Source organism: Anoplopoma fimbria, chromosome 19, assembly GCF_027596085.1.
Source record: "Anoplopoma fimbria isolate UVic2021 breed Golden Eagle Sablefish chromosome 19, Afim_UVic_2022, whole genome shotgun sequence".
Lineage (NCBI taxonomy): Eukaryota > Metazoa > Chordata > Actinopteri > Perciformes > Anoplopomatidae > Anoplopoma > Anoplopoma fimbria.
In genome coordinates this window covers 11,841,322-11,983,326 of record NC_072467.1, presented here as the reverse complement: position 1 = coordinate 11,983,326, position 142,005 = coordinate 11,841,322, and the positions used below count along the sequence as shown (strand labels likewise).

Below are 142,005 nucleotides of genomic sequence, written 5' to 3'. Positions count from 1 at the left end.
TGGAATATACTATGGCCTTTATTAAAGGACCATCAAGTAGTTATATTTTCCTGAAAAATGTATATGCAATAAAGCTGATTATGAAACTTTTTTTTTTTTTGAAAGGTGTAGTTCTGGAAAGATCAAGAGTACTAGTATAACCTGTATATGATCAGAAGCCATCTTGTCTTTTAAAGAACTTGGTTAATTGTTAGCTGGTTGGGGTTTGACTGGATTACTGTGGGTAACTTGGACAACTTGCACATATTACAATGGTTCTTTGTTCAGTCCTTAATGGGTAACCAGAGAGCACTGCAAAAATGCATCTGGATGTTGACAATAAATATCAAAGAAACTAAGTCGGGGATCCTTTTCTTCCTATTTAAGAGCTTTTCAACCTGTGTTTTAGCGGTCTCTAATTGTGTGTCTTCTGCTGATATCTACAGAACAATTTAAAGCATCTGTGAAAAATCTTAAGCACTTATGCCAGAAAGGTTCAACTTTGTCTTGCTAACCAATTTCAAAGTCTACATGTTTAGATCATGAACCTGTTGATAGTCGACAGATGAGTTTTGTAGGTTATGGTAGCGGCAAAAAATCAATCATTCTGAATTTATATCTGTCTTCTATCACGTCCTCAGACAGGATTTAAAAAGATGGGAACCCCTCAGTGCACCATCATTAGTTGAACGACACTGACCAGTGAAAATGAGCGGAAGAGGCAAGGGAGGAAAAGGACTCGGTAAAGGAGGCGCCAAGCGTCACCGTAAAGTCCTCCGTGATAACATCCAGGGCATCACCAAGCCCGCTATCCGCCGTCTGGCTCGCCGCGGTGGAGTGAAGCGTATCTCCGGTCTGATCTACGAGGAGACCCGCGGTGTGTTGAAGGTCTTCCTGGAGAACGTGATCCGTGATGCCGTCACCTACACCGAGCACGCCAAGAGAAAGACCGTGACCGCCATGGATGTGGTGTATGCTCTGAAGAGACAGGGACGCACTCTGTACGGCTTCGGGGGATAAATATTAACTGCCCGTTAATTTAAACACAAAGGTCCTTTTAAGGGCCACCTATATCTCACTTAAAGAGCAGACCTTTTTATTTTTATAAAGTAAGCCAGTACTTTATTTTGTGTCAGTGGGGTTGTTAAACTTATGAGAGGATACCACAAGATGGCTATTGCTGAGAATTTAGTGTGGTTTCAACGCTACCTTTTACTAAACCATTACCATTAGGCGTTACTTTAAATCAATCAAAATTCTATCAACATGGTTGTTTTTGGAGCCAACCTGGTAAAATCAATCCCAAAGATCTGCACTGGTCAAAGTGATCACGTAACATAGGCTCCTGTTGCCTACAAACTGGCTCAAACTAATAAGCTTTTTTTGTGTGTGCATCTGCAGTAGTGTAAAGGGTTATACTACTTAACTTTTCACCTACTTAGTCTGCAATGGAAATCCTACTTATTAAAAACACATTGGTAAATTATGAAGCGAAAAATATACCAACATGAGCACAGGTTACATCAATTGATTTCAATCTGTGCACATGTTGCACCCTGGACATAGTTTGCTATTGTGCAATCAGTGAAGTTCAGAATGCAGGGCATTGTGTATCCCATGGTTGTAAAATGACAATCTAAGGAGAGAGCTATTTTTTTTGGCAAAAAACTTATATTTAGTTTTAAGCCTGTTAAATGAATTACAGATGCACCTTGATAACCATCTAAAGTTAGCTAGCATCAGCTTTAGATGATAAAACAGTTTGCTATGCTAATGATACTTGATCCCCACTGGTAACCTGTGTTAATGTCAATCAAAGATTGGGCTGCATGTGCTAATGCATAGTAGCTATTCACTGAAAGCATGATAAAAATGTAAATGTAACCAACTTTAAGCTAACAATTTTTTTTATTTTTTTTCCATTAATGTAATGCACTGTATTAGAGTCAGTAAAGCTGTTAATGGGGATGTGGCATTGGTCTGGAGTAACATTAGTGGTTACGTCATTGTAATTAGAATTTTCATTTTTCTTGCAGATGCACACTGCAGATGCGGTGTCTTGTTAGTGCAAATGTTGATATACACATTATTCTGGATCGTAGAGTCAAAATGTATGGCATTAAACAGATTTCCTTCAGGTGACAGTCACTGGTTGAAGCAGTGGTTGAGGTGAAAGAACTAGGCCCCATGTAACAATTTACCTCTGTGCAGTATGCACTTAGAAGAGGATCAGTTCTTCACACACAAGAAGGTAGACTTATTTTGTGGCACTGATTACATGGTTCATTTCCTAAATGTACCAATACTTAGGGATGAAAGTAGCTTAAATACATCATGTCAGTTACATTACATTACTACATTGTTACGCTGTTAATGTACCCAACATGCAAAAGTTTGCAGGTCTAGAATATTGTTTCACAATTATTGAATCAATACCATATTATTAGAACAAATCAGTAACTGGTCAAATATGCCTAGATGCAGCAAACCTTTAGGTTTATCCCATTTATGCATTTCAGTCGCTCTCTTCTAGCTCCTTGCGTCCCTCCTCCATGAGATGGAAGTTTAGGAGCTGGAATGAGGGGGAGGCGAGGGATGAGGAAATGAATATGCTATACCAACGTTTCCAATACATTGTTGTTGACACAAATCATAGACATTGGTTTTTAAGTATGATGTTAAGCCAAATCCAATCCATAAATCATAAGACTTATTTCCTGTGATGTAGATCGGAAGTTTAACACCTAGAATATGATCACAGTAGTGACAAACTACAGTTAAATAAGAAATTTAAATTGTCCAACAGATAAGCTGGAGAAAAAATGTCATAAAATAAATGGGAAGTGACTACAACCCTTTCTTGAAGACACATCAAATCTTTCCAATATGTTGCTTTCAAATTAAAATATGTAATGATATATATTAAAATATGAAACTGAAATTTAGCTGATGGATCAACCTCACATAAAATAATTTCTTAGTTGGATATAAAAAGGGTCTTCAGTGTGAAAACAGCCAGAAAACCAGAAGTGCACCCTGGGGGAATCTGTAACTCCTGTAATAGATGTGTACTGCTTTGCCACTTAATAAGTATTTATTACGCAAACAATTTCTGTAGTGTACACTGAAGATTTAACAGTTATATCTAAAATGGTTAAGTTAAGTAGTTTATTTTGCATGTCCTTGTAGGGGTTTTCATTGATAAAGACCAAATGTCAGTGCAGTACAGCAATACAATAGTTTTATTAATAGCAATTACTATAATAAAAAACAGTTACAGTAATGAAAAAATATGCCTTTGTAATTTATCAACCGACTGTTGACCACAAGCATGGGTCATGTACTTTTTACTCCAATACATTTATTTCATAACTTTAGTGACTTTACATGTTCAGACAATAATTAGAATCCAAAATGTAATCAATAAATGAATGATGCTTTATTATTGTAAATTAGAATAAATCTTTATTGATTCTAGGCAAAAATTCAAAAGCTAACCAGCCGATCCAAGGAACAAAGTCAGCTAGTTAAAGCAGCTCCACATTACCTGTGTATTACATTACAGTCATTTTTTTTTTATGTATATAACACTGATGGGATTTTCACACTAATATGTCAATACAGCAGCTAACTTTAGCACTTTAGGCATATTTGGATGCAAATACTTTTACTTGAGCAAAACAGAGTATTGCAGAACAGAGTATTTCTACACTGTTGTATTGGTACTTCTATTTCATAGACTACAAGATCGTAGTACTTATTTATCCACTGGTCCATCCCAACAACGAACACATAGCATCTAAACTCTTGACCATCTACTTGTAGAGTTCTGTTGTTTCCCTTTACATCCTGGTCTTGACAGTCACTAAATCCCTGTTTACGCCTCTTGTCCTTGCAGGGAACGTTACATGTTTTGGCGCATGCTCAGTCCCGCTGAGATGACAACCAATCCTGTGAGAGCAACAGCACAGTCGTATTTGCATCGAGTTGATATAAATAGACCGTCCACCGCGATGTGGGCATTATCTGTTTTAGGAAGATACGACATATCATGCCTGACACCACAGTTAAAGCGCCCAAGAAGGGCTCCAAGAAAGCCGTCGCTAAGAGCGTCAGCAAGACTGGCAAGAAGAGGAGGAAGTCCAGGAAGGAGAGCTACGCCATCTACGTGTACAAAGTGATGAAGCAGGTCCACCCTGATACCGGCATCTCCTCCAAGGCCATGGGCATCATGAACTCGTTCGTGAGCGACATCTTTGAGCGCATCGCCGGTGAGGCCTCTCGTCTGGCTCACTACAACAAGCGCTCCACCATCACCTCCAGGGAGATCCAGACCGCTGTCCGCCTGCTGCTGCCCGGTGAGCTGGCGAAGCACGCCGTGTCTGAGGGAACCAAGGCCGTGACCAAGTACACGAGCTCCAAGTAAACCTGATAAACCTGATCTAGACCAACAACACAAAGGCTCTTTTAAGAGCCACACACTTCCTCTGAAGACTTGTTCCTGTTAAGTTCAATAAGATTATTCATGACTAAATGCGAATGTTATTTCCAAGAATCTACATGATGCTGCTGCACAAGGCTGTTTTTTTCCACTGTGGCAGTGGAATATACTATGGCTAGATCAGCCTTTATTAACAAGGACCATCAAGTAATTCTATTTTCCTGAAAAATGTATGATCTTTGGAGAATTGGAGTCAATCTTGTATGTGCAATAAAGCTGATTATGAAACTCGAGTACTAGTATAACCTGCATATGATCAGAAGCTATCTTGTCTTGCACATATTACTATGGTTCTTTGTTCAGTCCTTAATGGGTAACCAGAGAGCACTGCAAAAATGCATCTGGCTGTTGACAATAAATATCAAAGAAACTAAGTCGGGGATCCTTTTCTTACTTCCTATTTAAGAGCTTTTCAACTTATGTTTTAGCGGTCTCTAATTGTGTGTCTTCTGCTGATATCTACAGAACAATTTAAAGCATCTGTGAAAAATCTTAAGCACTTATACCAGAAAGGTTCAACTTTGTCTTACTAACCAATTTCAAAGTCTACATGTTTAGATCATGAACCTGTTGATAGTCGACAGATGACTTTACAAAATCCTCATTTGTAGGTTATGGTAGTGGCAAAAATCTTATTGCCAAAAATGAAGTTGATTTCATGATATCAATCATTCTGAATTTATATCTGTATAATTAGCTTCTGATTATCCCACTTAGCATTGCAGTTGAGCCAATCCCAGCTGGCAGAGTTGACTTTAGGATCTAAAATTGAACAGTAGCTTTTCATGAACACATCTTACCATGACACTCCAGTTGAGATGTTTTCAAATGAAGTCACTTATGATTCTTTTAAAAATGAAATTATATCCCTTAGCTCATTTTAATGTAGGTGGTCAAAAAACTTCTAAAAGGCATCTAACCACTTAATGTGTTTGAGATATTTGGAGGGACAATAACCCATTTGATACATTACAGCTTTCATATCAAGGTTTGTTAAATAGGTAGTAGAGTGACCACTACTAGAAGTGGGGATGTATTTGTATTCACAGCATTTTTGTGAAACCAGTGAGTTATATATTATATATAATTTTATGCCAACATGAATATAGCCTTTTTTCACTTGTTAATTTGCCATAAATACCTCATTTTCCTCCTAAATCTATTTTGAATCTTAGATAATTTAACCTAAACAGTTAATTGAAATCTCAAAAAAACAGGAAAGTGCTCTTTAAAGAAGACGTGTTCCTGTTGTCCAAGTGCTGATTAATCACTTAATGTTTTTGAGTTGTGAAAGTAAAACCTGGTCCAATACTTGTAATATGTTATGCTATGTTAAACACATGCAGTAATTGACAGTGCTAAACATTTGTCATATTTAAATAACTGTTAATGGATGTGGCTTTGTTTTGCGAATGCAGACCATCATTATGCCAATACAATGACACAAAGTATAGAATACAAAATCAGAGTTCATGTTATTTATTAAATAGTTGTCTGGTTTGTATGCCTTTAAAAAAAATAAACCTGTCAAAAAAAGTGATAACAGTATGATATCAATGGATTCATGTAGGTCTGTTTCACTTACTGCGATTGCACTTATTGGTATGATGTAAATAAGGTGCCTAAAAATCTGTTTTTATTGTGCCAAGTACGCATCTGTTTAGGGTCACTGGCTAGATGTGAAGAGTAGCTGCAAATTGTGCTGCTCCATCTCATCCTGAACTTTCAGACATTCACGTTCATTTTCAACTGGACTGAAACTGATTGATGTAGTAAATCAATTCAGTTTGAGGTCAATATTCTTAACCTTTTCACCTATATAGGTTTAGATTGTGATTAGTGAAGTAATCTTATAATGCACTTTTCCTCCTCCATACATTGTTTTATGAATCTCAGTATAAACATTTTCAGGAATATGCTCTTAAAGATGATGTGGGTGGCTCTTAAAAGAGCCTTTTATCGGAGTGATTGTTGTTGAGATAACAGCTCACTTCTTCTTGGGTGCTGCCTTCTTTGCTTTGGGCTTGGCAGCCTTCTTAGCGGGGGATTTCTTGGGTGCGGGGGCCTTTTTGACCACCTTCTTGGGACTCTTTGCTACTTTTTTGGGGCTCTTGGTCGCCTTCTTGGGGCTCTTTGTTGGTTTCTTGGCCGCTGCGGGTTTCTTGGCCTTCTTCGGTGACTTCTTAGCGACTGCTGGTTTCTTTACTGCCGCTGCTTTGGGCTTTTTGGCCGCTGCGGGTTTCTTAGCTGCGGGCTTCTTGGCTTTAGGAGCGGCTTTCTTGACCGGTTTCTCGACAGCCGTCTTGCTTATCTTGAAGGAGCCAGAGGCCCCGGTCCCCTTGGTCTGGACCAGAGTCCCCTTAGTCACCAGGTTCTTGATGGCGGTCTTGACCCGGGAGTTGTTCTTATCCACATCGTATCCTCCGGCGGCCAGAGCCTTCTTGACGGCGGCCGCAGACACGCCGCTCCGCTCCTTGGATGCGGCCACAGCTTTAACGATGAGCTCAGCGACGCTGGGACCAGTCTTCTTCGGCTTGGACACCTTCTTCTTGGCTACTTTGGCCGCAGCGGGAGCTGCAGCTGGAGCTACTTCTGCCATTTTGTAGCGTTGATGTGTTCGTCCTCACGGTAACAGAGAGTCTGTCTGACTGTTGAAGAGCTCAGAGCAGGGGGCTGCACTTAAACACACCATGAGAACCGTGGAGACTCAACCCAGCTCGTGGCTCCTCTGTGCACTCTGAAAGCAGAGTCACTTGTGTTTTCTCTTCACCGATAAAAGAGGAAAAACTGAATGTGGAAGAACTACTGAAGACTAACAGTGAAGGGAGCCGATAGCGGACATGTTTCTCTTCATATTGAAGTCATGTAGAGCTCTGATGATCTCTGTATTTTGTTTGAGGAGCCTCCAAACCTCACCTACTTACCGCCGTGGACAGCACTGATGAGCGACTTTTCCCTCTAATTTCTCTCCTAAAATGATTTAAATGCATCAGAGCTCCATCAAAAGTTGTTTTCCAACATGTTTGCTTGCTTGTTCAGGGTTACAATGTAAAAACAACCATTTGATGTTGATCTGTTTTTAATAATCGGAAGTTTTTCTGAGAGGAGCAAACACACTGATGGTCGAGGCTTATGGTGCAGTTTAGTCAGATTTACTATCAGAGATGCTCAATGTGAACAGTCCTCTGTGATTACTAGCCTACTTTTAATATAAAAAGTCAATAGTTTTACCCATGACGATCAAACGCACTGATAAATAAATGACACCTGTTTGGGACAGCAAGGTAAGTGACTTCAAATGCTCCAGTAACATTGTGTCATTGATACATATATCAGTGGTGACTATAAGAAGCCTCATGAAGTGTCAAACACAGTTTTCGACAGAGGAGCAGCTGTAATCATTTCAAACAGTAAACACAGCAGAATTGACAGCAATAATCACCAGTCTTCAGTAGGTAGAGGAGGTTTAACTAATTAAAGTAGTAATATCACAATCTGCAGCTTCAAACAATCAGGTCAAACAGGTCTAGATGATCCTACACTGATGCTCATATGTCATTATTGAATTTTACAACAATTAGGAATAGATGTGCATTTCTGTTGGTTACCGGCTCATGTTGGGATGGAGGGGATTCGGGTTGTAGATAACTTGCAAAAGTGAAAAAATGAAATAATTATATTTGAGGAAATTCCTTTGAGGAGATCAAAAGCCAAATCTGCAATACACCATAGCATAATGACATCTTGACAGGTAATTTGGAGTTGACACTAAGGGGAAAAATTCAGATATCAGATAAATGCAAAAAAAGATGTTTTGTAGATGAAGGTTAGGATTTACATGAATAAATGACATTTTATACACCATGAAAAAGAGTTTAATCGAAAATGATAAACACCAATACTCCTTGAATTATAATACAAACAAATTCAGTTCTAATCTTTGAACCTGTTGTAATATACTGCTACCATTGTTCATATAGTATAATATATCACTGGGGGCAAGAGTTTAGATCTCTCTGCCTCCTCAGCCCCGGTCTGGCTTTGCTCATCATTGCTATACGTAATCTTAAATAAATGGTGGTTATTATATTATATAATTAACAATCGCAACATTACCACTCTGTCTTCTTTCCCTCCGACACACATCCCATAGACAACCCATAACTACACATACCAACATATAGACACCAGTACACATGCACACAATCCCTACTTAATGCAAACTAATCTCTAGTCCTAAACATACCTTCACATCATTGTAACTGCTTTATCTTTTTGTCAGTATGTTGGTCTATTACATCTGTCACAATGTATTTCATTTTGTTACAATACTACCATCTGGTGTCCCTTCAGGCATTGAATTCTGATATTACTCAATAAAATTGACTTGACAGCTTTATGTCAGCTCACAGAACCAAGATGAAGAGTACATACTGAAATATTAGTTTTTGACTCAGAGAAACCTGTCTTCAATCAACGATGATGATGATAATGATTGATAATGTTTTTTATGAAACTAATTATAGTTTATGACTTTATGAACATCAGGTATTGAATCACATCAATATCCAGAGGAAGAAACAAAATCATACAAAACTGTTACGTTTGCGCCGACAAAGCAACATATATTAAACACACGTCAGATACAATATTAAGGAATAACTGAATTGGTGCAATAAAACTTTTCTATGAAGACAACACAATGGAATGCTTCCAAAATATACTGAGATGCTTTAGGAGAATCGGCCATCACGAACATTTGGCAGCATGTTCTCATGGTTCTGTTCACCCAGCAGACCTTCTGGCTTAGAGTAACACAGAAACTCTCGACCTTTAGTTGCTGCTTTCCTCCAACTCTCTCCCTCATTGTGCATAATAAACCGCCATCAAAACCCACACTAGCTGCGTTATCGCCAAAATGAACATTCGTACATCTGAAATTACAAAGAATGAATGGACAAATTGTCTATCTTAACAGGTACCTGGTGACTAGTAGTTCTCTTGAATACCTATGTTGAATACACTTCCTGTAAGTCGCTTTGGATAAAAGCGTCTGCTAAATGCCTGTAATGTAATGTAATGTAATGTACCTCTTTTATTTAGTCCTTGTAGTTGATTCTTTTGTCATTCCCCATAGTTTTTTAATACACAAATTGAGATCAAACTTATTAGGTGGGAATCCAAGCAATATTTAGTTTTTCACTGAACATGTAGCACAGGACAGCTAGGGCAATTCTATTAAAGTTTGAGGGGTATCATTCAAGCAATCTAGCTCCTGAGAAGGCTACCGTGTGATCTTTTGTTTAATTATTTCTATGACTTGTGTTGACATGATGATATTGAGCTGTCGATCAGTCTACTGTGCAACTTTGGAAGTAATCAGCTCTGTATAGTGAGTATATGGGTGGCCCTTAAAAGGGCTTTTGAATATCTTTATCCTCTGATATGCATTTAACCTCCGAAGCCGTACAGAGTGCTTCCCTGTGTCTTCAGAGCATACACCACATCCATGGTGGTCACGGTCTTTCTCTTGGATATCACAGAGGACTTTTCGTTGATATTTAGCACCTCCTTTACCGAGTCCTTTTCCTCCCATGCTTTTTTTTTTTTTTTAAAGAATGCTTTATTGAGTTCATAACAAGATTACATTTCATAAATAAGTATACAATTTATAAATATACATCCATAATATACAATTACTGGTACAGATACAAAAAAAGTGCTGTGTGCAGTTTTTCAAAAGCTCAGTTTGTGCCAAGGAGGGATCTGTTTTTTATCTAAAGTTCTCCTCCTTCTGAGTTCAGTCAGGAGGTGTTTGATCATCATGTTGCTGTCTATAACAGTTTGTTAAATTATCATAATACATCTGGTTTTCCAAAGTTTTAAACATGTAATGCTGATGATCAGTAGGAAAAGATATTGTTGTTTGACAGGGATTTTCTCACATAACAGACCATACATGACGGAATTATAATTTACATGAAAAACTAGACCAAGACCATGAAGCATGGACCAGACCTCTTGAGTGTTGTTTTATTCCATGAGCAGGTGTTGTTGCGTTTCATCCTCGTTACAGTAAATCATGGGACATTTTTTAGTAGTTACATAAAAACTCTTGATTTTTTTATATTTTAATTACTTCCTTTCCTTCAATATCAGTTACAGGTGTGGGAGAGAAGGAGTCTCTCCCACACCTGAGAGAGACCCTGGAGGGGGGTGCTGCTGACTCTGGCTGGCTGTAAGACCGACAGAGCTGGAGTCTGAGCTGGGGCTCTCACGGGCACTTTCATATTGATTTTGAGATATCGCCCCGTTGGAGTATGTGTAGCCTTTTCGCCACACATGCTGCACTGACTCTGCCAAACATTATTGAGCCTCGTGGCCCAAACCACCACATCTCCATCATTTGACAGACGGACACCGTTCACCTGGTGACTATTCACCTGGTGGTCGGCGGACTGACATATGAAGCAGGTGATGGACTGACCGGGATAGATGATACGTCCGTTGTCGGGACCAAGGGAGATTGAGTGCGGAATGGACGCAAAGTGTCCGTTTAAGTCTTGGGTTTAACTTTATGTCTCCTCACTCTGTTGCAGATACCAAACTTTTTGAGAGTCGATACCTTTCAACTAAAGATGATGTGCTTATGGGTTCCCAGCCTTTAAATCATGTCTGAGGACGTGACAGAAGACTGAAGCGATGGATTTTCATAACAGGTTCGTTGGAGATGAGCCAGTCCTGCGCAGAATCGATCGCCGCGCAATGCATGCCGGTTAGATTCGTGTCCGATTTGACCCTGACTTCCTGTGACGTCATGAACACGTGGGCAACGATAACCTCACGAGAGCGAGGCGGCTGCAGGTTTTAGAGCCAGGCGCCGCAGTTGCTCTCCACGGACTGCATGGCGCAGTGCATGATGGGAAACGCCTGGCTGTCTCCTGATCAAAGAGCTGATTGGCTCTTAGTTTTGACAACAAACACCTCGTTTTGTAGAAATTGTCTGTGTAATTGTAAGATTTGACACTAGATTGTTGGCTAGTGGACTCACGTTGTGCATGATGTGCCTGATAATAATAATAATAATAAAATAATAATAAAAGGTTATTTATTTATTTATTATCTGTATATAAAGATATTTATAAAAGGAGAGAACCACTGTCACTGATGGACACGCCCTATAACCCAAACACAGCACCACCTACTGAACAACAGCATTAATCAGGGATACATTTCTTATGAGGTGTGTTGCTTGCAGGCAAGCGAAAGAGAAAAGTTTTCAATGAGACAATCATGTGAATGAACGTAGAAAAAAATGCAGATATTACTTAAGTAATGTCTGTTGTAATCATTTTTTGTCAGTCTTTGTTTTCTCGACTCTCATTATGTGTGTTTATCTATTTATCACATTTCACTTCTTCCACATCTTTACATTATTAAACAAAGTTATAAGGATGAAAAAGGAAAAAAAGTGATAAAAACAATCCAATTAGCCATCAGCTTTATTTCAGATTATTGACCCCATTCTGCTTTAATTGACACTTTATATTCAGGTCGCTGAATTTATGCTGAGGACTCAGCAGCATAAATGCTATAGCTCTCAAAAGTTTATAATTTGTGCCAAACCCTGTTCTAAAGCACAATTAAGGACCCTTGAAAGTATTTCAAATAAGGTCATGAGTTAAGGACATGTAATCATCTCATTTAGCGTACAATTATAAATGCATGATTATATTGTATCATCATTTATCAGTTTCAATAATACACGTTTCCAGCAGAGGAATGAGCTCTTCAGTGTAGAGTGAGTTGGCTCTTAAAAGAGCCGTTGTGGTTTGTGGATCAGCAGACAGTTTAAGCTCGCTCTCCGCGGATGCGACGGGCCAGCTGGATGTCTTTGGGCATGATGGTGACCCTCTTGGCGTGGATGGCGCACAGGTTGGTGTCCTCAAACAGGCCGACCAGGTAAGCCTCGCTGGACTCCTGCAGAGCCATAACAGCGGAGCTCTGGAAGCGCAGGTCGGTCTTGAAATCCTGAGCGATTTCTCTCACCAGACGCTGGAAGGGCAGCTTGCGGATCAGCAGCTCGGTGGATTTCTGGTAGCGACGGATCTCTCTCAGAGCCACGGTACCGGGCCTGTACCGGTGAGGCTTCTTCACGCCGCCGGTGGCCGGGGCGCTCTTACGGGCAGCCTTGGTGGCCAGCTGCTTCCTGGGGGCTTTGCCTCCGGTGGACTTGCGAGCGGTCTGCTTGGTTCTTGCCATGACTTCTTCTTCTTCCTCTGATCGGGAGAAATATGAAGTCAAAGCGGAGACACGCTGCTCTTAAACTGTGGGACCGGCGGAGAAATGGTGACGCAGCTTCAGACCTCCGGCTCCTGATTGGTGAGGGGCTCCTCGTGGAGCTCAGCCCCGCCTGGAGAAGCGACCCCCCGCCCGGTCTCTGCTGATCATTGGCGGAAAAACATTTCAAAATGTCCGCCAAAATCCAGAGAGGGCCGCCCTCTGCTTCTCTGCTGGAAACCTCTTCTCTGATTGGTTTGTGTGTCAAGAACCCTCCGCGGACTTAAAAGGAGGGTTTCGGTTGTATTGCCACTTTCATTTCTCTAAACGCATCTAACGATGAGTGGCAGAGGGAAAACCGGAGGAAAAGCCAGAGCTAAGGCAAAGACCCGCTCCTCTCGTGCTGGGCTCCAGTTCCCGGTCGTGTTCACAGGCTGCTGCGTAAAGGGAACTACGCGCAGCGGGTCTCATAAAGAGCGGTGTTTATCATGTATCTACAATGAATCCACGAAAATAAATAAGGTTAATTTCTAAGAAGGCCCTTTACTAGTGTTTTCAATAAATCATGATTGCTGGTTGTGACAGTGTTGGTTATTCAGGCTTAGGTGTCTCTTTGTAGTTAACCTCACATTAGTAGCAGGTGGTTAGCCTCTTATCGCGTGTGTCTCAACTTCCAGTTGATGGATAGCCACGCATTTCATCCATGTTCCCAGATAATTCATTACGTATTAAGTGAATTTTCTTTAAACGCCACCAACATTTATTTTTTTACTCAAAATCACTGTGGGTTAATCTCGATGAAAGTGATATCTTTGGTGCCGGTTTTGACATGCAGGGTTTTTTCTAGAAAACACTATAACGACTATTTTCTCTTTTCGTCCACAAGGCACCTTTGGGTCTCACCTGGAAACATTGCAGGTTCGTTTCAGTACTTTTTCTTCACTGTAAATTAACGTGATTGCAGGTCAAATAAACCACCGGTCCAATATTTTTGACGATAGCTCCAGCCCAGCTTTGACACAGACCGATCATGGTTATTTGTTGGGTTAATTCAAGGCAGGCTTTATGAAGAAGCCCTCTGATGTTATTTATCTGACTAATAATTCAGGCAAAGAAGATTCAAGGCTTCGGGATTCAAATGCAGCAAACATTTTGCACATCTGGCGACATGCAAAATGTACAGCAGCCATTGATGTTGGGCCAAATTACTGAGGCAACCAGCTGATTTTTAAAAAAATATTTTAGTGTTAAAAGTGCACTCTTATCCCGAATAAGTTGACTTTACTAGAAAATCGCTTGGAAACCCGTTGCCTCAAATTATTTAAGTTTTTACACATGAAGGAACTCAACAGGTCAAGTTGTGTTAACATAGAACCATAGTTAGATGCAGTACATATTTAAGTCAAGATTAGTAATATTAACTTAAAATCGGATGGGAATGGGAATATGAACATACAGCATTACACAGTATCTGGCCTTGTGAACAAGTGGGCACATACAGACATGCAGGCATTAAAACGTGATACAAGCCTTTTAAATTTCAACTTGCCTAGATAAGGACAGATGAACTCGGTTAACCTTATTAAAATGACTGAAGCATATATCTCAAAATATTGCACTAAAGAACACAAGTGGTGGAACATTCCTGCTCCTTATTTAACATAAACTTCTAACATAATTCAAAATAACAAGTGTCTGTCTAACATTTCCTTAGTATAATTGCTGACAAAGGGGAATGAAACTATTAGAGGCTTTTGAGATGTATTTTAACACTAGTTAAGGACAGAACTACAATCCTAATAACAATACACACATACAGGGAAGTTATTTGCACTCAGACAGGTAAAAAAAGAGGCACTGCTGTTTGTGCGTCCTTTGAGACCACCTCATATATATGGACCTATATTCACCTCAGCTGCAGCTGCATGGTGCAGCGTGGAAAAATCTAAAGCAGCAACAGCTTCTCAAAGTAGACTTGACAAAGAATCTCTACATTGCAAGCTGGTTCTTCAAGGTTTGTAACCTTGGTTTGAGTTCACTGTGACCCAATGTAAGAAGTACCTGCTGTATGAACTGGAATGTGAGCTTTATTGAATTGGGGTAGTTGAGATGCAGTGTGTATGCAAGTCAAAACAGAAGGCACATAGCTTTTGGCGGGTCTTGATTGTGGTCCATCACAACTTCTCCTTCAACGATGATCTTCAACAAGGCTGGACTGAGATGTAGGGAAGATGAGAGCTCAGCACCTTCTTTCTCAACGAGGAGGATCCCAATGTCAATGTGGCGGAATGAGTCATCATCATCTGAGTCCTTAATAAATGATAACATAGGAACACAATTATGACATTTCTCATTGAATAACTACCAATAACGTTAAGCAATGTAGCCTAGTTACAAGATAATCAGTGACATGAGGGAAGGTGTGAACTGGTTATGAATGCTGGAGTATGTAACACAAATGACCAAAGCGGTTGGAAAGAGCTATTGCTTACTATTAAGGTTTTCCTAGTGTAATTCTTTAGATTGTTTCTAGCTCCACAAAAGAACCCTTTGTATCGGGGTGCTGGGAGATAGGGGAGATCGTTTTGGACTGGAAACCTAACCAAATCACACAGCAACTGACTGAATGCACAGATTGTACTAGTGATATAACAAAGTGGTATTATTTAATTGTATAAAACTATACTCACAGTGTCTATCAAATAATGGTGATAATTCTGAAATATGCTGTGATGGTCCTTTTGCGATACTTGTTACTTACAAAGGCTGGTTTGTAGAAGTCTGTGGGATTGTCCCCAAGAATGACTGGAAGCCCTCTGAGAACCAGTGTTCGAATATCAGTTGGCTCTGTAGTCTTTTCGGGAAAAACACAAGTAACACAGCTTTAATGACAAGAAATAAATGTTCTAAAAGAAAGCTGGACCAACCAAACACAATTTTGATTGTATTTCACAACTACTACAGTAGCTCTTTCTTTGACAAATCATAACATTACATTACATTACATTACAGTCATTTAGCAGACGCTTTTATCCAAAGCGACTTACAGGAAGTGTATTCAACATATATTCAAGAGAACTACTAGTCACCAGAAGTCATAAGTGCATCTCCTTTCTTAAACAAGCATCTTAAAGCATAAACCAGAGCAAAAGTATAGTGCAGAGGCAAATTACTACGAAAACAATAATTGCAACAGACTAATACGAATATAATAAGTGCTACAAACTAATACGAATAGGATAAGTGCAGTAAACAAATACGAATTCAATAAGTGCAGCGAACTGATACGAATACAGTAAGTGCAACAACTAGTACGAATGCAATAAGTGCTACGAGGAAGGCTCAGGGTAGTGCTTCTTGAAGAGGTGAGTTTTCAGCCTAGTACAACTATTCTCTTCTCACGACTCTTCTCTGGACTCTTCTCTTCTCTGGACTCTTCTCTGGACCCTTCTCTGCTCTGGACTCTTCTCTGGACTCTTCTCTGCTCTGGACTCTTCTCTGGACTTTTCTCTGCTCTGCACACCACGCTTATTTTAACTCGAGTGAATTTCAAATGTGCCCCTCCCCTCCCTTACACAAATGTAACATACTAAGTTATTTCTGCTAAACATGATCATTGCACTCAATATTTTCAGCTGAATAGTGCAGACAACTAAATGGATTTAGTAATGACACAGTTGTTTTACAAAACATAAAAGTACAATTAATGACCACTTAAAAGTTTAATTTGAACTAAATCTGGGTTAACAGTGTGCATGCGTCTAAAACGTGCGTGCTATTATCATGTAATTATTATGTTTTGATCAGAAGCGCTGCAAGAGTTATGGTACATTATGTTTTGCTGTCCCAAAACCTTGATGTATAGATACCTCAATGGTTGAGTTTAGTCCCAGTGTCCACTGCGTGCTGGTTAAAAATAACTCTTCTTATGAGACGCAATGTAATGTGTCCACTCACTCATATAACTTGTTTAAATGGGAAAAATATGTATATCTGATTGACATGAGTTGAATTCAATATCAAGGGATAACGGAGGACCTTTTTACCCTGATGTTGTCATTGACAATACGTAGGTGTGACATTCTGAATGACGGATCAGTTTTTATTTTTATAACAGGTTTAAAGTTCATAAAATCTACACCATTTATAAATGTACATGCATAAAATACCCCCAAAAGTGCTATGTGCACGGATCAAAAGCTCAGTTTGTGCCAAGGGAGGATCTGGAGTTCTCCTCCTTCTGAACTCAGTGAGAAAGTGTTTTATTACCATCTCACTGTCTTTAACAGTCTGATCATATGACACATCTAGTTTTCCACATTTAAAAAATGTGTAATGCTGTCAAGAAGCTGAAACAAATCTTGTCTTTTAACAGGCATTTTCTCATCTATAAGCCATACAGAACAAACAGAATTATAATTAACATGAAAAACTAGACCAAGACCATGGAGCAGACCTCTTGAGCTCTGTAACAGTCCATGAGTAGGTGTTGTTGCGTTTCGTCCGCATAACAATAAATCATGGGACATTTTTGTTGAAGTTACTTAGCAACTCCATGATACAGTCGCTCTTAATGCGAGTCTGTTTTAAAGCACTCAGCATCAAAGTATAGCACAGTCGCTCTCCAAGGTCCTGTGCTGTTTCTGGGCACTACCAAACAATATTTACTCTTCAATTTGGTTGTCTCATCTGAGAGAAATATGTCAGGTCAATTCAAAATGATTCATGAAGGCCGAATCACAATTGGCCTCAAGGGGCTTTAGACCTTAAAACGGCGACCAGGCTGCAGTCCTTTGTATTCGGCTATTTGATTATCAGCATAGTGTTTTTCATTTTGTTTCTAAGTGGTTTTATACAAACTGTAGAATATGAACTGCGGTATGACTCTGAGATTTCTAAAGAAGGTGCTATTGACAATTTGAGTCACTGTTGTTTGACACTTAATGACATTTTAATATTTAGGAATGATAAATGTATCAGTGAAACTCTGTAATATAAGATTTTGCAGGCTACATTAATTTGTAAGTATGTTTGATCATTCATAGTAGAACTATAAACTATGAAAAGTAACCATCAGCAGAGGAAAAGTTCTCAGTCACAGGGAGCAGCCCTAATAGTTAATCTGGCTAAACTGCATCATAAGCCTCGGCCATCATCAGTGTGTTTGCTGCTCCAAGAATAACTTCAGTTTATTAAAAACTGATCAACATCAGATGGTTTCTCTTACATTGTAACCCTGAACAAACCTGTGTACAAGTTAGAACACGTCTTTTGATGGAGCTCTGATGCATTTTAAATCACTTTAGGAGAGAAATTAGAGGGAAAAGTCGCTCATCAGTGCTGTCCACGGCGGTAAGTAGGTGAGGTTTGGAGGCTCCTCAAACAAAATACAGAGATCATCAGAGCTCTACATGACTTCAATATGAAGAGAAACATTTCCGCTATCGGCTCCCTTCACTGTTAGTCTTCAGTAGTTCTTCCACATTCAGTTTTTCCTCTTTTATCGGTGAAGAGAAAACACAAGTGACTCTGCTTTCAGAGTGCACAGAGGAGCCACGAGCTGGGTTGAGTCTCCACGGTTCTCATGGTGTGTTTAAGTGCAGCCCCCTGCTCTGAGCTCTTCAACAGTCAGACAGACTCTCTGTTACCGTGAGGACGAACACATCAACGCTACAAAATGGCAGAAGTAGCTCCAGCTGCAGCTCCCGCTGCGGCCAAAGTAGCCAAGAAGAAGGTGTCCAAGCCGAAGAAGACTGGTCCCAGCGTCGCTGAGCTCATCGTTAAAGCTGTGGCCGCATCCAAGGAGCGGAGCGGCGTGTCTGCGGCCGCCGTCAAGAAGGCTCTGGCCGCCGGAGGATACGATGTGGATAAGAACAACTCCCGGGTCAAGACCGCCATCAAGAACCTGGTGACTAAGGGGACTCTGGTCCAGACCAAGGGGACCGGGGCCTCTGGCTCCTTCAAGATAAGCAAGACGGCTGTCGAGAAACCGGTCAAGAAAGCCGCTCCTAAAGCCAAGAAGCCCGCAGCTAAGAAACCTGCAGCGGCCAAAAAGCCCAAAGCAGCGGCAGTAAAGAAACCAGCAGTCGCTAAGAAGTCACCGAAGAAGGCGAAGAAACCCGCAGCGGCCAAGAAACCAACAAAGAGCCCCAAGAAGGCGACCAAGAGCCCCAAAAAAGTAGCAAAGAGTCCCAAGAAGGTGGTCAAAAAGGCCCCCGCACCCAAGAAATCCCCGCTAAGAAGGCTGCCAAGCCCAAAGCAAAGAAGGCAGCACCCAAGAAGAAGTGAGCTGTTATCTCAACAACAAACACTCCGATAAAAGGCTCTTTTAAGAGCCACCCACATCATCTTTAAGAGCATATTCCTGAAAATGTTTATACTGAGATTCATAAAACAATGTATGGAGGAGGAAAAGTGCTTTATAAGATTACTTCACTAATCACAATCTAAACCTATATAGGTGAAAAGGTTAAGAATATTGACCTCAAACTGAATTGATTTACTACATCAATCAGTTTCAGTCCAGTTGAAAATGAACGTGAATGTCTGAAAGTTCAGGATGAGATGGAGCAGCACAATTTGCAGCTACTCTTCACATCTAGCCAGTGACCCTAAACAGATGCGTACTTGGCACAATAAAAACAGATTTTTAGGCACCTTATTTACATCATACCAATAAGTGCAATCGCAGTAAGTGAAACAGACCTACATGAATCCATTGATATCATACTGTTATCACTTTTTTTGACAGGTTTATTTTTTTTAAAGGCATACAAACCAGACAACTATTTAATAAATAACATGAACTCTGATTTTGTATTCTATACTTTGTGTCATTGTATTGGCATAATGATGGTCTGCATTTGCAAAACAAAGCCACATCCATGAACAGTTATTTACTATTCTATTCTGAATGGGCAGTGTTAATGTAAATATTTGACAAATGTACACAGTAATAACATCTGCTGCTTGTACTCTGTCAAAAAGAAGTTTTAGTTGCAACTGACCTGTATGTGTTTAACACCAATTAGCATAACATATTACAAGGTATTGGACCAGGTTTTACTTTCACAACAACTCAAAAACATTAAGTGATTAATCAGCACTTGGACAACAGGAACACGTCTTCTTTAAAGAGCACTTTCCTGTTTAGGTTAAATTATCTAAGATTCAAAATAGATTTAGGAGGAAAATGAGGTATGTATAACAAATTAACAAGTGAAAAAAGGCTATATTCATGTTGGCATAAAATTATATATAATATATAACTCACTGGTTTCACAAAAATTCTGTAAATACATCCCCACTTTCCTCTAGTAGTGGTCACTCTACTACCTATTTAACAAACCTTGATATGAAAGCTGTATCAAATGGGTTATTGTCCCTCCAAATATCTCAAACACAGTAAGTGGTTAGATGCCTTTTAGGAGTTTTTTGACCACCTACATTAAAATGGGCTAAGGGATATAATTTCATTTTTAAAATAATCATGAGTGATTTCATTTGAAAACATCTCAACTGGAGTTTGTCATGGTAAGATGTGTTCATGAAAAGCTACTGTTCAATTTTAGATCCTAAAGTCAACTCTGCCAGCTGGGATTGGCTCAACTGCAATGCTAAGTGGGATAATCAGAAACTAATAATACAGATATACATTCAGAATGATTGATATCATGAAATCAACATTTTTTCCAAGATTTTTTGCCACTACCATAACCTACAAATGAGGATTTTGTAAACTCACCTGTCGACTATCAACAGGTTCATGATCTAAACATGTAGACTTTGAAATTGGTTAGTAAGACAAAGTTGAACCTTTCTGTGCTTAAGATTTTCCACAGATGCTTTAAATTGTTCTGTAGATATCAGCAGAAGACACAATTAGAGATCGCTAAAACACAGGTTGAAAAGCTCTTAAATAGGAAGTAAGAAAAGGATCCCCGGCTTAGTTTCTTTGATATTTATTGTCAACAGCCAGATGCATTTTTCCAGTGCTCTCTGGTTACCCATTAAAGACTGAACAAAGAACCATAGTAATCCAGTCAAACAGCCAACAATTAACCAAGTTCTTTAAAAGACAAGATAGCTTCTGATCATATACAGGTTATACTAGTACTCTTGATCTTTCCAGAACTTAGAAAAAAATTGGAAATAATATTCGCAATTAGTCATGAATAATCTATTGATGCAAACATTGAACCAGGAACCAAAATAGTGACCTCAGTCACCCACCAAGTGCATGTAATGTACAATTATAACGTGTTTGTTACTGGGAGCACTCCATTATATATATATATGCATGTATACATACACGTATATGTATGCATGCATACATTACATAAAAATGTTTATCATAAACGCACACAGGTATAGGGAAATCTCTTCAGAAGAAGTGTGTGGCTCTTAAAAGAGCCTTTGTGTTGTTGGTCTACATCAGGTTTATCAGGTTTACTTGGAGCTCGTGTACTTGGTCACGGCCTTGGTTCCCTCAGACACGGCGTGCTTCGCCAGCTCACCGGGCAGCAGCAGGCGGACAGCGGTCTGGATCTCCCTGGAGGTGATGGTGGAGCGCTTGTTGTAGTGAGCCAGACGAGAGGCCTCACCGGCGATGCGCTCAAAGATGTCGCTCACGAACGAGTTCATGATGCCCATGGCCTTAGAGGAGATGCCGGTATCAGGGTGGACCTGCTTCATCACTTTGTACACGTAGATGGCGTAGCTCTCCTTCCTGGACTTCCTCCTCTTCTTGCCAGTCTTGCTGACGCTCTTAGCGACGGCTTTCTTGGAGCCCTTCTTGGGCGCTTTAACTGTGGTGTCAGGCATGATATGTCGTATCTTCCTAAAACAGATAATGCCCACATCGCGGTGGACGGTCTATTTATATCAACTCGATGCAAATACGACTGTGCTGTTGCTCTCACAGGATTGGTTGTCATCTCAGCGGGACTGAGCATGCGCCAAAACATGTAACGTTCCCTGCAAGGACAAGAGGCGTAAACAGGGATTTAGTGACTGTCAAGACCAGGATGTAAAGGGAAACAACAGAACTCTACAAGTAGATGGTCAAGAGTTTAGATGCTATGTGTTCGTTGTTGGGATGGACCAGTGGATAAATAAGTACTACGATCTTGTAGTCTATGAAATAGAAGTACCAATACAACAGTGTAGAAATACTCTGTTCTGCAATACTCTGTTTTGCTCAAGTAAAAGTATTTGCATCCAAATATGCCTAAAGTGCTAAAGTTAGCTGCTGTATTGACATATTAGTGTGAAGATCCCATCAGTGTTATAAACATAGATAAGGTGAAGCTGACTTAAACAAAAACAATATCCAGTACTTCACATGAAAGTAAAATGAATAGAAATTTGTGTAGCAGGAGGGTTTTTCTTTGTTCCTTCTGCAGATATATCATGTGACCTTTTTGAAGGGGCCCGGCCCTATATGTTGGTAACAACTGGATTCAACTACCTTACCGTCTCAAAACAATTAAAACAGTAAAATGCTGCTTACATTTTGATACATCAGTGTTAACACTCTGATAATGTCATATAAATCAGAGGATCATCATGTTACAGGAGACATTTTTCTGCAGAACCAGTACTTCAACATGTGACACTTGAAGTACATGCTGCTGATAATACTTGCTGATACTTCTTTCCCTGCTACCACCAGGTGGTGCCATAATAGGGACTTTTAAACTCTTTACATGTTTAAAGTCATTAGTTGGTAGTTATTTCTCTGGGAAAAGAGTTGTTTTTCCATATGTTCTGTCTTAATAAATGTGTGTATGGTATACAGTGGAATTGAAAAATGAGTCTGCAGACCAAAGCCCAAACTTGCTCTGTAGCTTAACTTGTACAGCATGATTAACCATGAGGTCTTGTGGTCTGCCAGAGAAGTCAGCAGCTTTGTTGCCCAGGGCTTCTTTCAAGGCCTGCAGCCCATTGATGATGACGCAGGCCTCGGACATGAAATGGCTGTAGACGTTACCATAGCGCTGGGCCTGCTGGGGACACAGTGACTCAGTATATTAGACTTACTGAAACTTAGGTGAATAAGCTTTATTTAGTGCAATCATCAACCCAAGTAATAAATTATAAGATAAGATAAGATAAGATAATCCTTTATTAGTCGGCTTACAGCAGCATAGAGTTAAAGTGCACACAAGAGACATAGTAAAGAAGACAAGATAAAAATAAAAATGAAAATAAAAATAAAAATAAAATAAAAACAAGTATTATAAATAAGCAATAAAAACAGTAGAAAAACACAATAACTGAAATATAATATTTACAGACAGAAAAAAAAAACTATATTAACCATTATTGCACAGTGTTTTTATTGTCATGTGGTCTGCTGGGAGCAGAGCTGGTTGTGTAACCTGACAGCAGCAGGAAGGAAGGACCTGCGGTACCTCTCCTTCACACACCGGGGGTGAAGCAGCCGGTGGCTGAAGGAGCTGCACAGAGCTGCCAGGGCGTCCTGCATGGGGTGGGAGGTGTTGTTCATCAGGGATGACAGCTTGGCCATCACCCTCCTGTCTCCCACCACCTCCACCGTGTCCAATGGACACCCCAGCACACTGCTGGCCTTCCTCACAAGTTTATTCAGTCTCTTCTTGTCTGCTGCTGAGATGCTGCTGCTCCAGCAGACCACTCCATAAAAGATGGCTGATGCCACCACGGAGTTGAAAAAAGTCCTCAGGAGTGCTCCCTGCACTCCAAAGGACCTCAGTCTCCTCAGCAGATAGAGTCTGCTCTGACCCTTTTTGTACAGTGCATTTGTGTGATTTGTCCAGTCCAGTTTATTGTTCAAGTATGAACAGGTAATTATAAGTAGGAGTGGGTGTGGCAGTGGGATAAGCCCTTATTTTAAGCAAGATATCACCACTTTGATAGATATTTTTTAACTAACTCACTTTAAATAACTTTTTTGGGGGGGATTTCAACACTGTTAAATAATTGCAGAATATGCCAGAACAAATCCCTTTAAATTAATATCTTGGGTCATTTAGGGTAAAGAGCTCAGCTCCATTATGGTTATGAAATCTAACAAAATCCACCAGGACATGAATTTATTATGGATAAATATAGTAAGCAAGTATTTTCTTTTGGAAACATTATTTAACTTCTCTATCTATCTACCTTCTCCAGATCGGCAATAGGGCTCTCCAGATTGAGCTGCAGCACATTTCCAAAGATGGGGATGGGTCGAGGGCCCGGGGGGAAATTTTTGGCAAAACAGCCGCCAAGAGTATAACGACGGAGTCATGTGACCTGCAGTGTTATTGGACTAATTTAACCTGAAGATCTGTAATCAACCAGTAGATCAGAGTCGAATCACAGTTATTACTGACTGATAAAGCAAATCAAACTTTAGTGCCAAATGTTCCTCGCTGTACATGCCTTAATTCTCAGTCCTATATGTGATTAAACTAAAGATACTGTTAGAAAAAAACACTTCATTCTTAAGCCTAAGCATTTTCAGGTAAATGTAGTGCTCTTACAAATAGGACATCTATGACAACTCCACTGACATGGACAGTATAACAAGCGTGGTCTCTCTCAAACTGCTTCAGTATCAGTAGATCTTTTACATTACATTACATTACAGTCATTTAGCAGACGCTTTTATCCAAAGCGACTTACAGGAAGTGTATTCAACATAGGTATTCATTTTAGACATCATTTCATATTTCATAGGCGGCTGTGGCACATGAGGTAGAGCGCTTGTCCCATAACCACAAGGTTGGTGGTTCAAACCCCTCTACCGGCAACATGCCGAGGTGTCCTTGAGCAAGACACCTAACCCCAAGTTCATTCATTGCAGCCCACTGCTCCTCCGGGATGGGTTAAATGCAGAGAAATAATTTCCCCATTGTGGGACTAATAAAGGCTTAATTATTATTATTATTATTAACAAAACATATGGATTCCTTTAATGATAAAACTGAAGAGAACTTTCTGGTTCAGTGCTGCTTTTGAGACACGACTAAAGAGACACAATCAAAACAACCACAAAGTGACAAACCCACAAAATGACCAAAAACAACCCCAAAGAGAAACAAAATGACCAAAAACAGAAAAGAAAAAAAGATCACAAACTGACAGAAAACAACTGCTTAGGTTGCTTCTTGAACTACAGTAAGAATTGCCCTTAGGGGCCAAAATGAATATCTAAGCCTAAGTCAGAGAGAGATGGATGCCTTCTCCTCGAACTAAATATATATTATGTTATATACATCTAAATATATACATTATATGGTTTTAATGTTCAAAATCACTGTGTATCTTAATTCCATTACCAAATTCTGTCCACTTGAAGGAGCCAATTTAAATGGACAGAGAAATCAAAAATATATTGTGTTGCTAAGACAAACCATTCTAAATGTCCATACCATAATGATGAATAGATACAAGGCAGAAGTTATTATAACTCAAAATACAACCTTTAACACACTTAAACATTTGTGCTGTACATACTGCTTACTTTTTACAGTCTATGGTTAAACCAGCAGAATTTTAGTCTCTTTTACATATATTTGACTTGTAAAGAAAGCCAAAACACCAGAAAGAAGAGACAAAATATTGCACTTATTGCCAAGCTTTGTGCTTGTCTCAAAAATACAAGTTAAATGTACTGAAATACTTCCATTAGATATACCTTTGCAACATAATGCAATCCATTAGAGCAGCCTTAGAGTCACTCCACTATGCAATTGTACAGTATTTATTTATTTTTTGCAATTTGGTATTGAAACTCTAGCAACAAAAACAGATACGTTGAGAAGACAGATTAGTTAATATTGCAGTTTATTCTTTAACTCATAAAAGCATCATCTATTGCAAGAAATCTTACCTCAGACTTAAAACATATTTTTGCTGAAAGCCCCAATCATATCAATCCCATATAAAACAATTACATATCAAAGCATGTCATAGGTAGTAAACACTACGTATATAAAAGTGTGCCATTTTAGGTTATTGGTAAGTAAACTTATCAAAGCATGTCATAGCTTAACATGTTTAAGCTCATAGCATTAGCAGATGCTTTTATTGAAAGTAGTGTATGTTTTATTAATTTAATAATGTATGTGAGGTTCATGAGGCTAATAGTTTGTTTGGTGGAAGCATTGCTTACAGTGAAGGCCACATGATAGGTAGCTCAACATGTTGTTGGCTGGTTGGTCGAAACCATCCATTAATTCTGTGCTTACTGCATTGCCCTAAGTTGGACTTTCATGCGATAAGGTTTGGGAGTCAGAGTGACCCCATAGACTGGAGTGAAGTCTGGCTCTCCAGCATCCTCAGGCCAGATGAATTTAAACTTCCTCAGCAGCGTCACCATGATGAGGAAAAGCTCCATGCGAGCCAGACCCTCTCCGAGACACATACGAGGACCTGAGACATAAAAAAAAGGATCTCATCGTCATCTACAAATGTTTGATTTAACCCACCCTCTCTATGCATGTTGTTTGTTTTTTATGCTCTCATACCCCCACTACTCCGTCTCCTCTTCTCGCCACTAAAACACTGTGCTCTCAGAAAACAGGGTTACTTGTGGATCCTAGAGTCTCCAAAAGTAGAACGCGAGACAGAGCCTTCAATTATCAAGCTCCACTATGGTGAAACCAGCTTCCAGTTTCAGTCCGGGAGGCAGACACCCTCTCCACATTTAAGAGTAGGCTTAAGTCAGCCCTTATAGTAAGGGCTGTTTCAGGCTTGCCTTGGAAGGATTTTTTTATTGCCCATTAAAGGATTTTTTAAAATAAATTATTCCTTATCAAATGTGAGGGTCCAAAGACAGAGGGTGTTGCATATTGTACAGATTGTAAAGCCACCTGAGGCAAAATTGTGTGACTTGTGATATTGGGCTATATGAATAAACTTGATGACTTGACTTGACTTGACTAGAATGGCACGTACCTGCGGAGAAAGGCATGAAGGCCTCTGGTTTGACAAACTCTCCCTGGTCATTGAGGAAGTTGTCAGGGTTGAATTCATTGGGGTATTTCCATTGTCCCTCCTCATTCAGCACTGACGTCAGGTTAGGGATGATCAGCGTACCCTGTGGAGAAAATAAAGCAAAAGAGGAAAGCATATAGAGGAAAGCAGAAAACATTTTCAAGAGGTTAAGATTTACGTAAGCTACCTAAGTAAGGTAATGAGGATACCCATTATTTACGTATGGTACAAACATTATGGTAATCTGTTTGGGAAATCTGTAACCTTAGAGACTGTTTCCTAAACTCAGTCATATCAAATGTGAATCATAATCTGCAGAGATATCACATTCCCTGCAGAGAACACTTAAATAGTTTTTGACAATAATGACAGTATAGATAAGACCAGTTTCTTCTTACCTTGGGGATGGAATACCCCATGAGCTCTGTGTCTTTAGTCGTACAGTGGAAGACGCTGAGTGGAACAGTGTTTGCTACCCTCTGCACTTCATGGATCACAGCCTAGAGGATAAAAGATTTTGGTTCAAAATTAATGTAAATTCTAACAAATATGCTACTCAGACCCATGTGTACACAAATATCAAACCATTTATAAGAAAAATAATTTACCTGCATGTAAGGCATGTTGTTTCTGTCCTCAAAACTGGCCTGATCCTTCCCTTCCAACACCTCATCTATCTCCTGCTGACAACGCTCTGAGAGGAACAGCAAAGATAAAAATAATTTGTTATCCAATTGAAATGTGAAGACAAAAACACTATGAACAATATGATTGAGAGTGGATGAAAGGTAAACCTATGCAAGGGTGGAAGTAAATTAACCCTTGTGTTTGTTGTCCCTGATAAATAAAGTAAATAAAGTAAGGAAACGATGGAAATGGCCTTTTCCAACTTAAGACCTAACAGGCCTCTCATTCATTTTTTGGAAGCAAAAGTTGATTCCACAGGTGGAAATGACAGTCTTCAGTTAAATTTATCAGGGGAAGCTGAATAAGGTTACTATCATTAATTGACGATATGTGTGCTCACTGCAAGTAGGTATCTCTGCTTTAGCTGGAACAATACAGACATTACTTTGACAGTTTAAAAATCCAACAATGATATATCGGTTAATGTTAATGGTCTTTCACAACCCATAACATTTTTCTTTTAACAAATTAAAGTTTTTGATATAGCTTCTTTATCTTTTGACCAAGAAATATACTGGGCAGGACATTTACCATTTGAAAAACAAACTTTTCGCTATTGTTGTTGGCAAACAAATACAACTCTGCTAACTGCCACTTGCAAAGTTCTCTGACGACTCTGCATTATATAATAATAAAGGATTATCTTATCTTAAACCAAAGCATGGTTTGAAACCTATCTTTGCCATAACTGCAATTTTTCTTGTGAATTACCGGCTGACAAACACAATGACACCGATATATCTTCAATGACTGACTTATCAGATGGACTCTAATCATTACTATTAAGATCAACCAAAGATGTTTTTTTAAGAGAAAGATACTTTACTCAAAATGACCAACTCAGTCCTTCCTAGGAAAAAGCACTAGTTGACCACATTAAACTTGTGCTTTTGGAGCATTAGTTGAATGCTATTGGTTTCACCTAGTGCTCCAGTAGTTGAAACTACTTCATAGAAAGTACTCCTGCATGAAAAATGTATGGACAAATAGATACAATTTTATATAGCAAGACAATGGTAGAGTCATTATTTGCATACCTTGTACGTGTGGGTAGTTCATAAGGTAGAGAAAACCAGTAAGCAGGGTGTTGGAAGTAGTGTCAGTCCCAGCAAAGTGAAGATCCAGAATGAACATAGTCAGCTGTGCTTCTGAAAAGGAGGAACGATCATCACCCACCTAAAGTAAGGAGAATGATTGTTTTAAAACAGGGGTGGCCAAAGTTTTGATCGTACACAAAAACTTATCCGGAGTCACAGGCAAAAGAATAGTAAATGTGTAGTTTTCAACGAGTTACCCTGCAAGAAAAATCAGAGGTTCTGGACCATAAAACCTGTTAAGCCAAGTTTATTTTCTATAAAACACTAATAACAGTTGAAGTTTGAGCAGTGGTTCATTGTTGAGCCCACATATGACAAAAAGTAACTCTGTATGTCCTGCTTTTGAAAAATTAAAAAAATATGACATGTAAATCTGTAAATGGAACCGGGCAGAACTTGCCCAAAAAAAAATCTTAGTGGTCATCAATGATTATGATGAAAACGTAAATGCAAATGTAAAGCTGTAAGTACATTATTAATTTATATATAATTCAAAACATTTCCCCAACTTTTCTGTGTTCTATGATTCACCTTATCCAGCTGATCCAGATAACAGTCAGTAAAGTCTCGTGGCTCTCCAGGGACTCTTGTCTGCTTGTGCTCATTCATCAAAGAAATTGCAAGTTTCTGACAAGTCTGAAAAACATTCAAGTCAACAATAATGAAAGCATTCATAATTTGTATTCTACTTTTTTCCATTGAAAAATGCATGTTTTGGTTGCCTCTGTGTATATTAGAAATATATACATTCAATCCCTTGGTCCAATTAACATACCTCAACATTCTTAAAGGCCTTCTTGAAGGGCAGCGGCAGGCTTCGAATCATGGGAAAAGAGTCATAAAGCTGTTAAAAAATATAGATATATATTTAGCTGATTTAACCAAACACCGATATTCTGCAACCTGGCATAAATTGCTCTCAACAAATGATTTTATCTTCACATATCGGCTAAGATTCTGAGCTTAGCTAGAAAACAACTCTTGAATATCTGTGAGGCAAGGTGAGTGAAGTTTGCCTGTGAAGATATATAAATGAAAAGATGGAGGGACAGACAATCAACAGTAAGGATACAGATGTAAAGTTTATTCTGACTTCTATAAGTATACAGCAGTACCTTTAGCATGGCTCTGGGCAATGTAAGAAAAAATTGCATTATATTTTCAAATAATGCAGGGAGAGCAATTTCCGACCTGTCTCAGCAGGTCAAAGAGTTAATTTGTGGTTCATGACCAAAAAACACACAAAATGACCAGGGGTCTCATTTACAGCACAACGTGTAGGAACAACAGAAATTGTTTGCGTATGTACTAATTAGGAAATGTACGTATGGCAAAAAAAAATGTATTCATAAAATGTTGCGTACGCCTGCCAGTGCGCAATTTTCTTTTGCAAATCCTAAATCAACTTGGAAGTTTGCGCAAGCGGATCTGCATCATATCCCATCCATAAGTGGTCTATGCAAAGCACCTCATGAATATTTATGTATAGAAATGCTCCTGCTGATTAATGGTGATTCACTATGAACAAAATGTATTCATTTGTTTTGATACGGTTGAACCTGGCTGGCATTATGATTAGGACTCATAATGAGGATATTGAGTGTAACGATTGGGGTACAGCTGTCATTTACTTTATTTCCACAATTTACTAATTTACACAATCCATAAGTGCAGGTGGTAACAGAAACATGCCTTTGACTCACCATAGCCCATGGTCCGTTGGCTATTTTGGCATTCTCAGTAAAGCATTGAACAATCACTTTGATGAACTCCTCATCATACTCGTAGCGTTTACCAAACAGAACCTGGCAGATGATGTTGGAGGATGCATTATGAAACATAAGTAGAGGACTGAAGGATTTGCCTGTAAAAAAAATTGCAACACAGTATTTTCAAGAATGAAAATAAAATAAAAACATCACAATTTATCAATGAACAAGCAAAAATCAACATTCGACATTAATGGAAATGTGTGATCAAGATCCCCCTTGTAGCATTATCAAATAATAGCATTTGTGCTGCTCAGATGTCACTGTCACTGATTAAAGTAAACCCTGCCAATCATAGGACATACCAATGCTCTTATCCAGCGTGTCAAGGGTGTATTTTATCTCTCCATGAATCCTCTCCTCCATGGAATCCTTCCCCATACCAAAGTTCCTCAAGTTCATCAGAGCAAAACGACGGTGATCCTTCCAACCAGAGCCATAATCTGCTAGAATCACTCCTACAACAGGGGTAATGGCACAAAAGTTTACGGTTTGAGCTTAAAATAGAAATGTCTGATCATGTCTGTAATCATCATGATTATTATTTTTTTTATTTTTTTTTTCAATTGGCATCGTCAGTGCTCTCAATTTTTTTAATGATCTATAAACTTATTGAATTTGTCTTGAGCAGATGCGTTGGTACTTTCTTACATAAATACTGGAGTGTCATTGCTTGTCACTCTATCTAATTTGCCAAACATTGAAGTACCATGTCAGCATATTATTAGCCCAATCAGAATGTATCTTATTTACTGGTTGGACTGCTGACAACAAGAACAACAACACAAAAATGACTGAGCAATTGATACCTCCACATTGTCTGTATATTTTGTATGTAAATAATGATAAATAATAGTATTATAAACTTAGCAAAAGTTATTTCATCCGATTTTTAATGTTGTGCAAGAAAAGTGCTTCCCCTGCCAAAGATGTTGAATGGAGTCACACTTTAACTTGTACTAGAAGGCAAGATCATATCGATATAGTTATATTGCTGAATTGCTGCTCCCCGATGAGCCAGAGAATTCGACAAGGAGATACTAGTCAACAGGTGACCTTCACTTCTAGCCCAGGTGCTTGCTTCTCCCTTTTCCCTATTTTCCATCATGCTGCAGTATGTGTCGTATTCCCATTTACGATGATAATAATGGCAATAAAAACTTAAGACCATTATTTTAACACCATATGTAATACTACTGGAAATGTCCCATTCCAAGATGCATGGGAGATACAATGCTGACATATGAAGTGTACTCTGTAGAATGTCGGATTACTTTTTTATAATCAGCGAGGTGGATGATGCATTCACTGCCCTTTGAGAAATCATGTCTGTCCTACCTTTCCTTCGGGTGGTGTCATTGACAAACAGGTCTTGGGGTCTTCCAGCAAAATCAATGCCCTTGGTCACTAAAGCCTCCTTAATGGTCTTCATCCCATTGATGACTACTGCTGGTTTGGTGCCGAGAAGTAAACTGTAGACATTTCCATAAGTCTTCCTCAGCTGGGAGAGAACCAGATAACATGTCAGTGTTTTAAATTACATGTATCATTTAACTTCAGATGGATATCACTAGCAGAAAATCAATCAAATCACAAAAACATGTCTGTCCATTTAGTTCAGTCTTTATCTTGTAAAATGGGAAATTTGGCTAGCAACGGGGGGAAAAAAGTGACACACCCGAGCAACCTCATCAGTCGGTAAAACAGATTAAGATAAAGAAATGTCATATAGAAAGAGCATCATAAAATAATGCAAACATTAAACAAGAGTAAAAACAAAATAAGATGGGTAATTACAGCACATTAGAGCAAGTTAAAAATAATGAGACAGTATGACACTCATAGTGGAGTGTATATTAATTGATTTCATTGCACAAACTAAAAATGAGTGTTTGAATCTATTGCACCCAGCCTTGGGGAGTCTACCTCAGCCCTGAGGGGTGCAGCTCTAACTAGACGCAGCTTGTGGTATGTAGTCATGCAGATACTTTTGGTAATTGAGTGACCAACGTTCAGGTAACTGCTTAGACTTTAGCCACAACTTCTGGATTTCTGTCGTGAAATTTGGTTTGTGGCGCTAACATTGATTCTTGTGAAGGGAGGTTGCTTTGTTTTTGGTGCAGTGAGCACCACAAAACTATCCCCTTGATATCTCAGCAGTGGAGATCTCATATTCTCCTTGCAAGTATTTTATTGTGTGCAGGTTAGACAAGGCCCAAGGCAAGTAGTAAGGTACATAGGAAGTCACTTCTGTACTGATAATGTCAGTAGTCGCCTGGTGTGAGTACACTGTACCCTAAAAACATATCTTACAGTGCAAAGATTTTAGTGCACGTTTTTATTTTACACTTGCAGCCAGTAGGTGTAATTCATAATCTCAAAGTGCTGTGGCACAGCTACTTTTAAAACTATTTATATCAGGAAAAGCAGGACAGTTGCCATAGTGTTAGTATTGAAACATTTTAGACACATTTTATGAACTAATGATAGTGATTAAATTAATGCAATAACAAGTTTATGCATTGGAGAGTGACATTGTTCATTTCAGCGTATGTCTTACCCTCTCAAAGTCCTTCAGGGGGTTATCTAGGCTCAGGTCCAAAATGTTCCCCAGTATCGGCAGGACGAGGGGTCCTGGTGGAAAGTTCTTGGGCCTCCGGGATTTGAGTTGAATGATGAGAAAGACGACGCAGATCAATAGCAGGATGACTGAAGCAAACATGGTGGAATGAACTAAAGAATTGATTGACTTGGTGCAAGAGTGTAGCTCAGTTCCTAGAGCAGCCTCCTCTGGTTGTACTTTGCTCACCTGTATGAAAAGTGAGCAGGAACATCAAACAGAAACAGGTCGCACACTTTGAGAGGCATAAACTCAGACATGCTTTGGCTTGAATTGTCCACTAAAATATCAGTGTATATGTTGCTGAATTAGTTCCATGAAGCATATATCTCACCTGTTTGCCGCTGCTTGTTGAAGTGTGGACCGGCCTCAATGTTGGAAAACACCTGTTATGCAGAAAACAGCTCCTTACATAAGGGAAGGCTACTCAACAGGCTATTACTGTTATCATGTGGTTACGTAACGACTTTTCTGTCTGTACAAAGTTGTATGCCTCTGCACTTGGACTATGCCCAGCAGAGGTACAGGCCGTGCATGCACATTGGGTGTTGTCTAACTTCCACCTTCTGCAAAACTGACATTGATTGTGGAGTCCATAAACAAAAATTCAATTTTAGGAAAAAATTGAATAACCTTAAGGAATCCAAATCTGTAGAATTGGTAATACAGATCTGAGACATATGGGTCAGCCATTTCCAATCACTCAAGACTTTACCAAGTAATCAAGACCCAGATCAAATCCAAATAGTGAATTAAATGAAGAGACCTAAAATTGGCCATTAAAGGAAATCAGAATCCCCTAGACTCCCCCATTAATGAGCAGGAACTAAGAGAAACTAGTCTGTGCACTAAAACCCCCAAAAGCCGGTGCTGATTAATAAACAAATTGGCCCCCATTCTAGAGAAATCAACAGCACCTAATCTCATTCAGATCAAACTCCTGTTTCATGCGGTTGACCTGATTGTGCTGTCTCCTACTAAAAAGAACCTGGACCTAGACAGTGCTACCAGACCCGGGCCCAGACAGTTCACATGAAAATGCTTTTTTAAGAACGATCCAGATCACAGGGAAGCATATAGCTTCACATTAGGAACAACAACAGTAAAGATAAAAATCAAGATTGAAATTTACACAAGCATTAGTGATTTTGTAAATGGTATTAACTGTTGTAATTCATAGTTTATGCCAGTAATCTTATCTACTCTAAATATATTATTTAGTTCTGACAAAGGTACTTACTTTTGTATGTATTTTTTGTGCTATTTTTCAGTTTAACAAATTACACATTTTCATCCGTTAAATCCTGCCAAACACGACAACCTGTCTGTTACTTGGAGAGTACAATGCTGGAGAATATAATGTCAATAATACGTTACCTGCAACAACTTTTAATGAGGAAAGCATGTCCATTATATATTAAAATAAAAAAAAAGATTCCCCACACTCAAATGGCCCTAACACTTTCAAACCCTGATCTATCTCCAGGACCGGTCTGACAACACATCCATTAGAGTCAATCAAATTATAAAAGAAGAAACAAAACAACTTCACCAATTGGAACGCTCAAAGCAAAATGCAGTGTTAAAAACACAGTACATAGAGGCAGATTATTTGAGCACAGTGACTGACACTAAACAAAGAACTACCTGGCCATAGAAACAGGCTGTTGTGGCAGAAAACCAATGAAGAGACGCAGTTCTTGGAGTTTGCAACCAGCGGGGATATTTTATTGCAGACAAGCTCTAACAAAATTCAACATGTTAGTCCTTTCATCATATTTTATATACTCTTAATCCCGCCCCCCTTACATCACTTTCAGCCAATCACGTCTAGTCGATTGGACCATAACAAAGCACATCTGGCCTTTCACTTGCATCCTGTTTGCTTCCTTAATGTCAGGTCATTTTAACCTTCTTGGCAGGACATTACCCCTGTTTATGGGAATCTCTTGTCTCCCTCATTCCCACAGATGATCTCATCAAACATGTTATTGGGGTTCAACATAACAAGTTATATAAAGTTGTATAATTGATTGATTTTCCTCAACATATCCCCCCTCTGGCGGTCCCTTGACCCCCACACTGACTTCATACAACCTTTATCAGATAGATGGAAATGTACCCGAAAATCTTGATCTTAATCAAGAATATTGAGCCAGGAGCCTCCCTTTAAACATTACAACAACGCAAGTGATTATACATAAAACACTGAACCTGGGAATGATTCTACCAAGTAACTATATCAATCGTATATGCTTAATTATATACCAATACAGAACATTTGAATTAAAGAAACATTTCAGATAACATCGCGCAATACTAAGGTTCACTTTCATATAAGGGCAAAAAACCTGCAGGTTGCTTTACAAGAAAAAACTCCTTCCCCGCCGAGCGACCACCTTTCTGGCATGACGTGAACCTGTCTTTGCTTACAAACATGCATTAACTGATACATCACACATTGTAGTTTATGCAAAATATTGAGTGTGAAATAAGTGTGAAATACATGACAAAACTCAGTTAAATGTGTATAGGCTATAACACTGGTACATTGACTATATGAATCATGAATATGAATTGTGAATATACTTTGTAGATATATCTGATTGCAAGTTATTCAATCCATAGTAACACACTCAGTTTTACCTGACAGCCTTGATCTATGTTGTACTGCTGTGTCTCTTTTAAATGTTCACTTCATCCTCCTGGACAGATGATAAACATGTGACGTGGTGATCTTGGACATGTATGTACTTGCAACAAAGTTCAGGCTCCCGTTTTTATGCTGAGATGCCTCCTGGTCCTGTTTCCTCTATCTCATCTGAGTCCTCCAGATAGTCCGGAATGGGAAACAGGTCCGGTGGTCCAATCACCATTTGAGCGAACTGGGCCTTTGTCCCTCGCTCACTCGTCGTCATCATGTTCATCATCTGAGCCAGTTGGAGATTTGCCATGACACCCATCTGTCTTTCCACACTCCTTTGGCACTGCCTCCTCAGAATGGGTAAGATGCAACATGCCAATAGAAAAACTACAATTAAAACTATTAATACACTTATGCCTGCTTTTACCAATGCGGCTCCCCATATTCAAATAATTTGGTCTAGCCAATCCCATAACCATCCCCCCTTGCCAGCATTGTCTTTGAGCTCCTTCCTCAACCCCCAAATGTTCTCCATTGCAACAGAAGATGTCCCATCAGGTGCAGTGTTATTGGAAGGTTGCGTGCTATTGGGGATGAATGTACAACAATGTTTCCCAAACATTTGACGTAACCCACCCTTTTCAGTTAGAATCCAATCCAACGCTTGTCTGTTTTGCAATGCCATTTTACTGGTATGGTGTAGCAAAGTTTGTCTTTATCTGCCACACTTTGAGCAACAGTGAATGAAGCTTCCCTCCTAAAACTAATTGTGCAATGAAAGGTGTAGTTCTCTCTTTTGCTGTGAACATTGTCAAGAAAATGGTGCGTCATAACATACATTTGGCCAAGAAATAATGTGACATGATGCGTTCTTTGTTGTTGATTTTCATCAAAAAGGACATGACAAATTGGCAACACCACACAAATTAAAGTAGGGACACGAGCTGTTATGTAATATAATGTGTTTGCACTCATAATGTGCAGCCTATTCACTTTGACCTTAAAAGTTAATTTTCCAATAGCTTTTCTTTCTGTGACCCCCAAGGGAATATTAGTAGTGCTGCAGGATTGAGTCCTTACACCTGGAAATGAATCAGCATTTTTGCACTTCTGGTTATCTTGTCTTGGGGTCTATATGTTTTTTTTGGATGTTTTTTTGGGTTAGACTCATGAAACAAGGTCTGTGGTTAACACAAGCTTAAGATATTTTAACATTTATGTCTACCATATGGCAGAAAAGGCGATTGCTAACAGATGGCTAAATGAGACCAAAAATTCATCACACCGACTTCTCAGCCTCGTAGTGTTGACTCACACTCCTGGGGCTGTGGTATTGTGGTGTAGTTCATTTTTAGCCTTAGTAATTTAGTAAACAGTATGCAATATGCTGCAACTGACTATTGGCCGTCATGTACGTATGTCCTGTCATTTGTGACCTTTCACCCTGGCTGTTAAGAGCAGAGGGCTCATCCGAGAAAGCAGGACCTCTAACACTCAAAGTGAGAATCATACCGCTAGACCAATGAGCAAACTTTAAAAGGGTTTACAATTGTTAATCTATATGTTTCATTAAATTGTTGTAACAGGTGATGTAGCATGTGTCCTGCATCTCATCTAGTCAAACAGAATCCTCTGAGCGTTATTCACTGTGATAGTTTGAGTGGCAAATTAGATCCCAAACCTTTTGCTTTCTTCTTCCCGGCCAGGAGTGGATACAACTTGTTGATAAAGTTGTACAACATTTCACAACTCCGCTAATGACTCTGCAATCGACCGCCTCAACACGGCCGGTGAAGACAGGGAATACAGAGGACTGAACCAGGACTTTATAGGATGGTGCCAGCGGAACCACCTCCAGATCAGAGGTGCTTATACCTGTTTTGATCTTGTTGTTTTTTTTACTTATGTCTCTTGTTTTCAAAATCCACTGCTGTGATCCTGCAAATGTCCCCGCTGCGGGACTAATAAAGGATTATTTTATCTTATCTTATACACATTGTTTCAGAAATGCCCTGCAGAGGTAAAACACGGTATTAATGGGATTTTAGCCAAAAAATGCCTAAAGCAAAAACCCTTACTCCAAATAACCACAGCTGTAGTTATTTGGAGCTCAGACCTGCATAAAAACTTGTAACAAGAGATGCAGTAAATGAAGCTGCACATCATATCTACTCCAACAGCTCTCTCTGGTGGCCACAGCTATATATTTATATTACTATGTACGTTTGTATGGGTTTGTTAATGCAGCTGACAGAACTATAAAGAATGTGTTGTTAATTGTACGTGTGGCTCCAGTGTAGATGATTTTGCTGTGTCCCACACCTTAATTAGTCTATACTGAAGGGAAAATTCACAGGTTATCAACTTTATCTACCCATTTGAGTTAGGTATATAGTGTGAAAAACACCTGCAGTTGTTTTCTGCGTCTCTGGGGCGCAGCTGGATAATCTGTATAACAGTGACCCTAGGCCTTAGGAGGTTTGGAGCCTTGAACCTAGTTTCATGGTTTTCAGCAGCGTCTTGGCTGCTCCACAGATCTCTGTATTTTTGCTTTTTTGTTCATGGATATTTTAAGTAACCTTTAAACTTATGCAATAAAATAAAAGAGACGCTGTCGTATGATTATACTGTAAACAGTATACTGATTCACTGGAATGTTACATGTGGATATACAGTACAGTTCCCAACCAAAAAATTTGGCCTAAAAACAGTGGATTGCATGTTTTGCATGCAAATACCTGTAAAACTGAAACATAAAAGTCTATGCAGTTTTTGTAATGTCCACAATAGCCAGTATTTTGAAACCTGGTGTACTTTGATTGGCTGCATGTTCCTTGTGAAGTGAAAACAAGAGTTATTCTTTGAAAGAATAATTTCATTTTGAGTCAGATGTCCAGTGTTTTGGTAAAGTTAGTGTGTGCAGAGAAAGATGTCTTCTATTTTGAAATGAAGAGTTAGTATATAGTTAACAAAATGTGCTTTTGAGAAGAAAATGATCTATTTGGCCAATTGTGTTTTGTAGGTGTAAGTCTGTGTTAAGAGTTTAGAAAAAGTATTTTAAGTATAGGTAAGCGCTCGTTAGCGATGGAAAAAAACTGTAAATTATGTAAATGTTTCCCACCTTCATGACTGATTACAAGAGATAAATAAGTACAGGGGGAAAGTCGAGAAAACAAAGACTCAGAGAGACTAATCAACAGTCAGAATACTAAATATATATCTGCTGATATGTCTACAAAGACCCACAAGACATTTGTCCTTGATACTGTATTTTAGCAATGTGCAAGCGATAAAAGAGACGCATCGCTGATTAATGCTCTTGTTCAGTAGGTGGAGCTAATGCACCCAGTTAACTATCCACAATCATGAAAATCCAAAGAAGAAGAAAGGCCCCGCCTCTGTCTTCTATCACGTCCTCAGACAGGATTTAAAGTGCTGGGAACCCCTCAGTGCACCATCATTAGTTGAACAACACTGACCAGTGAAAATGAGCGGAAGAGGCAAGGGAGGAAAAGGACTCGGTAAAGGAGGCGCCAAGCGTCACCGTAAAGTCCTCCGTGATAACATCCAGGGCATCACCAAGCCCGCTATCCGCCGTCTGGCTCGCCGCGGTGGAGTGAAGCGTATCTCCGGTCTGATCTACGAGGAGACCCGCGGTGTGTTGAAGGTCTTCCTGGAGAACGTGATCCGTGATGCCGTCACCTACACCGAGCACGCCAAGAGAAAGACCGTGACCGCCATGGATGTGGTGTATGCTCTGAAGAGACAGGGACGCACTCTGTACGGCTTCGGGGGATAAATATTAACTGCCCGTTAATTTAAACACAAAGGTCCTTTTAAGGGCCACCTATATCTCACTTAAAGAGCAGACCTTTTTATTTTTATAAAGTAAGCCAGTACTTTATTTTGTGTCAGTGGGGTTGTTAAACTTATGAGAGGATACCACAAGAGGGCTATTGCTGAGAATCTAGTGTGGTTTCAACGCTAACTTTTACTAAACCATTACCATTAGGCGTTACTTTAAATCAATCAAAATTCTATCAACATGGTTGTTTTTGGAGCCAACCTGGTAAAATCAATCCCAAAGATCTGCACTGGTCAAAATGATCACGTAACATAGGCTCCTGTTGCCTACAAACTGGCTCAAACTAATAAGCTTGTTTTGTGTGTGCATCTGCAGTAGTGTAAAGGGTTATACTAAACTTTTCACCTACTTAGTCTGCAATGGAAATCCTACTTATTAAAAACACATTGGTAAATTATAAAGCGAAAAATATACCAACACGAGCACAGGTTACATCAATCGATTTCAATCTGTGCACATGTTGCACCCTGGACATAGTTTGCTATTGTGCAATCAGTGAAGTTCAGAATGCAGGGCATTGTGTATCCCATGGTTGTAAAATGACAATCTAAGGAGAGAGCTATTTTTTTTGGCAAAAAACTTATATTTAGTTTTAAGCCTGTTAAATGAATTACAGATGCACCTTGATAACCATCTAAAGTTAGCTAGCATCAGCTTTAGATGATAAAACAGTTTGCTATGCTAATGATACTTGATCCCCACTGGTAACCTGTGTTAATGTCAATCAAAGATTGGGCTGCGTGTGCTAATGCATAGTAGCTATTCACTGAAAGCATGATAAAAATGTAAATGTAACCAACTTTAAGCTAACTTTTTTTATTTGCATTAATGTAATGCACTGTATTAGAGTCAGTAAAGCTGTTAATGGGGATGTGGCATTGGTCTGGAGTAACGTTAGTGGTTACGTCATTGTAATTACAATTTTCATTTTTCTTGCAGATGCACACTGCAGATGCGGTGTCTTGTTAGTGCAAATGTTGATATACACATTATTCTGGATCGTAGAGTCAAAATGTATGGCATTAAACAGATTTCCTTCAGGTGACTGGTTGAAGCAGTGGTTGAGGTGAAAGAACTAGGCCCCATGTAACAATTTACCTCTGTGCAGTATGCACTTAGAAGAGGATCAGTTCTTCACACACAAGAAGGTAGACTTATTTTGTGGCACTGATTACATGGTTCATTTCCTAAACGTACCAATACTTTCTTGCATGCAATGCATTCTACCAGTCTGTGGTAGCCAGCGCCCTCTTCTTTGCCGTGGTGTGCTGGGGTGGTGGCATCAGGACTGGAGATGCCAACAAGCTCAACAAGCTGGTGAGGAAAGCCAGCTCTGTGGTGGGTCTGGAGCTGGACAGTCTGGAGTCAGTGGGTGAGAGGAGGATGAAGGCCAAACTCGGAGCCATCCTGGACAATCCCTCTCACCCGCTCCATGAGGAACTGTGGCAGCTGGGCAGCTCTTTCAGCCATCGGCTCATTCTACCAAAGAGCAGGACGGAGCGCTTCAGACGCTCATTTGTGCCCACTGCCATCAGACTGTACAACAACAGCGGAGACCACAGTCTGTCATCATGCTGACCAGCCCCCCCAAATTGTCCAACAGATAAGCTGGATAAAAAATGTCATAAAAGAAATGGGAAGTGACTACAACCCTTTCTTGAAGACACATCAAATCTTTCCAATATGTTGCTTTCAAATTAAAATATGTAATGATATATATTAAAATATGAAACTGAAATTTAACTGATGGATCAACCTCACATAAAATAATTTCTTAGTTGGATATAAAAAGGGTCTTCAGTGTGAAAACAGCCAGAAAACCAGAAGTGCACCCTGGGGGAATCTGTAACTCCTGTAATAGATGTGTACTGCTTTGCCACTTAAGTATTTATTACGCAAACAATTTCTGTAGTGTACACTGAAGATTTAACAGTTATATCTAAAACGGTTAAGTTAAGTAGTTTATTTTGCATGTCCTTGTAGGGGTTTTCATTGATAAAGACCAAATGTCAGTGCAGTACAGCAATACAATAGTTTTATTAATAGCAATTACTATAATAAAAAACAGTTACAGTAATAAAAAAATATGCCTTTGTAATTTATCAACCGACTGTTGACCACAAGCATGGGATATGTACTTTTTACTCCAATACATTTATTTCATAACTTTAGTGACTTTACATGTCCAGACAATAATAAGAATCCAAAATGTAATCAATAAATGAATGATGCTTTATTATTGTAAATTAGAATAAATCTTTATTGATTCTAGGCAAAAATTCAAAAGCTAACCAGCCGATCCAAGGAACAAAGTCAGCTAGTTAAAGCAGCTCCACATTACCTGTGTATATAACACTGATGGGATTTTCACACTAATATGTCAATACAGCAGCTAACTTTAGCACTTTAGGCATATTTGGATGCAAATACTTTTACTTGAGCAAAACAGAGTATTGCAGAACAGAGTATTTCTACACTGTTGTATTGGTACTTCTATTTCATAGACTACAAGATCGTAGTACTTATTTATCCACTGGTCCATCCCAACAACGAACACATAGCATCTAAACTCTTGACCATCTACTTGTAGAGTTCTGTTGTTTCCCTTTACATCCTGGTCTTGACAGTCACTAAATCCCTGTTTACACCTCTTGTCCTTGCAGGGAACGTTACATGTTTTGGCGCATGCTCAGTCCCGCTGAGATGACAACCAATCCTGTGAGAGCAACAGCACAGTCGTATTTGCATCGAGTTGATATAAATAGACCGTCCACCGCGATGTGGGCATTATCTGTTTTAGGAAGATACGACATATCATGCCTGACACCACAGTTAAAGCGCCCAAGAAGGGCTCCAAGAAAGCCGTCGCTAAGAGCGTCAGCAAGACTGGCAAGAAGAGGAGGAAGTCCAGGAAGGAGAGCTACGCCATCTACGTGTACAAAGTGATGAAGCAGGTCCACCCTGATACCGGCATCTCCTCCAAGGCCATGGGCATCATGAACTCGTTCGTGAGCGACATCTTTGAGCGCATCGCCGGTGAGGCCTCTCGTCTGGCTCACTACAACAAGCGCTCCACCATCACCTCCAGGGAGATCCAGACCGCTGTCCGCCTGCTGCTGCCCGGTGAGCTGGCGAAGCACGCCGTGTCTGAGGGAACCAAGGCCGTGACCAAGTACACGAGCTCCAAGTAAACCTGATAAACCTGATGTAGACCAACAACACAAAGGCTCTTTTAAGAGCCACACACTTCTTCTGAAGAGATTTCCCTATACCAGTGTGCGTTTATGATAAACATTTTTATGTAATGTATGCATGCATACATATACGTGTGTATGTGTGTGTGTGTATATGTATATATATATATATATATATATATATATATATATATATATAATATATAGTGCTCCCAGTAACAAACACGTTATAATTGTACATTACATGCACTTGGTGGGTGACTGAGGTCACTATTTTGGTTCCTGTTAAGTTCAATGTTTGCATCAATAGATTATTCATGACTAATTGCGAATATTATTTCCAAGAATCTAAAAAAGTTCTGGAAAGATCAAGAGTACTAGTATAACCTGTATATGATCAGAAGCTATCTTGTCTTTTAAAGAACTTGGTTAATTGTTGGCTGTTTGACTGGATTACTATGGTTCTTTGTTCAGTCTTTAATGGGTAGTAACCAGAGAGCACTGGAAAAATGCATCTGGCTGTTGACAATAAATATCAAAGAAACTAAGCCGGGGATCCTTTTCTTACTTCCTATTTAAGAGCTTTTCAACCTGTGTTTTAGCGATCTCTAATTGTGTCTTCTGCTGATATCTACAGAACAATTTAAAGCATCTGTGGAAAATCTTAAGCACAGAAAGGTTCAACTTTGTCTTACTAACCAATTTCAAAGTCTACATGTTTAGATCATGAACCTGTTGATAGTCGACAGGTGAGTTTACAAAATCCTCATTTGTAGGTTATGGTAGTGGCAAAAAAAAAAAGTTGATTTCATGATATCAATCATTCTGAATGTATATCTGTATTATTAGTTTCTGATTATCCCACTTAGCATTGCAGTTGAGCCAATCCCAGCTGGCAGAGTTGACTTTAGGATCTAAAATTGAACAGTAGCTTTTCATGAACACATCTTACCATGACAAACTCCAGTTGAGATGTTTTCAAATGAAATCACTCATGATTATTTTAAAAATGAAATTATATCCCTTAGCCCATTTTAATGTAGGTGGTCAAAAAACTCCTAAGGCATCTAACCACTTACTGTGTTTGAGATATTTGGAGGGACAATAACCCATTTGATACAGCTTTCATATCAAGGTTTGTTAAATAGGTAGTAGAGTGACCACTACTAGAGGAAAGTGGGGATGTATTTACATAATTTTTGTGAAACCAGTGAGTTATATATTATATATAATTTTATGCCAACATGAATATAGCCTTTTTTCACTTGTTAATTTGTTATACATACCTCATTTTCCTCCTAAATCTATTTTGAATCGAAGATAATTTAACCTAAACAGGAAAGTGCTCTTTAAAGAAGACGTGTTCCTGTTGTCCAAGTGCTGATTAATCACTTAATGTTTTTGAGTTGTTGTGAAAGTAAAACCTGGTCCAATACCTTGTAATATGTTATGCTAATTGGTGTTAAACACATACAGGTCAGTTGCAACTAAAACTTCTTATTGACAGAGTACAAGCAGCAGATGTTATTACTGTGTACATTTGTCAAATATTCACATTAACACTGCCCATTCAGAATAGAATAGTAAATAACTGTTCATGGATGTGGCTTTGTTTTGCAAATGCAGACAATCATTATGCCAATACAATGACACAAAGTATAGAACACAAAATCAGAGTTCAGGTTATTTATTAAATAGTTGTCTGGTTTGTATGCCTATAAAAAAAATAAACCTGTCAAAAAAAGTGATAACAGTATGATATCAATGGATTCATGTAGGTCTGTTTCAATTACTGCGATTGCACTTATTGGTATGATGTAAATAAGGTGCCTAAAAATCTGGTTGTATTGTGCCAAGTACGCATCTGTCTAGGGTCACTGGCTAGATGTGAAGAGTAGCTGCAAATTGTGCTGCTCCATCTCATCCTGAACTTTCAGACATTCACTTTCAACTGGACTGAAACTGATTGATGTAGTAAATCAATTCAGTTTGAGGTCAATATTCTTAACCTTTTCACCTATATAGGTTTAGATTGTGATTAGTGAAGTAATCTTATAATGCACTTTTCCTCCATACATTGTTTTATGAATCTCATATTCATTTTCAGGAATATGCTCTTTAAAGATGATGTGGGTGGCTCTTAAAAGAGCCTTTTATCGGAGTGTTTGTTGTTGAGATAACAGCTCACTTCTTCTTGGGTGCTGCTTTCTTTGCTTTGGGCTTGGCAGCCTTCTTAGCGGGGATTTCTTGGGTGCGGGGGCCTTTTTGACCACCTTCTTGGGACTCTTTGCTACTTTTTGGGGGCTCTTGGTCGCCTTCTTGGGGCTCTTTGTTGGTTTCTTGGCCGCTGCGGGTTTCTTGGCCTTCTTCGGTGACTTCTTAGCGACTGCTGGTTTCTTTACTGCCGCTGCTTTGGGCTTTTTGGCCGCTGCGGTTTCTTAGCTGCGGGCTTCTTGGCTTTAGGAGCGGCTTTCTTGACCGGTTTCTCGACAGCCGTCTTGCTTATCTTGAAGGAGCCAGAGGCCCCGGTCCCCTTGGTCTGGACCAGAGTCCCCTTAGTCACCAGGTTCTTGATGGCGGTCTTGACCCGGGAGTTGTTCTTATCCACATCGTATCCTCCGGCGGCCAGAGCCTTCTTGACGGCGGCCGCAGACACGCCGCTCCGCTCCTTGGATGCGGCCACAGCTTTAACGATGAGCTCAGCGACGCTGGGACCAGTCTTCTTCGGCTTGGACACCTTCTTCTTGGCTACTTTGGCCGCAGCGGGAGCTGCAGCTGGAGCTACTTCTGCCATTTTGTAGCGTTGATGTGTTCGTCCTCACGGTAACAGAGAGTCTGTCTGACTGTTGAAGAGCTCAGAGCAGGGGGCTGCACTTAAACACACCATGAGAACCGTGGAGACTCAACCCAGCTCGTGGCTCCTCTGTGCACTCTGAAAGCAGAGTCACTTGTGTTTTCTCTTCACCATAAAAGAGGAAAAACTGAATGTGGAAGAACTACTGAAGACTAACAGTGAAGGGAGCCGATAGCGGACATGTTTCTCTTCATATTGAAGTCATGTAGAGCTCTGATGATCTCTGTATTTTGTTTGAGGAGCCTCCAAACCTCACCTACTTACCGCCGTGGACAGCACTGATGAGCGACTTTTCCCTCTAATTTCTCTCCTAAAATGATTTAAATGTATCAGAGCTCCATCAAAAGTTGTTTTCCAACTGGTCCACATGTTTGTTCGGGATCACAATGTAAAAATAACTATCTAACACTGATCAGTTTTTAATAAACTGAAGTTATTCTTGGAGCAGCAAACACACTGATGATGGCCGAAGCTTATGGTGCATTTTAGCCAGAATTACTATCAGAGCTGAACACTGTGAGAAGAAACATGTCCTCTTCTAAAAAGTACATTTTATATATAAATAGTTATACCATTAATGATCTGACAAATAATTGCCGTCTGACTGGGAGAGCAACGTCACGCTTTAAATGTTACAATGACACTGTTTCATTGATGCTTTATCCGTGTCAAACAGCAGAGAGGCATAATCTGTGCATTCCGCTGAGATTTAACTTTAGTGCTGACTGAAATTATCATTTGGACTTTCTTCAAAAAAGAGTTATACAGTGTTACGAATATTAGCATTTATTCAATAGCTTAATAAAACCAGTTTCACATAACATAGCGTTCAACATAGCAGTGTTAAAACAATATATTTTATTGCATTACAATGTTAACACACTTGTTGAATGCACTTAACATGTAAAGTTTATTTTATTCTCTTGTTACATTCTATGTAAAGATGATACATTTTCATGAATGCTTCCTGTCAATGTGCACAAGTTATAAACATTCACTGGAAATACCCATATTTTTTTCTAGGTGTCTATGGCCTAATACAAGGAACTTCATTTGTTGGGCTGCACAAATGGCAATTATTTGTCAGCTGACACAAGATGAATGGTAAATGCGGTGGTTAGTACTTCCGAATTATTACTGACATCGCAGCATTAGTGTCTCCAATTAACAAACTAAAACAGGATCAGACTTTCATAGTTGAGTCTGGCTTGTTTCATGACATTTAAAGAAATCTTTCCATAGAAGTGAAAGAAACTGAATGTGGTTAAAACAAGCATTTAGAAAATGTTTTTTATCCACTGAATGTAGGACTAAAAAAGTTTTACGGTTTAAGGTACCTTATACAGGTAGCGTACCACATGATTAGGTTATCATGTAGGATTTCATTATCTGTCTGATGCTGCCTTGGAGTACATTACTTTAGTCATTTAGCAGACGCTTTTCTCCAAAGCGACTTACAATAAGTGTGTTCAACATAGGTAGACAACATTAGAGTACTACTAATATACATAAATAATGGTGTAGTTAGGGGAAAACTGACTCTTTATATTGAATGATTTGGTGGCCCTTAAAAGGGCCTTTTCTTCAATAGTAAAGATCGTTCAGTGTTTATCCCCCGAAGCCGTACAGAGTGCGTCCCTGTCTCTTCAGAGCATACACCACATCCATGGCGGTCACGGTCTTTCTCTTGGCGTGCTCGGTGTAGGTGACGGCATCACGGATCACGTTCTCCAGGAAGACCTTCAACACACCGCGGGTCTCCTCGTAGATCAGACCGGAGATACGCTTCACTCCACCGCGGCGAGCCAGACGGCGGATAGCGGGCTTGGTGATGCCCTGGATGTTATCACGGAGGACTTTACGGTGACGCTTGGCGCCTCCTTTACCGAGTCCTTTTCCTCCCTTGCCTCTTCCGCTCATTTTCACTGGTCAATGTCTTCTAAAATGATGTGCTTTGCTGAGGGGTTCCCAGGTATTTCAATTCGGTCTGCGGACGTGATAGAAGACATGGGCGAGGCTTTTCCTCTTCTTTGGATTTGCATGACAATTGATAATTCAATTAGCGCCATATACTGAACAACAGCATTACAGTTTTTTTCAGTCGCTAACAAGCGTTTTTCTAAACAGTAGTCACATTTTCAAAACTCTAAACACGATTAGCACAACATCGGTCCTTTGTGGCCATACCATTCACACATTTCATGTTGTTTTCACACAATATGCAGTCAGTGAACACATTTATATAATGCTTACATTTTCTTAACAGACAAGCTATACCTCCAAACAAAATTATGGATTGTTTTTGTATTATTTACAAATGTTAACACACAACATCCCACAATTGCAAACACAATATTCCAAACCTTAGATACAGTATAAAAACCTCTGCTTCTGTAATACAGTAATATCAGTTCTAAAACAATACATCTCAGCTGATAATAAACAAACAATTGAATAATTGACACACAGTTGATGATTGTCAAGGGTGGATCAGGCATTCCAAGCGGTTTTATCCAAGGTGTATCGCCTTGGATAACATCAGATGCGATGTGGATGAAAACTTGTGGCCTAACCCTGAAGATCGCAGGGATTAGATAAAGGAATTTTGTGCTTTTTTTTAGTTCTCCCTTTTTACTGGGCTTTTTGCTGTTGCTTTTTTGTTCATGGATATTTTGTTAACTTTAAACAATACTGTAAAACGTTTTCTGTTGTATCATACTGTAAACAGTATTTCTACTATACCTCCTGTAGTAAACAGTAAAGAAAAAAAAACTGATTCGCTTTTTTTACTGGAATGCTTTTGAATGTGAACATTACATGTGGATATACAGTACAGTTCCCAACCAAAAAATTTGGCGTAAAAAACAGTGGATTGCATGTTTTGCATGCAAATACCTGTAAAACTGAAACATAAAAGTCTATGCAGTTTTTGTAATGTCCACAATAGCCAGTATTTTGAAACCTGGTGTACTTTGATTGGCTGCATGTTCCTTGTGAAGTGAAAACAAGAGTTATTCTTTGAAAGAATAATTTCATTTTGAGTCAGATGTCCAGTGTTTTGGTAAAGTTAGTGTGTGCAGAGAAAGATGTCTTCTATTTTGAAATGAAGAGTTAGTATATAGTTAACAAAATGTGCTTTTGAGAAGAAAATGATCTATTTGGCCAATTGTGTTTTGTAGGTGTAAGTCTGTGTTAAGAGTTTAGAAAAAGTATTTTAAGTATAGGTAAGCGCTTTGTTAGCGATGGAAAAAAACTGTAATCAGGGATGCATGTGTCCTATAAGGCTTTTGGCTTATAGACATGCCAGCTAGAACAGTTAGGGAGCCGACTCAGACTTTAAAATGATTCTAAAAGTACACGATCAAAGACAATCTGGATGTGACTTACTTACTTACTTACTTACTTACTTACTTACTTACTTACTTAAAACATTATTTCAAAAGCAGCTAAGTGGCCAGGCAGTTTGGTGAGCTCACATTTGTAAATGGCACGATTGTATGAAATACACCAGTGGTCACATTGAGAGCTCCATGATTGATGTCATGATTGATAATGAAATGGGAAAGCATTTAGATAGTATGGATTTGCTTCATTTGTGGCCTATGTGAGCTCAAATCTGATTGGTAAAGCATTGAACAACACTAAATATCACTGTGTGCAAACACAATTATGGACAGTTGGGATCATAGAGTCAGTCCTTAACATCCCTGACCCTCATTTTGGACAGCTGAAGAATCCAAAATTGTGAAAATGTGTGTGTGTCGTGCGTTACATCAATTAATCTAAAAGGAACTCTCACTTAAAGTTTTTGTAGTTCATTATTTGTCCCCTGACTCATTTCAAAATATTGTTTATAATCATCAGAGCAGTGAGGATCCACTCTGTACCTGCATTAGACATATTTTTAATGTGCATAAGAACAAACCTATAGGTCTCCATAAAATTTGCATCAACTGCCTTTTAGCTGTCAAACAGTGAGGTTATGTTTAAGACTCACTCTGTTCAGAGAAGCTCTACTGTGGCTTCATGAGTCGCCCCACCTCACATTTATGATGAAACTTTGTTGGAGGTTGGTTATTAAAGAAAAGCGATTAATTCTTTGTAGTATAATGAAAGTATATAACACGACTCACAAAAGTATTTTAGTGTTACTCAAACAGGTGATTCTGAAAGCACTGAAAACAGAGTGGCTGTTGTTATTACAGATTAAAAATGAATTTCCAATCCAGGTCGTATTGGGATGGAGAGTAATGAACTAGCAGACAAAAGAGGAAAAGCTGGAGGGAAATACAATGAATGCAAATAAAAAATAAATAAAACAATAGCAGCATGTCTAGCAGAAATACATTGAGTTAAAAGACAGTATTTAAGAGTTGAAATGCATCTTTACTTCTTAAATTATGATGAGACATCAGAATGTCAAAAAACAAGAACTAACATGCAACTGGGGATTATCTTTTTCAGTATTGAAAAGGAGGGAACAAGCAAAAACACAGGTAGGATTTAAAGATTTTCTAACCAGACAGATATGGACACACATGTTGAATGACTTTGGTGCAGAGATACAAGTCATATTCTTTTAGAATATGAAAAACAAGGTGAATAATTAGATCAGACACAGATCCTTAAATAAAAGTGACAATACAACAATATAAATATTGTCTCAATTACAAGTATAAGAGCTGCATTCAAAAGAGTACTCAAGTAGAAGTACATACGTAACATCAGTTAAGTAAAACTAGCATTTCTTCAATCATTGATCTGCTGTCATTGACAGTAAAACATGCCTTGACAGTAGAGGAATGAGCTCCTCTGTGAAAAGTGAGATGGCTCTTAAAAGAGTTGTTATGGTTTGTGGAGCAGCAACAGTTTAACCTCGGTACAAGCATGCATCAGGTGCTAGACTGACCCAGAATAAAACTCAAGGAATGTGGATTGGTTTATAGCAAAACAAGACTTTTTTTTAAAAGAAATGTAAACCCCGGAAAGACTGCTGTCAATTAAACTTTGATAAAGAAAGAAAGTGAGATAAAAGAAGAGGTTGTGAAATGGCTGGGAGAACAAAAACACAGCCCTTGTGAACATTGTTAAAACTCACTTTGTGTCTTATTTATCATTTTCATCAAATGTGTTTCCACCAAGACCCAAAAATGATCATGACCTTAGATGAATTTTAGGGATGAACCCGATTTACAGACCTCACGAAAAGAAACACTGTCGACTTAGAGTCCAACAGACCTCCACCCTGGGACTCTTTGTATATTAAAACTTATGTTTGCTCACTGAATATTTAATGAATTATCTTTGTTGTTTTAATTAGTGTTCATTACTCTGTAATCAATTCTGCTGAAAAGGCCACTACCCTCTTAACTATTTTTGACCTGGCACTTTGTATCCTTCCTCCACTACACATCCCTGGTATTACAAATGGCACATCATATAACATGCTGGAGTATTTCCTTATCGTCACATTGTCATTAGGTTCGTTCGTAATTAATTGTGCCTCGCCTGGAACGAGGACGAGAGCAGCGGCAGCAGCAGGGGCGTTGAAAAAAACTGCGATCAAGTCGGACAGTTTTCAGATGCCTTCAGTGAAAACACAGGAAGTCATTGAAATGTTTACATCCTGTTCGTTACATTTATAGGCTACCTGTAGTTTGGAGACTACGTTTGGATATCTTCTTATTTACTGAACTATGTCATTATTATAATTGAGGATATAAGATTGGGCATATTTTAGTTCTTGGATGTCATATTTATTTAAACATTTATATAAATAAATACACCTGAAGGTAGTGTAATTTCTAAATCATACAACCGTAAATTTTAGAAATTGAAAAACTGACCCAACAGTCAAAACATCACAGTTACATAAATAGGCTACACACGGAGGAAAAGCAACACCGCAAGTTTCCATCAGTGACAATTGTGCTCTCCTTTTAAAACGTTTTCGGATGCTTCACAATCTTTAATCTATGGACTTCACACATTCCAGATTTGACTGCAAAAAATCTGACATCAAATTGGAATTAGGCTTTCTCAATAAAAATCTTTATTTACAGATACTAAATAAATAACCTTATATATTATTATTGTTCTTATTATTAGTAGTATTATTAGTATTATTATCAGCCACATTATTGCACAACGTCGAACCACTAGCCAACAATCTAGCGTCAAATCTTACAATTACACAGATAATATTAATGTTTTACAAAACGTAGTGTTTGTTGTCAAAACTAAGAGCCAATCAGCTCTTTCATCGGGAAACAGCAAGGCGTTGCACTGGGTCATGCAGTTGGTGGAGAGCAACTGCGGCGCCTGGCTCTAAAAACTGCGGCCGCCTTGCTGTCGTGAGGTTATCGTTGCCCACGTGTTCATGACGTCAGTGCAAGTCGGGACCAAGTGGGACACAAATCTAACCGGCATGCATTGTGCGGCGATCGCCGATCAAGATCAAGGTTTTTTTTCAATTGACACATAAAGCATAGTTATTGAAATGGGTCAATTGAAAAAAAAAAATGAAACTCAGCTCATGTCTACAAAACTCATAACTAATTTTCTGCTTTGCACCCAATTTGCAATTCAACATGCGTTTTCTGGAACACACTGACCACAGTTCTCTACATATGAAACCGGAATCTGACATAAAGTCACTTGTTTGTCATTTCAAAACATTGTTATTTAAAATGCCGTACATACCCATGGACAAACTGGCCGATAGCCGTTTCACCTGGCCAAAGACCTGATTCTTTGAGTTTCAACTCATTAGTCAGGATGCAAGCACTAAAAAAAGACAAAAGTACCTGTTTACAACAACAATGAAGGCCAACATAGCAGTGAGCCAAATAGGTTCAGGGAGGATTTTTCAATGTTAACGTACTTATCAGACTCCGCTCCTCGTCTCTCCCACAGCATCTATTGTTTTTACTTTAAGACACATTTTCTGTACCTGTGAGTTGCGTTACAATCACAGGAAAAGCCTGTTCTGTTCTTTTTGTGTACTTGAAATTAAGCTTTCAGCAAATTACATAATCTGGTGAATCACAGTTAACGACTGAATATCTGGCGATGGCAATGTTCTTTCCTACGCTTACTAGAGTGTGGAGATGAAGCATTCAAATGTTAAATGTAAGTCATTTAGCAGCTGGCTAGTTAGCTAGCTAATTCCACCATGCTTGTGTGGTCTTGTGGCCAGTGGCAAGGCTCCTCCACTCCGCTGGGAGTCTTTATTATTAAATTTAGTGCCCCATACAACTTACACACATACAACTGACGTTTATATAGTCTGCCAAAGTGTTTTCTTCTTTATTGATAAGATAGGACAAGCCACGTGAATTTTACAGTTTACAACCATTTGAGCACAATTTTGAAAATAGAGCTCATTTGTGGGCGACTGTGGCTCAGTGAAGAGCAGGGTCGTCCTCCAATCAGAGGATCAGCAGTTCGATCCCTGCTCCGGCAGTCCATGTCGACGTGTCCTTGGGCAAGACACTTAACCCTGAGTTGCTGTGCCATCGGTGTATGAATGGGTGTGAATGATTAGATAGATCCTGATGGGCAGGTGGCACCTTGCATGGTAGCCCCTGTCATCAGTGTATGAATGGGTGTGAATGGGTGAATGATATGTAATGTGAAAGCGCTTTGAGTGGTCAGAAGACTAGAAAAGTGCTATACAAGTACAGTCTGTTTACCAATACCATTTGTCAAAACACACAATTCACACCAGCACAAACACAAGTAGGACCTTATTATACAAGGTCACCGCGTGGCACATATATTGAATGTTATGGTCTGATTCTGTTTGAAAAAATGAACAATTATTATTTCCACCTTTTTAATGATATAGTCTGGGTTTGATTTTTCAGCATTATTGTTAGAGTGAAGTACATGAATAAATTAAACAAACACAAAACACAAGACTAGCAGTACTGCACACTGATTAAAACATTTATTTCTCTCCACACTGAAAAATCAATCAATACACCGATGCATTTCTAAAGGTTGCATTTTGCACTGCAAATCAGAACAGCAGTTGTGGTCACAGCAAAATAATTTGTGGAGTCAAAACATTTTTTTTTCAATTGATTATGCATGTTTTTGAAAACTCACTGCTATGCTTTCTTCCATTGTTGTTGTAAACAGGTACTCACCTGTGGTCTTTTTATTGTGCATACAACCTGAATGATGAGTCAACAACCAAGTATTAAGGTGTTTTGCCAGGTGGCACGTGTATCGGCCAATTGGTCAATGGATGTTGCATTTTGGATGGTGCAAGTGTTTCGAAATTGCAAAAAAACAACAACTTTATGTCAGATTCCTGTGTCTTAGGTACAGAACTGTGTGAAGTGTGTAAAAAGTGCCATGTTGAATCACTTTTCAGTGATTTTTGACTAATGTTAATCATTCACTTTTTGTTCTACCCATTGAAACACATCAATTAAAATCTGGGCTCGTCCGGGATTTGAACCCGGGACCTCTCGCACCCTAAGCGAGAATCATACCCCTAGACCAACGAGCCATATTTCAATGCTGGAAAAGAGGGACTAGATGCCGTCCCCCTACTTACTCTTTGCAGACCTGCATTTAAGTTCTGCTCTGGTGATGTGGCATCTTGAAGACCTGTATCCAATCTGGTCAAAGAGCACCCTCTGCTGCTCAACATTTTACATCCCATTCAGCACTCTTCCTCTGAGCTCTTTACAGCATTCTAATATAGAACTGTGCCTCAATTTTGAGGTTATTTTGTGACATGAACAGTTGCTGCATATCTCATGGTAAGTGGGCCGGCCTCACTCAAACAGACCTCAAGTTGAAACTCATCCATTTTGGATTGTGATATGGCTGCTGGCTTTACAGCAAAATACATTATCTGGTGAATCAGTGTTACAGACTAAATATCTGGTAATGGCAATGTACTTTCCTACGCTGTTACTCGAGTCTGGGCATGAAGGATTAAATTGTTAAATGTTTCTCATAATTAGCAGCTGGCTAGTTAGCTAGCTAATTCCATCATGATTTCATGCTACATTGGTTATATAAAGTGAGCGGATTAGCGGCTTGTGGCCACTGGCAGGGCTGGGTCTAACAGTCACTCCTCCACTCCGCTGGGAGACTTCATTATTAAATGTAGTGCCCCATACTACTAAGACACATATGTGACGTTCATGAAGTCTGTTAACGGTCTTACATGATGATGACTTACATGTTTTATGTTTATGATGCCTATAAGGATTGACTCTTTTTTTTTTTTTTAAATGGACAAATTATTTAATATTCTTATTCTTTATTAATACGATAGGACAAGCCAAGTGGATTTGACAATAATTTAAGCACAATTTTGAAAACATGGCTCATTTCTCAAAACAATACACACAATTCACACAAGCACAAACACAAACAGCAGAACACCTGACAATATTTCATTACAAAAACTATTTTGTCACTGTATTATACATATATTGGCTTATGTGATCTGATTCTGTTTAAACCAATTACACACTGCAGTGCTCAAGCAAAAACACTTTTAATATTTACACCTTTCAAATGATATATTCTGGGTTTTATTGAGTGAAGTACATGAATAAATTCACCAAACCACACACAAGACTAGCAGTACTGCACACTGATGAAAACATTTAATTCTCTCCACACACAATCATTGTGGAGTCAAAAAAGTTTTTTCTCAATTGAAAATGCATGTTATTGAAAACTCACTGTTATGTTGGCTTCTACTGTTGTTGTGAACAGGTACTCACCTGTGGCCTTTTTATAGTGCATTGAACCTGATTGATAAGTTGACAATCCAGTAATACAATGTTTTAGCCAGGTGGCTCGTGTATCGGCCATTTGGTCAATGGGTGCTGAGTTTTGGATGGTAAAGTGTTTTGAAATGGCAGAAAAAGTTATTCGTTCAGGGATTAATCCGCTGCAGGACTTTCTAGAGTGGTGCAACCGAGTCAGGTTCCTATGTTTTATGTAGAGAACTGTGTGCGGTGTGTTGCAGAAAGTGCCATGTTGAATTGCAAATTGGGTACAAGGCAGAACATGTGCTTAGAGTTTTGTGGTTTATGTGTCGTTTTAGTTTGGAAGCATGTGAAAAAAACTGTAATTGTAAAGTTTGTTGGCTGCGGTGCCATATTTGTGATTTAGGTGAAAGGGTCAAATAGTTTAAGCAATTGATAGCAATGTATTTGGAGCCAAGGCTCCTGAGAGACTTCACCTCTGTTGTTGCTGACAATACCATCCACTATTCACCTGCATCCCCTTTTTGCAACCATGTTTCATATTTTTGAAACTCTATTCAATATTTAATTTTGCACATATCGTATCTTTTTTTATATTTTATTTGTATAATTATATTATATCAGTGTACTAGAAGAGGCACGAAAGGTGTAATAGTAGCTTGTTCATTTGGGGACATGCCATGGCAATCTGAGGGTCATCGGCTCAAGTCCTAGTAGTAGTGACCAGGTGCACAATGTGGTCTGTCAGCAGCCAGTACCCATGAGCAAGACACCACACCCTCTAACTGCCCACTGATCCTAATACCACTATGGGTTGAATGCAGAGGCTACATTTTTAATGTGGATTTTTTCAGTCGCTAACAAGCGTTTTTCTAAACAGTAGTCACATTTTCAAAACTCTAAACACGATTAGCACAACATCGGTCCTTTGTGGCCATACCATTCACACATTTCATGTTGTTTTCACACAATATGCAGTCAGTGAACACATTTATATAATGCTTACATTTTCTTAACAGACAAGCTATACCTCCAAACAAAATTATGGATTGTTTTTGTATTATTTACAAATGTTAACACACAACATCCCACAATTGCAAACACAATATTCCAAACCTTAGATACAGTATAAAAACCTCTGCTTCTGTAATACAGTAATATCAGTTCTAAAACAATATATCTCAGCTGATAATAAACAAACAATTGAATAATTGACACACAGCTGATGTATGTTGGGTATATTGGGTCAACCACAGCTGATTCCAAGCGGTTTTATCCAAGGTGTATCGCCTTGGATAACATCAGATGCGATGTGGATGAAAACTTGTGGCCTAACCCTGAAGATCGCAGGGATTAGATAAAGGAATTTTGTGCTTTTTTTTAGTTCTCCCTTTTTACTGGGCTTTTTGCTGTTGCTTTTTTGTTCATGGATATTTTGTTAACTTTAAACAATACTGTAAAACGTTTTCTGTTGTATCATACTGTAAACAGTATTTCTACTATACCTCCTGTAGTAAACAGTAAAGAAAAAAAAACTGATTCGCTTTTTACTGGAATGCTTTTGAATGTGAACATTACATGTGGATATACAGTACAGTTCCCAACCAAAAAATTTGGCGTAAAAAACAGTGGATTGCATGTTTTGCATGCAAATACCTGTAAAACTGAAACATAAAAGTCTATGCAGTTTTTGTAATGTCCACAATAGCCAGTATTTTGAAACCTGGTGTACTTTGATTGGCTGCATGTTCCTTGTGAAGTGAAAACAAGAGTTATTCTTTGAAAGAATAATTTCATTTTGAGTCAGATGTCCAGTGTTTTGGTAAAGTTAGTGTGTGCAGAGAAAGATGTCTTCTATTTTGAAATGAAGAGTTAGTATATAGTTAACAAAATGTGCTTTTGAGAAGAAAATGATCTATTTGGCCAATTGTGTTTTGTAGGTGTAAGTCTGTGTTAAGAGTTTAGAAAAAGTATTTTAAGTATAGTGCTGGAAAAGAGGGACTAGATGCCGTCCCCCTACTTACTCTTTGCAGACCTGCATTTAAGTTCTGCTCTGGTGATGTGGCATCTTGAAGACCTGTATCCAATCTGGTCAAAGAGCACCCTCTGCTGCTCAACATTTTACATCCCATTCAGCACTCTTCCTCTGAGCTCTTTACAGCCTTCTCATGTAGAACTGTGCCTCAATTTTGAGGGGTTTTTTGGCAACTGACCTCAACATCTGATGCATATCTCACGGTATGTTGGATGGCCTCACCCAAACAGACCTCAAATTGAAAACTAACCCCTTTGGGAGTTTGATATGGCTACTGGCTTTTCCTAAACTCTGCTAAGGGTTTGCACCTTTCTGATCATCCGGATTGCTGTTTCCTTTGTTTTCCCTCAGCATTTTTCATCAGTGGGTTTGATGACAAGTGAGCTCAAACATCAACTTCACATGAAAAACAAACTGCATTTTTTTTATGACAAATCATGTCTTAATTTTTAAGTCAAGGTCTGTGTGTTTTATTCCATTATAGCATATTTATAAAAATGCAGATGAAGGGCCATCACTAGGAGAGGGCCTGGTTGTAACTATTAAGCAACTTATTACCGGAGGCCTGACCTGGACCTTTGTTAGTGGTGTGTTTCTAAAAGTATTTTATGTTTCCATGAGCTTTGAGCTAAAGTTGACCATGAGCTGTACCTGTGAAAAATAGTTCAAAGTAGAAAGGAGCAGGTCCTATTTCGGAAACATGTTGCCATGTTTAGCTTTGCCTGTATTTTTCTTAGATTTCATCACAGATGAATGTTCTCATAAACTGTTTAAGAAGATTGTTTCTGATATTTTTTTCTTGTTTTTTCTCCAGATTATCATCACTTGGATTTTTAGGACTGCTAATTTTTTTAATCTTCATTGACACATTAAGGTTGACCAAATTATCAGTCCAACTGATGAGTGAATTTGCCTAGATTCTCCTACATTGCCCATTATTGTCATTTGTGCAGTAGATAAGTCTAAAGTACAATATTAACATCCTCTTATCAGACTGCTCCTCTACTCTCCCCACAGCATCTATCGTTTTTGCTTTAAGATGCATTTTTCTGTACCAGTGAGTTGCATAACAGTCATAGGAAAAGCCTGTTCTGTTCTTTTTGTGTACATGAAATTAATCTTTCAGCAAATTACATAATCTGGTGAATCAGTGTTAATGACTGAATATCTGGCGATAGCAATGTTCTTTCCTACCCTGTTACTAGAGTGTGGAGATGAAGCATTCAAATATTAAATGTAAGTCATTTAGCAGCTGGCTAGTTAGCTAGCTAATTCCACCATGCTTTCATGCTCCAGTGGTTACAGAAAGTGAGTGGAATGGTGGGCTTGTGACCAGTGGCAAGACTCCTCCACTCCGCTGGGAGTCTTTATTATTAAATTTAGTGCCCCATACAACTAACACACATAGTCTGCTAAAGTGTTTTCTTGTTGAGGATGCCTTCAATGATTTAAATTGTTCGTTTTTTTATGTAAAAATTATTTTGTAATTTTATTCCTTATTGATAAGATAGGACAAGCCACGTGAATTTTATAGTTTACAATCATTTAAGCACAATTTTGAAAATAGAGCTCATTTGTCAAAACAAAACACCCGATTCACACAAGCACAAACACAAGTAGGACCTTATATATCGTCACCGCGTGGCACATACAGTATATTGGCTGTTACGATCTGATCCTGTTTAAACAAATGACACACTCCTGTGCTCAATCAAAAATACTTTTAATATTTTCACCTTTTTAAGGATATAGTCTGAGTCAGATTTTTCAGCATTATTGTTAGAGTGAAGCACATGAATAAATTAAACAAACACAACACACAAGACTAGCAGTACTGCACACTGATGAAAACATGTATTTCTCTCCACACTGAAAAATCAATCAGTACACCGATGCATTTCCAAAGGTTGCATTTTGCACTGCAAATCAGAACAGCAGCAAATCAGAACAGCAGCCTATGCATGTTTTTGAAAACTCACTGCTATGCTGGCTTCCATTGTTGTTGTAGTAAATAGATACTCACCTGTGGTCTTTTTATTGTGCATACAACCTGATTGATGGGTCAACAACCAAGTATTAAGGTGTTTCGCAAGGTGGCACGTGTATCGGCCAATTGGTCAATGGATGTTGCATATTGGATGGTGCAAGTCTTTCGAAATTGCAAAAAAATAGACTTTATGTCAGATTCTTGTGTCTTAGGTAGAGAACTGTGTGCAGTGTGTTTCAAAAAGTGCCATGTTGAATTGCAAATTGGGTGCAAAGCAGAAAAAATGTGTTTAGAGTTTTGTACACTTGAGCTGAGGTTTGGCTCTCTGAGAGTCAGTCTCAGTAACTGTGATTTATGTGTAGATTTAGTGTGTTATCATGTGAAAAAAAGTAATTGTAATGTTTGCTGGCTGCGTTGACATATTTGTTATTTAAGTGAAAGGGTCAAATAGCTTAAGCAATTGATAGCAATGTATTTGGAGCCAAGGCTCCTGAGAGACGTCTCATCTGTTGTTGCTGACAATACCATCCACTATTCACCTTTTTGTAACCATGTTTCATATTTTGTATGCACTCTATTTATTATTTCATTTTACACCTATCGTATCTTTGTTTATATTTTATTTGTATAATTATATTTTAATCAGTGTACTAGAAGAGGCACGAAAGGTGTAATAGTAGCTTGCTCTTTTGGGGACATGCCATGGCAATCTGAGGGTCATCGGCTCAAGTCCTAGTAGTAGTGACCAGGTACACAATGTGGTCTGTCAGCAGCCAGTGCCCATGAGCAAGACACCATACCCTCTAACTGCCCACTGATCCTAATACCACTATGGGTTGAATGCAGAGACTACATTTTTAATGTGGATGTGTACTATTCAATGAGACATATAAGTTAGTAGACATTAATAAAAGAAAGCTTTGGTTGAATCATGGCACTAAGTCAAGCATCAAGTGTATTTTGCAACATTTTACACACACTGTAAATTTGCCAGTGAATTCCAATGGATGTCTTGACTACAGCACTTTTCAGTGATTTTCGACTTCTGTTAATCATACGCTTTTTGTTATACCCGATGAAACCCATTGTTAAAAGTCAGGGCTCGTCCGGGATTTGAACCCGGGACCTCTCGCACCCAAAGCGAGAATCATACCCCTAGACCAACGAGCCATATTTCAATGCTGGAAAAGAGGGACTAGATGCCGTCCCCCTACTTACTCTTTGCAGACCTGCATTTAAGTTCTGCTCTGGTGATGTGGCATCTTGAAGACCTGTATCTAATCTGGTCAAAGAGCACCCTCTGCTGCTCAACATTTTACCTCCCATTCAGCACTCTTCCTCTGAGCTCTTTACAGCATTTTCAAGTAGAACTGGGCATTTTGAGGTTATTTTTTGTCAACTGACATCATCATATGCTACATATCTCACTCAAACAGACCTCAAGTTGAAAACTCACCCATTTTGGAGTGTGATATGGCTACTGGCTTTTCCTAAACTCTGCTAAGGGTTTGCACCTTTTTCTTCATCCGGTTTGTTGATTCCTTTGTTTTCCCTCACCCACTGATCTATTGACAGTGGGTCTGAAGACACTTGAGCTGAAACATTAGCTTCACATAAAAAACAAACTGCATTTTCTTAGGACAAATCATGTCTTCATTTTTATGTCAAAGTCTGTTGGTTTTATTTCATTAAAGCATATTTATGAAGACGTAAATGAAGGGCCATCACTAGGAGAGGGCCTGGTTGTAACTATCAAGCAACTTATTACCGGAGGCCTGACCTGGACCTTTGTTAGTGGTGTGTTTTTAACAGTGGCGAAATGTCAGGGCCTTCAAGGTATTTAGAGAAGGCCCTTGAATCCTCAGATCAAAAAAATAAAAAACATATCTGATTAATTCTGTTAATAAAATAAAATAAAATTTAAAATTATGCCGACTTGTTTCTGTTGTTTTCCGTCCATGCTTTGCTTATTCGAGTGGTTTAATGTAAAAAAATGCAATCAGATATTTTTCTCTACGTGTCTCTGGGTAGAATATCGTCCATCCAGGGTATTCTATTTCTTTGATAGAATGCCCTGACAATTGAACATAATGAGAGCGTACGTTTGGATTGACAATTTGATCAACCAATAATATTTGGATTTGTAGCCAATGGGCGTATTCTCTCATAATTTTCCCGGCTCCAGGGTATTCTAGAAGACCCGCTCACGAAACCTAGCTTAATGCTAATTAGCGATCGATAGCTGACTCTGAAAATGGCAACAGGTGGAGATAATATTCACGCAGCCGGTGGTGAAGATATCGTAGCAGGTGGAGATGATATTATTGCCGATTTATTATCAGTGCCCTTTTCAAGACGATAACTAGAACAACATCATTTTTGAAGATGGAGCAGTAACATTATGTTTTGCATATAACATAAAAGCGGCCAGGGACGACCATATTTCTAGTTAGTATTTTTTTTATTTGTAGGGAGGTATAGAAGGGCCCATTCTGATAGTTACGATTCGCCACTGGTTTTTAAGAAGATTGCTTCTGATGTTTTTTTCTGGTTTTCCAAGATTACCGTCATTGGGATTTGTAGGCTTGCAAATTTTTTAATCTTCATCATTTTCTGTACCAGTGAGTTGCGTTACCATCATAGGAAAAGCCTGTTCTGTTCTTTTTGTGTACTTGAAATTAAGCTTTCAGCAAATTACATAATCTGGTGAATCAGTGTTAATGACTGAATATCTGGCGATGGCAATGTTCTTTCCTACCCTGTTACTAGAGTGTGGAGATGAAGCATTAAAATGTTAAATGTAAGTCATTTAGCAGCTGGCTAGTTAGCTAGCTAATTCCACCATGCTTTCATGCTCAAGTGGTTACAGAAAGTAAGATAAAATAAGATAAGATAATCCTTTATTAGTCCTGCAGCGGGGTAATTTACAGTATTACAGCAGCATAGAGTATAGTGCAAACAAGAGACATAGTAAAAAAAAACAAGATCAAAACAACTATTATAAATAAGTAAAACAGTTATAATGCAGTAAAGAATATTAAATAAGTAAAAAAAACTCCATGATAACTAAAATATTATATATACAGACAGAATAATTATAGTATTGCACAGTGTATTTATATTGCACAGATTTTTAGTGTTGTGTGGTCTACTGGGATGGTAGACAGAGCTGGTTGTGCAGCCTGACAGCAGCAGGAAGGAAGGACCTGCGGTACCTCTCCTTCACACACCGGGGGTGAAGCAGCCGGTGGCTGAAAGAGCTGTACAGAGCTGCCAGGGTGTCCTGCATGGGGTGGGAGGTGTTGTCCATCAGGGATGATAGCTTGGCCATCATCCTCCTCTCTCCCACCACTTCCAATGTATCTAGTGGACACCCCAGCACACAGCTGGCATTCCTGACAAGTTTGTTAAGTCTATTTTTGTCGGCTGTCGAGATGCTGCTGCTCCAGCAGACCACTCCATAGAAGATGGCTGATGCCACCACAGAGTCTCTCTGAGAGTCAGTCTCAGTAACTGTGATTTATGTGTAGATTTAGTGTGTTATCATGTGAAAAAACAGTAATTGTAATGGTTGCTGGCTGCGTTGACATATTTGTTATTTAATTGAAAGGGTCAAATAGCTTAAGTCCTAGTAGTAGTGACCAGGTACACAATGTGGTCTGTCAGCAGCCAGTGCCCATGAGCAAGAAACCACACCCTCTAACTGCCCACTGATCCTAATACCACTATGGGTTGAATGCAGAGGCTACATTGTGAATGTGGATGTGTACAATTCAATGAGACATATAAATTAGTAGACATTAACAAAAGGAAGCTTTAGTTGAATCATGGCACTAAGTCGAGCATCAAGTGTATTTGGCAACGATTTACACACACTCTAAACTTGCATGATATACTGGTGAATATCAGGGATGTCTTATCTATAATACTATTTAGTGATTTTTGACTTGTGTTAATCATATGTTATGGATGAAATCCATTGGTTAAAACTAAGGGCTCGTCCGGGATTTGAACCCGGGACCTCTCGCACCCTAAGCGAGAATCATACCCCTAGACCAACGAGCCATATTTCAATGCTGGAAAAGAGGGACTAGATGCCGTCCCCCTACTTACTCTTTGCAGACCTGCATTTAAGTTCTGCTCTGGTGATGTGGCATCTTGAAGACCTGTATCTAATCTGGTCAAAGAGCACCCTCTGCTGCTCAACATTTTACATCCCATTCAGCACTCTTCCTCTGAGCTCTTTACAGCCTTCTCATGTAGAACTGTGCCTCAATTTTGAGTTTGTTTTGGGCAACTGACCTCAACATCTGGTGCATATCTCATGGTATGTTGGATGGCCTCAACCAAACAGACCTCAAATTGAAAACTAACCCCTTTGGGAGTTTGATATGGCTACTGGCTTTCCCTAAACTCTGCTAAGGGTTTGCACCTTTCTGATCATCCGGATTGCTGTTTCCTTTGTTTTCCCTCAGCATCTTTCATCAGTGGGTTTGAAGACAAGTGAGCTCAAACATCAACTTCACATGAAAAACAAACTGCATTTTCTTATGACTAATCATGTATTCATTTTTATGTCAAGGTCTGTGTGTTTTATTTCATTAAAGCATATTTATAAAAACGCAGATGAAGGGCCATCATTAGGAGAGGGCCTGGTTGTAACTATTAAGCAACTTATTACCGGAGGCCTGACCTGGACCTTTGTTAGTGGTGTGTTTTTAAAAGTATTTTATGTTTCCATGAGCTTTGAGCAAACGTTTACCAAGAGCTGTACCTGTGAAAGATAATTCAAAGTACAAACAGCCTGGGACATCTTTGAGGAGCAGGTCCTATTTCAGAAAAATGTTGCCATTTTTAGCTTTGCCTGTATTTTTCTTAGCTGTCATCACAGATGAATGTTCTCATAAACTGTTTAAGAAGATTGTTTCTGATATTTTTTTCTTGTTTCTTCTCCAGATTATCATCACTTGGATTTTTAGGACTGCTAATTTTTTTAATCTTCATTGACACATTAAGGTTGGCCAAATTATCAGTCCAGTTGATGAGTGAAATTGCTTAGATTCTCCTACATTGCCCATTATTGTAATGTGTGCAGTAGATAAGTCTAAAGTACAATATTAACATCCTCTTATCAGACTGCTCCTCGTCTCTCCCACAGCATCTATCGTTTTTGCTTTAAGATGCATTTTTCTGTACCAGTGAGTTGCGTAACAGTCATAGGAAAAGCCTGTTCTGTTCTTTTTGTGTACTTGAAATTAAGCTTTCAGCAAATTACATAATCTGGTGAATCAGTGTTAATGACTGAATATCTGGCGATGGCAATGTTCTTTCCTACCCTGTTACTAGAGTGTGGAGATGAAGCATTCAAATATTAAATGTAAGTCATTTAGCAGCTGGCTAGTTAGCTAGCTAATTCCACCATGCTTTCATGCTCCAGTGGTTACAGAAAGTGAGTGGAATGGTGGGCTTGTGACCAGTGGCAAGGCTCCTCCACTCCGCTGGGAGTCTTTATTATTAAATTTAGTGCCCCATACAACTAACACACATAGTCTGCTAAAGTGTTTTCTTGTTGAGGATGCCTTCAATGATTTAATTCTTTTTTTTTTTTTTTTTTTTTATTATTTCATGATTTTACTCCTTATTGATGAGATAGGACAAGCCACGTGCATTTTAAAGTTTACAATCATTTAAGCACAATTTTGAAAATAGAGCTCATTTGTCAAAACAAAACACTCGATTCACACAAGCACAAGTAGGACCTTATTATACAATAATTAAAAAAAACTTATATCGTCACTGCGTGGCACACACAGTATTGGCTGTTGCGATCCGATTCTGTTTGAAGAAATTACACACTCCTGTGCTCAATCAAAAATACTTTTAATATTTTCACCTTTTTAAGGATATAGTCTGAGTTAGATTTTTCAGCATTATTGTTAGAGTGAAGTACATGAATAAATTAAACAAACACAACAACCAAGACTAGCAGTACTGCACACTGATGAAAACATGTATTTCTCTCCACACTGAAAAATCAATCAATACACCGATGCATTTCCAAAAGTTGCATTTTGCACTGCAAATCAGAACAGTAGTTGTGGTCACAGTAAAATAATTTGTGGAGTCAAAACATTTTTTTTTCAATCGCTTATGCATGTTTTTGAAAACTCACTGCAATGCTGGCTTCCATTGTTGTTGTCGTAAATAGATACTCACCTGTGGTCTTTGTATAGTGCATACAACCTGATTGACTGGTCAACAACCAAGTATTAAGGTGTTTTGCCAGGTGGCACGTGTATCAGCCAATTGGTCAATGGATGTTGCATATTGGATGGTGCAAATCTTTCGAAATTGCAAAAAAAACTTTATGTCAGATTCTTGTGTCTTAGGTAGAGAACTGTGTGCAATGTGTTTCAAAAAGTGCCATGTTGAATTGCAAATTGGGTGCAAAGCAGAAAAAATGTGTTTAGAGTTTTGTACACTTGAGCTGAGGTTTGGCTCTCTGAGAGTCAGTCTCAGTAACTGTGATTTATGTGTAGATTTAGTGTGTTATCATGTGAAAAAAACAGTAATTGTAATGGTTGCTGGCTGCGTTGACATATTTGTTATTTAATTGAAAGGGTCAAATAGCTTAAGTCCTAGTAGTAGTGACCAGGTACACAATGTGGTCTGTCAGCAGCCAGTGCCCATGAGCAAGACACCACACCCTCTAACTGCCCACTGATCCTAATACCACTATGGGTTGAATGCAGAGGCTACATTGTGAATGTGGATGTGTACAATTCAATGACATATAAGTTAGTAGACATTAACAAAAGGAAGCTTTGGTTGAATCATGGCACTAAGTCGAGCATCAAGTGTATTTGGCAACAATTTACACACACTCTAAATTTGCACGATATACTGGTGAATATCAGGGATGTCTTATCTATAATACTATTTAGTGATTTTTGACTTGTGTTAATCATATGCCTTATGTTATGGATGAAATCCATTGGTTAAAACTAAGGGCTCGTCCGGGATTTGAACCCGGGACCTCTCGCACCCTAAGCGAGAATCATACCCCTAGACCAACGAGCCATAGTTCAATGCTGGAAAAGAGGGACTAGATGCCGTCCCCCTACTTATTCTTTGCAGACCTGCATTTAAGTTCTGCTCTGGTGATGTGGCATCTTGAAGACCTGTATCTAATCTGGTCAAAGAGCACCCTCTGCTGCTCAACATTTTACATCCCATTCAGCACTCTTCCTCTGAGCTCTTTACATCCGTCTCATGTAGAACTGTGCCTCAATTTTGAGGGTTTTTTTGGCAACTTTACCTCAACATCTGCTGCATATCTCACGGTATGTTGGATGGCCTCACCCAAACAGACCTCAAATTGAAAACTAACCCCTTTGGGAGTTTGATATGGCTGCTGGCTTTTCCTAAACTCTGCTAAGGGTTTACACCTTTCATCTGTTTCCTTTGTTTTCCCTCAGCATCTTTCATCAGTGGGTTTGAAGACAAGTGAGCTCAAACATCAGCTTCACATAAAAAACAAACTGCATATTCTTATGACAAATCATGTCTTAATTTTTATGTCAAGGTCTGTGTGTTTTATTTCATTAAAGCATATTTATAAAAACGCAGATGAAGGGCCATCATTAGGAGAGGGCCTGGTTGTAACTATTAAGCAATTTATTACCGGAGGCCTGACCTGGACCTTTGTTAGTGGTGTGTTTTTAAACATATTTTATTTTTCCTCCATAAGTTTTGAGCAAACGTTTACCAAGAGCTGTACCTGTTAAAATAGTTCAAAGTAGAAACAGCCTGGGACATCTTTGAGGAGCAGGTCCTATTTTAGAAATATGTAACCATTTTTAGCTTTGCATGTCCTTTTCTTAGGTTTCATCACAGATTAATGTTCTCATAGACTGTTAAAGAAGATTGTTTCTGATATTTCTTTCTTTTTTGGTGTTTCTTTGGTGTTTGTGCAATTAAGTGTGATTGTAGAGCCTTAATGTAAGCTCAGTGTATTTACTGACTTGTGAATTGGAATAACAACTCATGTAGACTCCATGTGACAAGCCTGATGTGTTCTATGTGCACAGATTGGAATGAATACCCTTTGACTTTGAGGCCTGCTGGTTAAAATCAGGTATTTCCTTGTAATCTGAAAATCGTAATGCTGATTTGGCGAGCTGTACAACACAGACTGTAGCGGCCATCAGTGTTAAAACAGCACTATTCAAAGACAAACCTTATCATACTATTAGAACAATTATGACATTACATGTACAACCAAATATTTGTATTTGTAAAAACCATGTCTTGGACACATATGTCAGAAAACTGAGTATTTCAATAATTGATGACACATGAATTGTCATATCACATCAATTTTCTCATCTAAATCCAGCTAAAACAACTTGTAGGCCCAATCCTGATGTCACCCTTTAGCTTTGCATTCCATTGATTTCATCTGGTTTATATACCATCACAAACCCTTAATATTAAATGTTGTTGTGTGATGTATACCAGGCTCTATACCCATGTGCCATCTTCTGTTTGCCTGTTTTTAACGCTTCCGCGTTTCCTCCGGTAATCACGTGTTTAACATCATATCGCTATGAATGCTGGGTAATCCCCCCCGGCAAAGATTGTTGAAATGAGGACATACGGAAAGTGTTCATAAAAAGGGTTCAAAATGTGTATCGAGAGAGCTTTCAAGCACTCGACGAATTGACAGTGTGACAGCCCTAAAGCCCCCACGGACTATGCGGGAACGCGCCTCAAAGTCCACGAGTTTGGCCCCTAAATAGTCAAAATGTCGGGTCACATAAATCCGTAACCTCCCTACAAGTCGCTGTTTATTGCCGTCACAGTCCGCATGCTCCAGTGGGCTCCTCGCACATTCATGTAGTTGAGCAGCGCCTAACAAGTCCTTTGAAACTACATTGACAAGATGGCAACTAAAGCGAAACGACCTAAGGTTACTTTCATTCCGCATTAACAACACACGTGAGATTGTATCTGTTTGAGCAGTGTGTCTGGGTAACGTTACAGTTAGCGTCACGTGTACGTGGTCGCTCCTGGTGCTTACTTTGTTTTCTGTAACATTATGTGGGGAAGATGGGGACTATCTAACGTTACCTAGGTTACTAACGACAGACATTAACGTAGTTAATATGTATTCAAGGTTTGCAGTGTTAATGTAGTTTCATGGTGAAACCAAGTGCGTGCACACACATCACACGTGCCATTTCATGTTATTGATGTTTCATTTATTTGTATCCATGCGCCGACAGGTAGATGATGGTTCAGAGATTAATCCGCTGCAGGACTTTCTACAGTGGTGCAACAGAGTCGGCTTGTTACTCAGCAAAAAGGTATGTCAGCCTAAATATTAATCAGTCTCTGAGGCTGTCTGTCAACCAGGAAGTCTATTTATTTTGTTTTTCCCATTGTTCGTATTTGACAAAAGTTTTTGAAGAAGGTTAATTTATTCAACTTAGCTGAGGTGATTTCAGTCTTCATAAACCACACTGACCAGGATGTGTCTCTCTGTAGGTGTGTGTGAGTAAAGAGGGAACAGTGGCCGAGTACGGGATGCTGGCTATGGACAACATCGAGGAGGGAGAGGTTTTATTCACCATCCCCAGATCAGCTCTTCTCCACCAGGAGACAACAAAGGTCTCTGTCGTGCTGGAGAAAGGTGATGGTTTTGAATTACAAAGATGCTTTAGTTAGATTGAAGCTGTGTCCATCGCCCCATTCAAAACTCAGTTTCTCCTCTTACCCTTCACAGAGAGGTCATCTCTGGAGAGCTCGTCCGGCTGGGTTCCCCTGCTTCTGGCTCTGCTGTATGAATACACATCTTCACAGTCCCATTGGAAACCCTACCTCTCTCTGTGGACCGACTTCAAGACACTGGACCACCCCATGTTCTGGTGAGAAACAGATTTAAATCCGCTTCTAACCCCTATCCTAGATCCTTTTTCATTTTCTGTTGATGAAGTGTGAATTTCTAGCTTTTCTTTACAGTAACTTGCAGTTCATTCGTTCAGGTCTAAAGAGGAGAGAGACAGACTGTTGAGGGGAACGGGTATTCCTGAGGCTGTGGACACAGACCTGGCCAACATCCAGAGGGAATACAGGGACGTGGTCCTTCCCTTCATCACCAAGCATCCTGACCTGTGGAACCCTGACACACACACACTGAAGCTGTACTCACAGCTGGTGGCCTTTGTCATGGCCTACAGGTCAGTGAGCATGACACAAATACATAAACAAAGTATCTCGGTCTTCGTAGCCTCGTCGTCCCTCTAAATTCACCCCCATCCCGGTTCTTCCTCCTCTCTGTAGTTTCCAAGAGCCACAGGAAGAGGAGGACAGTGAAGATGATGAGGATGACGAAGAGGAGGAGAAGGCCCCAAACCCACCGATGATGGTTCCCATGGCCGACATGCTTAATCATGTGTCCAATCACAATGCAAATCTGGAGTTTACACCGGTGAGGGGACGCATCCGGTCCTAATATTAATGGACCTTTTCATGTTTCAAACATTTGGATTTAAAGGTTTGTTGTTTACCTGAAGCTTGAACTAATCGGCACAATCTCTGTGCACGCCATCATTTTCAGGACAGTTTGAAGATGGTTTCCGTGTGCCGCATTCACAAAGGCGAGGAAGTGTTTAACACCTACGGGCAGATGGCCAACTGGCAGCTGCTGCACATGTACGGCTTCACAGAGCCGTACCATAGCAACGGCAACGACACCGCCGACATCCCAATCACCAACCTCTACAAGGTCGCCATGCAAGGTGACAAGATTGACAGATTTGGTCGAAAGAGTCGACAAATTGCAGGAGAGAGAAGTGTTGAAGAAAACGAGATTGAAGAATGCTTTTTGATGGGAACCCAAATGCAACACTGTTACTTTGTGCCTCCTCTCAACCCTCCCTCCATATCTCACCTTCCTATTCTCCTTGCAGGTGCTCAGTCTGATCTGCACCGGCAGCTGGTGGAGGAGCAGTGGGAGATGCTGGGTCAGATGATGCAAGAGAAAGGAGCCTTCGTCTTTGGCAAACAGGGCTGCCTCACAGACACAGAGCTACATACTGTGCTCAAGGTAAGAGGGCACCTGGAACAGCGCTGTGTAAAATTGAAATGACATCGGACATGAATATTTGAGGAACGGCTGTAATTGGAAACACAACTCTTGCTTTGTCGATTTCCAGGTGCTGTGCATGTCGAGGGAGGAGTTCTCAGAGTTCAAAGATAATGAAGGATGGGAGGAAGATGAGGAGGAAGAGATCTCCCTCGCTTTCTCTAACGAGGGTCTCTCTGGATTAAAGGCTTCGTGGAAATGGCTGATTCATGAAGCAGCCCATCTGACTGTGAGGTCCTATGGAGACATGGAGGAGGGAGAGGGTGGTGCTAAGAGCGACCAGGAACTGATGGAGGACAAGGCAGCGTTTGAAGGACTGAGCAGCAGGAAGCAGAAAGCCCTGCAGGTACGCTGTGGACAGAAGAGCATCCTGCACAGACTGATGGAGCTCACCAAGTCATGACTCCAGCTGTGAGCCAGACTACTGGAGCTTTTTATCTCAATGTTGAAACTAGAAATATCTAAAATCGCTGTCAATAAATGTTTTTCCTGAAGAAAGATGAACAGTCCTTGTTTTGCACTCACGTTAATATACACTGTCAGTGTCGATACGCAAACTGTTGTCATCATCTGTACTTAAAATAGGGATATTATGACTATCATTTGCAAAAGAAAAAAAGGTTGTATATTTCAAAATATGCAAATTTGAACTTACTGTAGACATTCAGAAAACCTCAATCAGAACCTGAAAATTTGTTGGTTTTTTTGGCATACACTAGAAATTCTGTCTCCATGCAAGCAATGCCAAAAGTTACCCTTGCAGATATCCATAGTTACACTTTAAAAACCCATTTAGATGTTTATAAGCCATTTATCATTTGATGCACAACATTTTCTAGTCTTTGAATCCTTTCTAGGCATGGCAGGCCACCCAGTCCTGGATCTATAAAACACTGAGCATTTCACTTGTTCTAATAAAAACATTAAACAGTTTCAAAAGTAGGTATACAAATTTTGATTTTAGCGATAAAAAACATGTTAACCTTACTTAGAACTTCAAGGAATATAAAACACTTAGTAACATGATATTTAATGTATATGAATTTTGTTTGTATAAATAGATGTCCACTTTTGAAACACCTGGTATATCCTGTAGTCCTGAATGAACACAGATGCCTTGCAGTTTGAATGCTTTATTTCCTGTATGTATGCATACTGCAGTTAAGTAGCAAGAACTAAAGGCAAACTAGAAAGGACTACAAAATACAACACATGGACCAATACATTTACAAAACATTCAAAATGTTACAAAATGGGCTGTATTGGTCCTTCTATTGTTGTTCTTCAATTTGGATCTTTGTACAAATCGTCAAGATACAATGTCGCCATCACTTTGCACAATTTACAAGTGCCAGGGAGAGACTTCCAGAGCCAGCTTCAAATGGACAAACCATCAGCAAACCGTCTCCACCGACACGCCCGGAGTAGACCCCCCCCACCCCACCTGGGAGACTAAACTTCGTCTTCCTGTCCCACTCAGGGATAAAAAGGAATCAAATGAAAGTAGCAGGCAGCTTTTTTTCTTCAATCATCTAACATTCAGCCTCAGAAAGCAACAAAAACAAAAAAGGTCAGAAAAAAAGGTTTGTGTGGGAGGGAAGCAAACCAAGGACTTTGGTAGTGAGTGAAAATATGTTTTCATGTCTTTACATGTCAGGATACATTTTATTTGACATGTGCATTGCTCTCCACACATCTACTCGCCCTTTCTCCCTTTTTTCCAATATTTACATCAAAGCATCAAAAAAAAAAGTATATTAAACAGCATGTCCCAATCCATTCTCTTCATCTCAATTCAGCCCCAGAGGGATAAACAAAAAAATCTAACTCTTTAGATCCGTGAGCAGTAGTCATTTCATCCACATTTCGAATGACTGTGGATGCCAGTTTATCCAGTGCCGACAGTAAAGAGAGAGGTGTGTGTGGTGGTGGGGGGAGTGAGTCAAGGCCGCGGCATCTCTCCCGAGGGCTACGAGCTGGCCGGTACACAGGCTAGCTGGCACCGGTGCCCTCCATCACCTGCTGGGCCTGCTTCTGTCCCATGCAGCACTGGGCCACTGACTGGAACAGCCTGAGGGGAGAGAACATTAACATCCGTTACAGAGCAGCAGAACGGCTCGAACATAAGGCTGACATTACTTTATTTTCAAAATCCTCCCTGCAATGAATGCATTCTGCTATCAACCTACTTCTCGATCTCGGGAGCACAGTGCACAAAGTCGTGGCTCCAGAACTTGAAGGCAGGATTCTTGATCAGCTCGATGAAGGTGATGAGGAGACCCCATGGGTGAGGCCTGTTCACTATCAGTCTCTCCAACAGAACCCTGGAAGAGACGGAGTAAGCATGAACTGACAGCACTTGTGTTTAAAAAGTCCACTTGGTGATGGGTCGAGGTTTTCCTGCGGCAGTAATGAAGTCGCTCAGACTCTGTCTCACCTGGTGATCTGCTCCTGGATGGCCTCGGTGTTGGCCTCGGCAAACAGGTAGAGCATGGTGCAGCTGAAGTAGTGAGTGTGGCTGTTTGGGTAGCGCAGCTGATTGGCGATCGCGTTCAAGAACAGGTAACGCCCTGAAATCACACGACAGCAGAAACATGAGTCCTCCGTTTTTGTTAAGCAAATATTTTGAATATCTAAATAGCCGACAGCATCAAAAACAAACAGCTTTTTTAATTTTTATTAGCTTCTAAGATAGCACTTTCAATAGAACGAACAATATGCTTAATGAATCAGCAACCCACACAAAAGTCAGGGAAAACTCATGTGATGTCAAACCGTTTGTTTTATCATGGCATGACGTTTTTAGCAGTGACGGACAGAAAACTGATTGTGGTTTGTTTGCTGCCAACTTACCTTCAGTGTCCAGGTCCACGGCCAGGTTCTGGAAGATGTCCATGTGTGCAGAGTGGGTGATGGTGCTCATGGAGGGGGTGCTGCCCTTGTTGTGGATGTGAGCGATTGCCTGTGTGCCTACGTACAACACTAGAGCATTGATCAGCTGGATGTTGTAGCGGTTTCCTGGCTCGTTCGACACCTGGGAGACAAAGATGACAAATTAATAAAAATGTCATCTTTTGAAGTTTAATACTAATCACTTAAAATAAGTCGAGGCTGCTCCTACCTGCAGGTTGCTGCGCAGCTCAGACAAGAAGGTGACAGGTGACCGAGTCTTCAGATATGAGTCCAAGTCCTTCTTGAACTGGGAAGGCATCACGCCTGTGAAGTTGGTGAGGATACGGGGCGCGATGTTGATCTCACTCAGCATGTCCACCTGCAGCCGGGGTGTTAAGAAAACACAGGTTCATGAGATATTTTGTCAGTCTAAACAAAGCTAAAGAAACCCTGCCTCTGTCAAATCAAAATGGTAAGGTCTAAATAGCAAACTTATAGGTTCTGTCGATCTAAGCTGCACTTTGAAACATCTTTAACTTAATATTTAGCTGTGTGTGTGAGTGTGTGTGTACCTTGAGATTGGGTGTAAAAGGGTCAGGGAGCCTCATATTGCGTGGGAAGGCACTGAGGATGAGGTTGCGGAGCTGGATGCAGTTGGGTGGGATAACGTCACAGAAGCCGTAATGGTAGTCACACAGGAACTCTGGGAAGTCATGCAGCAGGACCAGGAGCACTCGCAGCGTGCCCTGAAACATACAATAATGACAGATGTCAGAGGGAGCAAAGAGGTTTTGTAATCCAAACAGGAAACATTTGCACATTAACTAAACAATGAAGACAAGAACAGTCAATATGAATTACCAAATTAAACAAATACAACAGCTATGATACAGAGCAAGTGTCATGATATTGGAGCTGGTCTGTCAATGTGACACAAAAGTAAATCAGTGTATTGTCGTCACTCCCGGCCCAGATTTTAATGCAAAGTTCAATCAACCAACAAAACGGACAGAAACAGGGGGTTTCATCGTTGTCAAACGTAGATAATACAGCAGCTGTTATTTCTGCAAGCACATTAAGGAGAAACGAGAGAGCACCTTGTAGAGGATTTGCATAGGTTTGTTGAGCTCTACATTCCTCAGGAATGGGGCTAGGTACTTGAAGAGATCAATCAGCAGCTGTGCGTACATGGGCCAACCCTTGAAGAAAACATCAGAGTATTAGACCAAAATTCAAAACCCACAAATATGGGGAAAGCGGCGACAGTTATGTATCAACAAGACTAAATGTGAGGTAGTTAAAGAGTGTGCAAATCAGACAGTGTCTTGTTCTTGCATACCTTCTGCTGCGGAGTGTGCGCCAGCATCCTGGCGATGAAGATGCGATGGGAGATGAGTTCCAGCCAGGCGTACACAAAGCCGGGTGCTTTGGTGGGCCTCAGGATGTGGAAGGTATTGCTGCACATAAAGAGGACATAAAAATGAGTCCAAACCAAACTGCAGCAATCATATATGGACAGAAACATTTAAAACGTCTTTATTTCAGCACTAGGCGAGACTCTTCAGATATGATGTGAATGTCCTACCAGAAGGCGGTGAGTGTCTGAAAGTTGATGGTCTCCAGAACATGTTCGGGGGCGTTCAGCTCCAACAGCAGCATGATGAAAATGCGGTGGTATGGCAGCTGTTGGAATTCTGTCTGACGGACATCATGGTCCTGAATCAGCACGCCAACTACGATACCTAGCACCTATAAGAAAAATGTAGGGCGCAATCAGAGTCAAGTAAACCAGCTGGTCAAAGGTCGCCAGCAGTATCTACAGAGGAGATGAGCGTTTATATTGTCTGTGGCTGTTGATAATGTAATTTCCCCTTTTGATTATAAAACCAGGCTTTCCATAAGGATTCTAAGATACTCTGTTATTTTAATTCAAAGAGTGGATCTTCAAACTAGGTTTTAACTAAGTAGTTGAATTTAATTATTTAACCTTTCAAATCTTTGATATAGCATTCTTTGTAACCGTCCTATTTTAGACTAAACCTCGTCACACATCTGGTGGCTCTTGAGATTATATTTCGTTAAAAGATCCTGCAAAATTTGTTTACACAGTTTCACTTCTACACTTGAGCTGACAAAGATATCCCTCAAGTGTTTCGTTAGCACAAGCAAATGTTCTATGATGTGCTCTAATAGTTTCTGCTTTGAACTGTTCTGTCAGAGACGATAAAGTACCTTGTTGAGGAGGTTGATCTTTGTCACTGTGTTGGTGGCCTCTCCAGAGTGTTTGACCAGCAGGGCTATGAGCCTAACAAAGGCATCCAGGTTGTGGTAGCACTTGGCTCTGATGATGGCTGCACTGGCTGCTGGGTTGTGCTGCTGCTCAGCCTGTGCCCGATAGCTGATTTCCACGCACATTTCTGTGCACAGCCGGAAGAACCTTGTGATCAGGTCATCGGTCTTCAGGATGCCCTGCTGGTGCATCTGGAGGTGAAAGAAAAGGAGACATTAGAAATCAAAAAAGGAGGTAAAAAGGACCTTTACACCTAACGATAAACTGTGAAGAGTGTTTACCTGGCCGACAAATGCAGAGAAAGCTTTGGTGCTATCCCTGCCGGCGGCAGCTGAGTGGTACAGGTTGACCCACTCTCTCAGGAGATACTCGGCCTTCTCCCTCAGGCCTGGAGGATCATCATATTCTGACGCCTGTGAGATCCCAGAGTGCATCATGAAGTTGGGTCCTCCGTGGGCCCGGTCAATCATGGCCTCATAGTTGGAGCGAACAACATCCATCAGCTGGGGGAGGCTGGGTGGGAGGACAAAGAGATGACAGAGTCAGTTTTAACTCCTCTCACATTAGAGTCATTTGATTTGACTTCCAGGTCAAGTAGCAAAAACCGATAAGACAGGAAAACCTGTGGAGTCACAATACATCTATTGACATCGTTGGGTTAATGATGTGTAACCAGTTTTAGTGTAAAGCATAGCAACATTGAAAAGACACAAAATCGATTATAACCAAGAGGTATAATATTTTTGTCTCATTTAATGTCTTCCTGTTTTCCACAGCAGATACTTCTATGGACAATGAATCAACTAATGAAAAAAAGAGGGAAGTCGTTTACCCCTCAGGTGCGTTGGCTCTGGAGTGTGCACAGGTTCTCATTAAGGTCTCAATTGTGTGGAAGAGATCGGCCTCTGTGACATGGCTGACACTGCGTTCATCCACCAGAAGGAGCTTCACCAACTGCATGGCAAAAGCGACCGCCATGTAGTGCAGTCCATTTTCCATCGACTAGAAGGAAAACAAAAATCACCGTTAGCTTGTCATGGCTCTTGAAATGTCACAGAGCCAGACAAAAATAAGTTACTAATTCACAGACCTATTGACAAAAAAAAAAAGTTAGTAGTATAGTTTTAACACTGTTCAATAGAAAGAATCCTTAAGACTGCATAAGAATTGATATCAAACCTAAATATAAAATTAAGATAAAATAGTAAATGTAATGTGTACCTGTGCCAGGTGCAGGTCGTACTGCTGCATGTTCACCAGGTGGTTTCTGATCAGAAGCTCCACGGCCTCTACGTTGTATTTGTACTCATCACGACATTCAATCAGACACCTAATAAACAATCACAGAAAAACACAACAAGCAGACATATTAAATATGCTATCCACGTAACCACCTAATGTCATGAACCACAAGGGTGGCATTTTACTTATTTTCAACATCCCTCAAATAATTTTTTTTAAATATCTACCCTACAGCTAAACATGAGGTTGTATGGTTGACATCAGTGAGGGTTGAGGGAGATCAAGACTGCAACAAGGGATAAATAACAGGTTGAACTCAAGTGTCCTAACTCACCTGGTTATCTGCTTATTGCACCACTGTGGTCCATAGGCACGTCCATCCTGAAGGGCTTTAAGCACCAGCAGGTGGCATTCCCTGTAGCGGAGCAGCAAGTCTGCATCAGCACCACTAGTAGCATCCAGAAGCCCTTCCACAGCCTGGGAAATAGAAGAGCCAATTAAGTAAAGCACAGGTTAGCGTAGATTATGTATTTTGTTTGCCTTCCTCACCCCAAACAGACAGACTAGACTGCAGCCGTAATAGTAACTGTCCTACCTTCTGCAGAAGGCCAAGTGCAGCAATGCCGTCCCTGGAGTTCCTCGCCAAGGCCACGGCTTCCAGCAGGCTGCGCAGAGCCTGAGTCAGGGGGTTCATGGCCAGGGCTGGAGGGATGGCGTGGAGATGTTGCTCCAAGTCTGCCATGCACTTATCGTAGATCTGAGCTACATCATCTGTGGCCCATGCCTGTTGCTGTTGACAGAGATACAGAGAAATGGATTCAATGTCCTGATATTAACACAAGGGAAACGTGGTTAAGTGCTGCCTGTCTTAGTTTCTTATTTACTGTATTATAAGACAGAACATTATATAGGCTGATCATTTTACTCTTGGTCAATACTGGCACAAATCAGAAAATTAACATTGATGAAAATTTTAAATAAGAACTGTAGTAACTTTCATCCCTCTTTTACTTTTTTAGCTCTCAAGTTTTGTTTTGAATATCCTAAATTATTTTTATTTTTTTTTTAAATAACTCACCTTCATGGGCTGAGCCAAGAAGCCAGTGGGTTGGGAGAGATCATTGCTGGGTAAGAAACCTGGAACGTTCCTTGCAAACTCCTCATACACAGCAAGTTGCTTCGGGTCCACTCCTCCCACCTAGAACACAAAAAGAGTTTTAGTTACTCTGCTATTTTACACGGTGTGGTCAATCTGTAGATAAACAGAATCATGATCCTTTAGGACATATTGGACATCTTATTTAGCAGTACATTATGTTTTGGTTTATTAAATTACTGGATGTTACAGTGGCCTTACCTTGAGTCTGATCTGCTCAGGCATACGTTCAGCCTGGTAAGTCAGAACAACAGGATCACAATAGCGACGTCCCTCTTGGCGGGCATGCTTCCTCAGCTCAAACTCCTGAAAGATTCAAGTTAAAATCCAAATCAAGACATTGGACACCTACTCTACTGAAAATGAATGTAACAAAATATATGAATTAAACTTTTACAAGCCCCATGCATCTTGGCAGAGCAGTACACCGCTTAAATAAAAAAGCTAACCAGTCTCATTTAACCAGACACCAAAAAAAAATCCCATGTACCCAATTAAGTGCAACATCGTTGCATAGTTTGAATTATTTGAAGTCTGATTTGGGGCTGCTTAATTTCTGATTTTTTTTAACAATTATTGCAATCTCTGAAATTCTGATAATTAAAATGGCTTATCTATTTTACATATATTTCATGCCGAGGGGACACTAGCCATAGCTCATGTATTGGAAACACATTTATATTCACTGCTGTTGAGTCTCACCGTGGCTAGTCGCTTGTCCATTTCAGGGCCAGCCTTCTCCACGGCTGTTTTCTGAATGAAGCAGCAGGCCAGTTCACAGTTGTCTTGAGCAATCCTGGCTGCAGCCTCCTCCATCATCTCCCTCTGTTGGGGTGTTGGTGCCTGAGGAAATAAACACCTCAAGTTAAAGAAGCAGGAACGGTATAAGGGAAAGGGTAAGACTCCCCTCTATACAACACTGGCAATAAAGGACATAAGTCCTCATGTTTGATTTAGGTTACCCTAAGTGCAGCAGCAAAGCTGTTCTTAAGGTTGGTGGCGATGCTCATGAGCAGCGGCTCGCGGCAGGTGATCATGGCCATGCCAGCGGTCAGGTTTCTCATCATATGGTGGGCTGCCACACGCATGCGGGACTCCTCCGAATCCAGGGCAAAGTCCTTCCTGATGATCTGCTCACAGGTTGTCATGGCTATTTTGATGGAGCGGTCAACCACAGGGTGCACCAGCTCCTGAACAGCTCGCTCTACCGACTGCCGAACGCACTGCTTCAACTGAGGATGGGCCTGAAGCAGAGGGATCTAGATACAAGACAAGAGGGAGCATGATAGTAAAGTCAAAAATGGAAAAACAATCGAAAGAATAAACGCAACAAGAAAATGTACTAAACCGTGAGGGTAATTTACTGAACTGAGTGAGGGGAATCTTATGCACTCCTGTAACTTTTGCGAGCAAAGAAATACATTTACAAAATTGCTGTGATGACGAGAACATGCTCAACCCTGAGGTAGGGTCACATGTGTCTCACATGTAATGTTGACTTCTCAATCAGTGGTTGGCAGGTACTAAACACTTACGTTGACATTTATATTGATGTGTGGAGCCAGGCCTGCCAAGGCATACACATTGATGTCGTGGTAACTGAACTGTGGGGTCGGGGGCCCAGTGGTTGTGCAAGCGGTGGTGGTGGCAGCTGGGGTTGATGGAGGGGCTGCAAATGGAACGAAGTCTCCTGTTGGTCACAAAACAGTAATTTGATTTAAAATCACATGAAACAGCAAGCACGCACATAGGCAACAAAGAAAATGGTACTACGCTCTGTAGTTTTTAAAAATAAATTCTCAAAGAGCTTCTCGGAGTAAAGTCCGACCTGATAGGACAACAGGAATAGGTGATATGTCCCAAATTTGTAGTGCAATAACCATCACGGCAACTTAAGATATTGATATGTTGACATTATTTACTAAATATTTTAAATCAAAAAGACTCCTCCATATGTTATATATAAAAGTTATATTCAGACATGGCTGAAATGACACGAGTATGTGCCATGATGAGTTTTCTTCAATCATTTAGAAAGGCAAGTGAGAAAAATGTCCAAACTCTGGATCAGTACTGACATAGCGTCAGAGGCAAGGATGATACATTGAAAGCTAAACAAGACCAAAAAAAAAAAAAAAAAAAATCAAACAGAAATTAAGATTGTATCTCAAATCTGTCAAACTTTAGATGTGCAGTACATAGAAAGTAAGGCAAAGTTCAAAGTAAATATGGAGCGCCAACCTGTGGTAGAAACTGGCAGCATCTCTTCTGGAGGCTTTGCCTCTTTCTTTGGTGCAGACAGCTGCTCCTCCAGGCTCTTCAGCTTCTCTTTGTCCTTCAGCAAGTTCCCTGGCTTGAGGTCATTGATGTCCAAAGACAAGTTCTTACACAGAACTTCAATCTCAAACTTCAGGTTGAGCTGCAGATAACAAGGGAACATTGTGAGAAACAATTACAATTTTTCAGATTTGATTGTAGTGATTGGTGAAAAGTTTGTTTTTTTGTCTGATGGTTTGAAGTGGAAAGATACAAAATGTGTTTGCCGACAATGTTGGCTCTAGCTGGGTTATGGTTAGCAAGCAGACATTCTGTTTTCTAGTATGATCATTTTATATCTGGTACCAAATCAAAAAATGTGGCCTTTTTAAACTATGATTTAGATGGACTACATTTCCAAGAGCTACCTGGAGTTTAAGTGGCTATACAGGAAGAGTAATGCATTACCTTGAGGTCATGTTCTTGATGCAGCTCAGCGAGAACATTCATGATGGCCATGGTCCAGGGGTTCTGGGGCCTGAAGACCTGCAACATCAGAGACACACACACACTAGTTAATCCACAGAACCTCAAACAGTGGAATCAGGTAAGCATAAGCCAATTGTAGTAACTCTGAACAATTCTGAGTTACTTTTAACTTAAGTAAATATGACTGCATGACATACTGGGCAGTGGTATGAGGTAGTGTCTATGGCATGGAGACACCCCTCAGTCTGAACCTATTTTACTAACCATGCTTCGTAGACTGGACTCCAAAACTTTGGCCACAAAGGGAACTACATAGAGTAGCTCCTGCTGGCCTTTCAGGTAGGCTTCCAGTAGCAGAGACTTGACTTCCAAATCCTGGGAAAAGGAGATAAATATGTCAGCCAACTCGAAAGCAGACAGATCCACAACATAATGAAACAACACTACCAAAGTAATATTACAAATTCTTACGGTGTAGAGGATAGGCTTGTTTTTGGCCAGTGTAATCATGCCCAACCAGTGGCCCAAGTTCTTCAGCAGGGAGCGATCAGAGAAATTGGCAGCTGCCTTGTCAGAGGTCAACAGAACCTGAAGAAATTTAAAGAAATTCAGAGATGGGAGTGTCAGTATTTTACAAATTATGAGTTCTTCAGCAGTGATGACTGTTGTAAGTAGGAACAAAGAAAAAAAACAATTTATCTGGCATGTAGTGTAAATTGACATGCGGTTGTTCAACATGGGGGTCTCAGTAGTCAATATCATAGTTATAGTAGGCAGTAAATTAAAAAAAGAACAGAAAATGTCTGCTTTTGAACATTTTAAAGCTCTGAAGCTACCATCTTATCCCCCACTGTTTTACCTTGATATTCCTGTAAGTCTCATTGAGGACCATCTTCACAAACTCAGGGTTCTTGAGAGTGTCCAGGAAGTTGGAGTAGAGACCGTGAAAGTTGGGCTCAATGCTGACTCGCTTCATCACCAGGTACTGTGACACCCAGGGCATAAACTCATCCTTCACAGTCTCTTTCAACTCCTCAACCTGAAAGAAAAGCACATATAGAATTAAAAAAAAAGAAAAAAAGAAAGAAAAAAAAAAAACTTCTTGAGAAAAAAAAAAAAAAAAAAAAAAACTTCTTGCGATATTTATTTTTTGTCTGATTTAACATTACCTTCTGTGTCATGTTGGACTGGGAAAGGTTGTTGAAGATAAAAGCAATCTTCTCCTGGACATTTTCCGGAGGCTCTACAATCCGTTCTGTTTGGTCAGTGGCCACCAGCAGAGTGTCAATGTTGGTTGTGTTTATGGAGGGCTGCAGGTAGGAACAAAAGTAAGGAATACGTTTTATTCTTTATACTGTACCCAAGTTTTTCATGCAGAAAGATATCAAAACAAATAAATCCATTGACAAGGCACATGTTGGGGTGTATAGCTATCAGCAAAGCCAAACTCACGGGCACATCCTTCTTGAAGGTGCTGGGTGTGGGTCTTGTGATGGTAGGTGTCTTGGCCACTGTGGTTGTAGTCGTTGTGGTGGTGACTAGAGTGCTCGGCTGACCTGGCTGCGGTGCTTTGGGAACACCAGGTTGCTGTGACTGAGCTTGGACTTGTGCCAGAGCCAGACTGCCTGGGGTGGTGATGGAGCCCTGCATCTTCACCGGAGGGTCCCGTGACTGTTGGCCATACTCGATATACTGCACACACAGGATATTGAAAGGAGCAGAGCGCGATTTTATTTATCTGTATGTATGCATCCTTTTCTCGGGTCAATAGTTAAGACAAAATAAGACTGAAAAATGCAAATTTAAATTAAGGAAACCTAATTACCTCTTGTAAATGGTGGGGGAATTGCAAGAAGTGGGCAATTGAAGCCAAGTGTTGACAATATTGAGGATAGTCCTTTAGTCTAGAAACATGAAAGAGTTGTTATTCAGAAACAAAAACGACTGTTGGTACATTAATACTCATTTTACAAGAGAAAACATTTCAGTACCTGTTTTTAAACCTATCTAGGGCGGCAATTCCAAAGTAATACATTTTGGATCCATAGGGTTTTCTTAAGGCTTCAAGAACATATCGGAGGGCCAAGCCCAGGGCCATGTAGGTGACAAGACCCTTCTCGATAATGCCACCAAAAAGGCAGGCAGTGATGTGCAGCTCCTTGTCTGGGTATTGGGGGAAGAACCGATATTCCTCAAACAAGTTCCGCAGCATGCAATTGAACACCTCGCGCTCCCGCTTGATGGTTGAATCCTTGAACCTCTGCAGCATCTCCAGTACCTACGAGGGAGACAACGATGAAGTGGGAGTTAACTCGGAGTGCAACAACAGTACTCACTGGTGGGTTTGATTTAAGTTAGTGTTTTTGGCAGAGACAAAAGAATAACATCACTACATACTTCATCACTACATACTTCATCGCTACATACTTCATCCACAGACATAGTTGGGTGAGGTGGGTGGTTGTAGATGCGCTGGAAGTAACTGTTTGCTTCATCGTCTATCTCCTTACTAAAGTTCTGGTTTGCCTCGGGCCACACCTGAGAAAGGTCAGCTGGAAAAAAAACAATAAATAGAAAAGAGACACTTTTAACCAAATGTTGCAAACCAACACTGGTGGCGCAAAGAAAGCCAAGTCATTGACTCATTAGTTAACATTGCGCAAGAAAGAGTATTCTAACGGATGAGGGTTAGACCTCTTTTTGATGCTTAAAAAGCAGACATGACATTAAAGTGGGGCTGTCAGCATAAGCAGACACTGAATGGAAGACTGACCTGCATTTCCTCTGTTATTCCTGTGTGATAAAATAATTTGAAAGTTAAATCATATACTTAAATGTTTTCAATATGCTAAAAATTGCATGAAATTGGCATTATATAGTCAATCACTAAAATCAGTGTAATTCTAAATGTTATCTTTTTACATTGTCATTTGCATGAAAACACACAATTCAAATAATAATTTTAATAACTTGCACCTTGGCATTAGAAGTTTTAATTATGACTTTAAAGCTTTTTTTTTTTTTTTTTTTTTTTATAAACACCATGATAGCGTTACAATTTACTTTTGCCCAATAGTCATTTGACTGAGTAGGCAGAATGCATCAAATTGAAAGTCAATGCAACCTTCAATAATGTGAGCTGGTATTTCTGTTATAAGCTAAATGTGCTTAAAAGACTCGGCGCTCTCAGCAGATTAGTCAGTTAAAGCAATTACTTTGAGCAGAATTCATGTGAATTAATTACAATATAATAAGTGTCTGATTAAGTTAGTTGTTCATCTACGATTTATTAGTTGTGATAAACTGCAAGCTTTATGTCAAACCGACAACGTTTGTGTGTGTCAGGTCATCGATCATGGCCTATCAGCTGTTTTTCCAACAGCAGCCGATCAATTAATGTATCTCTATTAATGAGGCACACTAAAAAAGGTGCATTAAAACTAAATTAGCAACTTAAGACAATAAATCCCTACAGAGGAAATGCAGTAGTGAGCAGCGCAGGGCGGGGCTCTCAGTCGGACCACTACCACCACTTACAGGCCTTCATCTTACTCTGCTGAAAGGTGGGTGGGTTCAGGCCTGGTGTGCTCATCTTCCTGGTGCCAAAAGGGTCTGTATTGACAGTTTGCATCCCCAGACTAGAGCCAATACCAGAGCCGATGCCTGTGCCCAAGGGACCTGAGAGTAAAGTAAAGTAAAAACATTTAGCAACAGTGTAACTGCGACAATTTGTTCCTGTCCAATTTCTCAATGAATTCAAAGAAGATACAAAACTGTGATTGGTTGTTTGTGTTAAAGTGAAAAAATAAAAATTGCATAGTACCAGAGTCCATACCAGGAAGCTGGGAGGACAGGCTGCCAATGCCCCCAAACGGTGTGCTGGGGTTTGGGTTGGAGAGCGGTGGGAAGGCCTTTGCTGGAGACTGTGGATTACTGAAAGCTGAACTCAGTGAGGTTGGGAAACCCTGCATGCTTTGAGTGTGGGAGGTGGCTGTGCCCCCCAGGTTCAAAGAACCCATGCCGGACAGAGAGTCCATCTAGAGAAGAACAAGGGAGGGAGAGAAAGAGAGGGCGCAAGAAAGAGAATAACAATGATTCATTTTAGTTTTGTTTGTTTTAGCAAGTTAGGAATACGGGTTGGTTTTGAAAAGACATTACAAAGTTTGTCTGCAGAGGCGTGATGTGCCTGTCATGTGAAGATACCTGTACAGGAGAGATGGCATCCAGGCTGCTGGTGCTGGGGGCACGTCCCTTTGGCATTACCCCTGGTGGTGGCTGTCGGGCTTTATTCATTACATTGCTGCAGTTGGCAACCATGGTCAGGATGGTCTCTGACAGCTCCTGGGACACGCTCCTGAGGAAACAAAAAGGGAAGGAACTTTGATTTTAGATGTATGGAAGGGTAAGAGTGATTGGAGTCTATAGATAACTATACTGCCATAAACTACACATGCATGTCTTATGTGGTCAAAACACAATCAAATGCATCCAATGCTGGGCTTCACTTTGAGCAAGACTTGCATTATTAGACAATTAATAAAAAAAGTCAAACAGTTTTTAAAAAGTCCAACTAATAGTACAGTGACGGGGAATAAGCCAAATAGCCTCTCACCCAGCACAGGACTGCAGGCAGGCCAGCATGGTGGCTAAGGTCTCCGGGGGCAACTGGGCACTTTTGGGCTGGTCCTTGTCTGGAGCCAGACCCCCCATAATGGATGGGCAGCGCCTCTTCAGGAATGTAACACAGGCCTGAATGAAAGGTTCCTGAAAAAAAACAGAGGGATTGTAAAATACAATGTTCTCAGGGGTGGTATTCTCAAATTACAATGACATAAACAAGAACACAAAACAATCTTGATTTACTTTTTTTAGTGTACATAAATCAATTGGAAGACTTACCCCATGCTCTCTGATTTTGTCAGTCAGCCATTTATCAAGTTTGAGGTATTCACGGCGAGAGGCAAGTGCAGCAAGGTCAATAACAAAGGCAAATGGAGTACCATTCAGCAACATCGATAGAGACTGGAGGGGGAAAGAAAACAGAAACACACTAACTTATTGACCATGAAATGATACCTACATATAGGGTAAACCAGAGACTGCCACAGGATATACGACCCTTTATCCTTTAATTTGTGACTAAAATAGTAAATTATAAAAAATAAAAAACACATGGAGGAATATTATTCAATGCAACAGCCCACTGTGCAACAATACTGTTTCTTAATTTTTCTGCTTTAGTTTAAAAGGTTATAAATTCAGAGAAGTCACCATGTGTGATTATTTAATCTATTCTGACAAACCTTCAAGTCCTGGGCCACATCAAGGATGCGAGACAGCTTGGCCTGGTCATACTGCTCCCCTCTCATGTACCACTCGGCCATTGAATGCATAATCAGCTGACGGATGGAGGGAGACTGTCCCTGGAAAAATAAACACCAGGTTGCATAAGTACACCGGTTTTATAAGAATATAACAAAGATAACAAATGTACCGAAAGCACAGCGGACAAAAACATGAATTCTTGAGTTGAAACCAATGAGCATTATCACCAACCTGTCCATGCCAGGCGTAGTGCAGGATGATGGCAGAGTTAGGGTGGTTACCCAAAAAGATGGGCATTAGGGTAGAGATGAGCTCATGGCGCAGTGTGTGCCAGGAAGTGGAGATCTGCAGCAACGCCAGCACCAACATGTCTGGACAGTGCTTGATTGGAAAGCTGAACAGCTGCTTCACCTGCTCATACTGTCCCACCTCAGAAAGCCTAAGCAGGCTCTCCACCAGGTCCAGACTTTTCCTGTTAAGAGTTAAGGGCAATCAGTCAAACACACTGTAGCCTCATAACAGCATCAGCACCATATCTTTTTGAGTAAATCAACAACTGAACCATATTCAGTCGGTCAAACTACACCTCTGAGCATAGAACAGGGCATCCTACAGTATATTATAGCAATCAGCTATAGATATTACAAATCACCCACTGTTAAACATAAATTATCACATGATAAATTGTTATATTGGATGCGCTAGGTGAAGCATGAATTGAAATTACATGCAGGAGAAGAGCAAATAAATATGAACCGTTTTAAAGCTTTAATACTTCAAAACTAAATCCAATAAGTAGAGTAAAGCAACGGAAAGACCCTTCTACATAGTAACCAAGCAACAAGATCCATACCAGGTGGCAATCTCCCTGTTGTCATCCTCTGGTGGGGCCTTAAGGATGTCAATGGCCACAGTGTGGCAAGGGTAGTCAGCAAAGGAGAACACTTCTGGGCTCATCAGGGAGTGCTGAATGAATGACATCTGAAAAAACAAAGCAATTATGACTAAGGAAGATGCAATACTAGGCTCACCTTTAACCACGTGGTCTAGGCAGAAATCAATTACTAGTTTGCATTATGACTCTTTACAAACAAAAATCCTTTCTAAATCAATTTTGCCCCTACAATTGAACGCATGAAATCACACCATCCTGACGCAGAAGATGTTGGCCAGTTACCTGTCCCTCGGCGTGTTTCCATGGTCGATAGATGAGATCGACGGGAAAGACCTCCATGCCCAACCCCCTCTGAATGCCATACACGACTGTATGCAGGCCTTTACTGTCCCGGATTATGAAGCCTGGGTGGTCCAGCTCGTATGTCACTTCTTTGAAGTTCAGGTTGGGATTCTAGGGCACACACAAATATCCATAAGTGAAAGCTTAGCAGGTTTTTCAGAGTAATCTGGTTAAAAAAACAAAAACAATTTCTGCAACCTTCAGTGGCAGATTTATGCAAGGCTAGTGCATGTATTCAATTTGTACTGATGCAGAATTGATCAAAATGTAGATCCAGTGACAATATATAATGCTGGACACGTGGTGCTCCTTAATATTCTGGAAATATTAAGGCTTTGTAAAATAATTAACTGTGTAAAGATTATCAGACTCACAGCTATTCAAATATAATATGATGGTGAAATTGATGGAAATGCTTAAGTGGAGCTTACGTGCAAATTTGGTTGTAACTGCACATTGCAATCATTCTAGCCACTCGAAACAGTTTATATTTTAGGAAAGTGTTGTCAGGTGCAGTTTGTTGAAAGTAAAAAAAACAAAAAAACATATATAGTTGGCTGTAAATTTTCCTGAGAGAACAATTGAGAAACTGATGGCTAACTTACCACTTCTTTCACGACGTCGATGAGAACCTCGACATTCCACGTGTGTGCCTGCGAGCCATCGTTCTTGTCCTTACCGTCGCTCCAGATACCACTTCCTGGAGCAGAGATGGACTGTGAGAGAAAAATGCAAAAGAAAAGTTAAGCTCTGTATGCTGAAAGGCTAACAATCCAGAAGCAAGTACACTCAATCACCCAATTATTTGAAAGATAAAAGTAATTACATCAAACTGTGATAATGACACTAGGAAGGACTCCTTTTTATATTACACACAGTCATAAACTAACCTATTCTCCAGCTCTACAGAGTTTCAGTTATTTATTTTAAGACAACGTTACTTTTACTCTATGTTTCAAGTAAAGCTATTCCCGACATATCAAAGTAAACTACACTGAAGTACTCAAAGAGATCTTAGACTTCTGGCAGCCCTCTCGTCAAATAAAGCATCTCACCTGTAGTGGGATGCCATCAGTTAGGCCAGAGTGGGTACGAGCCATCATGCCCAGGACCCTGGCCACCTGGCTGGCAGTAACCTCTCTCACCCCATACTGGAGGATTATGTTTCTGCACTCATCCAGACTGGAAGGACAACAAGGACTGGTCAGTGCGCACCATCATCTCCAACATTCACATGTCATTTCAAATCACACTGACATTGTATTAGGGATAGAAGAGTAAAAAAACAACAACGACTGGGCATATACTTCTGTTCAACCTCAGATTTTGCCCATTTTTTACACTACTACTGATGCTAAACAGTTGATGCTGTATATGATAGCACATTGAATGTGTTAGTTGTGGGCATAGCTTAGAAGAATTGAAAATTCACCTAGCACAGAAGCCATAGCCAACTTCCTGCATGAATTCTGCAAGAGAACTCTCCATCATGGTCTTAGCTAACTCTCCCGAGTCTGGCAGGATCCTGTCCATGAGAATGTCCCGTTTTTCAGGGTACAGCAGTGGTGCGAGCACCACAGGGCAGCGCTCCTGGGGGAAATCTGAAATACAACATACAATTAAATAAAAATGTAAAGTCTGACAAAAGTATCTTCAACTGTGTGTTATCTATACGCTTCAGTATCTGAAGAATACATTTGTGTTGATCCACCATACCTCGGCAAAGTGTCTTGAGGAAGGCGTCAATCTGCTCTTGCCCTACCCCACTGGCTCCCTTCTGGCCAAACAGTAGATGGGAGAGCAATAATTGCAAGACTTCTATGGCAATGTCCTGGAAGCCACCTTCCTGGTTCCCTCCGAGATCCGCGTCAACGTATGACCGCAGGAGGTCAGGAAGTTTCTGCTTGATGAACTGCGCAGCTGAGAGACAGTCAAACATAAGTTAATAAAGCCCAGGATTGTATTTCTACAATTTACTCTGTACTGCTAATCCAAAGTTTTTTTTGTCAATTAAAAGTCATGTTGTCATCCAAAAATCTACTTCAGATCATTTGGATCCTATTTCCTGCTTATGTGTAACCAATGCTTATCCCAACTTGATGAAAAGCAGCAGTCACTTATAAAAAGGAATGTCAAAAATAAAAAGGATGCTAAATATTTGTGGGAAATGCAACCATTAATCAACACAACATATGCTACAAATAATTAATTTAATTATATTATTTCTCTTCTTCACTTTAGCCCCCAACACACCATTGGCCTTTATAGACTATGCATGTTTGTCCAAGGGAATGAATTTCAAATCCTGCTTCAATCTAGACGCAATCTACAAATTGCCAAGGGCTTGGCAAATTGTGCCAAACTAATGTTTTAACTTAAAAGAAGTCAGACTTATTGGCAGTATGTTTACTATTTAGAAGTGTTTGGATCACTTTTTATACTTTTAATTAACATTCACAGTAGGACTATATAAAAAGAAAGGGTTTCAAATAATCTAAATGCTAGAAGTTTACATATGTCAGGCTCTACTAGAATTACTTACCAAAACCACGAAGGTCTGCGTTGCTGGAGTTGAGCAAAGCAAGTCCAAATATCACCTGGGAAATCAATCAAAAATGTAAAATGCAGTCAATTATTATTTTCCATTTCAGATAGACACTTTAGGGTTAAACATGCTGATATTCAATACTTGTTGAGTGCCAAATGTTAACCATGTACTGTATAAACACATTGTCCAAAACATTGACTCATTTGAGATTGGCAGAACTGGCTTACCTCTTGGACCTTGCTGAGTTTAAGAACTTTACTCAGTTGAGTGAATAAATGGGCCGATGGCTTCAAACTCTGAAAGACAGTTCAAGTATATTATATAAACATATCAAATATATTTTTTTTATATTTATGAAAACTTGCAAAATGTCTGTCAACTCATGGGGTTCTGAGTTGATGTTTAAGTTGGTTACCGATAAATAAGTCAACCGAAAGCATTTCTGTATAGATGTAGAACTGAATAAAAATAGTTTTTTTATTCTGCCAATTCTATCCTGTGACTACATTTTCGTGCTTCTTTTAGTAGCAAGTCTTTACTCAATTCAGAATGGATCTATCAATAAGTGCTATTTTACATTCAGGCTACCACAGTCATTTTACATAATTTTAGCATTTGCTCCTTACCTTCTGGTAGTGCAGGGGATTGTCAATGGCGTAACACAAAGTAGCGATAAAGTTTGGCTTTGATATCAGCGACACGCACTCCTGGATCAGAAACTGTGTCTTGGGCAAGTTGAAAAGCAAGACGTACCGAGAAGAAAAAGAGAGTAAAGAAACAGAGCCAGGTGAAGAATATGATAACACAGCAATTCTATAAATATTAAACAAAAGGCGGTATTCATAATCACAATGAGGGAAACAAACTATTAAGACTGTATATTAAGGAATCTGTTAACTTATATAACCTCTTCTACTCCACCCCTCTGTTTTTTTTTTGTGGGGGGGTCCTTTAGGGGGAGATAGCAGCTCAATGGTATATGACCCAAAGAAGTGGTGTTCATGAGAAAGCTGGGAACCTAAAGATACATTTCAGATGCTTCTTAGCACTTTAAAGTTTTTCTAGTCATAAATCTGTAAGAAACATTGTATTATATTTATGCCATTTATTCCCATGCCCACTTATATCACATAACGTGTTGCAACAGTTTTTACCATTTATTACACAGATTTTGTACTAGATTAAACTTTTTGGACCACTCAAGTCAAATATCCATATAAAATATCACATTAAAAAGTCCTTGCTGTCATTTGGTATCAAAGACTTTACTACAAGCATTGGATTTTTGGTGATTGGATGGCAAGATCCCAATGCTACATTCACACGCTTACGTTTCCATTTTAAAAAAGGCATATCTTTTGCTACGTTTATGTCTAGTGTCCACACTACTCCAGAGTTTTATATCGGACGCTGTGTTAGTTTGAAAACCCTGGGGTTGTGTTGAAGTGTGGACAGGCGGAAGCGGAGACCTTAAAAAACGATGACGCAGACACCTGCGTTCGCTACTCGATTGTGTTTTAGCAGTCACCACGTGTCCTTCCCTGATTCTTCTTTCTGTAACTAAGCAACAAATCTACTTCATGTCTACAATGGCACACGCAGGCCCAGTGTACCTGAATGGTTATGTAATATTTAATTTCAGGCATGTTAGTATGGACGTACATCATTTCTTAAATGGTGCCGAAATGCTGGTGTGTGTAGCCTAAGTATCACTACAATTAAAATGGGACAAGAGTCGCAGCTTTCCAGACATACCCAATCTATGCAAAACCAAGACTGTTTAGGAACCCTACTATGCGGAAAACAATTTAGAAATATTATAATAACACATTTCTACTGCATGCAAAAAGTTGCATGATTTTTGGCCAAAACTGCATGGGATTAGCATAAAGTGGGCATGTCTGTAAAGGGGAGACTTGTGGGTACCCACAGAGAAGTTTCCTTTTATATGTATTGAGATGTGAGGTCAAGTGATGCTGTGAATATTGCCATGCCAGTTTTTCCCTTGCCAAAATTGAGCTGAATTTAGGAGCGTTATATTCCTGACCAGCTAGCATGACATGGTTGGTACTAATCGATCCCTAGCCTTCAATTTTTTAAGTTTAAGATTCTGCTACAGCCTTTGAAAGACAGTTTAGTCGACAGAGGAGCAGGGCGTCACCAACGAGTAGAAGAGAACAAGGTACGATAAATTATTTTTAAGAAATAGAGGGTTCCCAGTGCTGCCGTTTTGAGATACATGTGCAAAAATACACAGTATCATAGAGTGCTACAATGAGAGGACTTGGTGTTGGGTATACTGCGCCAAATTTAAAAGTACAAAAAGGTCAATACCCGTGGAGGTAAATGCTATTAAGTGCAGATAGTTGTATTCATCCAGTAAAAAAACAACTACTAAATATCAAAGTGTCTCTAATCAAAAATTACCTGGTGAAAGTCCTTGCCACTGCTTTTACCATCGCCACTGAAATCCACATGAGAGAAGAGACAGCGTAGTAAATGCCTGTCTGCCTCAGGGCCGTGACGATTTACAATCTGGAAGAGCACAGGAAAAACATCCAGAACATGGGAACACAAGGCAATATTTGAGTACACTTCATAGATAAACTTCGAGATATCTGTTGACTAATGTACAAACAAGTACTTGATGTCTTTGCTACCACTTACATGCTGTATTTCTTGCTGGCTGGCTCGGTAGTTTTTCTTAGTTAAATTGTCCACCAGATAGCTGATTTGAGACAAAGCCAGCGAAAGCGAGTCAAGATTCATTGCTGGTTGGGGCGGAAGCAGGCGGCCGAGCACGGCGCAAAATCACCATTATTCCCCTTTAGTCACTTCAGTGATAGGTTACTTCTGCCCCCCCCCCCCAAAAGATGTAAAAAAAAATGTTGGCTTCCAAATGAATTTTCCGATCAGTGTCTCCCGTTGCTAGGTAGAGTCCTTCAGTTTAAAATCAAGTTCAGCATCTGTAATGAAAAGACAAACAAAGTTAAATGGGATTGTGAACACACAGAAGACGTTTTGCAATAGAAATAAAATAAAAAGCAATAGAAAACTATGGAGGAAGTTCTTTGCAAACAGCCATAAACAATTAATTATGTAGGTTTGCTTCCATGTAGGACAATATTTACAATAAATGGCAAAAAAAATAACCCTCTATGACAGGATTCGAGGCCTACGTGCATAACAAACACAGAGTGCAGTGGATTATATTTTAGCTTCTGCTGCCCGGGAATTTATCTGCTAATACATTCCCAAACTGAGGTCAACACGAGTGAAAGCTACGACGTTAATTACGACACCTTATCGAAGATATTGTAATTATGTAAACACGCCGCACCAATAGCTTGTACTAGGCCTCGACTGCACCCACATATCTGGCACAGAGACTCACTGCTAACCAACGAGGGTTAAGTTGGACCAACTTTACGTTCACGAGATCATAACCGACGCATCTCCATCAACCCATTCATAAGTACGGAGCATTTAAAGTGTCCAACCAGCCGTTTCTGAAGACTGGCCTCAATGGACAGAGAGATAAAAATCACACACTGAAACAAAGAGCAAGCTAATCCGAGTTAGCAGATGTTACTAGCAGGCGATCTAAGTTCCTCTGCATGTTTCCTAAAGCCCGTCGTCACATGAGCAGACATCCTGCATGACTGAGGGACCAGATTGATCCAAAACAAAACTCATATAGCAGAGCAGAGCAAGCTAGCTGCTTCCTCCAGGCTAACATTACCATGACGCTGATAAACACTTGCTTTGGGAAAAGTTTGAGTGGACGTTAGCCAACATGTTTACAGGATAAAAAGGGTTACGTTGACATGAGCCGTGACACCGTCGGTACTCCAACACACGTCATGTTATATCCACGTATACGCTAATCAGGAACAACTCATCTGTGTCGATGTCTAACGTTAACCTTTGTGAAACAGCACCAACTCCCTGCTGTCTGCGAGCTAACGCTACCGGATAGCATGTAGCTTAGCGGAGCTAGCGTTAGCAACATGAGCCCGTGTCCAGCTAGCTTCTATGAATCGACATAACCGACTAATATTGAGCTTCCTGTTCTTTTTACTACTGTGTTTAATAGACATTTTGTCTCGCTTGCCGATTACAAATGTGTCGAGGTCGTCACACATGCCTTGTCCGTGAGCGTGCGGGCCTTGTGTTGCGGATGGGGTTTGCGGGATCGTGCCAGCTAGCGTTAGCAGTAACCTTGTTAGCGTTAGCTCGTTCCGACGGGCGCCGACTAATCTATGGTTGGCTAAAGATCATATGCTAGCTGGAGACGCCAGCTGCAATGTAACGAAGCGTGAACGCCACACAGAGCCAACACATCCAGCAATAATGCGACTACGATGATTAGAGAGGACCACGCTACCGTCGTCGCGCGGAAAAACGTTGCTGAATTACAGAAACGAGTTTTCTTATGTGACCAATATGACAGCTGCTTTTCAGCAAATAGCCACCCCCGCACTGCTGGCTAATGTTCACCCCCCGTATCCACACCGCGGCCTGTGTGTTGTATTTAAACCGGTCGACGGTTGTTTACCAACTATAGAATGAATCTCACCGTGTTCCCAAGAAAGTAATTCAGGTTTTCATCCCTTCTTGTTTCGCACAACAAACTTGACGAAATGGAAGGGTCGCTGTGCCTCCAGTTCAGTTTGATTTTCAAAATAAAATGGCGACCGTCACCACCGCGGCGCGGTCACGGTTCGAGACGAGTGCGTGAGCTTATCCGCGCGACACAAACGCAAGGTGCTCGCCAGCAGACACCTGAAAATGAAGCAGTTTTGAGGTTTCTCTATATAAATGCTAAATGAGTGGGTCTATTTTTTTGCTTAATTTCGAGGTGAACTGGATAAATGTAAAATCTAAACCAGAAGGCAATCCGTTTACCATGATAGTTGTTTTTTATAAGTTTAACATTATGTAAATGACAGATGAAGATGAAACTGGATTGCCCCCCCGGTTTCCATCAAGTATTAAAACGGGACAGTATAGCTGTTAAAAGTATTACACAAATATTTTGCCCATAGCTCCATTGCTCTAAACCAACCCAATAGAAACTAGAGAAGCACTCAGTAAGTGCCCAGGTGGCCAATTTTGCATTGCTGTAGTTGGCAAAAAAAAGTTCTGTTTCCTTTTTACGCAATTGCACACTCACATTACTCTCAATATAATAATAACTACCTTTTTACAAATCACACATCCTCCCTCATTAATTGTTAATCTCTGTTCTCAGTTTTCTATTTAAACATGTGACTGTGTTCTTTACAGCTCTTTTTGACAAATGCCAGGCAATCTGTGTGATGTTCATAGGTGAATCTTGAACACGAGATGGTGAAAGAGAAGTTAAGGTGGCTCTTTTTTTAAAACACTGAGTGTAAACATTGAGTGTTGCCTCACATTGGAATTGGACATGCTTCCTGTGCTGGACTAGTGTTTCAGTGTTATATATCTGCAGGAGGATAGTACCCATAGGTACGCAGGTATTGCACAAAAAATAAACAAATATATTACATTACAGTCATTTAGCAGACACTTTTATCCAAAGCGACTTACAATCAGTAGTATATTACATATCATTCACCCATTCACACACTGATGACAGGCTACCATGCAAGGTGCCACCATCAGACTCTAACTAACATTCACGCAACATCCAGTCCACACCGATGGCAAGCCTTCGGGAGCAACTTGGGGTTAAGTGTCTTGCCCAAGGACACATCGACTGCCGAAGCCGGGTATCGAACCACCGACCCTCTGATTGGAGAACTACCTTGCTCTCCACTACACCACATATACATACATATACATATTTATATACATACAGTACCAGTCAAAAGTTTGGACACACCTTCTCATTCAACTACTTTGAAGAATCTAATATATAAAACATATTCTGGTTTGTTGAGCATTTGTTTGTTTACCACATAATTCCATATGTGTTCCTTCATAGTTTGGATGTCTTCAATATTAATCTACAATGTAGAAAAAAATAAAATAAAGAAATAAAGAAAAAACATTGAATGAAAAGGTGTGTCCTAACTTTTGACTGGTACTGTATATATATATATATATATATATATATATATATATATATAATATATATATATTTACAAAGTTCCCAGCTGGAATCGAGCTGCTGCCCAACAGTAGGATGTCTAATCACAATGACCAAAACCTTACACAAAATAATAGGAGACATGATCAACAACCAGAGAATGAATCAGAGTTTTAAAGGGTCATGTCAGACGTAACTCTGAAATGACCTATGATAAGATATAAGATAACTAAGGTGCTGAACAGCTCCAACACAAACAATATTTTGTTTCACTCCAACTGTTTATGGGCGGCGTTAGACATCTCACCCAAACCTTAGCTTATAAACCATCAAACAAATTACTCTTTGAGATATACATTTGGAATAACTCTTTAAGGGCAAATAAAGATGTGTAGACACATTATGTGTCACCCATATTTATTTGCCCTTAAAGAGTTATTCCAAATGATGGCTTTGAGAAAAATAGCAACTTCAGGGAAGGATCCAAACATTATATATCCAAAAAGGTTCACAGAGGCATCATCAGTTTGATTTCACATGCTGTCCTAGGCCAGTAGGTGGCGGTAATCAGTAACCTGTAAAACCTTCAAGCGCGAGAAGAAGAGCTGCTGCTCCACCTCTTCCTCCTCCTCCTCCTCCTCCTCCCCGCTACAGGGAGGGTTGTAGTAGTACACTGGTGGAGGGACGTCAAGTAGTGTTTTTCTTCTCTCCCTGTCAGTGAAGGCGGAGGTTTATTTGGGTGAAGTTGCAGTGCAGATCAAATGTCGTCCTGGGCGAAATCGTCCGCAGCTGCCCGGCGGCAGACCGCTAACGCGAACCCAAACGGAAGGTAAGCCCGATGGTTGTCTGTAGCAGGTTTAGCATTAGCAGCAGACATGCTACATAGGTAGCAGCTGTGGGAAACAAAACAGTGTGGGTGCTGCAAACTTATACTGACTGCCGTTCATCACCGGTTGATCACGTTCGTTGTATTTGTTGAGGCGCACATAACCCTTCTCCCTGTGTTGTGCAGCACGCAACAGCTGCGTCTGTTTCGGAGAGCAGCGCCTTACCCCACCAGAGAGGAGAGGACCGAAGAGCTCAAGGATGCCCTGGAGAGGTAACGTAGCTTCTCCCTCCTCAAAATGGATCTGTCAGCCACCGTTTGACAGCTGTAGTAGGAGATCCATCTGGGCTCTTCTTATGCTTTAAAGATTTCTATTGTTTGTCAGGAATGTGTTTGCACAAAGAAAAAAAAAACCACAACATTTATCACAACTGGTGTGGGAAGAGGAGTAACCTGTTTTGTGAGGCTTAGTCACAGAGGTCTGCAAGGTATGCTTAGGCCATTATCATAATCAAGCATTTCAGGCTGCCTCCTCAATTGAAAATAAACCCAGGAGCATCTGTAACTGCTGCCACCACAGTATGGATATGAATGGGTTTTCATTATTGTTGCATCAGTTAGGCTGAGACAGCTGACACCTGATTTCCAGTCAACATTGTTTGACCTATGCATTTGAGCAATTCACAGCTGAATGTTTGAGCACCTCAGATTGTATTTAAGGAGAACAATTACGAAGTTTAAAACAGTGAGTGATGGACTGTGTGTTGACTAGATAGTCAGCTTGAAGTTAGGAATGCACCATTAAAAAAAATCTTTAAAATGACCAAGAATTACAATTCAAGCGTTAACCTTTTAAATGCAGCAATTAATTGGTCTAATGCAGGAATTAAAATTCACGTCTGTGATGTATAAAGTATATAATCATAGAACTGAATTGAGGAGATTTGCTCCATTGTCACCTATATCCAATCCAGCATTTGGAGTAATTATAAGACCAATAACCAATATACTATCAGTTCATCCCTACTAGAATGCCACATCTTAAACTGCAGCACATTAGACCCAGGTTCTTTGAAGGGTTCTTCACTGTGGGGGTGGGAAGGAAACTGCAACCTCTTTGGGATATGGAGTCGTGATTTCAGAAACTCTATTTCAGTCTTTCTAACATCTTCAATCATATTAAAGTATCACATATAATGACCTAGTAAACAGCAGGCTTAGAAATGCCGTCCTCATCAAAATGTTACTGAAAGATGCTTCTGTTTCACCACTTTTCTTTCAGTTACGAAGAACTAGGGAAAATTCAAAACTACAGTGGAAGTGTGAAGTACGAGGGGTACAAGCATCAGCCAAATGGTGAGAATTGTTCTCTAAATTGATCACTCAAAGCACAGTAACAACTTTGCACCAGTCTCTTTTTTTTTTTTGTATGAGGCGCTCAGAAGTCTCGGTTTGAAAATCCAGGCTGTGTAATTGTGCAGCAGCATCTTAAATAAACTGCATTTTTTCATTGTATCCCCTTGGTTTACACTTTTCAATAACACATCTTAGGTTATGTTCATGTATGGCCATTTCATTGACCTTGCTTACTGTTATTTTCAAATGAACCAAACATATGCTCTCATTTCTCTACCTTCCAATTCCCCTTTCCCTGTCATACTCTAATCTCGCTGTCTCCCATTATCTCCCCTCATTATCTCCTAACCACCACCACCCAACCCACCAGCCAAGCCAGACGGCTGCACTCCAGCAGACAGACGTAAAGCCCTGTATCAGAAGTTCTACAGACAGGTGCAGGAGGAGAGGAAGCCGGCCGACTGCGTAGTCCTTTCTGTCTCCAACCGGTGCCTGTGAGTACTCATTATTAAAACCTAAACAACAGCAGTCTAAGTAGAACTTTGCTGTACATGCAGGGCTTGTACTTAACTGCTGATTTCATTGCTCTAATATAAAAGTTTTGTACGTTTTACTTGCTGCACACACTCCAAATTCCCTTTCATACGTGGGCCACTAAGAATCAGTGGATTGTACGTTGGATGTATTGAGAGCCAAATCCACACCCATGAATAAATGCGTATTGTAATTGTATTGATATTTATTTCTCCAACAGTGTCAAGCACACGCGCCATTCCACCAACGTTTTCTATTCACTGTCCAGTAGATATATGTGAAATATGACTTTGATCACACATTCTCTCAAAACAACTTCATTTCATTAACGGGTACTACTGTTACATACCAGCGACATGCTACACACACACACACACACACACACACACACACACACACACACACACACACACACACACACACACACACACACACACACACACACACACACACACACACAGGTCAACTGTTCTTCGGTCATGATGACAAGAAATATTCGACATAATCTTCTCCAGACATGTTTGCTGATGGTTCAGCAGTGGATGTTGCCCCCAGCTCATAATTGAACACCATTAATTTCATCCACCTTCACCCAATTTGGTGAAAAACGATTCTGCAAACACTAATCTGTAGTGTTACCGTTGCATCCTATGTACAACTTAAAAGTAGAAGTGCATAAAACATTTCAACTCCCTACACAATGCAACATCAAAAACAAATCCATGCAAGACACTCGTACACAAATGGAGACATTGGAGCTTTTTCAAATTTGGCAGCTGTGTCTGCATCTATGTTGTGACACAGTTACAGTAGATGACTAACCAGACGACTTACTTGGAAGTACTAATAGCGCTAACTCTGCTATGCTACTAATCATGAGACCTAGTTCAGTTATCAGCAGGCCATCTAGCATGCATTACCTTGACAGCAAAATTTCCTTTATCAGTGATTAACAACTGTTCATTATACTTCAGAAAATACATGTATGTCAATGAGCTGTATTCAAGTTTAAAGTAAATGTTACTTTTCTTTTTCTTTTTAAAAATGTATAGAGTTGTGATTTAAAATGCAAACGTCAAAGTAGGACAGATGTTGATATTATAGTTCACGTGGTGTTCTGGTTACGGCCCAACTTTTGTGCATTCATTCAAATGGCTATTTGCCACATAAGCGAATTACTTTATAGACAGTTTTACATGCCATAACATAGTATGAAAATATATTGCTGCTGTTAAAGGAATACCCCATTGAAAACCTGCTTTGAATAGTAAACACCAAACCTCTCTAGGTTTAGACGGTAGCTTTTGCAGATGCAGTCTGCTTAGATGCTTTGCATTGACATTGAATTTGATTGGGGACTCACTGTGGGGAGGAAAAAAAATATCACAATTGCATAAAAACATCTTAAACCACTCCTGCAACATATAACCCTACTCCTCTGTCACCTTAGTGGTTCATACACCGTGTACAGACAAACTGGTAATTTGATAGTGGCAAGCTAGTTGCTGTCTTTTCTAACCGATTTTACCTTGTATGGTTGTTGAATTTTTGAGCGTACAAGTCCAAAGTCCTCCATGTTTCATTAGGACTTGTATGAAAGAATAACATTTACCATTGACGCTTTAGAAAGGTGTACCTGTATGTGCCACCAAACTCAGCCACATCCTGACATTTATCCACAGCTATTTCAAACACCAGCATTCAACAGAGAGGTCTTAAAAGTGCAAACTGTCGCAGCTATTGCTTTCCGGGTTGTTTTTTCCTTCGGCAGAAGGACCACCGTACTTTGCAAATGCTTAATAAATTCACACAAGTCTTCCATATGAGTAATGCCCTCTGTTTTACCTGATATGTTACCTAAACACATACTGCTGCAACACTAAATACATTCATGAGAGAGCCAAAAGCTTGTATTTTGGTTCTACACAAAGCTCCACATAATGCTACACATGGTCTTGTCTAATTTAAAGATCCATATAAACAGATTTCACCACACAATAGGAATGATGACATACGGTTACGTTTCTGTTGTTAAAGCACACTATAGATCCAGAAATAACCCTCTGTTCCTCTCAGATACATCATTTAGGTTTCTCTATATGCCAGCTGAGTCACTTAATACAGACATGTAAAGTTAACAAAGTGTTTCTCTTCCTCTCAAAGGGATTACCCCAAATCGCTAAGCCAGTGCTTGCAGGAGCGTGGCCTGTCAGTGGAAATGCTCTACCTACAGGCGGAATCGGGCCTGACCCGAGCTCTGCAGGACGTCCGAGCAGACGGCTCCCCGTTATGTATTCTGGTGGAGCAGACAAACGTAGTTCTGTCCTCCTGCACTGTTATCATATTCTCAGAATCCCTCAAAAGTAAGTCCCCGCCCCTCATTCCTTCAAGCTTAGCCAAACCGCCTCAGTGACAACCCACCACCCCTTTGCACCCAATGGTCTAATGCAGCTATCGTTTTATTTAGCTTCTGCCAACAAAACAAAATAATAAAAATAGATTTAGCATGAATCCAAATAAAAACAAGAAATACTCCCATTAAAACACCAACAAGTAAACTTTTAAAAGCTACGATTCTGCACTCAACTGAAAAAGAACATATCAAAATCCAATAAATATTCACAATATCCATTCAGTATATACAGTGGGTACGGAAAGTATTCAGACCCCTTTAAATTGTTCACCCTTTGTTTCATTGCAGCCATTTGCTAAAATCGAAAAAGTTCATTTTTTTTGACAGAAAAAAACAGAAATGTAGAAATTTTTGCAAATTTATTAAAAAAGAAAAACTGAAATATCACATGGTCATAAGTATTCAGACCCTTTGCTCAGTATTGAGTAGAAGCACCCCTTTGAGCTAGTACAGCCATGAGTCTTCTTGGGAATGATGCAACAAGTTTCTCACACCTGGATTTGGGGATCCTCTGCCATTCTTCCTTGCAGATCCTCTCCAGTTCTGTCAGGTTGGATGGTGAACGTTGGTGGACAGCCATTTTCAGGTCTCTCCAGAGATGCTCAATTGGGTTTAGGTCAGGGCTCTGGCTGGGCCAGTCAAGAATGGTCACAGACTTGTTCCGAAGCCACTCCTTTGTTATTTTAGCTGTGTGCTTCGGGTCATTGTCTTGTTGGAGGGTGAACCTTCGGCCCAGTCTGAGGTCCTGAGCACTCTGGAGGAGGTGTTCTTCCAGGATATCTCTGTACTTGGCCGCATTCATCTTTCCTTCAATTGCAACCAGTCGTCCTGTCCCTGCAGCTGAAAAACACCCCCATAGCATGATGCTGCCACCACCATGTTTCACTGTTGGGATTGTATTGGGCAGGTGATGAGCAGTGCCTGGTTTTCTCCACACATACCGCTTAGAATTAACGCCAAAAAGTTCAATCTTGGTCTCATCAGACCAGAGAATCTTATTTCTCATAGTTTGGGAGTCCTCCATGTGTTTTTTGGCAAACTCTATGCGGGTTTTCATATGTCTTGCACTGAGGAGAGGCTTCCGTCGGGCCACTCTGCCATAAAGCCCCGACTGGTGGAGGGCTGCAGTGATAGTTGACTTTGTGGAACTTTCTCCCATCTCCCTACTGCATCTCTGGAGCTCAGCCACAGTGATCTTTGGGTTCTTCTTTACCTCTCTCACCAAGGCTCTTCTCCCACGATTGCTCAGTTTAGGGTCTAGGAAGAGTTCTGGTCATCCCATACTTCTTCCATTTAAGGATTATGGAGGCCACTGTGCTCTTAGGAACCTTGAGTGCTGCAGAAATTCTTTTGTAACCTTGGCCAGATCTGTGCCTTGCCACAATTCTGTCTCTGAGCTCCTTGGGCAGTTCCTTCGACCTCATGATTCTCATTTGTTCTGACATGCACTGTGAGCTGTAAGGTCTTATATAGACAGGTGTGTGCCTTTCCTAATCAAGTCCAATCAGTTTAATTAAACACAGCTGGACTCCAATGAAGGAGTAGAACCATCTCAAGGAGGATCAGAAGAAATGGACAGCATGTGAGTTAAATATGAGTGTCACAGCAAAGGGTCTGAATACTTATGACCATGTGATATTTCAGTTTTTCTTTTTTAATAAATTTGCAAAAATTTCTACATTTCTGTTTTTTTCTGTCAAGATGGGTTGCTGAGTGTACATTAATGCGGGAAAAAATGAACTTTTTCGATTTTAGCAAATGGCTGCAATGAAACAAAGAGTGAAAAATTTAAAGGGGTCTGAATACTTTCCGTACCCACTGTACATCAATGGCACATCATCCACCGGCTGCCACTGGTATACACTTTTTACATTAAATAACAGTACATACTTAACACACTGAAAGAAGCCCAAAAGTAGCTATGTAAAAGGGTAGTTCCATATTTTATTTTGGCTTTCTTGCCAAGGGTTTGATGCGAAGATCGATTCCACTCTCGTATCTGTCTCACCAATATGAAGCTACTAGGTTCTCAACAGCCCACTAATTAACACATTGGATCTTGTTTGTTTGAACTTTACAAAAACCTCAAACCAGCCAGAACAAAGTGTAAAAACAACACACAGGGATTTTACAGGACAGGGTTCATACGCGTCCTGGAAAACAGTTAACAAGTTTCCTGTCATGTAGAACACATGAAAAATTTGAGAAAAAATAAAAGGTTCTGAAAAAACCTTGTGTTGTCCAGAAGGAAAAATTCAACTTTCTCTTAATTTTTCAAGTAAACATTCAATAAGTAGTTTGTGGACAAGAGTATTTTGAAAATGTTCTGAAAAAGGGGTAATGTGCAGGACTCATCTCAACTTGTCGTCACTGTGGGGTTGCTGGGCAACCAGCAGAGACTCCAGGAAGTTACTAAGCCCCAGCAAATTATTTTACCTTTACAAATCCAGGCTAGCTGTTCCAGTCTTTATGCTGAGTTAAGCTATCCAGCTGCTTGCTGTAGCTTCACATTGACTGTACAGGCATGAGAGTGGTATTGAAAGTAAATAAGCAAACCCCCCCCCCAAAATATCAAACTATTCCTTTTTAGAGGGAAAACTCGGGATTACTTTGGTTTTATTTTTAAAGCTCGGGCCATCTGCTCGCATGAGCTACATACAACTGATCAACAAATAGCTCTCAGAAATATGTTTGGCTTCAACAGTATTTCCTATATTTATACAAAAATAATTTCATTAGGGGCAAATACACGCCACTGACATTAGAAACCTGTGTGATTTAGATGCCCCCCCAAAAATGTTAAATAGCACACCATGCACAAACAAATATGCGTAATATTAATTACAAATATGCATTATATAAAATAACATCAAAACTGTGCAAAGGGATGTTACTATTCCACTATGATGCTTTTTCGTCTAGTTCACAAAAAGTAAGCCAAAATACATTCTACACAACAAAAATAAAATCAATTCAATAATAACACATGTCCTAAAAGCAAATATAATAAAATAAATTATTAATTGCACTGGACAATTTAAATACACAAATCATCAAAAGTTAATTCATTGTGTTTTGGTGTCACATGTCTGAATGCATAAGCAACAAAAAAATAAAATCGTACAAATCAAGTATTTTATGTCCAGGAACAAAATGCAGCCAGAAATAAAGTTATTGATCATCTTCACACAAATGTCATGCCCCTTTTAGCCCCTCCTCTCCCAACAAACCACAACCTGCATTCAAGAACACCGATTCAAAAGTGCTTACTACCTTAGTACCAATGTATCAGTTGAATTTGCTGACTAACTTCACATCAAAACAAAATTTATATCAGTATGATCTGACTGACCAGTAAGAACTAGGGCTGTCCCAAATACCATATTTGGGGCTTTGAAGCTTCAGTGAGGAATAATCGTTAACAGAGAATCCGTCAATGGGCCTCAAGGATTTACCTTTTTACTAAAACTGAACATCTACAAAATGTGCGATGATCACATCCAAACACACGCACACACTCTACACACAACAAACAGTGCTATCAGTGTGAAGATAACTCATAATAATTAATGTTGATGCATAATGAAAAATGTGGTATTACTATTCCTTATTTCATGTGCTATTTGGGATTTTTTTGGGGGTAATTCATAGGCTTTACGAAAAAAAACCTGATGCATCGAATACTGATTTGGACATCGATTACCATGGCAACGGGCGAAGCTTCGAAGCATTTGGGTCAGCCTTAGTATGAAAATGCCATTTCTACGGTTTTGTTTTTCTTACTTCACCTCTGTCTTCCCCTTCAGTCCTCTGACACTTCACCATTAACCTTCCAATTACCCCCTCCAGTCCATCGCAACATGCCCAAAGACCAGGCCATGGACTTTGTTGCCGCCGAGTACAGTCGTGGGCGCGTCAAAGAGCGCCCACAGAAGGACCCCGCAGACAGTGCAGCCCAGGCATCACAGCTGCTGGATGACTTCCTGGAAAGGGAAAAGATCGAGCGCCACTCTGTGCCGTCCGAAACCCGTCAGCTCCTCGTGCTGTTAGCTGACGGGGTGCATCTCTACCCCGAGGAGCTGGAAACCATCTCAGAGTATGTCCGTTCCCGGCAGGAGCACACACAAGGTGGGATGCTGGTTAAACTGTAGCACCTTGAAGAGCTGGGACTGGTGCTGTCATACTTTCTCCTGTCTATCCTTCTTCTTTCATTTTTGACTTTTCTATCTCCAGCATCCAACACCGAGGGGCAAAGGGGGAACATGTTACCTCCAGGACTTGGGAAACCACCTCCTCTTCTCCCCACGCCTCCGGGGCCCCCTCAACCCCAGTCTGCAGGCGGAGCAGGTGGGCCCTTGATGGACCACCCCCTACCACCCGCTCCTCTCTTGCCTTCACCAGGTTAGATTGCAGAGTTGACCACTTACTTTACTTTTTGAAAGGTCTCTTTTAATTGCTGAGAGTTCAAGGTTGTAGGAATCAAAAAATAGACATCCATATAAAAAATGTTTTTGCATTTCGCAAGAACAAGCCAGTTATAGGTTTTTTTAGTAATCTTTTAAGGAAAAAAACATTTCTGCAACAGCACATATGTATTTTTACTATTTATTTTTTTTAACAAGTTTTGAGAAATCCATGTCTCTGATCTAGAACAATTTGAAAAGGACTTTATTGTCAAGTCTTGAGCTAAATTCTTACCTAACAGTGCAGTGTTTAATTGGACTGCATTATCATGAGGTCTTTCTAATATGCTCTCTGTCTGTATGTATAAAAACTACATGCATGCACACATACACATAACTTCTTATCATTTCATCTGCAGTATCTACAACGTAGATGTGGTACATCCTGTCATTATGTCCAGTAGTTCCATTTAGACGTGTCTTCTGTCTCTTATTTTTTTTTTTTAGGCTCTTATCCCAAAACCAAACCTCCTCCTCTACTGTCCTTGCATCGGCCTCCTGGTCCATCGTTAGGGGCCTCAGGTTCTCGAGGCCCCCAGTCCTCACACCCCTACGGTGGCCCCTCCATGTCTCGAGGCCCTCTACTCCATCACCCTCCTCTATACCATCCAGGCCCCAGAGGCCCTCTCATAGGTAGAGGAGCCCCGCCTACTCTAAAGAGTTCCCGCCCTCCACTTCTTGCTTCTCCAGGTGGGTCACGCCCACTTCTTTGACCTTTGTCTTGATATCGATTTTTCTTATGTCAATTTTAATTTATATAGGTTCGGTATGGTCTCAGGGTTGGAATCCAGCATGTATATAGAAAAGCTGATCTTAAATCAAATACTGTCTATGAAAAGACAATGAACATTAGCTTATTATTTTGTAACGCTGTTTTGTTTTGTTTTCTCCTGTCTCCCTTCGATCAGGTGCTCTTCTTCCACGACCGAGTGGCCCCCGACACTAAAATATAACAGTCACACACACACACACACACACACACACACACACACACACACACACACACACACACACACACACACATACACACACACACATGCCGGCTACAAGTGCCAGAAGTGTTTTGAACATTTCAGATAACTCAAGAACAGAAGACTCCTGGAGCCTCCATTGATTACTTTATTTTTTTTCTAAGTAACTCTGTTAGATAAAAAAAGATGGTAGTTAATAATATCATGATGGATGGATGGATGGATGGATGGATGGATGGATGGATGAACGATGAATGGAGTATTCCTATGAATTTCATGTATCTTGTCCAAGATCCCTCTTTCATTATTGTGCTTCCCTTTTTCTTTATAATGTACTGTGCTTTTCACCCAGTCATCCCATTAAAAAAAAAAAAAAAAAAACACGTTGTTTATGTAGGCTATGGACAAGCTTCACAGGATAAACATCTGACTTGCCTAACTGAATGCACAAAAAGATCCCTGTCACCAATGTACAGCTGGGTAATAGGACTTTTTATTTTTCTGTACATAATAAATATAGCAAGTAGCCTACCTGCCGTGTTTCAAGATGGTGCTTACGATTTTTCAAGGAGTTATCTAATATTATCTTGAGTTGATACTTTAAATAACTAATTAAAAGACTGATTTTAAAAGCTGTATTCTTGGCTCAAACTTTATTTTGTTTATGTCTCATGAATCTCCGTTTCACTTCTTGTGTTTTGTCTTTGTTAACACACCACTGATGTGTTCCCTGAGAATGCCTTTAATGCTTCGTTCAAGTTAGAGTAGTGACACTAAGAACAAATGCTGTCTTCCCTGGCAGAAAAGAACAACAACATCTGGACTGTTTACTGGCTTTTCTGTGTCATCCAGAATAAAATATCTTGTGTCACATGAGGTTGCATGTAATGTTTGCTCGGATGACCTAAAGTTTTAGGATTCCCTTTATATTATTCAGTGATTTATGAATATCCAAGTGAACAGAGATTGGATTTTTCTTAACAGAACGGTGTCTCCTTTTGACAAACATTTTAACACAAATAAAATATTTGGGCTTGTTTATATTTACTTGCAACACTGCCGCATTTTTCTAGTTCAGATGTTATGAAATCATCGCCCCCTGTCACTAAATCAGCAATCGGTCACAGCTTGTATTCCTTGTACTTGTTTTTGTTACCTCGACTGTGAGAAATCCTTTAAATACATGTGAATGTGTTGAAACCATAGAAGTGTTACAGATCACAGATTACACACCAGCAAGATCACATTTGTTTCTTTTAATCTGCTCAATGTTTTTGTCTGTGTTGTAAATAATGTGTAAATCCTGTTGTCTTTTTCAAAAAAATATATACACAATATAAACTGTAAATGTTTACTAGTTTTCATTGACGTGCTTCAGTTTTAATATTCAACAGTTATGGAGGGGGAATCCTGATTATATTTTTAAAGAAAACATCTACAAAGGTTTGGTCATTTTATTTCTTATTAGTACCAACAGATGTACCATTTTAAATCACTGACTTACAATGAATGTTTTAAGGGGTTTTCAGCACTAAGCAACAGATAGTCTTGAATCTCATTATGAAAAGTCTGTACAGTTTGGTCAAAGTTAGGTAGTATAAATCGCATATTCCACCTTCACATCAATATTTAGAAGAGACACATTAGTGGCAACAGGTGAAGCCTTGAGTCTGAGTCAAAAGGCCTCTATCAGATTTGCACATCTGGTTTTTCCACATTCTTCTCAATATTGCTTAAGCTCTGTTTATAATATTATAAAGGACTATTTTTTTATTTCCTTTAGGGCTTTGAAGGCGGGAGTGACTTGGGGTTTATTTTTTTGGAAACGGTAAATACACTGTGCAGTGACAATCAGCTAAAGCCGATAGTGAATTCTAAAATCATGCACAAATAAGCTTCCATGGTGAAGTTATGAATGTTACACTCTAGATGGCGACGTACACCTGCTCTTTTACTGACATACACCACTAGGACAGAATTTCAACATTAAAGATGTAGAAATATAAAAGTTTGTACTTCCAAGTCTTCAGCCTGTCATGTTTTCATGTTTGTTTTTAGTCTTACTGTACTTCCTGCTCCTAATATTGACAAAGACTGAATTCCTGAGACATGAGACTGTAGTGAGCAGGATCACCTATTTTACAAAAATACACTCTACTGCACTAGGCTTACTAATATTATAATGTTTTATACATGAATCTGCAAATGTGCTAATGGATTGTATTTAAGTCAGCAATCATATTTTACCTGCTGCATGTGCTAAACAATGCATAGGCAGGATATTCCTTGCATTTTTATTAGGCTATTTAGCACATCATTTGAATATAATCTAATAATTACATCATTTTTAGACAAACTCTTTACGTTTTGTTTATATATGAGAAATATGTCATTTTTTGACAGTGGTAAATCTGACTCAAAAACATTTTTCTCATCTCACAGGAGAAAAACATTGCACTCCAAACTGTTCATTCTGCATTGTGTAAATTAAGTTTGTGACACCTGGGCCGTCTGATTTGTGGCAAACTGCACATTAGCTTGGTTGGAAAGGGCCATATTCATGCAAATTATGCATGTATATTGGTTCACCAGTATTCATTCTGGGTTTCCAAGTGTTTGCTGGATGTCTTAACAGCACAGCATCTGAGTCATCTTTTAAATCAAGTAAATAAAACAGTTAGGTTCATTAAAAATATGCATGAATTTATAATTATTTAAAATTTAATTTTGCCTATTTTGTTTTATTACCAAAGACCAGTGTAGTCTTGCTATTTTCATTTTACTGACAGGATCAGGCTTTTATCATTTATCATCATTGTAAATTGTAACTCAAGTTATTATTTTATAATACTCTGCAACTATGTTCTATAGCTCCTTTAAAAATGTATTGTAGTGAATTGTTTTTTATAGAGTTTACATTTGTACTATTTTCCGGTGTTTTCTGCATAAAAGTCGATTTAAATATTCTTTGAAAACTGCTTTAAAAATAAAGTTTTATTAATATTATTGCAAAGAAAAAGTGTGAGTCAAAGACACAAATACAGGGATGGTGAATATATGTGTCTGATATTCTCTTCTTGTTGGTTCCTCCTCCTCCTCCTCTCCTCCAGCTGTGGGCGCACTGCTGTGAGGAGCCCATCAACTCAGGAAGTAATGGACAACTGTCTTCACCTCATTACACCAGCCTACACACACACACACACACACACACACACACACACACCCACACATACAAACACACCCTCTTCTTAGCTGTGATTGGACACTGTGTGTGAGAGAGAGAGACTTGTTTGTGGGTTGAACAACAGCAGCATACCGTTGGTGTTCAAGTATCTTAAGTGTCTCACTGAAGTATTTCTCTTTCTCTTGTTTTGAAAAAAGAATCTTTGAATTTATTTAATTCTCAGTGGAATTTGAGTGTTTGTTTAAGGGGAACATCCAATGCATGCTTTACATCACTGTCATTGTTCTTGGCATGTTGAACTATAAATACTGTAGCACAAACTTCAACTTCCAGAGAATGAATAATCTCTGGAGATACGTATCAATCACAACAGATATAATGGTTAGTGTACGTTGATGACATGGTTATTGACAGGATCACAATCCTTCATAACATCCGAAAATAAACGTCCGAAAATAAAAGTAAAACTGGGAGCACTTAACCTGTTATATTTGGAACTTTTATATTTGGAAAAAAAATACTTTGTATTACCTAAAAGCAGAATAATGCAGCCTTATGTCACGCAGTATAAATAATGGTATAGCACCAGGATCAGTTAACCTGAAGGTTTACTAACTTGTTGATCCTTCTCAAATGCTCCAATCACTTTATGTTTTCCAATTCCTTTTCTTTAAAATTCCCATTCCTTTGAAGATAAAAGTGCAGTTTCTTAAATAATAAAAGCTACATCATGCTACTGATGTCCAGCTATAAACACTGTGATCATTCATATTTATTTATGCATTCAAGAGCATGGAAGAGCTGAAATGTAACAATGAGAAAAGTTAGATTGATTCTATCTGCTTTGTGATTCTTTTTCTCATTTGTGAGTTTTAATCACCAACAAAAAGTAATTGAAATAGTTCAACAATTGGTTTCTTCTCAAGGCAAAAATTACTTTGAAAAACCCCAATACTTCATAAAATGGAAACGATCAACGGGTACATTAAACAATAGAGAAATGCAATTGAAAAAAAGCATGTAAAGAAATCCAAGCTACAAAGAGAAATAAAATTATTTTTTTTATTCTTAATGAACCAAAATAAAAAACATGCACTCAAATTATTAATTAATTAATTTAGCAAAATGAACAAGGACAGAAATTTTGAATAATACAAATCTGCACTCACACACTCACACACGCACACACACACACACACACACACACACACACACACACACACACACACACACACACACACACACACACACACACACACACACACACACACACACACACACACACATCACACATAGACACACACACTTATTTTGTGTTCCCCTCCCATCCTCTCCTCCACCGCCCCATACTGTCAACACTGTTCCTCCTGTTTTCCCACCTCCGTCTGCACCCTCGCCCTCCTGTCATTCCTCCTTCACCTCCTCGGCCCTCTAGTCGAGTCATTTATTTGCCTTTTGCGTTGCCTTTGTCGCAAGGGGCTCGAGTCATTTAAGTAGAAAGTGCAAACACAAGATTAAAAACACACAATTACGCAAATTCTCTTTGCTCCTCCATCATTTTCTGCACAGTCCGGCTACACCTTCTCTCATCTCCCCTGTCTTCTATCTCCTTTTACCTACTCCCCCCATCCATACACCCCCTACCCGTCCTCCCCCTTTTCTGTTCCCCGCTGGGAAACTTCTATCAATCAGAATCTATCACTCCAACTATTCCTGTTGCCGTTGTGTCAGAATTCACAGGAACTTCATCAAATTGGGAAACTGTTTCATTGTTACACAGAACGCTCGCCGCATGTGTGTGAGTCTGTGTTAGTTAGTGTGTGTGTGTCTGGTGTGTGTGTGTGTGCGTGTGTGTTGAGGCTTCGTGCTAACATTTATGGAATGCACACACACTTCCTCACCACCCGGCATCACGTGAAGGCTTGCACATCCACTCACACACACACACTCGACAGCCAGCGCATTCCCTCCCATCACCACCATCACACACACACACACACACACACACACACACACACACACACACACACACACACACACACACACACACACACACACACACACACACACACACACACACACACACACACACACACACAGACACACACATTAGGGTGTTAATTGTTGTGCTAACACCTTCCAATAACAAGGCTCTAATTATCAACATGTTTGGCTGTTGGGGTGTGTATCTGGCACTCGTGTACAGATCATGGGGTGAGCGTGTTTGTGTGTGTGCCAGCGTGAGGTGTGGTACCAGGGGAAGAAGGTTTGATGATTTTGAAATATGCTGCTGTGTGTGTGTGTGTGTGCGTATGTGCTGCGTGCGCTCTCATATACGGGGTGATGATGTCTCAGTCTCAATCCACATTTGCATATGACAAGGGGGTCTTTTGTCCTTTGGTTAATTGCAAATGATCTATTTGAGAAATGACACGAGTGCGATGCATCTATTGCATTACAGGAGAGATGATCATGTAATTCAATGTGTTTAACAAACAAACAAATTCACCTTAATCCTCTTAAGCCTCAATTCTGTCCTGGAGTGCTGGTTTTAAAGAAATGGGCTAAAATTCAAGGCTAGAAGAGACCAAGAAAGATACATTACCAGCACTTTGAAGAGCATTGAAATATGTTTTATTTAAGGAGGAATATTTGACAAGGGGACTTAAAATTCAATGTATTGACAGTGAATGAATAGAAGGAGTTACTGACCGATAGTCAACACCTTTGCAAAGTGACTAATGTGGAAGGGTCTTAAAATAATTAAATCAAAAGTAAACAGAAGAGGAGTCGCACAAATTATCGGAAGAAAATGAACACCATCCCGCATTAGTGGAACAAAATAGTAGAATTAAATGCGAACTAACATATCAGATCTCTGTCATCTGAAGCCAAACTAATAAATGAGATAATATCAGATAGTCATATTGATTTCTTTTCTCTTTCTAAAACTCTCTGAGTCATAAAGAATATGTCAGCCAGAATGAATCCACGCCCCCAGTAATATTAATACTTACATCCTTTGAGGCCCTGGCCATGGATGTGGAGTAGCACACTCAAACGCAGCTTAATTTTAAAAACACTACAGCCAGTTCTATTTGTTTTACTCTGCCCCAGGTCAGAATTAAGAATTTCTAGTTTTTATCAAGTTTAGTCTGTTGATGCTGATAATAATAGCATTAGTGCTGCGTTTATCTCATTATTAGCTTTGATTGGCTTCTGTCAGAGTGTACAGAAACCCACTCTCTGTTTTAACCACATCCTCTACCTTGTTCTGGCATATGGCATTGAAGTTGAACATTGAATAGTCTTTTCACAGAACCAACTTTTATTTGACATTCATTCAATGAACTTTTGAATTATTTCTACAGGGCTATACGCCATTAAGCAAAGATTACACTAGATGTCTAACTGATAGGACTGCTGCTAAATTTATAGAAACGATTCCATCTGCATTTAATTGAACAGCTATAACAGAGGACTCCTGTGCTGACTTTTTGTCCCTTCCAAGTTGATCATCTTGTAGATAGTGTGACAGGCCGTAAATGACACTTCACTCGATTGCCCCTGTAGAAAACAAAAAATGGTAAAACAAACGGAGGGCAGCTCCCTCAAACCCGCAAATTAAAACAAACATTGCGAACACTTGAAAGGATATTGCATTCCTACAGTCTGGCAAAATAGTCTTTAAAAATAAAGGCAGGCCTCCCATAATGCCAAAGCAGCCTATTACTCACCATTAATAGAGAAAAATAAGAACAAACCAAGGTTTCTCTTCAGCAATGTAGCAGACAGAGAGTCACAGCTCTATTGAGCCGTGTATTCCCATAGCCCTCAGTAGAAGTATCTTCATAAACTTCTTTAGTGATAAAATTCTCACTATAAGACAACATTAATCGCATCTGATTCATCCTCAAATACAGGAACCTTAGAAACATCCATGAAACCTGATATATGATATACTTAGACAGATTTGCTCCCATTGACCTTCACCAATTGACTTCAACGACTTTTCATCCAAGCAAACGACCTGTCTCTGACCCCATCGCGACAAAGCTGCTTAAAGAAGTTGTACCTTTAGTTAGCCAATCTTTACTAGATATGATCAATTTGTCTTCACTACCAGGCCATGTACCACAGTCCTTCAAAGTAGCTGTAATTAAACCTCTTCTTAAAAAGCCCACTCTTGATCCAGAGGTTTTGGCTAACCCTAGGCTTATCTGTAACCTTCCATATTGCCTACTGTTGTTTTCTCTTCAGATTTAGTTACCGGTTGGTAAAGTCATATAGCTCTGTGTATCAAGCCACCACAATTAAAAAAAAAGCTAATGATGTTTGGCGCTGAATTTTGTCAACTCGAGGTGTTCAGTTCACTCCTTCAAAGATGTGAGGTGCTCAGCGCACAAAATGCTTCACTCTCATTTAAAACAATTACAAAAAGCCGACCCCCGTCTGCTAAAACATGTTCTGTCTGATCATGTCCTAAGACATTGGCTCTGACCGACTTTAGCGCTCCTCTGGCCAAATTTGAGCCAGATTCAATTTATTTACCCAACTACCCTGCTTTGGTTATCTGGCAAGGTACTGCAGCGACCAGTCAAATTTACCCAATAGCTTACATTACTGGTTGATAACTTTGTAACGTGACAGCTGTGTTTCTATTGTTTACCTCCCGATCATCCTACGAAGGAATTGCCTCCCACCTAGTGTAGTGGAGGGTTAAACACATCGACCGAACAAAGTCTTGAAAACATCTGATATTATAATTAAAAAAATCTATGTTCTTTATTGATGATTTAAGTGTACTCCATATGGGCATTGGAGATTAACGTTGCTTTGCTAATACCATTAATAAGTGACAAGAAAAATTATTTTAAAAATAAGTACTCAGACAAATAAATGTATTTAAATGCTTGAAAAGTAATAATAGTATATTATTAATAGTAATTATATTAAATCACTTTGCATTCAAAAACTTTCTTATTAATTCTTCCCTTATCCTGGAGAGGGTTGGCAAGGTTACATCTTATATATGGAGCTGGTTAATATAGTTGAGATCAGCCTCACAATGCCAGCAAGAACACTAAGACCCGTTCTTTAACAGAGGTCAACATCCCTTCAGCTTAAAGAGGCTGGCTGTCTGATAGGCTGGCTACCTGACAGAACACCTGGCTAACTGTTTGGCAGCCTGGTTTGCTGGCTGGTTATCTGTCCGACTGCCAGGCTTGTGGGTGTACTGAGTAGGCAGCTGGTTGGCTTCCTGGCTGTTTGACTGGCTGCTGGTTGACTGAGTGGGCGGCTGGCTACTTGCCTGCCTGCCTGGCTGGTTGTCTGGCTGACTGGCTGGCTGTGTGCCTGGTTGGCAAGCTGGCAGCCCCAGCTGTGTCCCGAGCCAAGCCCCTGCGCCCCACCAGATCTTAATTGGGTTAAGTTTGTCCGCCACAGATAACACTTCCTCTTTCTTCCGAGAGTACGAAATCAAAAAAATGGCCTGGCACTAATGACGCTCTTTAGCAGGGCTCTTTTCTGTTTAGGTGGAAGGAAATTAGGAAGAAGGGGGTGGGTTCCCTGCAGAGAGAGAACGTCGAGGGAAACGTGCCATTGTTTGGAGCCGAGCACTCAATGAGAACCGAGAATACGAAGAAAGAAAGAGACCGAAAGCATGTAGATTTGGTTTAAGCTGTAGTGCTTGTCACATTGCCACCGTTTCTTTTTAGCAACCCCTTATGACCGAGGCAGACGGGACCCCGAGAGATGGAGACACACGCACAGGAATGACACACAATTTCTCACTTTTTTTGTTAAAAACAAACACAAAGAAAATGTTCTGTAATTACTTTAGCTTCACCAAGATTTTAACAGCCTTGTTCAATAGACAGTAATAAGTGGTTTCACAGGCACAGTTGTCTTAAAGTGAAGAAAGGTGTGTGCAGCAATGGCCAATGAAGTCCTTTGTTCTTTAAGCATGAAAAAAATAACATTGCATGTTGTAATCTTAAAAAGAAAAGAATACAATGTTATGTAAATTGCTGTAACATAAGTGAACTAACTCTTTACTCCACCAGAGTGTTAGTGCAGCCAATATGTAGTCTGAGAGGTGAAAGCCAGGGCAGAAATAGTCTAAGGAGCCCTCCATCCTGACAAAGCTCATCACAATTAGCGCAGACCTTCTCACTTCTGGATTATGGCTGCTGCATGGAGGAGGATGCAGTTTAGAGAGATTTTGGTGAAGACACAATGCTATTTCATTAATTGCATCTTTGAGAGTTAGGGGTTCATGTCCCCCCCTATTCACGGTGAAATAAGCTACATGCTTGTTGATTGCATCCACCTAAAGCATACGTTTGACATTTTGGGTTATCCTTTTACTTGCTGAGAGATAGTTTAGTAGATTGAAACTATTCTTGTATCAGTTTGGTTAACATAAAGTTATGGCCAGCAGCTGGTTAGCTTAGCTTAGCATAAATAATGTGAATAGGGTTAAACAACTAGCCTGGTGCTCCAACTTCACAGTAACATCTCAATTATTTAACTTTAGGGGTGTTGGTGGGCAGATTTAATTACCTTTATTTCCTCCTGTTTTCTGTCTTTATGCTAAGCTAAGCTAACCTGCAGCTGGTTGTAGCTTTAGAGTTAATGCACAAACATTTGAGTGGTACCGATAGGCTTCTGCTCTCTCAGTGTCTCAAACACAATAACATATTTATGATTAATTTCCTGTAAAACAGTATCATCCTTCTGGCAAAAAAATGTAACTGTAACCCAGGCATGACGACTCACTTGTCGTCTACTTACTGTATGTTTATATGTATGAGAAAACTATCACAGTGAGCCACTAAATGTGCCGTGTACAGCAACCAGATATTGTACAAGACGTAAAAATAGTACAACTTTGCCCATATTTTCGTGTGTCATTGTTACACATATACATTTATTGTTAGGATTACCCCTTGAGATGTTATTTATGTTTTTCATGTGTCATTATAAAACATGGGGGTTATGTTTAGGTAACAAAACTATGGTCACGGCTGTATTTAGGTTTAGGCAACAAAACCACTGATAAGAAAAGCATCATGGTTTGGCTTAAAGGGGAAGCTAAATTTCATAACAAAATTGTAATTTACCGCACCTACATTCATTTACTTGAAATCATGAGCCATCATCTTCTACATTTCCAATGGGGCCAGCCACAATTTCAGCATAAACATCCCAACTACACTATTTCCTAAATTGCTAACATTCTTAATTTACATGACATTCATCATCACAATCATCACCACAAACAGTGCCATCATCATGATGATACCTACACTAACCACATAGATTAAAATAGTGATTATCCTCAAAGTCAAATCAGCAAAATTGAAAGTATCATCATCATCATCATCATCATCATCATCATTGCTACCATGTTTTGTTTTCTTTAGAGATTTCAGCCAGCTGGCATCCTGTGGCAGTCAGCCTCCACTCTATTTCTCACACATACACACACACACACACACACACACACACACACACACACACACACACACACACACACACACACACACACACACACACACACACACACACACACACACACACACACACACACTAATACCTCTGCAAAGATCTTGCGGGCCGCAAGTGAGACTGTGTGTAGAATAACAGGCTTAACAAATGTACAAAACAAATATTAAAAGTAATGTTGATCTTTTTTCTCTGTCTCCACACTGAATATTTATTCATAAGTAACCGCAGGGTAAATGTTCTCCCTTGTTCTCACCTTCGGCTCAGATAATGAATGCAGCCCACACACACACACACACACACACACACACACACACACACACACACACACACACACACACACACACACACACACACACACACACACACACACACACACACATACGTTAAGAATAATGTAGAAGATCAACATACCTTTTACCCAAACCACCACTAAACTCCACTTGCATTACAAATAGCAATTAATTTAGAGCACACTCACAACTATGTTAATGAATCACACACACACACACACACACACACACACACACACACACACACACACACACACACACACACATGCACTTTGCACCTTTGGCATCGTGTGCACCCAGCCCACATTAAGTGGAGACAAAAGAATCTGGCTTTGCAGTATTTAAATCAGTTATGTGTCTAATTATTCCATATAAAAATAGCCGATATCTAGGGCAAAAGCAACGAGATGGAACATTGTTGTCTGCAGAGGGGAGACCTAGTGGAGCTGGCGAGAGTTCAACACAGCAGAAGACAGGGAGGGAGAGTGGGATAAAGGAAGATAGGGAGAGAGAGTGTGCTTTAGGCTACATAAATATAACATGAACTCTATCCACTAGTGGCAGGGAAGCAGGCAGCACAATGGGCCGATGTTCAGGAGCAGCTTTGTGAGGGTGTGGAGAATAGACTGTGCTACCTCCTCACCTCAGGAATATCAGGCTTTGATACCTGAGAGACCGATAGAGTGGTACGAAAGAGAATTTGTGTGTGTGAGTGTGTGTGAACGAAAGACAAAAGGAGAGATATTACTACACATGCAGTTATTCTGCAGGTTCACGCTGATATGGAGACCCTGCAGTCAGCTCTCAGCAGTGTGTGACCCTGACTCTGCATTCAGCCGACTCGGCTTGTAATCGGGTCTGCTAAGGATGCACATTGATCGTCATTGATCACATTTCACTGACATGTATTTCAAAACCCTGACGCCATTTCTTTTGCCGATTTACCCCTCTGTGTGTCTCATGCAAATAGTTCTAATTTGTCTCAGGGGCAAAAAATCGATATGTTTGCATATAGTTCCTGCATATTGGGAAGTAATTCCTCAAAGAGCAACCCATTTTAAGAAAACATTTTGTCATGAAATGAACACGTAAATCATTTAGTCTTAATAATCTCTCTTTCCTTAAGTGTTATTCCCTGTTTACTCACAGTTTAAAAAGCCCAATTTCAATTTCACAGCTTTCCCCATTGCTGCTAACTCTACTGCTGGCCTGTGGAGGGCTGCAGACAGTGTTTGCTACCTCTGTGACGGCTGGTGTTGCCAGCTTTTCTGTCCACCTGTCAGCAATAAGTGGCTTAGCATGTAGGAGGTTAAAGGTTGAGGTATGTTTGAAATATACAATTTCTTTTAAAATATTATTTAGGTGGGCATATTTACCATTATTTGACAGATCACAGTGTAGAAATGGGAGAAATAGAGCGGTATGAAGTACAATAAAGTTCACAACGCCAAAATAGAAACCGTCTCATTCCGGTAATATGTATGATGTACAACTTTTCAGATCAGTGATTTATAACATTGTACCAAACATCGCCCAAACCAAATAGGTTATCTGTTTACTTTTTTTTGTGTGAATGTAATATTTATTATGCTTGCTATGTTTTATATATAAGATATTGTTTATATTGTTTTACTTCAATGATTTGTACATTTGTTTTGTTGATGTAGTCAATATCCTTAAAAGTTTTTCCCAAAATAACACAATGAAATCCCATCACAACAGCGCAAAGCTTCAGTGCTGCTGTCAGGCATTGATAATACATTGTTGTTAATAGAGTGTTCTCACACGCATGGCACTCCGTACAAGTTTCCTTCAGGCGTGTCATCTAAACAGGTAAAAAGTGATGCTGTTAGGCTTCACTCAGAGGCCTGCTGTCACGTACACATAAAAAGTGATGGAAGTAGTGGAAAGAGTAAGACAAAGAGAGCTTGATAGATGTCCAAATCCTGACTGCTTTCTCACCTGACCAGGCCACACACTTGAACAATCAATGCGTGACGTGGTCATTCTTATCGGTTTGTTGGTTTCGGAGAGTAAAATGTCAGACGCATGTCCGATGTCACAAAGGTGCGAGGAGAAGGGCTTTCAGATGCTGTTTAATGATCCGACACTTTGTTGAGACATACGAATCCATCACTGAGCCAGGACATTGAAGAGTCACTAAAAGTGGCAGAAGATTAGTTATTTGTTTGCTTTAACTTATCTTTATGAAATAAATGTTGATTGCACAATGTAATGGCTATAGAATAATAAAACCGTTGGCTTTTTGTTTGGTTTGGATCCATATGAGCCACTATGCAACTCTGACTGCCACTGGCAACCATCTCCACCAGTAAAATCAAGGCATGATTTACAGCAGAAAGGAAGAGCATCAACCAATGGGCAACCAACACAGGATGGGGATAGCGCTTTGTTTTCCCTGGTAGCTATTGTAGTTACCATGCCCAGTAGCAGAATAGTTAGTAACAGTGGCTTTGATAGTTTATGCAAATTTTCAATAACTGGGTGCAAAGTGCTGGCCAAAGAAAACCAAAACTATCTAGAAATAAGTTCTAAGTCAAAGAAAACAAGGCTTGCTGTTTTTTCTATTTTGGGAAAAATGTATTTAATTTCTCTAATGTATGTTTTGTTCATGATATGATATGATCAGGCTTACTGATAATTGTCAAATAAAATGGAATTCAGAGCAGTATCTGAATCATTGCTACTTGGGGGAGATATGTGTACAATGAGTACGATGTTAGAGAGTTGTTACAATTTAATTAAATTGAATAATTATTACTGGGCCTTTTTAAAAAGGTGATTATGTTATTGAAATAACCCTTCATACCAAGCTATGGATTCTGTGGTTGTGACTCCTAAATATTTTCATCCATCAGAAGAGCTGCTACTTAGTTCAGTTATGTATCAGGTCTAATGTAGCTATACATATCAAAGGATGTAAAACAGCTCTTTGAGTTGCACCTGCCCTCCCAATCTTGGGTCTATTCATAGTCCTCTTAAAATAATAGTTCACCTAAAATCTATCTTTTGTATTAAACTCACCCCTTGTAAAGTTAAGCTGTAAAAAGGTTGCAGTTTTTCCATGCTGAATGTCTGCTGCAAACACTGATAGTTTTACCAAAATAAAAATAAACTACTTTTACTTCATGTCTGAAATATACTTGCCAGTAAAATAACTATAGGGTATATATTATCCTTGTAGTTCCCTTGAACATTTGATAAAAGGGTTTAGGCTTGGTAACTTTCTCAAACATGATGATGTATGTATATACGCACACAGTGGATCACATTTTTTGTGATGCCACTGTTTCTCCACAAATCCATTTGGAGAACATATTCACGAAAATACACAATAAGGTTCTGGCACCTTCATTTCTGTGTCATTATCTCGGTGCTCTCGCATTCCACATCACTGTAAACCAGACTGCTGTCAAGGTATAAAATCTTTAAGCCAAATCCCCATTTTTGGGGGGCTGTAATTCTGCCGGTTTACTCCATTGATGTCCTGTCTGTATCAATTCCCCCTGTGTGTCAGTTGGCCAACTTATTCAGTGGCTGTTACTTGAAGTTCTCTTGTTGTGTGTATAAAAAAAGCCAAATCCGCACGGAGATGACAGAGGGTGTAATCGCTAGCTATGTGATTCAACAATGCCACTCTTAGAAGCTATTCAGGCTGGGGCCTGTCCTTGACCCTTAAGGAGCTTGTAATGTGGGCTTTTTTTCCCCACTCTTTGTATTTACCGGCAGAAACGAGGAGGGGGGACCAACCACTGAGAGAGGGCTTTTGCCCCTCCATGCCAGCGGCAGTCACACTGGGGGAGCTATGCACGTGCACGCACTCACACACACACACACACAGAAATGCACACACGGGTCTCCTGGCGTGCACTCATTTCATAGGGAGGGAGAGGTGAAGGTTGGAGGGTGAGGAAGAGGGAGACAGAAAGGGAGGGGGAGGGACAAAGGGGGGGGGGGGGGGGGGCACGGAGACAAGAGCCCCCACCTTCTTTAACCCGGCAGGGGGGTCAATCTTAAAGGCTGCTCTGTCTCTCCATGGGAGGATGGGGTGGGGTGGTGGGGGTGGGGGGCAGGGAGGCTCAATCTGAGGAGGGCAGTGGTCCTGCTGGTCAGCACAGGGAGCTCCACGTTACCCAGTTATCCATGACAACCAGCGAGAGAGAGAGAGGGGAGGGAGACACAGAGAGACAGAGAGAGAGACGGAGAGAGAGAGAGAGAGAGTAAGGGAGGGCAGGGGGTGGTGGGGGGGCGACATGGAAAAGCTCAGCTGCGGTCAGAGAGCGCTCAGTTGGAGCAGAGAGTGAAGAACAAAGCACCCAGTGATTTTCATTTTTCCCCTCTTTGTCTGCCTTATATTGTCCACAGACATGTCCCTCTTTTCTTTACTGGAAATAAAGGAGCTTTGACGAAGACACACAAACGCACATGGACACACACACACACACACACACACACACACACACACACACACACACACACACACACACACACACACACACACACACACTGGTGTGGCTAATTGAATTATGTTTATACAGTAAGTCAAACGGTTTATTTTCACTGTGACTGTGAGGGTACCCACCGATGTGAGGAAAGAAGAAAAAAGGTTTCTTCTTAGAGGGGTAATGGAGGACACAGAGGTAGTTTTTCTTCTTGTCTTTTAAAGAAATGGCTCAGCAGATTTTAAACACTGGACTGTACATCTCTGCAACACAAAGGTCTTTGTTATTGTATTCCTATGGCCGGATAGGAGCAGACATTTCATGTGGTCTCGATCTAAAGTGCGTAAAATGCTCATTTTTCACGGATAGGTTCTGCTCAGCCTTAATGAAAAGGCTTAAACTAATCCTGTCAGAAACCGTCCCGCAGAAATTAATCCGCCACAAATGAGTGAAATGATAAACACTCAAGGAACAGGAAACATTTCAAGATGTCTGACATGCAATCTTTTGAATATTTCTTTCCATGTGGGAAATTGACCACTAAAAGGGTGAATCCATGCGTTGGGGTTGCAATGCACACAATGCTTATCTCTCTAGCATTGTGCTACCAAAAACTTTGAAAAAAAAGTGCACATCCAAAATTCTTTTCAGGTGCTGTACAGAGGATAGATACCAAGAATAAGAAGTAAAGAATGTATGTTACATTGAAGGGCTTTTCATTTTAAAAACATGAACTAGTTTGGATCGAATATTATTTTTTTGTGTTTAACAACAAGAGGGATGATGGCTGCTTACAGGTGAACATGAAATTGCACAAAGGTAAGTTCAAATCAAGTGGTACAATGTGGCGAATCCTGCATACGAAAAAACCCAACACATGGCGTTACACTCATGAATAAAGTTGATTCTTTTGTCCACTTATAACAAGTGGTAGCTACATATATTCATCCACTGACATTATGTTTTGTTTTGGGAATTCTGGTTTTGAGTGAGTGAGTATAAAAAGACACTGTAAAGGGTAGTGACATGTTGTGACACTGGTTGCTGACATACAGCACATTCTTCACAGCCGAGCAGTGTTAGAGTTTAAAAGGTAGGTATAGCCCCCCCTCAGCACCTGGTGACGTAATCATTGGATCACTTGTGCTGTTAAACAACCCTGATTTTGTTTGTGGTCTTAATTTCAGGGCCTCTCTTCCACATCCCACTTTAATCCAAGTCCATATTTTCCCTCTGCCTCCCCTTTATTTTTTTAATTCTCAGAGTCCCTGCTGTAGTTGTGCCAGTCGGCCACGGCTGGGCGCTGTTGCCTAACTCTCTCTCTCTCTCCCCCTCTCTCTCTCTCTCTCTCTCTCTCTCTCCGTCAGCCCAGCCTGCCTCTCTCATGCCTCTCTGCCTCAGCCAACCCGGGCTGTGCCGAGCTGCTCCCTGCGGGATCAGAGCGCTCCCCCGCCGGGACCCTTCTCTCACATCCCCCTGCTGGGACGCGGCTACATTTCCAGCCAAGCACTGCCTGCCTTGGCTTTATTATGTGTGTCTGCGCCGCAGCCCCGCCAGCAGAGGCAGGCAGAGGAGGAGGAGGAGGGAGACTGGTAGCCAGAGTCAGGACAAAGAAAAAGCAGGGAGACAGAGGCTAGCGAAGGGTTAGACTGCTAGAAATATTAGGCTGCTATTAAAACCGCCGTTAGGGCATTGCGAAATATTAACAGAAAAAAAAAAAAAAAAGAAAGCGTGGGTTGTGAAAAGCAGTAGGCTATTCCCCTCGGGGTGGAGATGCTGGGGAAGAGCGCAATGTCCATGCCACCACCAGACCACCACCACCACCACCACCACCACCACCACCTAGTGTAGAATAGCGGGACGGAACACGGGAGGCTGCTCGCTTCGGGTCGGTGCCGCTTTCCTGGAGAAAAAAAAAAAAAAAAAACTAAACAAAAACAGACTGAAATAGTTTCGATAAACTGAAAAAAAAAAAAACCGAAGCTGCGAGGAGCACGCGGGGGGACGGAGCGACGTTTCATTTCCAAGCAGTTTCCCCAGAACATTCTCCGTCGCCTCTCTTCACCTGGACCGTCACGCATCCGACACCTCTCGCTCGGACGGTGCCGCCGCCGCCGCCGCCGCCGCTGTCACTTTTCCTCAACACCCGCGCGGGGACCTGCTCAGGTGTTTGCCGCGCGCGTGGCTGGCGGCTCGCGGCTCGCAGCTCGCGCGCCCCCCCCACCACCACCCCCCTGGTCCGTAGTGCTGGGAGAGAAAAAAAAAAAGTCGAAGCGGCACGAACTCGTGTGCGAGGAGGAAATAGAGAAGAAAAACAACAACAAAAAAAAAGCGGCGTCCCGGGCACGTTGTCACCGAGACGAAGGCGATTCTAACGGGAAGTTGTTCCCGTTTACGCTACAGGTTGCGCGAGCCCTAGCGACCGCTGAGGAAGAAGGGGGAAAAAACGCCACCAGAGGAGCCGACTGTTGCCTCCGAGGCTCGCCGCTCCACTCCCGGTTTGCGTGTGTGGGTGCGTGCGTGCGTGTGCGTGTGTGTGTGTGCGTGTTTGTGCGGGTTGTTGTCGCTGGACTAGCGGCCGGTTCCCAATCAGAGACTGAGGCTGCCGCATTGCAACAGGCGAAGAAGCGAGAAGCAGCAGCAGCGAAGTGGAGGAGCGAAGACACCGCGACTGTATCCGGCTGCATGGTTAGCTGAAAACACGGAACGGAACAAAAAAACAACAACAATTAGAGAATAAAAGACAAGAAGAAGAAAAAGAGCAGCTCGAGACCAGAGATGTCGAGACGAAAACAGGCCAAGCCGCGCTCCGTTAAAGGTAAGGGACTGTTTATTTTGAAGGCTGCCTCATGTGAACGGACACTTCAGTCAGGAGCAGGGACAGAAGACAACGAGACCAGGACCAGGACCAGGACCGAGGTCTCATGAGCAACTCTGGTGCCTGTTAGCTCGTTTAGTTCACCAGCTCCCTTACCCTGTAAATCAGTCTCTTACTTTTACAATTAGTATGTTTGCTCACTTTTACTGTTGGCTCACAAAATAGTTTAAATCATTAAACCGTAAGGGAAAGGATATCCTACAGTTTAATTTCTCTATCTGTAATTGTAGCTTTAAAAAAAGGGGCTCCAGTTTATTTGATCTTTCTACTTGGCTGGTTGTTTTCAATTAGCTGCCCCCACTGTCACAACTTGAAGGATGATTCACTGGTGTAAAGTTTCTGACAGCATCGGTTGTGCTTTAGGATCAATCTGTTGTAATTCCCTTGGTCAATGGGTCCATGTAATCTGGATTATTCTCATGTTGACGTGTAGGCCTATTGCACTTGCTCTAAACAGATCACTGCTGCTTTGTTGTGGTGAATTTGGCTGGTTGACCCCAAAGCATGTCACTCAGCCCCCACAGTCTATGCCTCCTTAGTTTCTCTTCACACCGAAATAAAGATAAAAATTGGATTTAAAACTCTGATTTTCTTTCCTAATTCTAAAATCCCCCCACACTTTAAAGGGAGAACATTGCTGTGAATATTTTCCTATTTTCTCAGGCACTCAGGCCTCCCATTCCACTTTGAAAAAATGTGTCCTGCGAGGTTGGGCCCATATGAAGACTCACTGTGGAATTTAAGGATCTGTTTTCCTGAAGTTTAAGAAAAGTCTCAATATATAGGTTTAAAATCCTTATGTTAAATTCCTGTAGGCCCTATTTATTTCATTTTCTTTACTAAGGGAGCCTCAATTTCCCCCCCTTATTACCATAAAATAGTATCCATAGCAGTGCATGGGTGAGTGGGCATATTACATGAGGGCATGTGGTGGCCTTGGCCTCCATGTTTCCTTTATGGGACCCAGATGGGCAACGGGACGGGCTGACCATGTGGTTGCCACCCCCTCCCCCGTTTCCTCCACTATATAGGCTTCCCTTTTTTTTGCTACTATCTGCGAAGCAAGCAGAAGTCCGACAGTGGTTCAAACTGCGTGTTTAGTTTGATTAGCAGCATGATATTCAATGGAGGATTTCAGTCTCTCCTGCAGGTTTTGAAGTTAAGCCTGTTTCAGCTGTGGTTGGGTGGGATTCATTTTGTCAATAGTAGTAGAGGCTACTTGCATGATGCCACACACAACGTGTGTTATTGTGGTTGCTTTGGGATACAGTTGAGGTTGTAATATCTATTACTGTATATGTGCAGGAAAGCTGACACGTTTTATAAACAGTTGTCTCTCAGTTCGGTCCACAGAAAAGGGTTGTGACTAAGAGTGATGCGGTACTTTACAGATTCCACAGCCTCCTCAGGAATCTACTGCCAAGCTGGTTTCAGTTGAAACATACAGCCCATCTTAATATCTATAATATGAATTCAATAATAAATGCTGTTTGTAATAAATAACTATATTTGATGCTTTTAAATTAAAAGTGTATCCTATAAAGTGGAAATTTGGCACAGCACTAAAAGAGAGTATCCAAAATTATCAACTTTGGCATGATTCTTTTTTTAATTCATAAAATATTTTAGAGAAAGTACGAGGATACATGAACTATATGTGGGTTAGAAATCGGACTTGTGATCGTTGTAATATAATCTGTAAAACAGAAATGCATCTCTGCAGTGATTGGAGGCTTTGACACTAAATAAGGGCATGTACTTGATTCATCTTTTATCCATATAAAGGGTGACTAATAATATAAATTTGAACAATCAAAAAGAAACGAGAAGAATCAATTTCTAATTATCCAAAATGGTTTAAAACAAGCAAATCCTCCCAATTATTTGAGCTGTAATTAATGAACGTTTTACGAATGAACAAACAGTCCTGATCGATTTATTTTTCAGTAAATCGGCTAATTAATTATCAATCGAGTTACTATTTCAGCATTTGTTTAGAGTGGTAGGAATATGTAGTTGACTTCCACTTAATCAGTATGTGTAAGATGTGGTTGGACGTGGTTGTCATTGCCCCCTGCTGTAGCGTTGTTGATGCTCGGTGCAGTTTGTCAGTGAACAAATCAGCTGCTGTGGACCAGTGAACCTGTCCACTGCTGCTCTGTCATTGCTCTGTCAGTGTGTGAGCGTGTGTGTGTGTGTGTGTGTGTGTGTGTGCACATGATTATGCTTGTAACATCCACATTCCCGTATTTGTGTTTTGAGTGTGTGAGTGTGTGTCACTAAGGCAGCCTGGTCTCAGCAGCCTGGATAACGAGAGCTTAGCTTTAGTCAGGCAGCCAAGCGAAGCCGAGCGAAGCAAAGCTGAGGCGGACGACCACCGCTCTCTGTGCGCGCGTGCAGTAAAGGTAACGCAGCCCCTTGTAGGCGAGCTCGCATAAGCACCATGTGTTTTTGTGTATGTGTACTCATGCATCTGCGTGTGTGTGTGTGTACATGCGTGTTGCTATCTCCCCTCCACACCTTGCCCCCACTGACAGCTTGGCAAGACCTGGCATTGGGGGAAGATGGAGAGAGGGATGGAGTAGCGAGAGAGAGAGAGAGGGAGAGATGGAGGAGAAAAGGGGGTTGGAGGGTAAAGGGGAGAGAGAAAAGAGAGGTGTTTTGGGGCTGCACAGTGGCAAACAGCGGGTGAGTGGGCAGGGGTGGGGGAGGGAGCGATGGAGGCCAGGGAGAGGTGAGCATCACCGGGGATTATCTGTGTTTTCATGTTCTTCTGTCTTTCACCTGCTCACCCAACTCTGACTGGCTGGCTGGCTTACGGACTTACTGGCCAGCCGGGCATGCCAAAACAATAACAAAGAAGCACAAAGTCCCACCTCCGCCATGTCCTGCTTCAGATTTAGCTGATTCTGAGGAGCCCTGGTCTGGAAAGGATTAATATTATTTATTTATTTAATTTTTGCTGATGGGCTAAGTTTTTTAATTGTCTCTTTATTGAGTCACAGCTTTGAGAAAGATCATAGAAAGGCTGATACACTTGCCATATTCATAATTTTGGTTTTTATCAGATGTCACTTACTGCTGTCACCTGACTTAACACTTTAAAAAAAGAGATTTGATATCATGTTATTATGTCATTGATCAGCTCCTTTACGATACACGAGAAACAACAACAACAGCAGCATGTGTCACTCGCTACCCAGTCGTACATCCTGCCTGACTGGTACTGAGCATGTGCAGCTCTCAACAGAGATGAGAAATAAGCGAGATGGCTCAGTTGTTAGCTACTTTAATCATAAATTCTGGAAAAAAAACGATCATTGCTTCTGATCGATGTTAAAGCCGTCTTGCTTCGCTCTCATCTTTTTCAGAGTTGTACATGTACATTACCAATAGGGCAGTTGCTAGCTGACAGTGCTAGCCAGAGCTAGCATTTTAACAATATTTTACACTAGAAAATCCCCCCCAGTAAAACAACAAAGTGTACTGTATGTAAGGTGTAAGTTAAGCTTTTTTTAGCTTATAATTGTCAAACTAGATAATATATATTTTTTTTATGGCATTATTCTCTGTATGAATTTGTTCATGTTTACAAAAGGTTTGACCTGAGCCAGGCCATAAGACAATGCTAGTTATTCTAGCAATAATTCAGCAATCATACCATATTCATAAAAGGTTATAGTATACTGCTTATAAAAAAAACATATATATATATATATTCAGTTTCGTACCGGTACGGAAGTTCAGGTTTGGTATTGGCTTCCTTTTAGATTTAAGTTTTCATTAACCTAATTTTAGAAAATGAAAATACAAAATTATTTTCAATTAATGGTACACGAATATGTAAAGAATTATCAAGATGGGTCCTTTCATACGCCAATCTTTAGCCATAACAAACAGCAGTATGAGTATTTATTACTGCACCTCCATGTTTCCTCCTTTTCTTGACCAGTCTAGCCTTTACAGTGATTAAGCCTTGTTAGCAGTGGGGGACTTAACTAATTGCAGTCTGTTAATTGAACACGGACTAATGGCGCGATGATGGGCCATGAAACCAGCTGATGGGGTGAGAGAACAGGGAGGGGGGAGCAGGGGGGAAGAAATGAGAGAGCACGGCTTCTCTCTTATCAAAATATTATTTCAATGGATTAATCCGTTTTTAATGTGTGTCTTTAGCGAGGCGAGGCAGCAGAAATCTCCTCCTCTGTCTGCTCGGGCTGCCTCACTATCCTATCTCTCCCTCTCTCTCTCCCAGCTCTTAGCCCCTTGAGTCTCTCATGCATTATGTAGTGATGATTATTACTTAATTACACATTAATAAATCCGCTTCATTTGCAGGACATTAAACGGGAGTTGAGCGCATATGACAGAGAGATGGAGGAGAGCGGGGAAGATTTTAAAAAGGGTGGGAGGAGAGGGAGCACTTACTTTCTAGCATTTATTTGGTTTGTTTAGAGTGTTGTTTAGAGTCAGTGGAGCCAAATGAGCCCTTTTGACCAGGAGGGAAGGAGGAGGAGGAGGAGGAGGAGGAGGTTTGGTTCGCTGTCGGTGTTTGTTGAGCCGAGCTCTTCCGGACTAATGGCATCATTTCCACTCAATCTCCTCTTTTCTCCATCTCTTGCTCTCTCTGTCTGAATCCCTCTCTCTTTCTTTCTCTTTACGGCCCTTCCTAATTTCTTTGGTTCCACCACCTTCCACTAGTATGTGTACGCTTTTTTTCATGTAAAACGTTTTTTGCCCGTATTCAGCAGACTGACATGATACAGATACTGCAGCTGCTGTTTGCACTGGTCTTTGCAGTCATCAGTGGAAGCTCCGTGTTCACCCTTGATACTGCCTGACCTCCACCCTAATTGCGCCCGTGGCACTGATCATTGAAAACGCTCCAGTACCAAAAAATGGCACCAAATGTTTGACCAGATAGTTATTTATTAAATGATAATATGTATTCAATATTAAACTGAATCGTTATTGTTTCGTGATGCATTTCATTTATAATTCTTGTACAATGTTTTGTGTTAACACAAGATTAAACACTAATGGATGAAGTAAGTTTAAGTAAATGTTGTCCCTGTTACTGAAAAATTCAAAGTCTCTTCACTGGGGCTGCAACTAAATTACTTTCATCATCAATCAATCTGGCTGTTATTTTATTTTAACCAATTGTTTTGTCTGTAAGACTTCTGTAAAATGTCCATCACATTCTCAATTGACCATAATGTAAAATGAGGAAACGCTGCAATTTATTTATGCCCTAAAAAAACACTTAAATTATTAACTGTTTATCAAATAGTTGCATTTTCTGTTGAGTGACTAATCAAATAACGGAATAATCGTTTCAGCGGTAGTCTACCATCTTACTTTTTAAACACTGGTTAGGGCTGCATGATAATTCATGTAAGTATGTGATTTTAAATGTAACAAGAGACTCTGGGATATAATTATTCATTGCCTGGAGTTAAAGTTATTGTCAATTAACTGCTCGAGACTTTAAAATTAACAACCGCCAACCCGCCGAATGTGGGTAAAAATTAATTGTGGTGGGAAATGTCATCAAGTTACAAGTCGGTTTGCTGGTTGCTGAACCTAATCGTACTCCTAAAACGGCAAAATAAAAACTGACCTCTGTGCAAACAGAAGGTCGTGTGTAATGACGGCTTGTCCGAGGACACTTGCACTTTGTATCATCCCAATATCTGACAGCAGCATCAGTATGAGAGTCTGTGTGGTGTTTTTAGTACAGTACAGTACAGTTAATATCTCATTTCTCTTCGGCTTTCTCGCTCACCTGTTTTTTTTTTTTTTTTTTTTTCTCTCTCTGCCTCTCTCTCCCCATCTGGCTTTACCATTAGAGTAATTTAATGTCACCCTTTGGCAGAGCACTTTCATAGGGCGACAGGCTCTTATAAAACTCAGAGACCCTACACATGTGGTTTGGATTACTTGAAGACAACAATATGTCATTCTGCATGTACATCTTAGTGTATGTGTTATGGAAAGGCACCGTTAATGTCCTTTTTCTTTCATTAACACCAAGTATTTGACAGCTTATCCCGTCTTAGTTTTTTTTGGAGATAAAAATGCAATAGTGCAGTCAGTGTGCGTTTAGCCGCATCGAGTAACTCCTGTATAAAAGCTTGTATCGGCTTTGCATTACAGCCCGCTGAACCATTAAATGGCTTTCTGAGAGCTTTGTTTGAAATTCCATTGACTTCTCAACAGGGGGTGGTTTTGAGTTTTTGGTAGTTGTTTTTATTAATGGGACAAAACAAGCTATTGTAATTGGTGATCGGTGGAGCCCAGCAGTACCATGCATTGAATGTAATTGGACTCATGTTGATCTGCACTCAATTAGAACCAAATTACTACACAATTGAACGCTTGGTGTAGAACAGAAGTAGATAGAGTGGGTCATTTCCTTGGAAGACATTTTGACACGTCACAGTAGGACAAGCACAGGTCAAAATAACATTAACGGTGTCTGATTCCGGTTAAGCTGCTTCGGTTTCAAGGTCCTGGAATTGTGCACGTTTGCTCACTGTCCCAACGTCATGGGACACTCGAGGAGAATTAAGCCACCATTGAAGTAATAAGTCCAACCTGTTTTATTCTTACTGTGAAAAGTCAAAAATATCTGCTGTGAAAAAGGCCAAGGAGTTCAGTCCAATTTATACCCGGTCTCAGACAAGAGCCTCAGGTAAAGTACACGTGTGTGTAGTCGGGGATAAGTGCTGTAGATTGTTAAAGGTTTTGACTTGAGAAGTCCCATTCCTTCATCAGCGCTGAGCAGTGGAAATTAGTTTTTTTCTGAAATAATGGATGGGAGAAGGTCATACCATCTGGTAGGCTTGGTTAGCTTTTTATTGTATGGTGTGTGTGCATGTGTGTGTGTGAACTCATCTGTGTGTTCAGAAGGGGTGAAGTCCCTCAGTGAGGTGTGTGTATGCCAGCGACAACTCCTTATCAGCGGCCAGCCTGGTTTGGTTGTGCATTGACATGTGTGTGTGTGTTGTGTGTGTGTGTGTGTGTGTGTGTGTGTGTGTGTGTGTGTGTGTGTGTGTGTGTGTGTGAGAGCGTGTGAGAACAGGGCGTCATGGGCCAGGACTGTGCCATTGTAGCGGCTTAGCTAGCCTCGTTTATCAGCTGAGAACTCACTGGACCTTAACACACACCCTCCCCTCTGGAGACAACACACACGCAAACACACACATGCACAGTGTAGCTGAGCTCCATGCATGCCCATGGCCTCAGCTTTTAAGAAGAGAAAGATGATGCTGGTGTGACTATATATGTACACACACACACACACACACACACACACACACACACACACACACACACACACACACACACACACACACACACACACACACTTAGTCGATCCAGACCCTGCTTGCCAAACCTGTATCCCCCCACCACTAGATAGTCTCAGAGGAGGTGGGCCCTTCTAAGTTTCCTACTAGGTGTGTGTGTGTGTGTGTGTGTGTGTGTGTGTGTGTGTGTGTGTGTGTGTGTGTGTGTGTGTGTGTGTGTGTGTGTGTGTGTGTGTGTGTGTGTGTGTGTGTGTGTGTGTGTGTGTGTGTGTAAGCATCTCTTACAGTCTTTTACAAAGAGATTATGCTTGTTTCTTTGTTCCACACTGACTATTTGCCTGCAGTGTATTTGTCTATAGTTTAGGATGTTTGATTTGGTCTTATGTGCTGTCGTGTTTGTTAATAGTTGAACCGGATATCAGATACCCAGCTACTGTGGCAAATTAAGATGGATTTAGTTATCAATTAACTTTTTAACTATTCATAAAGTTACCAAAGCACAGAGTAAATTGACTGTAACAGGCAACAATGGAAAGCAAATCTTTGCTTTTCGAGTGTCACTAGCAATTGTTGGTATTTTAACATTATAAATGAATTACATCATTAATTATAATTATGGAGTCATTTTTTCTAGGGCATTCTGAACGTGTCTGTCTTCATTTATAATTGTTAGTAAAGTTATTTTAAAGGTTCTCCGGGGAAGCAGGGGACGGGATGGGCGCAACACGTCCGTGTTGGCGCTGTTATCGGCTTTGTATATTGTATTGAGACCCTGTTTAATATTTTGACATAAAAATCCATCGTTGCTTTAAAAATGCTTACTTTAGGTAAAGGGTTTTTGTCAATTCTTTGGAAATACAAGGGTTTTACTAACAATATGATGATGTGGATATTGCCAGTAGGCATCCATATCTCTTATAAATGATGTGGAGCTGGTATGGGAACAGGAATAATACCTTATTATTTTGGACATAATTACGGGCATTGCTGGCCTTATTTACCCCCATCCCTCCCTCCCTCTTCCCTCCTTCCCTCTTCTGCAGCCTCATGCATTTCGCCCCTCCAGTTCTTCCACCCGTCTACTTTGCCTTCTACCTCCCTCTCTCGCTCCATCCCTCCCTCCCTCCCCCTTCCCTTTTCCTGCCTATTCTGTACATTAAACATTAGTGGTGGGGGCAATTAGCAGTGCCCCTCTGCACACCTGGCTGATGCATAATATATTTATTGGGCTTCCCTCCCTCCCTCCCTCCCTCTCTCTGACACACATACGCACGCATACTGCTGTTGTTGAAATGGGGACTTTTGGGAAATGTGTGTGTGTGTGTGTGTGTGTGTGTGTGTGTGTGTGTGTGTGTGTGTGTGTGTGTGTGTGTGTGTGTGTGTGTGTGTGTGTGTGTGTGTGTGTGTATAGCCTAAGAGGACTACTAGAGCTTTATGCCCCCTGGTTTGACCCCGCAAATCCTCCTCAGTTTGAGCTTCAGGCCAGGTCAAGAGTCTCTGGTCTAGTCAAGTTTTCAGAAAAAAATAATTGTTCTTTCTGATTCATTTTGCTTCAGGTATGCAATCCCCCCCCCAAGCCACTTTATTTGTCAAAGTCTTAATCAAATGGGATTCTGTATTTTTAAGATAATTTGTGTGCTTAAAGTTAGCAATTGGCAGTGTGTGCTCTAGAGAGAAAGTGAGAGCATGTGTGACGGTGAGTATGAAGCGGTTACGCCACAGCTGTGAACGTAGCAGTGCAGTGTGTGTGTGTGTGTGTGTGCGGTTTCTTGACCGACGGGACTCACAGGACACAAACAGCTGTCTCCTGGGTGAAAGTCGTGATGTTTTTTTCCTGGCGTCTGGGCTGTGTATGTCTACCAATTTTAATATGCACAGATTTTAAGCACACGCTGCTTCGTCTGAATAAACAGCCTTTTTTCCCCAATTCATCCATTCAATCATTTTATGGCTGCCTGCTTTGCTCCCTGTGCTTGCATGGGCTCACACACACACACACACACACACACACACACACACACACACACACACACACACACACACACACACACACACACACACACACACACACACACACACACACACACACATGGACCCAGACGAATGTGCATTGTCCTCAGAGTGTGGAGTCTTGAACAGAACAAGCTGCTTGTGTTGTGTTCCTTTTTTATTGGACACTCTGCCGAGTCTTTGTAGTGCCCCCCACTATAGACCTACCGATGCTTCTTTTTAGTGCTTGAGTCTTCAGTTGGTTTTTCTAACTCCTTTCCATTCACCTCCCAGTCAAAAGGCAAGCGCGCCCTGCTGTGAGACATACAATGGAGCAAGAGAGAGCAGGAGAAAGTGAGAGAGCAGGAGAGCAACAGTGAGGGAGAGACCATGCTGAATAAGAAAGAATAGAAAGGGTGTGAATATTCTCTTTTAAAGTGGCACTGTTAAGCAGGTTCACTCTGTTTCTTTCTTTTTTACCCAAGTCTACTGTGTGATGACGCTATTGTATGGAAATTTGGATAATAAATAAATAAAGCCTATGGTGGTTTTTCAACAGTTGAAACAAGCTAAAATGGATCAAACGGCGAACATAAATACCAACATACACATTTTATTGGATGAAAAGTATTTATTGAACCAATATGTAATGTTTGTCAGAGCATTGCAATATCCTTCAGGCAAGATACTATTAGTATTCCAGTCACCATGGCAGAATGGTCGAGATTCAATTAATATGTTTAGTGAAAATGTCATTCCAACATTCATACAAGTTAAATTTCATGTTCTCTTTCCTCTGGGCTTTCTCTACATTCATTTCGGGGTCGACTTGCTGAAGTTAGGACAGCAAATGTGCTCATCTGTGGCGGCACAGGCGGGTTCAGAAAAGCCAGAGTAACTTTACTTGTACTGTGTGCTGAAACAACAACAGCAGAGCAGGGCGAGGGGGTGTCTTCTCTTGCATGTCTGCTCCCTAATAAAAGCTTTATGCCTGTATCAAGACGGAATGAAAAAGAGAGACAGTGTTGCAGAGAACTCGCTAGAGCAGACAGAGAATAAGAGATCACATGGTGAGATTAGTGTGAAGGTGTGTGTGTGTGTGTGTGTGTGTGTGTGTGTGTCTGTGTGTGTGTTGGTCAGTGCAGGCCAGTTTTAAAAATGCAGAAGTACTGTCTGCCTTAGACTCAGAGTTGATAAGCAGTCTAGGGACTAGCACACCCAGCCTCCTCTCCTCTCTCCCCTCCTCTTTGTTCTCAAAAGGACTTTTTCTGACCCTAAAAAAAGCGAATTATTACATTGGCTAAAGTAGTTAAATAAGTGACTAGCTAAGATAACAGCTCTCTGTATGCGACTGATATCTGTAAACATGTATTGTTTATTGACAGTGGCCATGTCACTTCTAAATGCATGTCACCTATGTCGCCTTATCTTATAATGAACTACCCTGTTCTCAGTAGAATTTCTAGATATTGATAATTGTGCACGTGACTACAGCCTTGTCAATCACAACGTCACTCCTATGTTTCAAGTTTTCTTTGCCTCCACGTGAGTTAAATCAGTTGCTCAACACATATTAGCAAAAGTAGGGAACTTTAGCAATGATTATTTATGAATTGTTAATTCCAACCAACAATTTTCAACCCAAGAAGTTATTTGCAGTCGACCCAAAAGCTGCCTGCTAATCTCATTTTTTAACATATAGTATAATAATATGAATATTGAACAAAGAAAGAAAGAAAGAAAGAAAGAAAGAAAGAAAAATGTATAAAAAAAAAAATGTATTCTGAAGAATGAAAACTACATTTTGTGTTTTAGTATAAGATGCTTCATCATTACACATCCATTCAAACAAACAAACAAACAGCCAGCCACGCTCCAAGCACACACACACGCGCGCTGTGTGTATATTTTTCTTGTTACTCCCAGAAGGAGCGTGACGAGCAAGTTAATCTATCCGCCAGCGATGCGGCGTGACACAAAGCTGTTTATTTCCCTTTTCCTTCTCCGCGTCTCCGTCTCTCGCTCGCTCTCTCTCTCTCTCTCTCCTCCCGCAAAGCCTAATCAAGTTTGTATCAAGCTAAATAATGCCTTGGCGTGAAATTGGTGTCTTCAGTCAAAAAGCACTCCCCTGCCTGTACTACAAGAGAAGGCAATTATGTACCCCCCCCACACACCCTCCAGACCTCACTGCTCTTGTTGCTCATGTTCTCTCTGTTTGCGTGATTGTGCACGCGTGTGAATATGCGATGTGCTGTAACCACGTTACCCCGTCATTTGTCTGAGATGTTTTTAAACCACATTTGAGTCCGTGTTCATTTTGGAGCTCAGTCTTCTAATGGTGAACTTGGTGCCTTTTTTTTTTTTATTTGACGTGTGTGTGTGTGTGTGTGTGTGTGTGTGTGTGTGTGTGTGTGTGTGTGTGTGTGTGTGTGTGTGTGTGTGTGTGTGTGTGTGTCCCAGTCTGTAATGGTGAGTGGAGGCTGCTGGGGGAACTTCTAGTTCAGTTATTTCTGGAGCCTTCCCAAGAGTTGAGGTGCTCCAGAGGAATGCTTTCCCTCTCCTCCTCCTGCCCTCTCTTTCTCTCCTCCTCCTTATCTCTCTCTCTCTCTCTCTGTCCTCGCTGTCCTCCTTCACCTCTCTACTTTCACCTCAACGGTGCTTTTCATCCTCACCTCTCTCTCACCTCAACCTCTCCACCTCTGCTTTCCTTTTTCCTTTCTACTTCTTACTCCACTCTCTTTAGGTCCTTTGTTATGTTCTCCTTTTACTCCTCACTCTCTTTCCTCTCCTCTCTTCTCCTCCGCACGTCTCTTCTGCTATTGATTCCTCTTCCCGCCACACTCTCTCTGACAGACAGAAAAACAAATGTCAGATCAGAGAGGCTCTTTAATCTCAAGCTGTGTTGTTTGGCCCTGAACATCAACTCTGCGCTTGTGTGTGTTAATGTGTGTGTGTGTGTGTGTGTGTGTGTGTGTGTGTGTGTGTGTGTAAAAAGATGAGTGTTCTTCTCTCCGTATGTTGGGAGTGCGGTGAATTTGTTGTGTGTTAATAAGCAGCTCTTAGTTTCAAATGCTTGTGTGTGTGTTTCCTGTCTTTCTATACAGATTTCTTCCTACACGCATGTGTGCGTTTGTGTATGTGCCCACTACTCATAAAGGTATGGTTGACTGGAGTTAATAAAAAAAGAAAAAAGAAAGCATTTAATTAACACCTCTTTCGGTGATTTCATTCTCTTTGTTTAAGGCCTCGGTGTCTTTTAGTCTGACGTCGATCATTTTTTCAACACAAGCGTTTGGGATGCATGTGTAAGAGAAAGCGAGGCATGTGTGTTAATGTTGTCATATAGTGTTCTGGGTAAGTTTTGGGGATATTGGGGCGGTCGCATAGCAACTCAGTTGGACAGCACAGCATGGTTTAAAACCACTATGACCTCATATTCAGCAAGAGACTAAAGAGAAGGTGCGAGGAGCAAAATGGGTGAAGAGACGATGGTAGTTGGGATAGAAATACAGAGGGGAAGAATGACCGGAAGAAAAAGTAGTCAAGGCTCAGGGTACAAGAAAAACTAAGAGAACACAATCAGATGGAAACATTTTTGGATCAAAAAAAAGGGGGGGGGAGTGAGGACGAGAGGGGAAGAGTAGAAAAGAGAGACAGCAGAAAGAGAAAGATAGAGAGGGCGATGAAGCTTGTCCGCCAGGCTTTGTGTGCTTGTTGTTCTTTCTCTCTGCCATCCATCTAAGCCCTCTGCTACCTCTGTCCCTTTACACACTCTCGCACACACAAAAGCATGCGTGCACACACACACACACACACACTGACACACACTGTCCCAAACCCCAGACTAGCCTGATGTTTCTGGCCAGTGGCTCAGTGCTTGGGGTGTGTGTGTGTGTGTGTGTGTCTGCGCGTGTGTGTGTGTGTGTTTATGTATTTTAAGGCTGTTTTGTTCAGAATGCAGGCAGGCAGAGAGAGCGGTTTTTACTGCTGATAAAAGTATTTGGTTAATCAGCTTCTGTCCCCGTCCCTTGGCTAGAAGTGCTCGCTTGTGTGTGTGTGTGCGTGTGTGTGCTTGACACAGGCCATTGAAGTTTGGGGGGGCTCCCGGGGGGCGGGCTGCGGATGGAGATTGGCATCAGCCCTCGGCCAGTAGCGTCACAAAGTCGTTCCTGAGGGACAGGAAGGGCGGCCAATGAGAGAGTCCCTCTGGAGCTATAGGGAGAAAGCGGGTTGGGGAGGGGAAGTGGGGGCTAGGAAGTGGGTTGGAAAGGGGAAGGGGGAGGGGGAGAGGGAGGGAGGGTGATAGAAAGGGAGGAGGGAGGAAGAGGAAAATGAGTGTGTATAGGATGAGAGACAGAAAAGATACAGAGAGAGAGAGAGAGAGTTGGATGACAATTACCCTCTTGACTTCTGTCCAGCACCAGTTGTCAATCAGCCGGTCCCTCCGGGGAAAATAACCAGCGTATCATTGGCCACACTGACCCACATCCCGCCTCTCTGGGCCGCATGGCCAATGCATGATTGGCCACAGTGACCCGCTCGTCAAAGAGATCTGGGAACACCAGAGCCTTGGGAATAAATGGCCCTGATAGCGTGCGTGCATGTGTTGTTTAGGAGGAGAAAAAAAAGACAAAGGGTTTTCTTATTGAGGCTATAAGTGCTTCCATGGGACAGAAGAGAAGGACAGACAAAGATAGAAGGGGGAGCAAGTGGGAATGTGGTAGAAGAGGGGGAATGCAGAGGGAGGTGTGGAGGACAGATGGAGAAAAAGGAGAGACAGAGGGACACATTTTTTTATTATAAATGAATGGGTGGTTAGAGATGGATGGATGGTGAGTTGTGTTCAGGGGAGAGACACTTAAGAGATGAAGGAAGGGAGACAATTGTGAAGAATGACGACAGGATATGGGTAATGAACAAGGGAAGATTGAATAGATTAGTAAGGGAGAGAGGGGGAGTAGATGAGGTTGTAAAGGAGGAAATGATGGAGGTAGAGAACGGAGACAGTGGAGAGAGAGTTGCACTGTTGTAACTCTTTGCAGTTGTGTTTATGTGTGTGTGTGTGTGTGTGTGTGTCTGCATGTGTATAATTAATAATAACAACTGTGTAAATATTTGTCCATGATCATGAACATCATGATGTGGATGCAAAACTTAAATTGCTTTTCTGTTCCAGTTAGGACCATTCCTCTCTCCTCCTCTCCTCTCCTCTCAATGTACCCTAGAACTCCGATTGGAGCCAAACAGCCATAGCTCACTGTTGAGGCTTTATCGGCCTAGTTTTGTAAAGTTAGTTTTTCCCCAAATTGACATGCGTTGTAGGAGATTGTACTCGGTTTGGATAGATCAAATGTGTAAATAATATCACCCATCAACTACTCTTCACATTACTTCCCTTTTCCAAGACACTTTAAAGACGGGTTTTGTAGTCAGATTAAAAAAATAAAAGGATTTCCCCTAGGATCCCACTTGTACTTCAAACGAGTACACTGTTTGAACGTGGAGCAGCTTACCAGTTACTAGAACAGTAGGTCTGTTCCTCTAGGTGCTGTGTCAGAAAATGTAATTAATTACCCTCGGTCTTAAACCCATGTGTAAATATTTGCAGTGCAATGTTAAAATTAGAGACTACAGATGGAACTCGCGTATCATTCCTGGGCTGCATGATGGCTGCAAAGAGAGAGACCTCACACATTCCACAAGCGGTTGTGGATGACTCGTACATAAATCTGAGACAGAACTGCCTTAATCACATAAAGAAGTTCTATTGTAATGGGTTTAATAAAAAAGTTCCAATATTGCACTATGCCTAAATTATCCATTAAGTTATTAAAATGTTCCAGGAGATGCAGTTTTGTGCCAAATGACCTGATATGAGCCCGGTCTTTAACTTACAAAAAATATAAAATGTATATTTAATATATAATATATAATAAAAATGAAATCTCATGACCCATTTCTCCTCAGCTTTAGGGTCGAATATCTAATTTGATATTCCTGTATGTTTTTTTTAAGATGGAGACTTGAGACTCTGACATTGGGAATTCCTGCTTTGCAGATTATCATATTGGGACCTATTTTGCGTATGCATGCAATTGTGATTTGTGTGTGTTTTTGCTGCTGTGGACACCATAGTATAATCGTGTGCCTGTCTAATGAACCATAGCAGCCCATTGCATTGCAGACAAGGGTGTTGTGTAGTTTTGTGTCGCAATTTCATGTCAAGGCTAATGTTTGTGAGCCTGCAGGTGTGGTTGGCACTGTTTATTGTATGTTGCCACAACTTTTTGTGTGTTTGTACAGAGTGGAAAATGTGCTGCTCTTGTGTGCTGCTTCAGTCGCACGCAAACACAAATAACTCAAGCCAACGAGCAACGGCTGATGTCTCTGTCATTGTCCTAGGCTATAATGTAATAAAGCATAGTTCCACTTAAAAATTAATTGAAAAACAAAAACAGCACCTTGGCCTTTGTCTGTGAAATTCCTCCATCTGTCGACCTCTTGCATCAATCTGTGGATATTACCCAAGCTGCCAAGTAAACACAAAATACACATGTTTATATTCACAGTGTGAGACAGCATTCTCTGAGTGCGAGCTTCTTCAAAACCTCAGCAAGGAATGCTGCCACCTTCAAAGTACAACCGTCTTGAAAGTACACCCCACTTCCAGGGAAATCACTTCTTTATGTTCTCATTTAACCACGTTTGGTGTATTTGTTGGAACATACATCTAAAAACACACATTTAAAAGACTAAGGTGTCTCAGGGCTCAACAAAAGCAACGGCAAAAACAAGGTTTCATTGTTGTGTTTGTGTGCAAGTGCGTGTATAGATGCTTCAAGGATTCCCAGAAGCGTCTTGTTTGCTTTGAGTCACACACCTGCACATATGTCATGTTCTGGGGTTTGTTTTTGTTCCGGATCTGTGCAATCTGTGTGTGATGTTGTTGAGGCGGATTGTTTGATATCTAGGCCTCTGCTGTCTCAATAATAATGATTGGCTTGCCTACATTTAAGTTACTTCTGCGTGCGTTTGTTTTTTGGGGGGGAAATGCGGCCAAAGTTGCATAAGCCTGGGTGATGTCACACTTGTTTGTCACATATAGACATTTTTATTATAGTTATTAATTATTTTATTATGGAATTTACTTCACATAACCAACATTGTTCAAATTAAAGTCGGTTGAAGTTATATCAAAGTGGCTTTTGGAAAATGAAACATCAGATTAGAATGAGTTCTTAATGTCCCAGCACATCTGCACAGCTGTTTTAATTTACTCTGTCTTCTAAGGCCTCTGCTCAGAACCACATCAGTCTCAACGTAGTGAAAAGAACGATAAAGTTGTAATTTGTCTCGCTCAACATGTGCAGCAAAACTGACAGGAAAACGTCCGAGATGTTAACGTAGCTCAGTGCTTATCCACGCAGTACGAACAAGTGAACACACCTGCGTTTGATGCACCAAAGGACCAAGTACAGGTGTGGCTAATTAGAAGTGATTAATTGTTCACGGAACAACCAAAGACACTAAGCTGCTGATCTATAGAGCTTTTGTTCGAGCTAAACAAAAGACTGTTTAGGATCAGTTCACCGTAGTCCTCCTGAGCGCTCTTTTGTGGGATCAAAACACGTCTGATATCGTCCAAAAAATAAGAAAAACATCAACCTACAAATGTGCAGTATTTTGTTCAAAAAAGTGTCATACATGACATCCCTCAATTCCTTTTGTTAACCCGTTGTTCGTGATATTTCATTTTTCGCACATATGAAACTCTGGTAGTGCCTTGAGACGTACAGAAGGCAGAAAAAAGTCGGAGGGACACACGATTGTGGAAAGAAATTGATACCTTGAATTCTATATTTTCCCCCTACAGACGCACGTACTTCAGGTCTTTCTCTGAAGAATATTTTCCCTCATGGTGTGAACTAGA

At 40.4% G+C, this 142,005-nt stretch overlaps 14 protein-coding genes, 4 non-coding genes and 1 pseudogene across 32 annotated transcripts in view; 8 read left to right on the top strand and 11 right to left on the bottom strand.

The window, feature by feature from the left end:
- The first annotated feature begins 674 nt into the window (after positions 1–674).
- On the top strand, positions 675–1,048 carry LOC129108513 (histone H4). The gene has a single exon (XM_054620356.1). It carries the CDS (start codon positions 688–690, stop codon positions 997–999), a length of 312 nt encoding a protein of 103 aa, XP_054476331.1. The 5' UTR covers positions 675–687; the 3' UTR covers positions 1,000–1,048.
- A 2,971-nt stretch (positions 1,049–4,019) lies between these two features.
- LOC129108507 (histone H2B 1.2-like) lies at positions 4,020–4,841 on the top strand. The gene has a single exon (XM_054620349.1). It carries the CDS (start codon positions 4,031–4,033, stop codon positions 4,403–4,405), a length of 375 nt encoding a protein of 124 aa, XP_054476324.1. The 5' UTR covers positions 4,020–4,030; the 3' UTR covers positions 4,406–4,841.
- A 1,102-nt stretch (positions 4,842–5,943) lies between these two features.
- LOC129108486 (histone H1-like) lies at positions 5,944–7,406 on the bottom strand. The gene has a single exon (XM_054620329.1). The coding sequence runs from the start codon at positions 7,077–7,079 to the stop codon at positions 6,468–6,470; it is 612 nt and encodes a 203-aa protein (XP_054476304.1). The 5' UTR covers positions 7,080–7,406; the 3' UTR covers positions 5,944–6,467.
- Positions 7,407–12,078: 4,672 nt separating this feature from the next.
- LOC129108493 (histone H3) lies at positions 12,079–12,785 on the bottom strand. The gene has a single exon (XM_054620336.1). The coding sequence runs from the start codon at positions 12,740–12,742 to the stop codon at positions 12,332–12,334; it is 411 nt and encodes a 136-aa protein (XP_054476311.1). The 5' UTR covers positions 12,743–12,785; the 3' UTR covers positions 12,079–12,331.
- A 5,426-nt stretch (positions 12,786–18,211) lies between these two features.
- On the top strand, positions 18,212–19,572 carry LOC129108490 (histone H1-like). The gene is given in 2 exon segments (XM_054620334.1): positions 18,212–18,987; positions 18,990–19,572. Coding segments are annotated over 2 exon segments (609 nt in total). The 5' UTR covers positions 18,212–18,437; the 3' UTR covers positions 19,049–19,572.
- Positions 19,573–21,106: 1,534 nt separating this feature from the next.
- On the bottom strand, positions 21,107–21,594 carry LOC129108510 (histone H2B 1.2-like). Its single transcript, XM_054620353.1, has one exon. It carries the CDS (start codon positions 21,581–21,583, stop codon positions 21,209–21,211), a length of 375 nt encoding a protein of 124 aa, XP_054476328.1. The 5' UTR covers positions 21,584–21,594; the 3' UTR covers positions 21,107–21,208.
- A 3,912-nt stretch (positions 21,595–25,506) lies between these two features.
- On the bottom strand, positions 25,507–33,335 carry LOC129108471 (cytochrome P450 2F2-like). The gene is made up of 12 exons (XM_054620304.1): positions 33,233–33,335; positions 32,839–33,087; positions 31,617–31,779; positions 30,584–30,736; positions 30,213–30,373; positions 29,285–29,353; positions 29,041–29,145; positions 28,450–28,588; positions 27,334–27,419; positions 27,124–27,225; positions 26,687–26,828; positions 25,507–26,161 (listed from the first exon to the last, which is right to left on the bottom strand). Exons 2-12 carry the CDS (start codon positions 32,998–33,000, stop codon positions 25,974–25,976), a joined length of 1,470 nt encoding a protein of 489 aa, XP_054476279.1. The 5' UTR covers positions 33,001–33,087; positions 33,233–33,335; the 3' UTR covers positions 25,507–25,973.
- A 5,682-nt stretch (positions 33,336–39,017) lies between these two features.
- LOC129108515 (histone H4) lies at positions 39,018–39,390 on the top strand. Its single transcript, XM_054620358.1, has one exon. It carries the CDS (start codon positions 39,030–39,032, stop codon positions 39,339–39,341), a length of 312 nt encoding a protein of 103 aa, XP_054476333.1. The 5' UTR covers positions 39,018–39,029; the 3' UTR covers positions 39,342–39,390.
- A 2,822-nt stretch (positions 39,391–42,212) lies between these two features.
- On the top strand, positions 42,213–42,703 carry LOC129108509 (histone H2B 1.2-like). Its single transcript, XM_054620352.1, has one exon. It carries the CDS (start codon positions 42,224–42,226, stop codon positions 42,596–42,598), a length of 375 nt encoding a protein of 124 aa, XP_054476327.1. The 5' UTR covers positions 42,213–42,223; the 3' UTR covers positions 42,599–42,703.
- Positions 42,704–44,713: 2,010 nt separating this feature from the next.
- On the bottom strand, positions 44,714–45,514 carry LOC129108491 (histone H1-like; annotated as a pseudogene).
- An 850-nt stretch (positions 45,515–46,364) lies between these two features.
- On the bottom strand, positions 46,365–47,388 carry LOC129108512 (histone H4). Its single transcript, XM_054620355.1, has one exon. The coding sequence runs from the start codon at positions 47,373–47,375 to the stop codon at positions 47,064–47,066; it is 312 nt and encodes a 103-aa protein (XP_054476330.1). The 5' UTR covers positions 47,376–47,388; the 3' UTR covers positions 46,365–47,063.
- Positions 47,389–53,904: 6,516 nt separating this feature from the next.
- Positions 53,905–53,976, bottom strand: trnap-agg (transfer RNA proline (anticodon AGG)). Its single transcript has one exon. It is a non-coding gene; the product is annotated as a tRNA-Pro (tRNA).
- A 6,345-nt stretch (positions 53,977–60,321) lies between these two features.
- On the bottom strand, positions 60,322–60,393 carry trnap-ugg (transfer RNA proline (anticodon UGG)). Its single transcript has one exon. It is a non-coding gene; the product is annotated as a tRNA-Pro (tRNA).
- A 2,823-nt stretch (positions 60,394–63,216) lies between these two features.
- trnap-agg (transfer RNA proline (anticodon AGG)) lies at positions 63,217–63,288 on the bottom strand. Its single transcript has one exon. It is a non-coding gene; the product is annotated as a tRNA-Pro (tRNA).
- Positions 63,289–66,231: 2,943 nt separating this feature from the next.
- On the bottom strand, positions 66,232–66,303 carry trnap-agg (transfer RNA proline (anticodon AGG)). Its single transcript has one exon. It is a non-coding gene; the product is annotated as a tRNA-Pro (tRNA).
- Positions 66,304–67,937: 1,634 nt separating this feature from the next.
- On the top strand, positions 67,938–70,856 carry setd6 (SET domain containing 6, protein lysine methyltransferase). Of its 3 annotated transcripts, none has more exons than XM_054620307.1 (9): positions 67,938–68,194; positions 68,511–68,591; positions 68,773–68,917; positions 69,011–69,152; positions 69,270–69,464; positions 69,568–69,715; positions 69,845–70,025; positions 70,197–70,333; positions 70,443–70,856. In XM_054620307.1, the coding sequence occupies exons 1-9, from the start codon at positions 68,168–68,170 to the stop codon at positions 70,773–70,775; spliced, it is 1,389 nt and encodes a 462-aa protein (XP_054476282.1). In that variant the 5' UTR covers positions 67,938–68,167; the 3' UTR covers positions 70,776–70,856. The 3 variants fall into 3 exon arrangements, with proteins under 3 accessions (XP_054476282.1, XP_054476285.1, XP_054476284.1); XM_054620310.1 differs by lacking the exon at positions 67,938–68,194 and adding an exon at positions 68,341–68,359; XM_054620309.1 differs by lacking the exon at positions 67,938–68,194 and adding an exon at positions 68,381–68,437.
- Positions 70,857–71,472: 616 nt separating this feature from the next.
- On the bottom strand, positions 71,473–94,582 carry cnot1 (CCR4-NOT transcription complex, subunit 1). Of its 9 annotated transcripts, none has more exons than XM_054620283.1 (49): positions 94,387–94,582; positions 92,475–92,773; positions 92,235–92,342; positions 90,434–90,532; positions 90,035–90,103; positions 89,802–89,856; positions 88,976–89,179; positions 88,692–88,860; positions 88,315–88,441; positions 87,865–87,975; positions 87,200–87,370; positions 86,876–87,003; positions 86,254–86,494; positions 86,001–86,120; positions 85,597–85,719; positions 85,310–85,461; positions 84,901–85,051; positions 84,521–84,734; positions 84,250–84,375; positions 83,110–83,249; positions 82,689–82,975; positions 82,523–82,601; positions 82,150–82,389; positions 81,867–82,007; positions 81,557–81,736; positions 81,169–81,285; positions 80,962–81,072; positions 80,677–80,754; positions 80,194–80,371; positions 79,488–79,642; positions 78,915–79,211; positions 78,655–78,795; positions 78,154–78,258; positions 77,875–77,994; positions 77,392–77,586; positions 77,131–77,273; positions 76,776–76,884; positions 76,387–76,556; positions 75,836–76,067; positions 75,497–75,745; positions 74,850–75,013; positions 74,604–74,721; positions 74,362–74,463; positions 73,837–74,010; positions 73,494–73,643; positions 73,226–73,406; positions 72,810–72,942; positions 72,562–72,696; positions 71,473–72,443 (listed from the first exon to the last, which is right to left on the bottom strand). In XM_054620283.1, the coding sequence occupies exons 2-49, from the start codon at positions 92,574–92,576 to the stop codon at positions 72,365–72,367; spliced, it is 7,173 nt and encodes a 2,390-aa protein (XP_054476258.1). In that variant the 5' UTR covers positions 92,577–92,773; positions 94,387–94,582; the 3' UTR covers positions 71,473–72,364. The 9 variants fall into 9 exon arrangements, with proteins under 9 accessions (XP_054476258.1, XP_054476254.1, XP_054476261.1 ...); XM_054620279.1 differs by having other exon boundaries at positions 82,150–82,399; positions 82,524–82,601; XM_054620286.1 differs by having other exon boundaries at positions 83,125–83,249.
- Positions 94,583–96,506: 1,924 nt separating this feature from the next.
- On the top strand, positions 96,507–107,705 carry si:ch211-216l23.2 (uncharacterized protein LOC565061 homolog). The gene is made up of 9 exons (XM_054620312.1): positions 96,507–96,712; positions 96,896–96,982; positions 97,992–98,065; positions 98,436–98,559; positions 100,763–100,962; positions 104,862–105,140; positions 105,246–105,413; positions 105,923–106,165; positions 106,384–107,705. The coding sequence occupies exons 1-9, from the start codon at positions 96,645–96,647 to the stop codon at positions 106,419–106,421; spliced, it is 1,281 nt and encodes a 426-aa protein (XP_054476287.1). The 5' UTR covers positions 96,507–96,644; the 3' UTR covers positions 106,422–107,705.
- A 15,562-nt stretch (positions 107,706–123,267) lies between these two features.
- Positions 123,268–142,005, top strand: part of znf423 (zinc finger protein 423) — a 144,110-nt gene continuing 125,372 nt past the window's right edge. For all 5 annotated transcript variants that reach the window (XM_054620293.1, XM_054620292.1, XM_054620291.1 and 2 more), the window contains exon 1: positions 123,268–124,713. In XM_054620293.1, the coding sequence (XP_054476268.1) occupies positions 124,674–124,713 (40 nt within the window). In that variant the 5' untranslated portion in view covers positions 123,268–124,673. The remainder of the gene's footprint in view (positions 124,714–142,005) is intronic.

Excerpts from the sequence above, each read along its gene's own strand:
- LOC129108513 (XM_054620356.1), top strand. The coding sequence starts at position 688 with ATGAGCGGAAGAGGCAAGGGAGGAAAAGGACTCGGTAAAGGAGGCGCC.
- LOC129108507 (XM_054620349.1), top strand. The coding sequence starts at position 4,031 with ATGCCTGACACCACAGTTAAAGCGCCCAAGAAGGGCTCCAAGAAAGCC.
- LOC129108486 (XM_054620329.1), bottom strand. The coding sequence starts at position 7,079 with ATGGCAGAAGTAGCTCCAGCTGCAGCTCCCGCTGCGGCCAAAGTAGCC.
- LOC129108493 (XM_054620336.1), bottom strand. The coding sequence starts at position 12,742 with ATGGCAAGAACCAAGCAGACCGCTCGCAAGTCCACCGGAGGCAAAGCC.
- LOC129108510 (XM_054620353.1), bottom strand. The coding sequence starts at position 21,583 with ATGCCTGACACCACAGTTAAAGCGCCCAAGAAGGGCTCCAAGAAAGCC.
- LOC129108471 (XM_054620304.1), bottom strand. The coding sequence starts at position 33,000 with ATGTTTGCTTCAGTCATCCTGCTATTGATCTGCGTCGTCTTTCTCATC. Across the intron at positions 30,374-30,583 it reads CACGCTGGATAAGAGCATTG|GCAAATCCTTCAGTCCTCTA; the intron begins GTATGTCCTATG and ends TTTTTTTTACAG. Across the intron at positions 29,354-30,212 it reads CCAACGGACCATGGGCTATG|CTTTATGACTCTTTTCCCAT; the intron begins GTGAGTCAAAGG and ends ATTTTTTAACAG.
- LOC129108515 (XM_054620358.1), top strand. The coding sequence starts at position 39,030 with ATGAGCGGAAGAGGCAAGGGAGGAAAAGGACTCGGTAAAGGAGGCGCC.
- LOC129108509 (XM_054620352.1), top strand. The coding sequence starts at position 42,224 with ATGCCTGACACCACAGTTAAAGCGCCCAAGAAGGGCTCCAAGAAAGCC.
- LOC129108512 (XM_054620355.1), bottom strand. The coding sequence starts at position 47,375 with ATGAGCGGAAGAGGCAAGGGAGGAAAAGGACTCGGTAAAGGAGGCGCC.
- setd6 (XM_054620307.1), top strand. The coding sequence starts at position 68,168 with ATGGCAACTAAAGCGAAACGACCTAAG. Across the intron at positions 68,195-68,510 it reads CTAAAGCGAAACGACCTAAG|GTAGATGATGGTTCAGAGAT; the intron begins GTTACTTTCATT and ends ATGCGCCGACAG. Across the intron at positions 69,465-69,567 it reads GCCTTTGTCATGGCCTACAG|TTTCCAAGAGCCACAGGAAG; the intron begins GTCAGTGAGCAT and ends TCCTCTCTGTAG.
- cnot1 (XM_054620279.1), bottom strand. The coding sequence starts at position 92,576 with ATGAATCTTGACTCGCTTTCGCTGGCTTTGTCTCAAATCAGCTATCTG. Across the intron at positions 92,343-92,474 it reads GCCAGCAAGAAATACAGCAT|ATTGTAAATCGTCACGGCCC; the intron begins GTAAGTGGTAGC and ends GTGCTCTTCCAG. Across the intron at positions 72,697-72,809 it reads ATCCAGGAGCAGATCACCAG|GGTTCTGTTGGAGAGACTGA; the intron begins GTGAGACAGAGT and ends CGTCTCTTCCAG.
- si:ch211-216l23.2 (XM_054620312.1), top strand. The coding sequence starts at position 96,645 with ATGTCGTCCTGGGCGAAATCGTCCGCAGCTGCCCGGCGGCAGACCGCT. Across the intron at positions 96,713-96,895 it reads AACGCGAACCCAAACGGAAG|CACGCAACAGCTGCGTCTGT; the intron begins GTAAGCCCGATG and ends TGTGTTGTGCAG. Across the intron at positions 98,066-98,435 it reads GTACAAGCATCAGCCAAATG|CCAAGCCAGACGGCTGCACT; the intron begins GTGAGAATTGTT and ends CCAACCCACCAG.